Source organism: Numenius arquata, chromosome 6 (assembly GCF_964106895.1).
Source record: "Numenius arquata chromosome 6, bNumArq3.hap1.1, whole genome shotgun sequence".
NCBI lineage: Eukaryota > Metazoa > Chordata > Aves > Charadriiformes > Scolopacidae > Numenius > Numenius arquata.
The window spans coordinates 241,415-372,258 of NC_133581.1; the positions used below are offsets into that span (position 1 = coordinate 241,415).

The 130,844-nt window shown below is 56.3% G+C and overlaps 13 protein-coding genes across 15 annotated transcripts; 4 read left to right on the top strand and 9 right to left on the bottom strand.

The window, feature by feature from the left end:
* Positions 1-1,306: 1,306 nt before the first annotated feature.
* Positions 1,307-17,731, bottom strand: LOC141465284 (inner centromere protein-like). The gene is made up of 15 exons (XM_074148632.1): positions 17,589-17,731; positions 17,145-17,258; positions 13,798-14,489; positions 12,628-12,679; positions 9,072-9,207; positions 8,850-8,984; positions 7,596-7,705; positions 7,157-7,268; positions 5,850-5,960; positions 5,403-5,533; positions 5,109-5,187; positions 4,118-4,219; positions 3,773-3,883; positions 2,161-2,317; positions 1,307-1,651 (listed from the first exon to the last, which is right to left on the bottom strand). Exons 1-15 carry the CDS (start codon positions 17,729-17,731, stop codon positions 1,446-1,448), a joined length of 2,391 nt encoding a protein of 796 aa, XP_074004733.1. The 3' UTR covers positions 1,307-1,445.
* Positions 17,732-18,375: 644 nt separating this feature from the next.
* Positions 18,376-34,435, top strand: INCENP (inner centromere protein). 2 transcript variants are annotated; one of them, XM_074148619.1, is made up of 17 exons: positions 18,376-18,512; positions 18,593-18,706; positions 19,324-20,096; positions 22,032-22,083; positions 22,254-22,287; positions 24,467-24,530; positions 25,041-25,092; positions 25,414-25,531; positions 25,619-25,753; positions 26,814-26,923; positions 27,292-27,412; positions 28,140-28,262; positions 28,750-28,922; positions 29,214-29,304; positions 30,809-30,946; positions 32,064-32,223; positions 32,934-34,435. In XM_074148619.1, the coding sequence occupies exons 1-17, from the start codon at positions 18,376-18,378 to the stop codon at positions 33,146-33,148; spliced, it is 2,610 nt and encodes an 869-aa protein (XP_074004720.1). In that variant the 3' UTR covers positions 33,149-34,435. The 2 variants fall into 2 exon arrangements, with proteins under 2 accessions (XP_074004720.1, XP_074004721.1); XM_074148620.1 differs by lacking the exon at positions 30,809-30,946.
* Positions 34,436-44,481: 10,046 nt separating this feature from the next.
* Positions 44,482-47,379, bottom strand: CIMAP1A (ciliary microtubule associated protein 1A). Its single transcript, XM_074149655.1, has 6 exons — positions 47,274-47,379; positions 46,441-46,641; positions 46,141-46,239; positions 45,754-45,875; positions 45,394-45,534; positions 44,482-44,826 (listed from the first exon to the last, which is right to left on the bottom strand). The coding sequence occupies exons 1-6, from the start codon at positions 47,377-47,379 to the stop codon at positions 44,737-44,739; spliced, it is 759 nt and encodes a 252-aa protein (XP_074005756.1). The 3' UTR covers positions 44,482-44,736.
* A 2,320-nt stretch (positions 47,380-49,699) lies between these two features.
* On the bottom strand, positions 49,700-56,773 carry VPS51 (VPS51 subunit of GARP complex). The gene is made up of 10 exons (XM_074149640.1): positions 56,573-56,773; positions 55,721-55,850; positions 55,479-55,625; positions 54,760-54,982; positions 53,291-54,029; positions 52,734-52,952; positions 51,784-52,005; positions 51,210-51,331; positions 50,600-50,687; positions 49,700-50,472 (listed from the first exon to the last, which is right to left on the bottom strand). Exons 1-10 carry the CDS (start codon positions 56,771-56,773, stop codon positions 50,212-50,214), a joined length of 2,352 nt encoding a protein of 783 aa, XP_074005741.1. The 3' UTR covers positions 49,700-50,211.
* Positions 56,774-58,981: 2,208 nt separating this feature from the next.
* Positions 58,982-64,144, bottom strand: BET1L (Bet1 golgi vesicular membrane trafficking protein like). Its single transcript, XM_074149317.1, has 4 exons — positions 64,097-64,144; positions 63,465-63,556; positions 62,713-62,769; positions 58,982-61,114 (listed from the first exon to the last, which is right to left on the bottom strand). The coding sequence occupies exons 1-4, from the start codon at positions 64,113-64,115 to the stop codon at positions 60,947-60,949; spliced, it is 336 nt and encodes a 111-aa protein (XP_074005418.1). The 5' UTR covers positions 64,116-64,144; the 3' UTR covers positions 58,982-60,946.
* Positions 64,145-65,678: 1,534 nt separating this feature from the next.
* RIC8A (RIC8 guanine nucleotide exchange factor A) lies at positions 65,679-76,906 on the top strand. 2 transcript variants are annotated; one of them, XM_074148617.1, is made up of 10 exons: positions 65,679-65,873; positions 68,230-68,277; positions 70,396-71,010; positions 71,640-71,734; positions 72,560-72,710; positions 73,375-73,470; positions 73,709-73,853; positions 74,301-74,445; positions 74,723-74,842; positions 75,660-76,906. In XM_074148617.1, exons 1-10 carry the CDS (start codon positions 65,790-65,792, stop codon positions 75,778-75,780), a joined length of 1,620 nt encoding a protein of 539 aa, XP_074004718.1. In that variant the 5' UTR covers positions 65,679-65,789; the 3' UTR covers positions 75,781-76,906. The 2 variants fall into 2 exon arrangements, with proteins under 2 accessions (XP_074004718.1, XP_074004717.1); XM_074148616.1 differs by having other exon boundaries at positions 65,790-65,873; positions 68,218-68,277.
* A 1,203-nt stretch (positions 76,907-78,109) lies between these two features.
* SIRT3 (sirtuin 3) lies at positions 78,110-84,265 on the bottom strand. The gene is made up of 8 exons (XM_074149162.1): positions 84,193-84,265; positions 83,670-83,793; positions 82,461-82,649; positions 81,624-81,856; positions 81,362-81,462; positions 81,012-81,173; positions 80,419-80,628; positions 78,110-78,977 (listed from the first exon to the last, which is right to left on the bottom strand). The coding sequence occupies exons 1-8, from the start codon at positions 84,233-84,235 to the stop codon at positions 78,957-78,959; spliced, it is 1,083 nt and encodes a 360-aa protein (XP_074005263.1). The 5' UTR covers positions 84,236-84,265; the 3' UTR covers positions 78,110-78,956.
* Positions 84,266-84,523: 258 nt separating this feature from the next.
* Positions 84,524-94,538, top strand: PSMD13 (proteasome 26S subunit, non-ATPase 13). Its single transcript, XM_074148907.1, has 13 exons — positions 84,524-84,715; positions 85,150-85,228; positions 86,091-86,125; positions 86,203-86,258; positions 86,630-86,673; positions 86,917-87,003; positions 87,838-88,009; positions 88,469-88,548; positions 88,633-88,758; positions 89,413-89,475; positions 90,433-90,513; positions 92,922-93,038; positions 93,757-94,538. The coding sequence occupies exons 1-13, from the start codon at positions 84,621-84,623 to the stop codon at positions 93,850-93,852; spliced, it is 1,131 nt and encodes a 376-aa protein (XP_074005008.1). The 5' UTR covers positions 84,524-84,620; the 3' UTR covers positions 93,853-94,538.
* An 8,388-nt stretch (positions 94,539-102,926) lies between these two features.
* PGGHG (protein-glucosylgalactosylhydroxylysine glucosidase) lies at positions 102,927-112,624 on the top strand. Its single transcript, XM_074149476.1, has 13 exons — positions 102,927-103,179; positions 103,712-103,922; positions 104,475-104,910; positions 105,932-106,051; positions 106,255-106,386; positions 106,714-106,825; positions 107,705-107,777; positions 108,263-108,399; positions 109,169-109,302; positions 109,562-109,657; positions 110,128-110,225; positions 112,137-112,351; positions 112,437-112,624. Exons 1-13 carry the CDS (start codon positions 102,927-102,929, stop codon positions 112,529-112,531), a joined length of 2,112 nt encoding a protein of 703 aa, XP_074005577.1. The 3' UTR covers positions 112,532-112,624.
* Positions 112,625-114,793: 2,169 nt separating this feature from the next.
* Positions 114,794-115,826, bottom strand: LOC141465837 (interferon-induced transmembrane protein 5-like). The gene is made up of 2 exons (XM_074149498.1): positions 115,650-115,826; positions 114,794-115,012 (listed from the first exon to the last, which is right to left on the bottom strand). Exons 1-2 carry the CDS (start codon positions 115,824-115,826, stop codon positions 114,794-114,796), a joined length of 396 nt encoding a protein of 131 aa, XP_074005599.1.
* A 914-nt stretch (positions 115,827-116,740) lies between these two features.
* On the bottom strand, positions 116,741-118,234 carry LOC141465564 (dispanin subfamily A member 2b-like). The gene is made up of 2 exons (XM_074149050.1): positions 117,943-118,234; positions 116,741-117,230 (listed from the first exon to the last, which is right to left on the bottom strand). Exons 1-2 carry the CDS (start codon positions 118,126-118,128, stop codon positions 117,072-117,074), a joined length of 345 nt encoding a protein of 114 aa, XP_074005151.1. The 5' UTR covers positions 118,129-118,234; the 3' UTR covers positions 116,741-117,071.
* Positions 118,235-119,171: 937 nt separating this feature from the next.
* LOC141465285 (interferon-induced transmembrane protein 1-like) lies at positions 119,172-120,388 on the bottom strand. The gene is made up of 2 exons (XM_074148633.1): positions 120,173-120,388; positions 119,172-119,339 (listed from the first exon to the last, which is right to left on the bottom strand). The coding sequence occupies exons 1-2, from the start codon at positions 120,386-120,388 to the stop codon at positions 119,172-119,174; spliced, it is 384 nt and encodes a 127-aa protein (XP_074004734.1).
* Positions 120,389-124,266: 3,878 nt separating this feature from the next.
* On the bottom strand, positions 124,267-125,845 carry LOC141465563 (dispanin subfamily A member 2b-like). The gene is made up of 2 exons (XM_074149049.1): positions 125,650-125,845; positions 124,267-124,818 (listed from the first exon to the last, which is right to left on the bottom strand). The coding sequence occupies exons 1-2, from the start codon at positions 125,842-125,844 to the stop codon at positions 124,618-124,620; spliced, it is 396 nt and encodes a 131-aa protein (XP_074005150.1). The 5' UTR covers position 125,845; the 3' UTR covers positions 124,267-124,617.
* Between the last annotated feature and the right edge of the window lie 4,999 nt (positions 125,846-130,844).

Genomic DNA, 130,844 nt, shown 5'->3' on the forward strand with positions numbered 1-130,844 from the left:
AACGCTGTGGGGGACGGTGTCAAAGGCCTTACCAAAGTCTGGGTAGACAACATCCACAGCCTTCCCCGCATCGAGCAGGCGGGTCACATGGTCATAGAAAGAGATCAAGTTGGTTAAGCAGGACCTCCCTCTCATAAACCCATGCTGGCTGGCCCTGATCCCTCAGCTGCCCTGCACTTGCCATGAGAGCTCACTCAAGATGATCCTCTCCGTGATCTTTCCCAGTACCGAGGTCGGGCTGACAGGCCTATAGTTTCCTGGATCCTCCTTCCAGCCCTTCTTGTAGATGGGCGTCACATTGGCCATGTGACATTGACATGTCACATTGACCTTACCACCAGAAGGTAAATAGCTCTGTACTTGCAGGAGAGACCCCAGCCCCACACATCGTGTCACTGAGGTGGGACGGAGCTCCGCCATGGTGCTCACGTTTGTGCCGGATGGCGCAGCCCGAGGGGGAACTGGAGAAAGAGGAAGGAAAAGGTTATTACGGCTCCCCTTGGGGACTTTCCCTTTTCATCGAGCACCTTCCTCACTGCTACTGTCACAGGGCTTGGTTGCCCAAACGGCTCCTGGAGTGCTGCTGGCTGCTGAGGCTACCCCTCCGGGGGCTGGAAGGGACACAAGGGGGGTGCCAGCTGTCCCCAGGCAGCCCTGCAGGGCCCCAGGACCCCCCACGGCCACCCCAACGCGTGGTGACCGCCCCCAGGGAGCTGCTGCAGGAGCCAGGAGATGCCCAGGGAGCGCAGGGCAGGGAGCACTTGGGGGTGATGCCAAAACAGCCCGAAGGAAGTCACTTACCCACCACCCTCTCCAAGCCATGGCTCCCAAACATCCGCCTCCTGCCCCAGCAGGAGCGTGCGCTGACATCCCCTGGAAAAGCAGAACCATTTCTCCATTAGGAGAGAGCGGTGACAAGACATTGAGACATCGCTTGAACTGTCCACGCAGATTTTTCTTATCGCAGGAAAAAGATCCTGGATCAGAGCAACAACCAGTCACAAGAATTCTCGAAGGAAAGCTGCTTGTGGTTAGAAGCATTGGTAAATGCACAAATAAAGCTGAGGGTGGGTTTTGAAAACATTCTCCCCTCAGGCTGATTAAGAAATTTGCTCTTTCCTAGAGGGGTTTCACAGCTTCCTTGTGTAGGACCCTGCGCACAGTTCGAGGGAATACACGATGGTGCAGCATCATGCCTTCAAACATCTGCATTTTCACTCGCAGAAACCACATCCTGGTCTCGAATCCACCACCAAGAAGCACCATCCCACCACAGTGGGGGAAAGGAGGGAGACAAACACTCATGGAGTGTTTACTGCAACAGGGTTTTATTCAGTATTTTTGAAAAAAAAAAAAAAAAAGATTAAAATTGTAAATGCACTGTGTGCTAAGAAAACACCAACTGACACACCATCTTGTCATAAACCACATTTCTTTGCCATTTCTCAGTTTTTGAAGTTGCAGGATGGGCCGCAGGTGGATTTGGTCCCGGGCGGGGAATGCCACACAGCTGAGCTCGTGCGCTTGAAGTACCGAGGCTTGGTCTTGCCAAAAATATCCTCCAGCTTGGGGCTGGGAATCAGCCCAAAGATCTGATCAACGTTGAGGGGGTGATAGTACTGGTGTACAACGGCCTGGTTCAGCTGAGACCCTGCAGGAACAGCCACAGCAGAGAAGCGGACTCGTTACCAGGCAGCTTTGGGTGCTCTTTCCCGCAGCACCTGTGGGACAGTCACGCTGCTTCTGCACTGGAAAAGCAGTTACCTCCACAGTGGGATTAAGTTTTCCCACTCACAGCAAAGCTTTGAGCCCCTCGCCCATCACCAAGCTGGCAGCAACGCTTGCTTTTAGTTACTCAGCACCCCAGACGTACCCCAAACCTTCACACCCCGTTCTCTCAGGAGGATGGGCTGTTGTGGTGCTACCTCCAGCCTCTTCCCGCCCTCGGATCCGGACACAGGGAGGACTCCGGTTTTAACTCCAGCAGCCCAGCACCCACAGGGCAGCAGCCCCAATCCCCTCCCCACTGGGGGCCAGCGCTGCCGAGGTTTTGCTCCTGGGCCATGTGTGGGGGACACTGAGATTGCACCGAGTGAACCTGGAAATTTCCAGCTCCCCAGGGGAGAGATTAAAAGAAGGCGAAACAAACTTGGCACCTACCATCAGCCCAGGCAGGGACAGGCTTCCGAGGGTCATTCTCATCGTCTGTGGAGTCATCGCTGTTCAGGTCCATCCCGTAGTTATTTTCATTTACCTTCGGGGATCTGGACTCCTTCGTGCCCTTCGGGGGCACTAAACAGGGTGTGGAGACGGGTTTCTGGGAGCAGAGAGAGCATGGACCAGAGCAGGAAGTGGGATCAGGCACCGGCCAGACAAGTGGATCCTGCCCAGGTCCCAGCCCCAATCCTACAGCGAGAGGCTGTTATGGCAGCCCCCTCGCACCGAGGGCGCCCAGGAGGTGAGCTCCTGGTGGCACACACTGGGCACAGAACTGCACTGACAAGGGAAGGTGGCCAGAAACGAGAGCTGACACCTGACTTTCTACAGCAGACACATCACTCACACTCATTTTCACCCCTCGTCCAATAAAAACCGGGAGAGTCCAAAGGGTCACCTGTGTACAGGAAACCCTTGGCCTACCCCTTAACTGGGACATCTGTAACATTCCTACTTGACAGGTAACTTGAGATTTTTGGTAAAACCCAGAAGTGGGTCAAATCCTTTTGGCTTTTTTTTTTTTATTTTAACTGAACTTTGCCATGAAACCACGGTGTCCAACAGCGAGCTGTAGCTGGGGGCTGTGCCCTGCGGCAGGACAGCAAACACAGAGCTGACACAGCCACTGCCCGCCCTGCACCCTCCACGCTGCCAGGAGGAGCCGGCCAGGAACGAGCCAGGGCTCCCTTTCACACCGAAGCCACAGATGAGGGCTCGGAGCCACCTCCTGGCTCTGCGGTGAGGAGCAGGGAGGAGAAGACCTGACAGTTGTAGCCAGAGGTGCTGACCAGAGAACACACCAGGAAGGAGCCCTCACTCTGCAGGGCTCTTCGCATCAAGGGAAGGCAGAAGCGTACACACATCTGTACAAATACATCCCTCACTGTGCTCAGTGACTTTAAAACTACTTTTAACCCTTTCCCCCTCCTGTTTTTTGTAGAAAAGCCCTAGAAGGACACACCTCTAATGTCTAAGCGCTTGGCTTTTGCACACATGGCTCTGGCACTTGAACCCTTTCACACGTCTCATGGCAGAGCTGGTTTCTGTTCTCTGGAGCTCTGACACCAGTCTCGGCACGGAGGAGTCCAGCAGGAAGAGGAGCCGCTCAGCCCCAGGAGCGGAGCATTTACGGGCAGTTAGTGCTCAGGTCTGTCTGAGCAGCTTTTCCCCTGCTCCTCCGGTTACCAGGTCTAAGCAGCTACAGTTCCAAGCACCTCTGGAGCCCCCCCGGCGGGATCGGGGTGCTGCAGGCTCAGCTGCCGCCTCACAACGTGCTGCCATCCCGTGGCCATCCCCAGCCTCTCTTCTGAGAGAAAACACTGTCTTTTCTGTCCAGTTCCCACCGTGCTGAGTTCTCGGCCGAGCACCCAAGACGACAGACATCCCCATCCTCTGCAGAGATGCCTGTTCAACCCCAGCAGCCTACACACTAGGATGTAACTTCCTGCTCCATCACTGATGGATAATAAATCCGCAGGCTGGCTCCAAACCACAGGAGTCAATTAGACACCACAGACTGGTTTTATTTGAGGGTTCTGCTGGAAGCAGGACTCACCTTCACAGTCTTGCTCAGCCATGTGCCAGAGGCACCACTCAATGCTTCTGGTTGCTTGATTTTTTTCTCCTCTCTCAGCTGCTGCCAGGGCTTTTGCAGACCATCGTCCTCCTGTTAAGACGCAAGAATTAAATCATTCGTTCATGTTCACCCAAGCGAAACAACCAGACTATCTCTGGAACTGAGCCATATTTGTCTGGGTTCCTTGGGGAAAAAAAAAACCAAATAAAAAATCCTCAGTCCCTGTGTGTCGTCTTCTGCAGAAAGAACCCAAACGCAAGACTCGAAGCTACTCCTGTCTCTGCTCAGATCCCGATTGACAAGGTCTCTGGAGCTCACGCTCACCTTTGCTGCTTCGAGACAGGGATGAGAGGAAGCCACAGCAATGGGTTCTGGCGGCTTGGCTCTCTTCTCCTGCCCAGGCAGCTCTTTCGGGTTCTCTTCCTCCTAATAAAGAGAAAAAACCATCACTGCTTAAACTCCTTTTCAACCCAAACCACTTTATACCAGGAGTTTCTCCTCCCGCACTGCTCCGTAGGGAAGAGCAAACAGGAGGGCAGGAGCTGCAGGCACTTTCCGTTATACCCAGCTTCTCTCTTGTCTGTGGGAGCTTTGCTGGGGCTCCTCCAGCCCAGCCACTGGCAACACGCGAAGAATTCAGACCTTCATTAAAATTATATAGCACAAATAGGACGTTGAATGTCACAGACCTAGTGAGTAAGAGCAGGAACAGCAAATACAGGAGGAGGGATTTATCCTTAAGAGGAGCAGCATTTGGGGGTTTGATTTTTTGGTAATGAAGAAGGCAGAAGAAAGAGTGATGTTAGGAGTAGAAAGAGAGTGAAAAGAAAATGTTACTGTGATATTTTGAGAAAAACAGCATTGACTTCAAGCCATAACATTCTTTGTATAAATGCAAATGATGTTACATGAAGCCATATGACACCTGAAGTTTGTTACGGGGATGGCATCCTCCAAATACAGCGAGTGAATGTAGCATGAAAAAAAATAAACCTCTTGCTAATTTCCATATTCATTTAAGTATCAGCAAATGCCACTTGGAGGTGTTCTTCAAAGCACCATTGTATGGCTGTCACCCACCCTGTGATGGGGCTGGCTTATTCTTACACACACCCCAACTTCTTACAGTAACACGTTTGGCTCCTCATCAGTTTTATTGTATTTGTTTCTCTAAATAACTTAATAGCGAGCATTACAACCTTAAACAGTAACACAGCACTAGGGAAATGAGTCTGATGTTAAAATAAGTCAGTGTATCCTATGCCTCACTAGTTTACAACACAGAAGTTGTTCCAAGACAGCTCCAACTCCCCACCTTTATGTTTTTCTCAGCAAACACTGCTGACTCCAGCTGTGGCTGGGGAGCCTTCTCCTTCCTGTGCTGTTTGTGATCCCTGGGGAAAAAAAACTAGGATTTAGCTATAGAGGAAAGCGTGTCCACCTCTCCCCCGAGCACCCTCACAGCCCCTTGCCACAGCACCCCAGACCTTAGGGACAGCCCGACACTCCCACCAACCTCCCAGTTCCAGCAACATATATATACATATATTTACTGCTTCACCATGCCTGCTGCCCGCTCCCCTCCTCCAGGGCAGACCCCAGCTGATACCTCTCCTTCGCTTGTTCCACCTGCTGCTGCTCCACAAGGTTTCTCAGTTCCAAAACTTTATTTCCTTTTTCTTTCACTTCCTCCTCTCTCCTTTTCTGCAGTGGTCCTTGCTGCTCAAATTCATATTCCTCCTGGAGAAGGCAGAAGAAAACCCCTGTAACCCTCCAGCTCACGTGGGGAAAGATGGGAGGACGTGAAGCAAATGCTTTGAGACAACCTGTACGTGTTCTATCTCATTCTTACCTCCCACAGCCTGCCCAGCAGCTCCCTCCTGTCCCCACAGCTACCTTTGTGTTGAAACCCAACATCAACTGTCTGAGCAGAAATCCTGCACAGGGACCCCAAAATCCCTGCAGCAGGAAGGGCAGTAACCTGTCCCCATCCCACCGGTTCCCTGCTACCCTTTCTCCTTCTCCACATGCAGGAGAGGCCCAGGGCTGCTCTTACCCCCCTCGGTGCCTTCTGCTTCCGTGCGTCGGCTTCCCCAGGTTTTCTCGACAGCTTTCTCCTGCTCCGCTCCTCTGCCCCTTTCTCCTCCCGCACTTGGGAGAGGCGCACCTGAGAAAGCCACAGTGTCCGCTCACCGCCCCTGAGGACACCTCGCAGGCCTCCTCCAAGGGGAGGACAGGGAAGGCTTTGGAATTCTGTGATATTCCAGGATCTAATGAGACTGAGAACCCAACACCCAGCAAGCAGTACACGGGCACTGGTTTTAGCGCCAGCCTCCAGCAGCAGCAAGTCCACCACTTACAGGCCACGTGTAGAGACACCCAGCCCCTGGGTGATGGGAGAAAGGAGCACAGAGACCGTTACACAGCCCCAAAATCCACACCTCCCTCTTGTGACTCTCTGCCCAACAAGGGGATGTAGCACCTGGGTTCAGCTCTGCCTGCGGTGCTGCTGCCGCCTGAGCTGCAGCACGGACTGGGCTGTGAAAGCTGGGGGTCAGACACAGCTCCTTCACCCCAGCTCTGTCCCAGCAGGAGCACCAGCACCTCCACTGCAGCAGACCAGCCTGGGCTGGCGGTGCTTTTAGCCACTCAGGCTTTGGGAAAGGCTGGAAAGAGCACAATTCTTATGTTTCCTAAGGCTGAGCCTTTCCAAAGGCTGCTGGGGCTGTGGGTCAGGCAGGCACAGCCTCCCCCAGCCCCACAGATCCTGCAGGGAAGCAGCAACGCTGCCTGCACGCAGCCATCAGCGGCCCATCCCGGCATGCTCTTCATCTTCTACCCGTCCTCAGAAGAGGGCAGACAGGGCTTTAACACACAAACACAATACAAATGCACACAAATGCACACACAGCCCCGTCTACCAGCCAGGAGCATCCCCTGTGTGCTCCACAGCTGTTCTCTCCCACTGCGTCTTTGCAACCCCCTCTGAACGTCGTGGCTTTGCTGTAACAGTTAGTGAGAAGAGCTCACCCAGCGCACTGCGAGCTGGGTAAGGGTGTCTCATCTCAGGCCTCTTCACAGACAAGGGATGCTGCCACATTCCATGAGAGCAGAGTACCATGAACACTGCGTGTCAGAACAGGAATGTTTAGCACCACTGCAGAGGTGTGGAGAACAAAAGCCTCCTCTTGCTCGACAGAGAATTCCACTGTCTCTGATGCAGATGTACCCACCACCTGATTAGTCACCACCAGCAGCAACCCTGGGCTTGTGCCAGTGGCCTGTTTGCACCCTTTTGGTCTCACAGCTCAGGGAGATAGTGTCACTGCACTAAGCGGTCCACAGCTTGGTCAGCCTTCTTACCTTATCATCATTCTGCAAGATCTTCTGCTCCATCCGCTTTTTCTTCTCTTCTTCCATTTGCTCCACCCGCTCCCGAGCCTGCAGTGCCTTCCTCAGACGCTCTTCCCTCTTCCTGTGTGTGTGTGTGCGCAAGAGGGGGTGGTCAGCTTTGTCCACGCTCGCACAGAGGGTGATGGGGGAACGGGGACTTGCCGGGGCAATTGGGGAAAACAGTGACGCTGCTTGACTTGCTTTGGCCGAGCCTGGGCTCAGCTCACCGCTGCAGTAAATCCAGATGTTACTGGGTGCTTTGCACTAGTGCAGCCCTTGCTGCAGCGAGCCATGGCCAGCAGTGCCCGGGGTGCTGTGGGGCAGCAGTGCTGGCCACCGGGCAGGGACAGACCCCAAGGCAGCTCCGTGCTGGAGCAGGGAGGAGCAGGAGATAAAGGACCCAACTCACTGCTTCATTTCTGCCTGACGCCGTCTCTTCTCCTCCTCCACTTTCTTCCTCCTCTGTTCCTCAGCCTCTTGCTTCTTCCTGAGGCTTTCCAGCCTCTGCCGCTCCTTCTCCTGAGGGGAGATGAGTTCAAACTGTACCAATGGCCCATTTCTGCCCTCAGGCTGCTTGTGCCCAGGCAGCCAGAGGCGAGGCAGCCCGCAAAGAACACACTGGCAGAGTCACAGGCAGCCACACACCAAGATGGGAAGGGAAGAGTAGGGAAGAAACAACGCAGGTTTGGCAACAGCACTTATTCAACTAATAAGAGCAGAAGAGTTGCGGGGATAGGAGGGAAACACCTCCATCCTTCAGTAGGGAGTGTGTTTAGGCAAGGAATGGCACACTCCTGCTGTAGGTGACCACCTGCAGCAAACACTCTGTGCCTGTCATCCACACCAGCAGTGGGAAGAAGGGGGAGAAGGGGCACAGTGCAAGTTGTCTTACTTAGAGACCAAAAGCATTCCCAGCATTTCCCAGCCCCAGCAGAACACACCTGCAAAGAAATCCTGCCACCTCACCACTGGTGTGGCCAGTTTACTCATCTGGCCAGCGAGCTGCGTGGATGGCAGTGAGGGGAGAGTGAGGCTGTCAGTGCCATAGCTGTTATAACCTTCCAGCCCCCACTGCTAAGGGTGTCATTACTTACAACAAAGTCTCCCTGTAGAGAAGAGACAAAGAAAAATGACTGAGGGTTTGGAAGTAACACTAGAACACCCCTTCACAGCACATGCACCCCGTTCTCAGCTGTGGCTCCTTACCAGTGTGTGGTAGAGCCCACTGCCTGACCCCACTTGGCCCTTCAGCCCCGCAGCCGCCAGTTTTGCCAGACACAAGGTCAGATTCCCACAGCAAATGGAAAAGCAACCTACTTTCCTGTGGTTCAATAGCCCCAGAATATAAAATGTTTCTTCTGGCTACAGATAGAGCAGCTGAGGCTTCCCTGTGTATCAGGAAGGTTTGAGGACTGCTGGTAAAGACCCCTGGCCAGCAACAACATGTGTGCACAGATTGTGCAAGGCAACACCAGCCAGTCTCCCTTCCCTGGGGAGGCTGAAGTAGAATTGTGAGGCCAGTTGCTGCGAGGACTTGCACTGATCCATGGCAGCAGACAGAATCAGTAATATATTTACACTTTTCCAAGCAAACAGTCCCTCCTGCCATTCCCCAAACTCGATCCCTCCTCCAGCCCCGCGAGGGAAGGTGGGACTGACGCACCTTAAGATCAGGTCGGGTGGGAGTGTTGTGTTTGATGAAATTCTTGATGATGCCCCCACGTCCTGAGGGTCCCGGGCTCGTGAGCAGCTGGTTTCGTTGCACGGCCTGCAGGAAGTTTTTCAGTGGTCTCACAACCTAAGAGGAAAAGATGTATCAGTGGAAGTACTGGTGAATGCACTGCTGGAAGGGAGAGGGGGGCGAAGGACCATGGCACCCACTCACCCTGCTAGCTGGAGAGGAGGAAGCTGGAGTCTGGTTTGCTGAACTCTTGTGCTTGTCGTCCAAAGGGGAAAGGGTCTGACCCCCCTGCTGCTGCCCATTCCATATAGCGCCCATTGCTTGTTTATAGTTCCGTGTCCTGACGGCATTAGCAAGAGGCACATTAGGTGACCGTGATGCTCCCCAATCTTGCCAGAAGCATTTACTTGCTGTTACACACTCCCCTCTGCCCGCTCACTGCCATCAGAGGCCATGGCCCCCTGTGAGCTTGGTCAGCCCTGTGGCAGGCATACCATCCCATGAGGAATGAGGATGGGAAAGGCAGGGGATGGCCCAAGTCCCAGAGCAGTGATGTGCAACACCACGCTCACCCTAACTCCCCACCCTGAGTCCCAGAGAGCGAGAAGTCCTGGTTCTGTCTGGCGTTAACAGCAGGAGACAGACAACCCCTGTGTGTCGGCAGCTAACCAGCCCGGCTGCCTCACGGGCAGGGTTCACGGGCTTTATAAATACTTCAGATGCTCACAGGTTTACCTGCGTCAGAAATGACCTCACTGGCACCTCCTAATTCCAGGGAAAATCAGGGGGGGCAGCTTCACTGCACAATCAGAGCCTGATCCAGCAGCAGCCCTGAGGAAGACTGAGGATCCTGACCCATCACACGGTGCTCAGCATCCAGGTGAGGAGAGGGGTTACTGCTACTCCCCAGCCACTACCCACAGTAAATTCACCCCAGCAAAGCCAGAGCAGGGGACTGAGGGCAAAGCTAAAAGCAGCTGAAATCTCACATGAAACACCAGTAATACAGGCAGTGAGGAAACAAGTCAGGTATTCCAGACACTCGCACAAGATAAAAATAAATGGGTCAGTCACCTACTCGTGTTGCCTTCTGAAACCTCTCTTGCACCACCCCTTTATGAGCCCCGTCTGAGCCGCGAGTTAACCCTGCTGGCTCAGTCACCTTCCTGGTCTGGGCATGAACTCGTGCGTCTGCTTCACAGACCCAAACATGGCTCAAGGAGTCACAAGGAACTCCCAGAAGACAAGATTTGGCCAAAGATTTCAAAACTACATTGGAAGGGGGGGAATAAACACCCAAAGCTTATTAAACAAGTTACTTAAAAGGCCAGGCCCAAGTCCTTCCAGACCACTGGCTCATTCCTCCTCCTTGCAAGTGTCTCATACCAGATGCGTGAGGGATTCTGCTGGGACTCGGCACAGCAGGGCTGCTCCTGGTTCTTGTTCTGGGCTTCACTGGTTGCATTCACACAGCTTCCTGCCAAGAGACCTGTAGTTAGCACCAAGCGCACTGCAGGGCTCCGGTTCCGGTCTCCAGCTCTCATGTGCTTAGAGCCCCACGGGCCTGGATGGGTCCCTGGAATATCAGGGTTGCGTGCGCACACCAGAGCACGCACCCGGTACAGACCCTTCTGCACAGGCACAACCAGCCTCACTAGAAGGTCTCCAGCTCCAGCTGCTTCCCAGATCCTATGGCTCCCACTGGGGATACACAAAAAACTCGAATCTCTCCCTCTCCTTGCTTTGAGGCACAGTAAATAAATGTGTAAATCCTTACATAACTAAACCCAGAGGAAAGGCACATCAAGGCACTTTAACAGATCATTACTCTATGTGGAAGAATCCAGGTCTAAGAGCAATCTCCTTTCAAAGTGGCCCCACTTACTCACTCTGCAGCCTGAAGCTGAGCAGTACAGTATTTCTCTCAAGGCTTGGACGCATTTACAAGATGCCCTTGCTTATCTAATTGCATGTCTCACCTCTTCAGGAGATCAAAATTTACCTGAAAAGTTACCTTGCCTGGTCAGAGGTGGTTTCGTTTCAGCACAAGTCCCAGACTTTCCACAAACCCTCATGTTGACTCTCTGGTCTTTTTGTTTTTTCATGCCAGAAAAGCAAGACCAACTTGAAGTTACCTCCATTGTTCCCTGCCCACTGCTCAGGAGGAGACAAATGCTGTGCAAGGGGGCTGGCAGCTTGTGTACTTTTGCTTGAATCGGGGACGTCTTCAGGAGTCTGCAGGAAAAGGAAACATTCTCTTTGCACAGTTGCTCCAAGAACAAGGCTACCATGGACCTGCTGCCCTGAAAGAGCCCATCACTTCCAGCTGCCAGGCCAGGGTCTGCCTATCCCTCAACCAGAGCTGCGCTGCATGGACACTGAGCAGCTCCCTTCAGTAAGAGGGGGCTGCTCAGACACAAGCCTCTGCAGGAGGGACAGTTGCCCAGCACCTCTCAGCCAGCACAGAAGCTTTACCAAACTTTGACTCCAAAGTCAAAGTGCCTTGAGAATGACAAGCAGCTTCTGCACACCTTGGAGACACCAATTTTCAAGCTACAGGTATTCCAGTCCTGAAGGACAGATGCCTGTAGGGTGTTTCAGGTCACAGGATCCTTAGGCACCACAAGCACCACTATGACATTCCCGCAGGAGGAGAAGCAGAGGTGCAGGCACGGCCTCAGTGGCCAAGGAAAGCACTTTAGCTTGAACTGCCCTCCTGATTTCTGCAGCTCTGACCAGCCACGCACCAGAGACTCAATTACCATGCCCAGCTGACAGGCAGAAGCTGGCTGACTCCCGGGAATCCGGCCAAGCACCTCCAAACACTCCATCCTGAAGAGGCCTCATCAAGGCAGAAAAAGTCTCTGCCCACCAGGAGCCAGAGAGCAACCAGCTGCAGTGGCTGCCGAAGCATCAGAAGGGCAGCTCTGGCCAACCCAGCTGAGCTCAAAGGGAGGTGACGGAATGATCCTTGGCCACACTCCCCACTGCCAGGGGCAACGCTCAGCCAAAGGCATCAACTCAGGCAAGAAGATGTCCAGATAGACAGTTTGTAGGTTGTTCCTTAGAACTTACCTTTTCATTTAGGGGGTTCAGTTCCAGGCCAGGTCTGTAAAAGAAGAGCTATTTTAATTATTTCCACTCTCTGAAGGGCACGTCACAGGTGATAAAAGTATGGTGGAGCCAGCACGTGGGACGCCAAGGAAAGCGCAGATAAATCTAAGCGCATCCAGAGCACAGGCCTGTTTCAGCCAGGCCACGCAGAGGGGGAGCTGTAAATTCTTCTGAAGGGCTGTTCCGTTGCATCACTGACCAACACACTGAGGAGCCTCATCCGCTGCCACAGAACTCCCACACAGCAGGTAAAAAGGAGCCTTAGGCTGAGCCTTACCTGCCCAGCTCTCAGGTCAGAGCCCCACTGACCCACCTCCAGGTACTGGGAGGCTGGTGGCAGCCAGGAATCCCGGGACATAACCCGCAGGATGCCAGCCCACACCCGGCAGAGCGGCGGCTGGCAGCCTCTCCAGCCCCACGGCACAGACTGGAGCCCACCCTGCTGCAGGGATCAACCTCACCCTGCTCTGGGCTCGCTTCGGGAAGGGAAGCACAAACTTTGGGTATCAACCAGCCCCAGGTGACAACATCACCTCAACAGTATGTTACAGAACCAGACCTATATCTGTAATATAGAAGTGACCCATATAGCTGCTTTGCAGGGTTTTCTGTGCTTTCTTCCCCCTGCTTTATACGGTAACCTCACCTCAGGATGCTGGTCCCATCTTCCTCCACAAACACCTCCAGGGAGCTTTGACCTGGGGGAGAAGAACAAACACTAAGCTTGGGGATTTCATGCTGAGGCTTCCCAAGAGCAGGCCTGTGTGCGTGGTGGAGCTCAGGTCTCTGCAGGCTCCCCTGCCAGGGAACACGCCGATTGCTCATCCCAGCTTTCCACACCAGCACCGCCACCGCCCTCGAGTGTCACTGACAAACTGGTGTGGGCTGGGAAGCAGCAGCTCCTCTGCCTGCAGACGGCTCCAGCTGCACAAACACGCTCCTGCCTGTGTCAGAGACTGCCTTTCCCCGTCAAGCGGCTTCAGCTCCTGCCTCCCTACATGGTTTTAAGCAGAGATTTGGTGGATTTAGGCTGATTTCATTCCCCTCATAACACCACCTAGCTGGAAGTGTTATAACAAATGCCTAAATACAGTGTGACTCAAAGCTGACAAAACTAAATACCAAAGGCCTCAGCACTTTATTAGAAGCCAATCTGACTTCAGAAGCAATGATTTCAGAAAGTCCAAACAGCAAAACCTTCCCAGGAGCAGTGGGAGCAGAGGACGTGAGTTTAGCGCTACCAGGAATAGCCTGGATTTCTGAATCCTGTTTCCTCCGCTAACTGTGCCGTTTGGTTCTCAGTCCATCCACTCTCCTACCTTCACCCAGAAAGCATTTCGACTCCTCTGCCAATTTCAGACACATTTCAGGGGTGGAGACATTCAGTTCCTATAGATTTTTTGGAGAGTTGGCAGAAGACACACAAACTAAGGCCCTCCCCGGGGAATGCAATAGTCTCTTTGACCGGCCAAACCGCACATGTGTCTAGAACCAGCCAGACCGCATTTTCCTTTTCACTCTTGTTTTTTCTGCCCATCCACAGCCCGTGTAACCCGCCCTCCAGCCCCTGTGCCCATGCCCCTGCAGACACTTCCTTCACCTGCTGCAGCAGAACACAGCCTGAGACGTGGTCCGACAGCAGATGGGGACCCCACGATTGCACCCCAACAGGGTGGAAGCCACAAGGCCTGTTGACCAGGACACTGAGAGGAGCCAGAGCTAATAGGGATGAGCAGCTCCAGAGCCACTTACTCCCCACAAAGCCAAGAAGCTGATTTAGCCAAACGAATGCACTCAGCAACTGAAGGGAACTTACAGCTCACTCTGCTGGAGGCAGAGGATGATTCTCGCGATGCTGCTTTCTTTGAGATGGCCCTGCTGATAGACCTCCGGATCATGCTCTCTCTTTTGCCAGCCAGTGAGTATTTCTGCACCAATGAGGTCCGATGGCTCTTGTTGGGGCCACCCACTGAGCTTTGGCGTCCTGAGCAACGGCGCGTTTTGGATTTCACTTTAGTCATTTTGCTGTCAGAGTCCTGGAAAAGCACCGTTTTGAGGCCTTGAGGAGACAGATCTTCTTGGAGCACGGCAGGATCTCCGTTTCTAGCAGCCTTGGGAGTGGAGGTACTTGCTCCTCTCTTGGGGGCCTCCTCCCCATCTGCCTGGCCACTGGGGACCGCAGGGATGGAAGACACACCATGAGGCTCAGTGTTTGCATCCCCTTCAGGTAACTGCTGCCCCGTAGCAGCCTGACAGGCTGCATCCCTGCCATTGGCGCCCTGCAGGCTGTCCCCACAGTCCCTCTTTGCCACGGGAGCTTCTGCTGGCCATTTCCCAGTTGGTGCCAGGGCGTCAGTTTCAACACTGGCCTGAGATCCCACCGCAGGCTCGGGCACGGACACCTCTTCCCCTGGGCAGCCGGGGCTCCGGGGCTGCTCTTCGCTGGGGCACTTTTGGGAACTCAGCTTGGAAGACACTGGCTTGACACCGCTTCTCCTTCTGGACAACCTTAAATAAAAACAATTTCACATGAAGCAATGAAGAAGTCTCCTGCTCCCAAATGATTTTTAGAGAAAAAAAGCAGACAACAAGTTTTGACGTGAACCTGCAGAGTTCTTCCCTCCACCATTCCCCCTCGCAACCCATCTCTTATTGCTGGTGAAATGCGGGAGCTGAAGCCTGAGAGCTCGCAGATGTGCTCCAGCAGATTTAACTGGAACAATTTAGAAATTGCTGCTTACTGCTCTCTGCTGCCTGCAAGGTGTTTTTTTGCTGGACGCTACCACTCAACACCAGAGGCAGGGAAGCAGGGCACACACCCTCCCTGCAGCCACCCCAGCTGCCCGCCCGGGCACTGGGTGACTCACATTAAAGGTTGTATCGTTTGGAGATGGCAGCAGCCGAGGCACCAGGGCACTCCTCACTCTTTGTAACTCAGAGCCTCAGGTGGGTTGACACCAGGGGACAGCAAAGTCATACTGGTACAGACAACTCCGCTCTGTTTGCCTTGAGCAAATCCACACCAGGAGGGATTTTGGGTCAAAGATGTTGCAGTCTCTCATGATCAGCTCCCTGTGGAGCTACAAGATCCCAGCCAGAAGCAGGAGGCTCTGCTGCTCTGGGGCAGGCTGCTCGGTATAAAACACATCCCAGCGCTGGGGAGGCAGGGACCCGGGTGCTGAGAGAACATCCATGGCTCTGAATGCAGAGTTTGAGAACAGGCTGCCAGACACAGCAATGCAGCCAGACACGTGGTACCCAACAGCACAATCCTGAGGAAGGCAACAAAAACCACACCTGTACAGTCAGGACTTGGGAATTCTCTGAGTTACTGCTATTTAGGAGAAAAATTATCCGGTACAGTAGCTGTCTCCAGCTCTATTGCCTCAGTTAAACCTGACCAGCTACACAGAGGCTTGGGGAACCTCGGCAGTGAAACCCTCTTGGTTCCATCGGGTAACGAGAGGCTGGAGCCACATACTTGATCAACAAGTCCAGGAGACTGGGTGCACAAAGCCAAAGGACAACTCTACTGTCCAGAGAAAGGCAGCTTCCCACACCAGAGTGACCCAGAGGAGCCAGGTAAAGGGTGGAGATTGGAGACAAAGACCAAAAGGAGAGCTAATGTGGAAGCATGCAACAACTCGAGAAGGCAGCTGAGAAACCCCACTGCGGCGTAACGAGGTTTGACAGCCCCCGGTGCACGACCAGCAGTGAGCAGGGACTTGTCCCACTGCCAGTGTTCACACCGGTAACTTCTCCCCTCCTTCCAGCCTCCTCCTCCCAACTCCTCATTCTGACCTCTGGCAAGAAGTGGGACGTTTTGCTGGAATTAGCAAAAAGCGACTACTAATTGGGAAACATGTAACTAACAATACACTAAGAAATGGGTTTTTAAATACCTACTGAGAAAAACAAGAGTGGGGAAAACAACAGTGGCCTGACCCCGAAGGATGGAGCACAACGTGCTGAACCGCAGCATGAACTTCCTGTTGAGAAGTGACCCCCCGCCCGCCCAGGCATTTTGTCACATCAGCAGATCCTTCTCAAAATGAAGCTTAAACATGGAAAAATACACACAAGGCTCATCTTCTTCAGGGGAGCAACCCAGCTGCTACCTGAAAACTAACAGGATGTTTTCAGAGCTCTCCCTGTTTAGATCTGCAGCATTTTCTTCTCCTGCCCTCCTTCACCACACACACACACGAACTTCCCACGCTCCCTTGCTATTCTTGCTGCTCTCTCCATCCTCCATGTCTGCTTTCTGACAGCCTTTTAGTTCTAGCTCTTCCTGTCCAACTTCTGTGGGTTTTTCACCACAGTTATCAACATTTAAGTGCCTTAACGCATAAACAGCTTGCCACTGCACGCCCAGTGACAAGGTTTGGGTGACACTGCAGCACCATCAGCGTGCCGACCCTGGGCTCGCAGCAGATGCTTCTGGGAAGGTCAGCCGCCTGCCGCTGACCACGAGACAGGGCAGATACAGAGCCAGCCAGCATGAAGCAGTGGCATCAAGGAAGTTAATTAGCATGACAGACATCCCTGACAACACACACAATTAAATAATGCCCTACACCATCCTGCCTTGGCATCTGTTTGCAGGCAACTGTTGCCTACTTAGGACTGGTTTTAAAAACCTCAAGTAGGGCTGGATCTAAGCAAATCACTTGGAATTTCTACTTCGGTGTAACCGCTCGTGCCTCTGAGCCATTTTGCCTGCCAGCTCAGAGAATGGCTGTGGACATGCTGCTTCTGCACCTCGCTGGCAGCCAGTGCCACTGTCAGGTTCTCTCAGGCACCAGCACAAAGGTTCAAGGAAGGAACAACCAGTAGCAACCTCAGGTCAAAAATCATGCTGAAACAAAATCAAATTTGACAAACCCCAAACCTAAACAGACAAGAAAATAAAATATTTATTATTCTTTGGTTCTAACCAGAAAAGAGAAAAAGCAACAATGAAAGTAAAGGAAAGCAGCCAAGTCTATTGCAAACTTTCACAAGAATCAAAATGCTGATTGATCTTGACCTGCCCTTTTAAATGTATTACTAACTCATGAAATAAAGCAGGTATTTTATATTCTTGTGTATGTGGAAGCAGTTACTACTTTGTTTCACTCCTAAACACTGTGCGGCAGAGCCAGAGCAAACCGACTCACCTACCTCCTCCTGTTTGGCTCCTTATTTTCATCTTTCAGACAGGAGGATCGCCTCTTCTTGGGACGCCTCCTCTGTGACGGCGTTTTGGGCATTAATTCAGGTTCAGCCCCAAAGTTGCTGTTGAGTACACAAAGGCAGAAGACAGATTGCTGCCCCCACTGCCTAGAACAACACTATCCACAAATAAGGTTCATTCATTAATAAAGATGAGCTTTGGGCAAGAAACACACGGAGTGAAATGCACCATCCAGCTGGCAGCAGGGCCCAAGCCAAGCTGCGGGACACACAGCTTTGCTAAACCAGAGTCGCTCAGCTGTAAAACCCAACGCCCACCTGGCCTCGCATCAGGGCTGCCCACCAGCAGCTGGGAGCACACACAGCCCTCTGCTCCCTGGGGCTGGGAGCTCCCTGGGGGATGGAGAGGTGCCCCTTGAGGGTAGCTCCTACCTATCCAGCATCTGCATGCCCTGCTCCTCCACCTCCCGCAGCCAGGCCAAATGCTTGTGCTCGGCATTGTGGAGGAACCGGGAGAGCCTCTGCCCGCACACCTCCAGCAGCTGCGTGGGACCGCCAGCCTCCGCCACGGCCATGCCTGAAACACAGAGGGGGAGGCAGAGGCTCGCAGGCGCCCACGGGCGAGAGAGGAGGCGCCAGGCCCGCTCCTGGCCTCAGCGCGGGGTGTGAGGGCTGGGGCTCCGTGTTGCACCCCAGGGAGACACAAAACAGGAACTTAGGCCCCAAGGGACTCCGGGTCCCTCTGCCCACCTTCCCCTAGGATGGAGCCGCCCCACGGGGCCTAGACCCGCTTCACCGCCACCGGACCCGGCCGCCACTCGGACCCAGGCCTCGCCTCACACTCGCCTTCACGAGCACAGCTTCCCTCTCCCGCCCCGAGATCATCCCTCCCTTCACCAATCACAGCGCGCCCCCCCAGGGGCGGAGCCTCTTATTGGCCATTGCCCACGTCCATCACTGCCCTGCCGTTAAAGCCCCGCAGGCTATTTGCCTTCCCCGCCAGGCCCCGCCTTTCAAGCTGAGTCCTCCACGACCACAGAGACGGGGGAGCAGAGGAGAATCCGTTTTTGAGCGCTCCCGTGCCGCCTCGCAGCCAATGGGGAGAGCGGCCGGGGGCGCGGCGCGGCGGCGATAGGCTGGCGCGGCGGTGACGTTATGGGGCGGGCACTAGGTTTGAATTCGAGGCGGGCGGCGGGGGCGGGCGGTTGGCGCTGAGGCGATGATGATGGCGGCGGGCCCGGCGCGGCTGCCCGCGCTGTGCAGGAAGCGGCTGGCGGAGTTTCTGCAGCGGGTGGACGATACCGACCTGCTATGGCTGCAGGAGATCGGCGAGGAGGCGGCCAGGATGTTCGGCAGGTACCCGCACCCCTCCGCCGCCCCCCGCGGGCCGTTGCCGGCCGCCCCCCGCGCTGACCCCCCCGCCTCTCCCCTCGCAGCCAGTACAGCGACGAGCCGGAGCTGATGCCCAAGACGCCGTCGCAGAAGAACCGGCAGCGGAGGAAGCGGTTTTCCGTCCTGCAGGAGGAGAACCAGGCGCTGGGCAGGAAGAGGTGGGCCTGTGGGCAGCCGGGGCCCGGGAGGGGGCGGCCGGGTTGGAGGTGGAGCGCGGAGGCTCCCTCAGCGCCGGGGGAAGGGGGGGACCCCCGGGAGGCTGGGAAAATCGACCGCTAAGGGCCGCACGAAGATAACCTGTCCCTGCCGCCGTCCCCGGGTTAAAGGCCCGGTGGGACGCTTTGTCCCGCAGCTCTCGGCCGTGTTACGGCACCCCGGCTCCCGGGAAACGCGCTGTCGCTCGGTTCCATTTTATAGCTTTGTGTTTCTTTCATCGTCTCCCCTGCTCTGAAGGGATCGCGTATGTTGCTTTCCGCCTTAGCCGCTCTCCACAGCTCTGCCTGTGTCGAGCTCTTGGAGGGGCCCCTTCCGCACGTTTTGGCTTTGTCTCCCTGTGCGTTCCCGTTCCTGCACGGCAGAGCTCTGAGCAGCGCGCTGTCCCCAGCACAGCCTCACAGCAGGGCACTGCGCTGTCGTACCGTACAAATAAGGGTGTAAATGTGCTCTTTCCCCTTACTGCGTTTTGAGTCAGGGACCCGCACGTGGGCTGCTTTGGTGGGAGTTTTGGTCTGTTCCTGAATCCAGTTCCAGTCTAATGCGCTGTTTCTGTTGTTAGATTATCTAGAAGGAGGAATAGCAGTTTCAAACTGGTTCCCTCCCCACGATATTCTCAGCGACTACAAAATAAAGAAAACCTGGAAGTAATCAGGGCTGAGATCAAACAAGTCTCTCCACCTCAGCGTGTGACAAGATCCCAGACTGCAGCATTTCGTAAAATTTCAGAGACCTTCCCTGAGACCCTTCTTGCCCAGCAAGTGGAAGGGAAGGTTCCCTCAGCAGAAGCTGGTCTCAGCGATCACATTAGTGCTGAGCTGCACCTGCAGAAGAGCACACCTAAACCAGCAGAGAAGCTCTCCACCACCATCCTCCTGAGCTCACATGATGCCTCTCCCGAGGAAAGCAGGGTTGCCAAATCACCACCGGGACCTGCAGCCTCTGAGCTGCTTGTCCCTCATAGCCCTGAGGCAAACGATGCAGGAGAAAGTAGGGCTGCAGCCAAGCTGCAGGCAGCAAATACTACATTCATTTTAAGCGAAGAAGAGCCTAGGCTGGAAGAGGGAGGTGACTCTGCTCAGGTACAGGAGGGCTCTGAGAAGGAGCCTTCCCAGCGCATGAGGGATAACCCAGGGACTCCGAGAGGCTCCAGGCTGAGCCGTCGCTCAGTGCGCAGAAGTCTGATGGGTAAAACTTCCATGACTCGCAGAACCTCCTTGGCAGAGAAATACTCACTAGCCAGCAAGAGGGAAAGTATGATCCGGAAATCTATTGCCAGGACAGTCAAGAGGAAAGCAGCTCGGAAGTCATCTGTGTCCTCCAGTTGCATGGACGGTAAGTTTGAATGGCACCAGATGAGCTTGCTTTGCACCTTTCCTGCTCTTTTTGATTTACTGCTTTTTGCTGCTGAGGGGAAACAACGCTCTGGGGCAGGTTCTTCAGTTTGGTTCAGTAGCTGACCTTCCTAGGCTGGGCAAGCAGCGAGTTCGCACGGGCGTTCTGACTGGCTTTCTAGAGGTAGTGCTAGTTCGTGGCCTGTGAATTCACCCTTGTAAAAATCACCTGGGAGAACAGCCTTCGTTCTGTTCGTTCTGAGTGTCTGGCGGCAGCTTTCCCAGCTGAGGAAGCTGGCCAACGGGCTTTGCTGCTGCTGGTGGCTGCTCAGGAGGGTTATGGGCTCTCACAAAGGCCTGCATGTTTCTGGGAGATGAGGTACCTATCACAAATTCCCCGCTCTTTAAACAGAATCAGGTAGTTGCTAGTTGTAGGCCTTCTCTTTTGAGAAGGGAATTTGGAGGCTGAACTTTGTAAATTTATTACAAGTTTTCCAAGCTTTCACAGTTTGCAATAGAGGTAGGTTTCAGCAAAGGATAAACTGATTTAAATGTTATTCAGTGCTACTGGAATGCAGGCACTGGATTTGGTGCAGGAGACAAAGTGATGGATGTAACCTCTCTTTGTTTTCAAGCTGAGGGAATGAAGTGGCTCATAAGTGGTGGACGAGTAAATGGCTCTTGAAATGCGGGTGATGCAAGAGAACCTCTTCCACCCAATTTGATGTTGGGGAGAGACTGGCTCTTTTGCACAGCTTTTCTCAGCTGCTTTCTTTGGAGAGAGAACTAACAAAGCTGAAATAACATTACTGTAACGTGTTCATCTGCAGTGTTCTAGCTTTGTGGGACTGGTGCTGTATAAAACTGACTCTTCTTGAAGAATTATACTGGTATTGGAGATATTTGGAGAAGTGCTTTAGTGAGTTTTTGTTTTCCATACCAATTTAACTGTTCTAGCTGCATATTTTTACAGAAGCAGAGCACCACAGTCCCCAGCTCAGGGTGTCCCGTGCTTGTGACAGGGTGGTGTGGAGTGCTGTCTAGGTTTACATGCACAGTGTTGAGGGCTCCCTTGCTAAAAATGAAATCAGAGGGAAGTGTTCTTATCTGTAACATTGAAGGGGTGCTGGAGTTGTTTTATTTACGCAGTTTAAATGATCAGTCTGTATTGTCCGGATCTGGATCACCTCGGAGGTTTAAGGAAGGCTTTGTTTCTTCCCTCTGTGCTACTCGATGTAAGCGTTCTGCCTGGTCAAAATTTCCATGTGTCAGAAGAGGAACCAATGTTTTAGGCAGTTCCAGTTGCCGTGACGAATGTCCAAAAGCCCAAAGTGCGTTAATTGCCTGCAGTGTGTGTCTGCTGTAGCAGGTCTTGCACTGGGTGTGTGCACAGCACGTGTGTCCCTGCTTCGATACCGCCTGTGCTGGAAGAACAGACGGAGACGGCATGCTCTGATGTGAAAAGCCTGCCCTGGTCTACTCCGCTGAGGCTGTATCGCTGCCTTAATTATTAACTGCAGTTTCAGGCGGTGCTGGCACTTAAAGGGCAGCTGGAGCGCTCGGCAGGAACCAGCACCCGCACCGTAAATAATGCTGGTTTTAACTGTGCTGACACCCACCATTGGCCCTGAAAAATGAGTCTGAGCCCAAACCCAGTCACTCTTAATGTAACCCCATTGAATATGGCTTTGAACTCATCTATAATTGAAAGCATCTGCTTTCTTACATTAAAATTGCAGGGAGTGTTCTCTCTAGTGCTGCTCAGGTGCGTGTTGAGCTGCCCTGACGCGTAGCGGTGCCCACTGGCATTGCAGGCTGTAAAGCAGCGGGCAGAGCCAGAGCCTCTACTGGAGTCTGGAGGGAACGTTGCTCCTGCAGAGCCTCTGTCTGTACCCCTGTGTTACAGCTCTGCTGTTTTCTTTTTCTTTTCCTGCAGTCTCCAGCTCTGGAGAGGTGCCAGAGGATGAAGAAACAGTTCTCAAAGCTGGGTGAGACTCCTTTAAGATATTTCTTTATCCTTAATATCCCATTTAGAGGATTTTTTTTTTTTTACAGTGACATTCTTGGTATAAAATGCACTGCTTGCAGATAACAAGTGGCTTCCCAGTTCCCTTGATGTTATTAAACACACCTGCCTTTTTTCTTTATTTTTTTCTAGGCCTCCTCCTGGACCTTGTACCCCGTCCAAGCTGGTAAGATTTGAGCAGAGCATTTCTGTTTGGGTGGACCCGTGAGCAAACTGTGTTGAATGCACCTCCCATTTGTTACAGGGAATTGGGGAGCTCTGGAGACGCGGTCAGGCTGCTGCATTGCACTTGCATAAAGAAAGCTCCCACACCTGCAGGAGCCTCTCCGCAGCCTCCCTGGGTCCAACACACAGACTAGAGACAGTCTGAGATTGTCCAGTCTGTTTTAATCGCAATGTTCCAAAATCAGCAAAACAAAAGCCAGCAAAATTTTAGTTGGAAAATGAGCACCTGTGACCCAAGGCTTATTTTGGATGCGAGCAGAGGTACCTGTCAGCATGGTGTTACAGTCTCAGATGCTTTTAAAGCTAAGGCTAGCTTTGACTAGAAAAGAGTGTTCTTTCTGTCATTTTGCATAACTATATTTAAATGTAAATGATGGGTTGGTGCACGCCAGCGCTGAGCACTGACCTTGGTATCGCTGGCATTCAGGGTGGAGTCCTGCTTTCTGGCTCTTGCTTCTCAGCCCCTTGCGAGAGATCAGTTGTATGAAAATTCAGTCCTGAATCTGTACAGAAAAATAACCTTCTTATAGTTCAGGGAATTTTTTTTAGTTGGACAGAGTTTGTACGCTACTACCATTTTTGTATTTTTAAAGTGTCTTTTGACCTTTTCGTTAGTCTGGCAGATTATTCAAAGCTTGTCAGTTTGTCTTAAGACAAGCACAGAAATTTTTAAATATCATTCAGGTCAAAACATATCCCTCCACAAGTCTCACTGTCTCCTGAGGAAAAAAATCCCAGGATTACGTCAACGTTTTGTCCAGAACAATTGTCAATGGGCAAAGATTGAATTAATGGAGTGGAGCTCTGTGGCCTTAAGAGCTTCTGTAAGCGAGGACAGCCTAGTACAGGGATTTATGTCTGCCCTTGTCAGCAGAGGTGCAAAAGTTCACATTCAGTTTCTCTGGCGCCTCTGGATTTTTAGCTGCCCTGAGTTACGGCTGTGGAAAAGCTTAAAGGGAAAATGAGAAGAGAAAAATGAGCAGGCTGCTTTGCAGATCTAGATATCTTCTGTTTCTGTACCCTCTGGAATTTATAAATACAGTCTCGTTCATGTCGTGTATTTGATCTACCCTTGATCCTCATCTTTTGTTTCTGTACCACTGCTGGTGGGAGTGAGACCCTGTGCCCTGTCCTGTTCTTTGCCTGTGTCACCAGGTTGCCTTACCCTATCAATTGATCCATCTATTGACGGGTTTCTCGGCAAACCAAAGGTGGTTTGGTTCCTGTGAGCAGCATGAGGCCGCGGTGACTTGGCAGCCTTCTCAAAGCAGACAGTGTCTGTGTCCCTGGGAAGGTATAAGGGCAGTACCTCTGTGTGTGCCGTTACTTAAAGGTCAGGTTCTTATCAGGCCTGATCCTGAACTAATTAGATGAATGTCCTTCTGTTGGGCTACAAGGTTCTTCCTGTACCTTGCCCTGATGGTAAGACCCTCCAGCAGCGTTTGGGAGGATGAAGTTTCCATACTTTTTCCTCCTCTTCCCAACTCCTTTGTGCCTGTGGCCACTGTTGGCCCACGCAGCTTTGGGAGCGGGGCTATTTCTTGCCTTGCTGGCAGAGAGCAGGTCCCAGCACCATTGCCTGTTTGCTCTCACAGGCAAATAAAACCATTATCACCACAGAAGTGATTATGTACTGGTGTAATGCAAAGGTGGCACATAGCAATGCACAGCAGGTTCATGCCAAACAGATCAATCAGGGAAACGAGCTGTCTCCACTGTCTCCCTCTCTGTCCATTCATCGCTGCGAGTCCGAGCGCTGCCTGACTCTGCCAGAAGTCCGGCGAGCAGAAACACATCGCCAGCTTGAAATGCTTTTGTTCTTAATACTTTATGAGTTTGTTCAGTTTAAAAGCACATCCCTCATTGCAGAAACTTGTGTTCTGTTAATGTCAGTGCTTCTAGTGATGACGCAGTATCAATGAATTTACCGAAGTTGTGTCCCGAGGTATTTTTCACAGCTGGAGGTTAGTGCTTTGCTCTGGGTGCTGGTACCAGGACTTTGTGCTGTGCCTTCTCTGGTGATATTGCAGTGTCCTTGTCAGAATGACATCATGATCTGAAACAGTAATTGCCTGTTTCTCTGTGAGAATTGTGCTGAAACTCATTTGCTTTTCCTACAGAACCCCCAAACTCCGCAAATGTCACTTCGCTCTCGGACCATCGACAGAAATGAGACGAACAACGGTAGCTTCCAGACGGGTTTTGTGGCAGAATTTTAAAGTCATCATGTTGTTGGGAGACTGACTGGGAAGTTTGAAAGATTGGCCAGTTAGTTTGAGAGCCCGGTTTGAAAGACTAATCTAAACTTTGACGGGCAGGGCTTTGTTTCAAGAGCTGACTTAGGAAACTCTGTGCTGGAGGTATTTCCCAGCCTGGGAAGCGCAGGGAAATGGATGTAGTGGAGATGGAGGGGTGCCTGTTCTCCAGGTTGTGGGAGGCCGAGCTGAACCCCGGTTCTGACACCAGCGGTTGCTCTGTCTGTGCTGAACATGACAGCGCTGCGGTGGTGCACACTGCACCCCCAGATGATTGAACAGCTATGTGTGTGTGTCTAGGCTGGAGTGGGAAAGGCATGTAATTCATGGCAGGGTTTTTGCTATTTACTGAACTGCTAAACCTTGTCTGCTTTCAGAGCTGTGTTGGAAGGGATTATTTTTCTGCTAGAACTAACTGTATAACTGTGTTTTCTTCCAGAAAGCAACTTAAATAAGGATGGGGAGACCCAGGAACCACCCCAGAGTGCCAGGTATGTTCATGGAATCATTCTGGTTGGGAAGCGCCCCTGGAGATCTGCAGTCTGGTCCAAAGCATGTTCAGCACTGAAATGTTGTTAAATGGCTTTAGTGTTTTGTGACCAGGAGACTTGGGCAATAAGATTTCTCTGCCTTTGTGACAAGAGGATTTAATTTTTATCTTCTGTCACATTAGAACTTCTTTTATTGGATATCTACTTGTGCATCACAAGGAAATACCTTTAAGCTAGGATAGTCTTAGGACCTTTTTTCAACCCGACTTTGAGGCAATCAGGAGGATTTGCTGTGTGTGATGGGCTGTATTTCTCTCACAGGAGGCAGCCAAGTTACAAAAGAGCCGTGGATGAATGCTATGACAATCAGCAAGCAGAAGAAGGAGGCCTTTCTCCTCCGAAAAAGAAGATCCCATCCCCTGCCTTTCCGGCCAGCAAAGTAAGCTCCTTGTAGCCCTGATGTGCTTTACCGAAGCCTGTTCCTCGCCCGTGCTCCTGAGGTTCGTTTCTGTCATTCCTCTCATAGGTTGTACGTCCTTTCAAAACGTTTTTGCACACTGTGCAGAAGAACCAGCTCCTCATGACACCAAGCTCTGTGGGGAGAAATGGAGTAATAAAATCTTTTATCAAGTACAACACTCCTCTCCGGTCTGATCCCAAGGTAAGACGAGGCTGTTGTCAGCCAGAACGTGATGGTCTGAGTGTCCACATTAATGCACAGATGTGAGCCAACTTTCCCCCATATTAAACCAAGAAGTAACTGTAAGCTGTCTGTTTACACTGACATAAACTGTCAGTTCTCTGAATGTTAGATTTTGTTTCACTCCAGTGCAGGCAACTACCCCTCAGGGCTTTATCTGTGTTGGAGCTAAGCATCACTAAATAGCACTAGAGCAATAAGATATAATTGTTAGTTTTAAATTAGCCAGTTTGGATACTGATATCACTGATCATTTACAACATGGGGCCCAGCGTAAAGTAATCACTTGAATATTTCAGTGGGTTTGTACTGAGATAAGGCCTGTTATAATTAGGCATCTGCAGCATCAAATCTGGCATTAAATTAGTTTATCTGTTTGCTCTGGGTGCAGCGATGGCTGCATCTTGCTCTTCTAATTGACAGTGTCCTCGGGCGGGGTTAGCTGGGCTGCTTAGAACAATGAGGAAAACGCGCTGTGTTTTGTCTAGATGAGATATGGGGCTGACTGTGCTCGAAGCGAGCTGTAAGTGCTGTCTGAATGGTGGTGGCTCACCATGAGATGAAGCTTTGTGAGCAGCAAAGACACCAGCAGCAGCTCTGGGTTGAAGGAAGGTGTTTTCTCGAGCCCTGTCTGTCCCTCTCACTCGCTGCAGGAAGTCACTGTTGCTGCCAGGTGTTAGCGCTGCTCTTCTGCTGCTTTTTACCACCATAAATCGCAGTGCCGCCTGTTCGCAACCTCTGCAGGTCCTGCCTGCACTCCAGGAGTTCCCAGCAGCTTGTCTTGCACTCTAAGATTAGCACCACTCTCTTGTTTTCCATTGCATCAGCTCCCAACATCCACCACCATACCCCAGGCCCTGAGCTGACCACAGCCACGCCTGAGCTCTGGTTTGGGCTTGTTGCCACCCCTTGGGTCTGGCTGCAGCCCATCGGTGTCATCTCTGGGCCCTCACTTGACCTGAGCAATTTGAGGTAGAAAGAAACCCTGGCAGTGGGTATAACATGTTTCAATCCACCTCAGGAAAAGGAGAGACAGAAGCTAGAGACTCTGAGGAAAAAACAAGAAGCCGAGGAGCTGAGAAAGCAAAAACTGGAGGAAGAAAAGAAGCGACGATTGGAAGAGGCAAAGCTGTGAGTATACGCTTTCTCCCGCGTCTAGAGTGAGTGCGCTCTCTGCCCCGTAGGTCCCTATATTTAGGTCTTTTATCTTGCAGAGTCCATATATGCAGCAAAAATTGTTGTTGGTTTGCTCTCACGCTGCAAAGACAGTATTTCTTCTCACAGTATCTAGAATCTAGTCAGCTCTCCTAGCTGTCTGCTGCTTCAGCTTCTCGTCTTAGGTCCTCTGTCTCAAGTGGAGCTTAAAGATATTGCTGATGTTTAAATGAGGGGTGTGTTTGGTTCATTGCGTTTCTACGCTGTGTCTGTTGGCTGTGTATTGTTGCTGTGAGGAGCTCATCTCGCTGGGTACCGTGGTAAAGCTGCCCCGTGTCCTGCAGGAAGCGTGAGGAGCGGCTGCGCAAAGTGCTGCAGGCTCGGGAGCGGGCAGAGCAGATAGAGGAAGAGAGGAAAAGGCGCATTGAGCAGAAAATAGCTCTGTTTGACGAGAAGACTGAGAAGGTAAGGCCCAATATGCCTATAGAGTTCATTTGGGAGAATAAATAACCAATTGAGGTAGGTGATGGTACATGAGTGTGCCTGCCAGAGAGGAAATCAGGCTGCTGAAAAGTGGACCAGAGAATGGTCGAATAAAGATCTTCCAGAAACTACTGAGTGACTGCTTTTCTCTTGGTTACAGCAAATGGCAGATGAGAACACTTATTTTCCAGAACTGTGAGCCTAAATGGGCTGTATCAAGGCTCCGTTAGTCAGATGGGAGTGGATAAAGCTTAATGGCCCTGAGGCTTTATCCGCTTGCAGCGTTTCTCCCATCTGACCCATAGATGGAGGGGGGTGAAAATAAACATATTTCCTCCAGCCCCTTTCTTTATCTGAGACTTTCAAACGACATGCGTGTGTGACCAGAGCAGTCATTTGTCTGCTCTAATTGTCTCCATCTGCTTTGCTTGTTTCATGGTTCTGGGAATGTATTCTGATAGCTTTTGTGATATTAGATGTATAAATACCAGAATAGGATCAGCTCTGCCTGTGGAGTTGTAAAAGAAAGTAATTTTCCTAAATATTACCTTTTTAATATAAAGCACAGGTCCCATTGGCTCCTGGTAGCAAAAAAGGCAGCTTTTGCCCCGTGAGAAGGTGGGAGCTCTGCGTCTTTGAGACTATTTCACAAGCCCAGCGAGCTGCCCCACCTGGGACTTGGGGGTTCAGCTGGCTATGTGTGTTTTAGGTGCGGGAAGAAAGGCTGGCGGAAGAGAAGATCAAAAAGAAAGCAGCTGCCAAGAAAATGGAAGAGGCAGAGGCCCGGCGCAGGCAGGAGGAAGAGGCCAGAAAACAAAAAGCACTGCAGCAGGTTGGTGCTGGAGCCCATCCCACCGTTTGCATGCGACTAGAACGGCCACAATCTGATGGTCTTATGTGCGGGGGATCCAACGGGAGCACAAACACCAGTGAGGGACTGAGGCTTTGTCCTGGAAGCTCCCTGTGATGTCGTGCTCCCTCTCGCAGTGTGCTGTGAGCTCGTAGTGGGGGCTGTGTGACCCACGCTTCTGGGATTCTTACTAAGGTCTGGACAGATTCTTACTAAGACCTTAATTTGTGGATCTCTCAGTTAAAGCTGTCTCTGGGAGATCCAGTGCACAATGCGGTGTGTTGTGGGCAGGTAAAGGCCAGCCCTGGGGTAGCTGGAGAGATGATGAAAGCACTGGGACTTCAGCCCCAAGGTGTGTCCCTGCTGGGCAGTGAGAGGTGACAGAGGCTGGGGGCAAATAAGGTGCTCCTGCTCCTCTGGAGCCTGTTCCTGTATGATGTAAGGGGAGTCATTGCCTTGTCATTACCAGGAGGAGGAGGATCGTCGGCACAAAGAGCTAATGCAGAAGAGGAAGGAAGAGGAGCAGGAACGTGCCAGGAAGATCGCTGAGCAGAGACGGGCAGAACAGGAGAGAGAGAAGAAGCTGGCTGCAGAGAAAGAGCTGGAGAGGAAGAAGGAACAGGAGAGGATCCAGGCAGAAAAGTAAGACAACATCTATTTATGTACTAAATTCTGTGCTGGGACTTTGAAAAGAAGCAGGAACAGAGGGCACTAGTGAAAGGCCCAGGCCCTGAAAAGCCACTTTGTGCTGTCAGCGCAGCCCTGGACTGTCATGGACACTGTGCTGCCAAGAAGAAATTCTGGGCTAAGGGATGTGGGAAGTGCGGTGGGAGCACCCTGGAACGCTGTGGGGTGGGGGTTTGCAGCAGGCACTGGGTGGGAGGGTGCCCCTGCGTAGGTTTGAGAGTGACAGTCTGTGGCTTTGGTTCTCAGGCTTCGAGAGCGACAGGAGAAGGCTGCCCAGCTGCAGAAGGAAGCACTGGCTGCTAAAGAGCAGCTCCACAGGGAGACGGAGAAGGCAGAGGTAAGTGCTCTCTCCTGCTGGATGGGTTCAGCCCCACGGATCTGTGGCCGCTCCTGTTGGAGCAAGGAGCTGGGAACCCATCGAGAACCCCGTGAATGAGGTGTTGCTCTTCTGACCTGGAGCCAACCAGAGGCGCTTTTACCCAGAGTCCATTCTGGCCTGTGTCAGGAGGTTAGTCTGCTCTCTCTGGGTGGCAGCAGTGCGAGAGGAAAGGACGCATAACACACAGGTTGAAAGGAGGTTTTTGGCTTTTCCCCTTTCTGTCCCCAGGTCTATCTGTACCTCTCTTGACACTAAACAGCCATTAATCCCAGACTTCTCAGGATCAACGTCCCAGTTTTACATTCGTGCTGCCTCCAGCAGAACCACAAGAACAGATCGTAGACTTTGGCAGGTTGTTTTCCGCCGCGGTCACTCCAGCGTAGATAAGCTGACCGGGCGTTTCTGCTTGTGCTGCTGCAGAGAAACTTGTGATGCCTTGGCAGCCTGTGCTGTTCGAGTAAAGCAGCTGCAGCCAGGTGGGCTCAGGGCTTTGCAGTGTGCATTCTCCCTGGAGCAGAGGGAGAGCCCCCGGTGGGGTTCAGGCAGCTTTTGGAATATCCTGTCTGAAGGATCTGCCCTCAGAAAATGCTGGGAATTAGTAGCAAACCCTTGGCTATTTGGGCTGTTGCTTTTTGCTTTATCTGAGGTCTGGGAGAACTTGCACTTTTGAGATGATTTGCGAGAAAAAGCAGAAGGTTGGGATATGGGATAGTTGGTTGGGAATTGTCCGACACTTGCCTAAGGCCATTGTCACTCGGCTTAGCAGAGCTGTGGCATCAGCACACCCACAGCTGTTGTCCAGCTGCCTTCGGGAGCTGAATTCCTGGTGGGGGGTCCCTGTGAGCCCCTGGCTCTGTCAGTGTCCTGAAGTGACAGGAGCTGTGGGCTCTGTACAGCTTCTCCTGCTGTTAAGTCTGGGTGGGATTTATTTCACCTGATTGTAGGTATCTGCTGTTGTAGCGAGCAGCCTCGTGGCTTCCTTTAGATTCAGTAGGGACAGCTACACCTTCACAGGGTGAGATCCTTGTGCCCTGCTCGGGATGGTTGCTGTGCCATGGGATGACTCGGCCTCTAAAATCCTGTTTATCAGTTGAGAAAGAGGCCAAGATGAGTAGCACTGGCATTTCCACTTGCAGATGCTCAGCTGGTTTCCAATGTTTCTACCCTGAAGATAAAGGCAGTAGCTTTTCAAAGCGTGAGGTTGTTGCACTGCCAGAGGAAGGCAACGAATGCTTTGAAAGGGAAAGGTCAATTTGTTTGTGCCACTTTGAGGAAAGCTCCGACTGTTGCACTGCATTCGTTCCCTCTCTGCACGGTGTTCAAAGCGCTCCTTAGTGTCATAAGCAACAAAGACTTGCAATTAGGTGCTTAGCTATTTTTTTGCACATCAAATAACGGACCCCTGGATTAACAGTGTAGCTTAGTTCTGAGAATTAATTCATTTGTGGTGTGGGCTTGCCAGCAGGAGGAGCAGGGGCTGGCAGAGAGGAAGAGGCAGGAGCAAGAAGAAAAGGAAGGAGGAGTGAAGGAGGAGCTCCTTTTGCCAGAGGAGCAAAAGGCTAAAGACAGAGCCCGGACTCAGCAGCTAGAGAACAAAGAGGTAATTCTGCTCCCTCTGCTGAGATTTCCTTCAGGGACGACATCAGAGAGCTTTGATTCAGCACTGACGTGCTGGTATGACGGGCAGTTTTACCCTCCACTTCTTATGTTCCCTTTTAATGATGAAGGGATTCCATAAACTTTTATTTTCCCTGGTTATCTGAGGTGGGCTCCTTGAGTACTTCAGTGACTTTTGGGGAGGGGAGGGCAGCGGTGGGTATTTCCCAGGGTTTTCTTGCTGTCCGGATAAGGCAGTGGCTGTTAAAGTTGCCCTGTCTGAGCTGCTGCTCTTTCAAAACGGGCTGAGCCTCCAGGCAGCAGCAATGCTGAAATAGCGTTATTTGAGCTCAAAGTCAGGAAGAGCCACGGGATGGCAGCAGAGGCTGCAGGACAGGATTGTTTTTGGGCCTCACCACCATGGAACTTGAGAAACGCCTGCAGGTGAATGTACGTGTCTTGAACATCAAAAACAAATATATGGGTCTTTATCTCCTTGCAAAGCTATGTATTTTAATCTTTAAATGCAAAACCAGTGAAACACGAGTTAATGTTAATGGACACAGAGCCACGAAGGCAGCCTCTTGTGGAGAAGCAAAACCGCTTCCAGCTCTCTAGAGAGATGTTTTGTCGCTGGTGAAATTTGCTGGTTTAAGTTTTTCTTCTTCACTTGCCTGTCTCAGTGAGTTTATGCTGTTCCCATACAGATTACCATACGGTTTGTCCTGAGCCATTATGTGCGTATTCTCTCCGTGGTAATAATCAGCTTAATATTATTAAAGAAGCCCAGAAGTTGGGTTGCAGAGTATTTAAAGCACATGGCTCAGGTCCAGCTCTGAGGATGTAACAGCTCCATTTAGGCCTTGCTTGAACTAACGGAGCCACTGTATATGTATCAGATGCATCTATTGTTGGCTTGTCCATCTCATACAAAGCAAATTAAGCAGCCTAATTAAACAGGAGAATGCAAGGCAAAGTCATAATTGGGTCAAAACTTTAGAATAGCCAAATTTCAGGCTTTGCAGTTATGGGGTAAAGCAGGAGGTGGAGCATGGAGGTGTTCTGATCGCCCAGTAGCAGTGCCTTGCTCTTCATGGCTGTGGAATACGTGTGTCTTCTAGAACTCGCCTGCCTGCACCTCCTACCAGATGACTCCACACGCCCAGAGGGATCCAAAGCCCCCCGTGATAAATCCAAACAACTACGGCATGGACCTGAACAGCGATGACTCCACTGATGACGAAAGCCAGCCTCGCAAGCCTGTCCCTGCCTGGGCCACTGGTAGGTGCAGGGGGTGATATCTGTCTCCAGCGTGCCCTGCCGCGGCTCCGCTCCCACGGAGGGCGAGAGCTGGTGCCAGGCTCTGACGGTTCCTCCCACTTCCACACTGCAGGTAAAAGTACCCATCTCCTGCTGCGTGGCTGGAGGTGGAGCCGGGGGCTCCTCTGCCACTTGGAGATATTCCTGTGACAGTGTTGGGGAACAAATACTCTTTTAAACTGCCCTGACAGAGCTGCTGGTGTCACTTTGCCAATGAGAAAGGAATAATTATCAACTAGTGCTCTGGCCCTGAACCTGCTTTGGCTTCAAAAGGCAAAGGAATGCCAGATGTCCCAGACCAGCTTTCAGACGGGCTGTTCTGGTTCTGAAATACCGAGTGCTGTGGTTTCCTGTTCCACCCACCCCAGGGGAGCTGAGGAGCTGCAGGGAAACTAAGGGTATTGCAGGAAGAAAAGCCGAGAAGCTTTGCCTCTTGCAAACTTACCCTAGCTCCTGGACAGAGTTCAGTACACACGGTATGCGCCCCCCAAGTGATCTGTGGTGGATCTTTAGGCTTAAACAGGGTGCTTGAAAACACCAAATGCTGCAGGATTTCTCCCGTTTGTGATCTCAGTGCGATTAGGGAGGAGAGCAGGGACATGTTGTGCACGAACAGCCTGCACAGTGATTTCAATTAAAATTAATGAAAACGTAATCCTTTGTTTCCCCAGGGAATCAGCTTAGCCAAGCTGTGATCCGCCAGTACTACAACCCTCCCAACATCGACGCGCTCTTTGGGGTGATCTTGAGCCCCAAGCTGGAGGACATCTTCTACAAGAGCAAACCCCGCTACTTCAAGCGCACCAGCTCTGCCGTCTGGAACTCCCCGCCCTTCCCGGGTGCCAAATCCACGCTAGGGCTGCCCTACGGCCTCAAGAAGTACTGAGGGGCTGCGGCTGCGTCAGGGGGAGCAGCTTCTGCCTCTCGAGGTGAGAAAAGCTACTGTTCAGTATCTGTAAATCTTTACCTATTAGCGTTGAATAAATGTCAGCTTTTACCGGGCCTCTTGCATTTTCTGCTTTGGGGGCTTGTTTCCTCCCCATCAGGCAAATCAGCGAGCTTTTGGGAGATGCTGCCTCAGGAAGGTGCTTCTCCTTTGACCCTTAGCTTTAAGCTGGCAAAGGTGTAGTCCATTAGGTGATGAGTCTGTGTCACCTAAAGCTGTAGGATCTGCCCCTCTCCAGCCAGGCAGCTGCTCCGGGTGGCTGGAGCTGGGGGACTGGCACAGCCAGGGACCCCTGTGCGCGTGGAATCGCAGCATCGTTGAGGATGGAGAAGACCTTTGCAATCACTGAGTCCGACTGTAACTGTAACGCTGCCACGTTCACCCCGAGCCGTGTCCCTGAGCACCAGCTCTTACTCGACTTTTAATACCTCCAGGGATGGTCCTGATGCTTCTTTTGGTGATGAAACGCTACCTAATATCTTGGGTAAAATCCTGTCATGCACTAGGGACGTTCTCCAGAAGAAGATACTACCAGGTGTGGTCTTCATCCTCTTCATCCTCTCCTGCAGATTGCCACAGGATTTCCCTGGTTTCACTTTCCAGCAGTGCCCTCTGGCAGCAGCAGGCGCAGTTCTGTGCCGAAGCCAGACCAATACTGGTGTTGCTACAGCTCGGGCTGAAACACCCTGAGGATTTTATTTTAAGCAGTTACACTGGTTTCTGTGCGTCACGGTGGAAGTCTGAATTCTGCACATCTGGCAACCTCTGTGCCTCTCCCCTCAGATCCAGCTGTTTCTTGCTGCTGGATTTGTTTTAAGGATGGGTGAGCGTTCCTGGCTGCAATTTCAGTGTGCAAAAGACTGAGAAACACCATTTCTGTGTATTTACAGCTGAATCCTTTAAAAAACCACTGTACAGAGATTTTCCTGTGTGTGAGGAGACTGCCCTTCCTGGTGCCTTTGGTTAATGAGCTGTTTGCCAGCAAATGTCTTTCCAATGATGTGAGGTTTTATATTTAAGTACCTCAGCTGTAGATGCTGTGCTACTGGTGCGTGTTTTTATCTGCGAGATGATTGTACTTTGATAGATGCTCTTCTGTAGGTTGTTTTGTATCTCTGAACATAAACCTTTTGTAAGAAAGTTTGCTGAAATGGCAACAATTTTCAAGCTGAATGCATTTGAATGTCTGACAGTTTGATAAAAGTGAGTTAAATCATCTCCTACCGGATTCTCTTCTGGACTCATTGATTTTTATTAGAAAAATCAGCAGTATTTTGGCATCTGTCCTTTGGGCTTGCTTTTTGCTTGAGACAGGAATGTTCTGTCTGGGAAGAGCTTTGTAACTCCTGCTACAGCACAAAATACCTCTGCTTTGGTGATTTCTCCTTTAGTTTCTGGAAGTGGGAAGAGGGACACTTTGGCGGGATGATATATTCCCAGAAATCTTTGCTAAGGAAATACATCACTGGAATCCACCCTGAAGTAACCCACGTCCCTGTCGTTGGCCACTTGTGTAACTTCAGGAAATACTCAGATTTGCTGCCACCAGGCGGAGCAGGGACCTCAGTCACACTTCACAACCCCAGCACTGGTATTTAAAAACACAGACAAAAAACCCACAAGTAGAAATCCTAGGGAACTACAACATCAAGATGTCAAGAAAGATATTTTCACTCTTCATTTCAAGTACTTCTCTTAATTTTTACAAAGACAGGGACTTTTTTTACCAGGTCTCATCAGTGGTACACAATCAGGACCAGATGAAGCAGGGCCCCTCGGCACATCCTCAGGATCACTGATTTCCTCCAGGTTTGTTCTCAGGTGGGATCCCAATCCTCTTTGGGTTCAGAGGTGCTGAAAATCTAGCAAGAAAAGCTAGTTTCAAGCGAACAGAACTATTAAAAGTCACTTTTAAGCACCTGTGAGAGCTTGGCATCCCAGCCAAGGTCTTACCCAGGTTCAGTTCCCGTGGCCCCTGCACATTTGCACTGATGCCTTACTCTGGTGTTCCCTTTCCTGCATTAAACACCTGAGCGTCCTTCATCCTTTGAGCTCAAGTCCATCTAGCGTGTGTGCCTGTTCTGCCGGTGAAGCGCAGCCACTGTTTTTCATGGCTAATGCCTTTCTTGTCCTCCTTCCTGGGAGACATGACCCTGTCCAAGGGAATGGTGTGTCCAAGGGGAATAGCCTGGTCCATCATCTCTCCCCGCCCCCACATTGAAATGACAGTAGGAACAATCTCTGCCCTGGTGAAATCACCTTCCCTAATTTCTATGTGTGACTTCCCATTCCCAAGCACCAGGAGCTTTCTCCACCTGCTGCTCCCTTTGGCTGCCGGTGGCTGCCTGTGCTTAGGGCACGTGTTTGTGCTGCACAAAGCACTGACTCCTGGAACAGCAAACAAGCGAACAATCCCCCCGGGGCAGGTCAAGCCAGATTCTGCTGCTTCTTGCTTTCAGAAGACTGTGTTTATTAAGCCTTTTTTTGTGCGCCTTTAGCCCAAAGTGCCCACTGATGAGGTGGTTTGAGGTCTTTGATTATGTCCTGGAGGAAGGTTAAGCTCCTGAAAGGATGTGGAGTCACCTTCTAGGGCTACGGAGATGATGAGGGGCCTGGAGCATCTCTCTGATGAGGAAAGGCTGAGGGACTTGAGTCTGTTTAGTCTGGAGAAGAGAAGCCTGAGGGGGGATCTGATCAACGCCTATAAATACTGAAAGGGTGGGTGTCAGGAGGATGGGGCCAGTCTTTTTCCAGTGGTGCCCAGTGACAGGACAAGAGGAAATGGGCACAAACTGGAACATGGGAAGTTCCATCTCAACATGAGGAGGAACTTCTTCACTTTGAGGGTGGCAGAGCCCTGGAAGAGGCTGCCCAGAGAGGTGGTGGAGTCTCCTTCTCTGGAGACATTCAAATGCCCCCTGGACGGGACCCTGGGGGACCTGCTCTGGCAGGGGGTTGGACTAGATGATCTCTAGAGGTCCCTTCCAACCCCATAGCATTCTGTGATTCTAGATGCAGCCCCAGACCCACAGCTCCCGTGGGGCTCTGCAGGCGCAGCCCTGCCGGGGGGTGATGCAGCCTGCGGGAGACCAGAGAGCGGCAGGCAGGGCGGTGGCAAGAGAGGGGAAGGTGCCTGCGCCTGGAAACAGAATAACAAATAAAAGTAAATACCCCCAAATTAAGTTTAGTGTAGTGTTGGCTATAAAGTGAGAATCACAAGGGCAACGCTGCCAGAAATACTCCCCGGGGTGGGGAGAAGGAGGGGTACGTGCAGGAGTGCTTCCCCATCCCAGATGGGTAGATGGCTCTGGAATCACGGAACGTGTGGAAATTGCGCAGGAGCAGGGTGAGGGGGAAGACTGTACCATAAAAAATGCTAAACCCTGCCCTTTTCACACCTGCCCCCTCACGCTGCCCGGTCTGTCGCCTCTGTGCACGCAGGCAGAGCCACCTGCCCCTGAGCCGGCGCCACGGGGCGCGCTCCAAAGTACACAGGGGTCTCTTTGATACACTTTGGACCCAGAATTTACCTTCCGGTTGTTCAGGAATTAGCCTGAAAATATTATTTTTAATTAAAATGGATTCTAGTGACCCGATTGCTGACAATATTGCCCGCAGGGGAAAAACAAGAAAAACAAACACTTTTAGACAAATCCCCAAATGACATTAAGTAGCTTACACTGAAAATCCAGATTAGCAGCCTGTGCCAGGGATACATATTTCCAAATACTGTTTCCTGCCTCCGGGGTCATCGAGGGTCTTTTCAAGGATTCTAGAAGCTTATTTTCATCCAAACACATCTTTTAGGGGGAAGTTTTCTTTTCTTTTTGGGAGGGTAATAGGGAATAGGACAGCTGATTTTTTGCAGCCTCCCCTTTTGAGAGCACTGAACCTCTCAGTAAGAGGGGAACTCAGCGCTCACAGAGGGCAGAGGAATAATTTACCGAGTCACGGGCTGGTGGGGTGGGAAGGGCTGCTCAGCCAGGGCCACCTGGGACCACTTGCCTGGGACCACTGCCAGGCTGCCTTGGAGTGTCTCCGAGGGAGGAGATTCCCTCGGAGCTCTCTGTGCCCCGAGAATTGCCTCTGCTCAGATTAAGGACATACTCAAAGCACAAAACCCACGAGGGCTGAGCGCGGTGCCACCATCCCACCGCACTGATGTGTCCCTGCAACGGGAACAGGGTACTTGGGGTCATAGTTCCAGCATGGAGATAATAGGATGCGCGTGCCGTGAAAGGACATACTCCCCTCCCATCCATCACAGACCTTCTTAAGCTGCGTGTCACTAATTGAGGCAAATCTGAAATTCACACTCTTTTAGAATAGAATTATATACATTCTTTGTTTAAAACCAGAAGAACATGAAAAAAATGCCTCATTTTCAAGGGCACCCGCGTTCCAAGCCAGTGGGATCAGCTCCAGGGATGGTTCAATCAGGACGAGCCCCTGCCAGGGCAGCTGGTGGTGAAACCTCCCTCCAGCTTTGCAAATTGTGTTCCTTCAACTCGCAGCTTGGAAACTGCCCCGGCACAAAGCATGGACTCAGCCCGCGGCCCGGGAACCCCGCAATGCTCCTCTGGCTTTTTGCTTTCGGGTGGGCAGAGCCCCTCGTGACACAAGAGCAGGAGTGGGGCTGGGGGCGGGGGGGGGGGCTGCGCAGCACGGGGTCCCTGCAGCCCCTCCGGCAGTGACGCTGTGAGGGGGCCGAAGCCACAGGCACAAGGTGACTCCCGAGACTGTGTCTATTCCTTCGACAGTCAAAGGCTTCTTTCTCTTAAGGCATGAGGGATGAGGACGAGCACTGACTCCAGGCGGCTGCTGGGATCCCCGGGGCGGTTCCTGCATCTCTCCTGCAGCCCTGCCCTGCGCACCCCCGGGGGGCTGCCAGGCCCGGCTTGCTCAGCATCACAGCTTGCTCCTCGCTAAACAGCATCCGTTTTCTAAGCAAACAGGAAAATAACCCCCCTTTCCTGTTCTCTGGAATTCTCTACCAAGAAATTCTGCGTGTACAACAACTAAAAACTTCTCGAGGAGCGCGTGGCTTCCCCTGGAGCTGCAGAGGAGCTGTGGGGTGTTACCCAGCGCAGAGTACTCAGCCTGCCCCAGGCAGCACCCCGCTCACGCCTGTCTCTGGACACCCTCAAAAACTATTGCAGAAGCTTTTCTGTTCCCAGGGAATGTCTGACTGCCATATGGACACGTCCGGGCACAAAAGAGAGAAGCCCCTGGTCTCCTAATTTGAACTGGGAAAATAACCCTGAGCAGACCCCAGCGCCAAGGGGAAGAGCACAAAACACCTCTTCCAGTTAAACGTCCCAGCAAAGAGGGTGAAGGAGTCTCCAGCGCTTCACGCCTGAGCTCCAGGTCAGCAGCAGCCCATCACGTTTGTCCAAGCTGCAGGTGGGTCCCCAACTCACTGCCTCCTGCAGCTGCTGCGGCTCCCCAGCTCCCACGGCCCCGCGGCGCTTCCATCGCAGCTCCTGGGGCAGCCTCACTGCGCCCGCCCCTGGGTGGGCACTCGCTGCAGCCCAGGGGAGCCCCGTCTCCGATCCTGCTTCTCCTCCCTGGCCGGGTCCTCTCTGGGGAGCAGCCTCCACCGAGTCCCAGGAGAGGGAACACCCACCCGCAGAATGAGTGCGAGGACCTCGTTACGGCACCCGCTCTAAGCCAGTTCACAACTTGAAGTCCTTTCCTGCCAACCTGTCCCCAAAGTGGCACGAAAAACTGAGAACGTTTTCAGGAAGGAGTTTTATGTTATAATTTCATATTTCAGTACTGTAGTCACCTAGACAATCAACTTCAGATTATAAAAATATTAAAATAATATATTTTTACAGTCCTATATGAAGGTCACCAGGCATTCTCAGTTTATGTAGTTCTTCACACCCATCTAAAAATAAACTATATCCTCCAATAATCCCCTGAGGCCCTGCACACCCTCCACAAACACTTAACATTTTAAGAGGGAAGTGGGCGACCTGTTATCTTCCAGCCCCCCTCCCCCTCCCAGCTTCATCACATTTTACTTGATGGACCTTGAAACCCTCTGCTAAAAATCAGGGGTAATGACAAAAGAGCAAACTGAGATATGGATTTATTCAAGGCTCCGCAGACAAATCCAAGAGGGAGATCCCAGAAGACCTGCTCAGCCCAGGTCCCGAGGGGACGGAGTAGAACAGCGAGAGACGCTGCCATCGCTGCCTGCCTCCCGCCGGGGTAATTTCAGTAGGTGCCTCCAACGCTGCACGCTTGGCCAAGAGCGGCTGAGAAGCTCTAGAGAAGCAGCTATTAAAGATGTTCTTCCTTAACGCGTGGTTATTTTTATCCATGCGTCAGCCTAGTCTTTTATACATTTATATATACATGTATTTCTGAGCCACAGATCATGAGGCTTATAAAGAAATGTTATTCCCCTCAGAACTGGGATTACAGAAGGGAAGCAGGGAAACAATGGAGTAATAATTACGCAAGAGAAGTGGCAGCAGCTCTGCACGAAACCCCGTCAGGAGCCCGGAGTCGATGAGCGTGAAAGGCCTCGGATCACAGGGCGGGAGGCAGTTCCTTGGCCACGGATCTTGCAGCTCCGCACCTCACGGGGACGGGGCGGTCTCTGGGCTCCAGACCCCCCGGCCCGGGGGGCAATGTCAGTGCTGGCTCTGGCCACCGGAGCATCGCGCTCTGTACAGCGAGGGCAGCCCCGAGGTCACCCCCATTTGTCATCCGTCCCCTTCACGAACAAGCACGTCCCGGCCCAGTTCCCGCGCAGCTGCAGGACCTGCTGCACGTTCCTCTGCCGGGGCCGGGCACCCGCCGACCCCTCGCCTCGCGCAGCCCGCGGCCATGAGCCCCACCGCCGCTCTGCTCCTCGCCGCCACGCTCTGCAGCGCCAGCGGTAAGTTTTGCCAGTTATAAAAATGGGATTTAAATATTTTTTTTTTCATAACCTCGAACTCGTTAAACTTCTGCACAGAGTGTGCAAACTGCCCACGGCCCCATTGAACACCGGGTGGAAACTGCTCCAGGAAGCAACTGGAAGGCTCCTTGATGCCTTGTTTAAACTTTGCGGAGAAAGCACGGTGGGTCCCTGCGGGCAGGAACGGTGCCCCTTCGTTCCCACCAGAGGCTTCTGGCGGTGACAGGGAGATTTGGGTTCCTGTCCTCCCAGAAAACAGGGATCGCAGCAGCCTCTGTCAGGTCTCTGAGATATTTGTCACTCGGACACTCACAGTCGGGCTCATCTGATGCCATAGGCTCTCTGCAGATGGAACTTTGCAGACTGATGATGATTATTATTATTTTTTTAAAAAAATCAAGGCTCAGTTATTGAAGCAAGACGGTTTATAGGAGGAGAGCGTGGAAAGGAGATCTGAGTGCATGAGTAGCCCTGGAAAACCTAGCAGGGTCTTGGGAGAACAGCACGTTAAGTGTAAATTCAAAATCAGCCTTTGTAGGCAGTTGTGTCGGTAGCAACATCAGAAGGCGACAAGATTTGGACTTGAAGAGATTGAGAGTAGAAACATTTTCAGTTTGCCTTCATCCAAAATGCTGACAATTCCAGAGACAGGAGAAAAAAAATGTAATTACTGGGTATTACAGACAACCTGGGTGATGAATAGATGACTGTATTCAGAGAAGGGAGTTGAATCGCTTTTGGTAGAAAACAGGGAATAATGAAAGGAAGAAAAAGGTGCCTGGAAAAGAGAAAAAAAATCCCACAGAGCCTGAGATGAAGCTGAGGAGAGGAGAGGAGAGGAGAGGAGAGGAGAGGAGAGGAGAGGAGAGGAGAGGAGAGGAGAGGAGAGGAGAGGAGAGGAGAGGAGAGGAGAGGAGAGGAGAGGAGAGGAGAGGAGAGGAGAGGAGAGGAGAGGAGAGGAGAGGAGGCTGAGGACCTGGCAGACAGAAGCTACTCATGAATGGTGGGATTCCACCGAGGGACCTGTGCCACGGAGCAGCTCCTGCAGTGACAACCCATTTCTCTGAAAGCTTTAAGAAAATCCCTGCAAAGCTGAGGACGCGCTCAGCAGAACCAGGGTGTGGTCTGTGTGTCGTTATTGGGATGGAGCGGGGCTGAGGGTAGCAGGGGCTGGATCTGAGCGAGCGAGAGGTCTGTTGGTGACACTCCACTCTGTCTCTCACGCTGCAGGAGCCAGCTCTGCGCACGAGATTGTCCCCAGCTTTCTCCAGACGCTTCTGGAGGGCTCTGCCGAGCAGCTGTACTCAGGACCAATGGCTCGATACAACCTCGATGATTTGACCAGAGCTGCTTTGACCGCACTAAAGGAACGTATTGATGAGCTTCCTCCTGAGCACAGAAAGGCCCTTGTCAATCTGCTGGTAATTCGCTCCTTTTATTATTACCATAAAATATCTATAACTGTGCAGATTCTGGACAAAGAGCACCCGAATACTTTAACGTGGGGATGCCCTGGCCTCAGGCGGGACTGCACAGCGGCACAAGCTGCCCAGCGCTTGGGGAGGTGGTTGAACAACAGACAGTCTCTGCAACGAACACAGTAATTTTTCTGGGTGGCTGGAGCTAATGGAGATCTAACTCCCCCCGCGGGGGAAGCACCTGCTCCAGGCAGGTGTGCTTTTAGGAACAGAGCCAAGATGAAAGAGAACCTCCAGGTAACAGCGAGAGGGACTCAGGCGCTCGTGACACGCTTGCTCTTTGTCCACGTTGGCACAGGAGCTCACGAGGCGTCCTGGCCCCATGAGCACCCGCGGGTGCCACTGAGCCCCTGTCCTCAGGCGGGTTCTGCCCGAGGCCACGGGCTCAGGACAGAGTTCAAGTGTCCGTAAGTCCGGTGTCTCTCTGCGACGTGTGCCTTGGCGTGATGGGTTCACTGCTCCCGCTTTCTGTTTCAGAAACGTGTTCGGACAGAGGCTTCAGCTGACAAAATGTGTGACCCAGCTGCTGGCCACGCTGCTCCATGACCTCCAGTCACTCATAGCCAAAGCCTCTGGGAAAACAACAAACACAAAGAATGGAGAAAGTCAGGATGCTGGCAGCCGTTTGTGCAAACTCTGTGTGCTGAGCAACACACCCCGTCACCTGCCAGTCTGCTCCAGACCTTACTTCTTTAGAGGCAACATCCAAGTTCTAAATAAAATTCAGGTGATGTTTTAAAGTTATTTCTGTTGTCTGTTTTTATAAATAAAGGCCTTTTTATCCTCCTTCTTACCTTTAGGACAAGATGCTGTCTGTTTTGACAAAGTCTAAACAGCAGTGTTGTTCTATCACCGACTCACCTCCAGCACACACCGACACACACACACAGACACAGGTCAGCCTCTTAACCCTGAACAACCTGAGGAAATCACATCCTCAACCAAAGCGACTTCTTCCGAGTGTTGCCTGTTTTTCCCAATAAATGCAGAAGTTGTGGTAGCAATGGATCCACAGCTGAACGGCCAGCTCGCTTTGGACCGCAGTTGTGGTGCCCTGAGCATCCCCAGGAGGCACACATGGACTCACCTGGAGGGAAAGGGCTATTTCGGCACTGACTACAGCAAAAACCTGAAAGCAAACTGGATGCCCAGTGATTCCCAGGGGAAGACTGGGCAGACAGCACCATCGCAGATCACCCCAGAGCTCTCGGCTGCTCCTTTGCAGGTGGGACCGAGAGGGAAGTACCAGAAGGGACAGTGTCCCTCCTCAGCGCCTGAGGAAATGGCTCCTCTTCATCTTGCTCAGTGCTGCCCCACCACCCCTCTTCAGCTTCATGCTCTCCTGCCAGGTACACTGAGTCCACATGAACTCACAAACCCAGCGAGGGCTGAGGGAAGGACAATTTCCTTTTTCTGGAACAAGCTGATGTGTGATCTTGAGCACAGCCCGCGCTATGGGAAGGTGACCCAGCAAAGGTGTCTCTGTCGTCGTCTCCCCACCTCACACCTGAGCCACACGCTCTTGCCCATATGCCCATGCCATGGTGGCCACCACAGGACTCCACGCAGGGGCCAAAGAGCAGAAGTGGAACCATTTTTAATAGCCACTACATATCCTTAAAAGCAGAGCCATCGCAGGCCAGCTAATCCTCAATCCCTAACTCCACAGGAGACAATGAGCCGTGGGGTTGCCATAGACCTCTGTGCCCCAGATGGTCAGTGCCACCCTCATCATTCCCAAACCAACCTGGTTGGGTTTTTCCAGTTTAGTGAGTTTATTACCTAATTTCAACGACACCAGCCCTCACAAAGGGCACCGAAGGCTGGAAAAGGTGCCTGCGGAGGGCGCGGGGATGGCAGGTCGTGCTGACAGTGGGGGCGCAGGGGGAACGGCGGAGCTGCAGCTGAAAGCTCCTTGTTACCTACACGGGGAGACGCAAACAATAACCGTCTGATCCCATCTGACGAGAAGCTGGCCAAAAACCACTCGGTTGCTAATGGTGAGTGACGAGCTCATGTGCCTTCTGTTATGAGCTAATGAGAGCATGGAGCCAACTCAATTAGCAAGACATTGAAAAACTGGAGGTGCAAAACCCCTGTGGTGGTTTGTCAGCAGCATCTGAGCTCATGGGGTGCTCCTGAACCAAGGATGGATGGTGGGGAGCCTCTTCTGAGGCCTCTTACTTAACAGGGAGAGGGAAATTGCCACAGGTCATTGGAGAAGCACTTGGTCTTCCTGCTGCACTAAAAGTGGTGGAACTAATAGGTGGGAAAAAATAAGGTACAGGCTGAGGGGAGACTTTCTCGCTCTCTGCGACTCCCTGAAAGGAGGATGTAGCCGGGGGGGGTTGGTCTCTTCTCCCAAGGAACAGGCGATGGGACAAGAGGAAATAGCCTCAAGTTGCCCCAGGGGAGATTCAGATTGGATAGTAGGAACAATTTTGACATGGAAAGGGTTATTGCACGTGGGAATGGGCTGCCCAGGGCAGTGGTTAAGGCACCATGCCTGGAGGGATCTAAGAGTTGGGTCGACATAGTGCTTAGAGACATAGAGTTATAGAGAGGGAATATAGAGAGGGAATGCCGGAGCCCGAAGGTGGAAGCGGGGGCCTCGGGCTTGATCAGCGTCACCTGGAAGGGGAAGAGAGAACAAGCCCTCAGGAGGTGAGCGTGGTGCCTGGCTCTCCGGAAGACCTGCCCTGGGTGGGACACATCCCTCCAGGGTTTCTAGGTTGATGGTTGGACTGGATGCTCTTAAAGGTCCCTTCCAACCCAGACAATTCTGTGATTCTAAAGGGCTGTGTGTGAGGGGAGAGCAGGAGGGAATGGGGAGCGCAGGAGGGAATGGGGAGCACAGGGCTCCTTTACACCCATGCCTTATGTAGAGACTAAATTTTATTTTTCTTAACTAACAATCAACACTTGAGTAAACAGAACAGAGAACACAGCTGAAACACCAAATATCTAACATGTGCCGGCAGCAAAGATGAAGGACAGGGTCAGAAGGGGAAGACTTGGTCCAAGGAGAGAGCTGCTGAGGGCATGGGAACAGCAGGTCTTGGGGAAGCAGAACCAAATCCGTAGGGTTTTCCCCCGCGGGAGCAGCGGGAGGCGGTGAGTGGGGTCTGGGCTGGTCAGACGGGAGGCAGGATCAGAGGAGCCGTGTAGAGGGAATGCCGGAGCCCGAAGGTGGAAGCGGGGGCCTCGGGCTTGATCAGCGTCACCTGGAAGGGGAAGAGAGAACAAGCCCTCAGGAGGTGAGCGTGGTGCCTGGCTCTCCGGAAGACCTGCCCTGGGTGGGACACATCCCTCCAGGGTTTCTAGGCGGCCGCGCAAAGGCAAGCTCTTGTGTTTGCCACCAAAGGGGGCGAGATGCCCAGGCCGGCGGGCAGGGCCAGGCCAGGGCTGTGTCTGGCTGCAGGTCCGCAGCCCCTCTGGCTCCCGCCGGGCTTTGCTGGAAGCCCCCTGCCCTCCCAGCTGGTCGCCAGGGCATGAGCAAGGGCCGCTCTGGGGTCTGCTCGTCCCCTCTGCGGTGGGGTGTCCTCCTGAAGAGCGTGTGGTGTGTGAGCGCCCGTCAGCAGGGAACAGCGGAGCCGGGGAAGGGCACAGACGTGTTCCTTGGGCTCCCTGTGCCCGGCCGTGGGCAAGGACGGGGATGGGGCCGCTGTCCTGCGGCCCGTCCCTGCGGAGAGCGGCCGGGGGGTCTGGGGAGCCCCGTGGGGAGGGGGAGAGGCGATGGGGCTGGTGGTGGTGGAGCTCTAGAGGGGGGGTCGGGCGGGGGGCTGCCTTACCCTCCCCACACGGTAGTCCGCTGGCCCCGGCTTCACCGTGCGGTCGCCTCCCACTCCCGCTTTGCTGGCCATGGTGTAGGTGGGGGACTTTGTCTTGTAGACATCCACTTCCACCTTGGGGAAGGCGGCCGGCCCGGGCGTCTGTAAGAGAGGGGGGCGGGTTGTGGGACCAAAGGGCAAGTGTTGACCCGTGCCGGGTGCCCGGGCGGGCCGGCTGGGCAGAGAAGCGGTGGGAGAGGCAGGGAGCGATGGCAGCAAGGGCAGCTGCTTGGGTCACCAGCAGAGAGCCGGGGGAGCCGTGGCCTGTGGGGCTCTGCTGCTTCAGCGGGGGCCGGGAGAGAGGGGAGGAGAGCAGCTCACCCTGGCGAGGTCCTCGGCGAAGCCGCCGCGCTTCCCCTTGCCCACCATGGAGTAGCAGGGGCTGGCGGTGGTGTAGGTGGTGTTGGGCCCCACCAGCCTGGGCAGGGTGTAGGTGCCCGGACCTGGAGGGGAAGGGTCAGAGGTGTGAGCGCCGCGGGGAGCGGGGCAGGAGGGGTGTCCCTTGCCGGCGTCGGCAGCTCCCAGCCTGAGCTTGGTCCTGGGGTGGGGGCTGTGAGAAGCGGGTGCTCGGGGCCGGAAAGCAGCTTGTGGGGAGAGGGTGGTGTCCCGCTGTGCCGGCTGTCCCCAGGGTCTGGGCGAAGCTGCCCGGCAGATGTTTTGGCGGGGAGAGGCGGCTGGGAGTGCGGGCACGTCCCCCCAGCTCCTCACCTGGCGTCTGGCTTTGGGCCTCCTTGTGCCGGAAAGCCATGGGCTGCTCCGGCGGGCGCTTGAAGACCTGCCTGTTGGCCTTCTCGGTGGCGTAGTCGCCTGGGGCAGGGGAGAAGCGGAGAAGAGCGGTGAAGCCGGGGCTTCCCCTCCAGCCCAAGAGGCCGGCTCAGGAGGAGGCGCTCAGCCCTGTTGGCCCTCTCTCTGGAGCCCAGGCAGGGCGCCGGCCGAGGGCTCCGCAGCCCGGTGGCAGGGGCAGAAGCACGGGGTGGTGCCGGGCAGAGGTGCTGGAGAAATACTCACTGGGCCCAGGGGTGATCTCCGTCTTTATCCTGGGGAGCCCGCGGATGTGCTGGGCGGGAGAAACGTACTTCCCGTTCCTGGTGATCTCGGGAGGCACGAAGTAGCGGGGACCCGGAGAGCAGCTGGTGGCCGGGGGCAGTTTGGCCAGGGGGATGCTGTAGGCGGGGGCCTTGGTTTTCGTGGGGTTGTGGGCCAGGTGCCCTGGGGAGAGAAGGCTGTGAGAGGACCCCTGCCCGCAGGGGCCTTTGAGAGCCAGTTCCCAGCTGGAGCAGTGGGAGCTGCCGACCCCAGAAATTCCCTGCCCCTGTGACTTTTTCCTCCAGGAATGAGAGCAGGGGCCAGTCCCACGGGGCGATTGCTTCCAGCAACAGCAATGATGCGGGCGCCATTAACCCCAATATCAGCCAAACGCTGCTGTTAAGGAGGATTAACCCCCTAAACGGTTGCTGAATTGCTAAATTGGTGCAAAAGCAAAGATTGGTTCTGGAATTTGCTTTGCTGGAGGAGAGGAAGTAGGAGAGGAGGAGGAGAAGTGGGAGAGGAGTAGAAGAAGAAATAGATGAAGAAGAGGAGGAGAAGGAGAAGTATGGGAGGAGTAGAAGAAGATGGAATAGGAAAGAGGAGGAGGATAAGCAGGAGAGGGAGGAGCAGAAGAGGGGAAAGAGGAGGCTGCGGTGGAAGCAACAAGTTCCTGGCAAAGGTGTTGGGCAGGGAGGCTCAGAGCCCAGGGGAAGGGAGCTGTGGCCGGTGTCCCCTGGAGGTGGTGGCCATGCTGTGGCCGGTGTCCCCTGGAGGTGGTGGCCGTGCCGTCCCCCTCGCGCCGGTGCTGTTACCTGTTGTCCCGAGGACAGCATACTTGGGTCCTGGGCTGGTGAATTGGGCCAGGACGGGACCACGTGGGCGGTGGGGTCTCCAGGTGCCCACCCAGGGTCCATCCATGTCATTGGTGCCTCCAAAGCCTAGGGCAAGAGTGGAAGAGCTGCCGAGGGGCTTCCCCACTGGCGGCGCGGAGCCCCCCGGGAGGAGCAGCGAGGCTTCACCTTGCTCAGCCGTGGCCATGGGGCTGGTGCGAGGATCAGTGGGTGCTGCAGGTCGTAGTCGCAGAGCGGCGAGGGCAGCAGGGAGAAGGTAGCGGAGGATCTGGTGCCGGCTGTCTGGTGACCCTGGGTAGAGCCTTGACTCACCACGGAGACGCACTATGACGTCACACAGCTGCTGGTGACGTCACACGAGCTGTTGGTCACACGGCTGGTGGGGCCGGGCACGTCCAGCTTCATCAGCTCTGCACGGCAGAAACGTGCAAGGAGGGGAAAAGTGAGGGGAGTTTTGTGTTCTCTCTGGGCACCGCGTGTCCCGGTGCTGTTGGGGGTCACACAACAATGGGAACGGACGTTTGAACACCTGGAACTTGTATTTGGTGTCTCCTTTTCCAGCTCTCCCTTCAGCTCTGTGTGCTTTTCCCTGGGGAGGGCCAGTGGGGCTGGTGTTTGTGAGCAGCGTTTGCCGTTGGGGAGGTTTAGGAACACCACTGTGGTGCCAATTTTGGGAGCTTGTCTGTGCAAATAAGAGCCAGAGGCCTTTCCCTAGGGTGCAGAAGAAACGGGCAGAGGGTCCTGCCTGTACTTTCCAGGAGATGCAGGAGAAGCTGGATGCCAGCCGCAGACCGGGAGCGTTCTCAGATTTCTCCCAGTAAGTCAAATGCCCTGTTTTTCATGGGTGTCTCGCAGGGGTGAGGGTCGGGAGCGGGCACAGGGGGTTCCTGCCCTGAGCCTGGCTGAGGCACGGGCCGTTCGTGCCATCACAGCCGGCGTGGTGCCATCTTTAGCGCCGTGGTGCCATCTTTAGCACTTTAGTGCCCTTTGGGGTAGGGGGTCTTTCCATGGCAGCTGTTGCCTGAGGACACCTGGGCATCGCTCTGCTGGTGAGAGGGGGTCAGCAGCTGCTGTCACATTTCTTGTTTTCCTACTTTTTTTTCCCCCTGCACTTATTAAACTGTCTTTATCTCGACCCTCATGTCCTCCTTGCTTTTGCCCTTCTTGTTCCCCCCCCATCCTGCTGCGAGGGAAAGGAGGGAGCAAGTGGCTGGTGGGGCTTTAGCTGTCGGCCAGGCTCAACCCTCCCGTTTCCCACTTTGTTTAACAAACAACCCCAAACTGGCCTTTCTGCGGAGTGAATCGACGTGTGAAGCAGCTGTAGCTGCAGTCGCCGGCAATGGGAGATCCCCGACCTGAGCTGGAGGCGATAACGCCGAGTTCTCGGCTTGTGCTTTGCGTCTTGTGAGGCTCTCCTGAGGTCTGTGTCACGGTCGCAATGCTGGGGGGAGACGGGAGAGCAGAGCTCTCACTTCCCTCGCTCCGGCTTCTCCGTTCGAGGGACCCTGCGTCTGCAAGACCCCTCAGTGCTCCTGATCTGGCCCAGAAGGAGCATCCGTCTGTCCATCTCCCATGTTGTTTTGGGGAGTTCCTGGTGGCCAGGCGCTTCAACTTGGATGCCCCAGAGGCAGGTGAAGTGACTTTTCCAGAGTCGTTCTGGGACAGTGATGAGATGTTTGTTCTTCTGGTTGTGTCCGTTTTGTGCAAGCACTGACCCCAGAGTGTAAGTGTCCCCAGGACTCCGTGCCTCGAGTTAATGACCCCAGGCATCACCCCGCACTTTGTTCAGCGCCCACTAAGGGTTTGGTCCCCGACTTTTATGATTTGGGACCTTGTGTGTTCTCTCTCATTGCTGTCCGTGCGTTTCCGTCCCATCCCGACTCTCGCCCCTGCATGGGACCACTTGGGGACTTCATTCAGGGCACAACCCCCTATGGTGCCGCCCCTGACCCCTGGGGACCCTCTATCCCAGCCTGGAGCTGGGGAATCCCTTCTTCTGGGGGGCAGTGCTCAGGGGCTGCATCTGCAGCACAGCCCTTTCCCATGGCACAGCTGGGGCACGGCCCCCACCCCTGTCCCCCCTCAGCCCTGGGACCCCCTGTGCTGCCCAGCCACAATGCCCAGGCCCCACAGCCAGGGGAGGGTGGTGCGGGGAGCAGCCCCCCTGCTTGTGTAAGACCCTGCACACAGCGTGCTTGTGCAAGGGTTTGGCGGGGGGGAGAGGAAGGGTGCTTGTGCCCCCCTCCCCACTGCCCCATGGGGACACAGGTGGCCAAGGGACCCAGGCGTCCAGGTGACCCTCCTTCATCCCTGCACACCCCACTGCCCGCCCCGGGACCCACTGTCCCTGTTCTGTCCCGTCCCCACCCCAGGCACAGGACACAGGGCACAGCTCACATATTTTATTTATGGTCCCTGACTGTGACAAAGGGGCAGTGCCCAGGGTGTTCCCAGGCGTGAGAGGATGCCACCGAGGGGGGGAAGAATGACGTGGTGTGTCACTGGGGCCATGGGGACAACATGGGGTGTCAGCACATGCTCAGGGGGTCACTGGGGTCGGGGACAATGTGGGGTGTTACCAGAGCTGAGGGGGGGTGTGACAACATGGTGTGACCCTGAGTGGGTGTGGGGACAGGGGGTGTCCCTGCATGTTGCCGTGTGTGGGGACACGGGACGTCCTTGTGTGTTGCCATGTGGGGAAGGACACATGGAGAGTCCCCAGGTCTGTGTGGGGGCTCAGAGGGTACGGCTCTGTCCCCAGATATCGAACAGGACATGTCCCCCTCTTGGAGATGTCCCCACTGGGCTGTGCCCCACGGTGACACAGATGTCCCATGTCCCTCTGCTACGTGCTGCCACGTCCCGCACATCAGCCCGTGTCCCCCCTTGTCCCCAGGTCCTACCCGCGCTCGCAGATGAGCTCGACGACACTGTGCTCCATGGGGACGGGGTCGAGGCAGCGGTGGGCGGCGCTGGCGGCCACCTCGTCCAGCAGCCCCTGCACCACGCGCTCGTCGGCGGCGAAGCGCCAGAGGTAGAGCTGCAGGTAGTGCCCATCCACCTGCACCTGCTGCAGCCCGAAGCGCCCCAGCGTCCGCAGCCGCACGCACTCCAGCAGCGTCTTCAGGCTGATCTTGATGATCCCCGTCAGCACCGACACCTGGGTCATGGGGACAGCGGGGACACGTGACAGCCAGGAAGGTGGGCAGTTCAGGGACCGTGGGGACACAAGGACCAGGGGGATCTTGCAGACATTTGGGGACACGGTGATGTCCCCGTGGCCTCACCTTATTGAACTCAACAGGGCTGAAGATATCAATGCGCTCAGAGAAGAGCTTCTGGATGTTGCTGAGCAGGTGGGTGTCCATGGGGGCACTGGGGATGGTGACACCAGGACAGTCAGGGACACAGAGACAGCCAGGTATTTGAGAGAGCCAGGGGATGGGAAGATAGGGACACAGGGACTGTCAGGAGACACGGGGACACAGAGGGTCAGAGGATGCAGGGACGGCCAGGGAACGTTGGGACCGTTTGGGGACACAAAGACAGGGGAACATGAGCATGGGGATGGGCACAGGTCACAGAGAGACAAGACAATTGTGGGACACAGAGCACATGGGGATTGTTGGGGGATGCTGGAACAGTCACGGGGAACAAGGGGACAGCTGGGACATACGGGGATCATCAGGGAATGTTGGGACAGTTTAGGGACATGGGGACAGCCAAGGGATGTGGAGATGGTGGGGGGATATTGGGACAGATTGGGGACAGGAGGAGGGTCACAGGGAAGATGTAATGGTGACCGCAGGGGTGACACAGGGAGCACGGGAGTGACAGGGCAGCCCCTGGGGGTGGCCAGGGAAGGCCCAGGGGTGGCTGGGAGGGTTACGGTCTGACCTGGGGGTGTAGCTGGGGGCATAGCGCCCCGGGGCACGGGAGCTGCTGTAGACAGAGAAGGCACGCCGGCTGGAGTCGCTGCTCTGTGCCCGCCGCACTCCCTCCTCAAAGAGCTGCCCCACCTGTGGCACCGCACCCTCAGCGCTGTTATCCCAGAATCCACCCAAAATACCCCCTGGGACCCCCCCAAAACCACCCAGGATCCCTCAAATCCTCTGGGACCCTCCCAAACCCGACTGGGACCCCCAAGATCCTCGAGGACCATGTGGGGACCTCGGGCATCCCGTTGACCCTTCAGGGACTTCAGACCTCCCCCCGCCCGGACCCTCTGGGACTCCCAACTCTCCCAGGAACCCTCTGGGACATCTGGGACCCTGCAGGAGACTTTAGAGACCCCCATAGGGACCCTCTGGGGACCTCTTAAGCCCTCAAGGACCTCATGGGGACCTCAGGGATTCCTTCTGGACCCTTCAAGGACCTCAGGCGCTTTCCAGGGACCCTCTGGGACATCTGGGATCCTCTGGAGGACTTCAGCCCCTCCCCAGCCCCTCTGGGCCCCTGCTGTTGCCCCGACCTGGACGTCGATGGCGGTGATGTCCTCAACCACGCGCTTCATGACGGCTCGAACGTTGCGGGGCTCGACGGTGCCCAGCCAGTCCCGCGTCTCCACGCTCTTCCGAAGCATCTGGGCCACGGCAGCGCCCTGCACCTGCACGTAGTGGTCCAGCAGCCGCTGCGCCGCCCCCCGCGCCTCTGCGCACAGTGCTGGCCCCGGTGTCACCGCCGGGCCTGTGTCCTGGGGGCACAAGGGACACAGAAAGATGTGGAGACAGGTAGGAACAACCCCCCACACCATACACAGTGCTGTCCCCACCATCACCGCTGGCCCTGTGGCCTGGGGACACAAGGGACATGGCGACATGAGGGGATGCCTGCATCATTTGATGTCCTGGGGGTACAGGGACATCAGGGGACATGTGGGATGCTCTTCGGGCCACCCCAGCTGCAGCAGCAGCATCCTTGCGGTATCTGGGGGGACTTAGGGACGTGCAGAAGCCCCTTGGGGACATGCGGAGATACCCTTGGGGACACTTGGGAGACACTGGCACAGGTAGGGACCCTTCTGACATCCACAGGATCATATCCTGGGGCCACAGCAGGGCACAGGGAGGGACCTGGGGACATTTTGGGGTCCCTCAGGGGCATCTGGGGGCACACAGGCAGGAGGAAGATCCCCACACCTCCACACATACCGTTGTCCCCACCACAACATCCTGGGTGGACATGGGTCCACAGGGAAATGTGGGGCCATTTGAGGTCCCCTTGGGGACAAACAGAGCATTTTGGGTCCACTGGGGGATGTTTTGGGGACACAGACAGAAGGAAGATGCCCATGTCTCTATGGCACCCACCACTGTGTCCTGAACTGATGCTGGGACACAGAGGGATGCAGAGCCATTTGGGGACATCCAGGGTCCTCTTAGGGCCATTTTGCGGCCAAGTGGGGCAGCTTTGGGGGCTCACCTGGGGGGGAAACTGCTCGTCGGTGAGGGTGAGGATGTAGCTGATGGTGGTGGCCTCATAGTCAAGGCAGAGGCGGGCGAGGAGCAGCAGCAGGGCTGGGGGCGCCGCAGGGGCCCCCCGCTCTGCTGGGCCGTCAGCGAAGCCCCGGGCGGTGCGACAGAGCCAGCGCACAAAGGCCACCACCAGCCCTTCACGCACCGCCTCCACGCAGAACTCTCCCTGCCACCAAAATCGGGGGGTTACCACCTGAGGGCACCGGAAACCCAGAAACTATCCCATGCAATCTCCAGACTGCCCCAGGGACCCCCCAAACTGCCTTCTGCTACCTCCAAATTGCTCATAACCCCCCAAAGTCTGCCTTGTGCAGCCCCCCAAACTTCCCTGTGCCAACCCCAGATTGCCCCAGGGACTCCCAAACTGCCTTCTGCAACCTCCACATTGCCCATGACCCTCCAAGTCTGTCTTGTGCAGCCCCCAAACTTCCCTGTGCCTGCTCCAGATTGCCCCAGTGACCCCTGCCACTGCCCCACGCCCCTCCACGCCGCCCCACAGCCCACCTTGAAGTATGGCAGGCTGGCGAAGGCGACATCCTTGGCGGTGAAGAGCTGCACGTAGGCCAGGACGGCCTTGAGCTGGCCCAGGACGGAGGAGGCAAGGGTGGCTAGCAGGTCAGGCAGGCCGGGCCCCTCCTTGCCGGGGGGCCGGGGGGCGGCCAGGGCCTGGCGCACGTCACCCAGGCACCCCAGGAAGAAGGTCTGCAACGCCCGCAGGTAGCGGTCCACCCGCTCGCGCGCCGCCCGGGCCACCAGCGCGGCGCCTGCCTCGGCCCCAGCGGCTGGCAGCAGCTCCAGGAGGGCACGCAGGCGGCGGTGGAAGCGGTCGAGTGCCCGCACCAGCAGTGAGGTGTCCCCCAGGCCCCGCTCCAGCCCCAGCCGCCGCTCCAGCAGCTGGAAGTAGCGGGCGGTGAGGGCGGCGGCAAAGGCTTCCAGGCGGCCATCCCCAGCCCCCGGGCGCCCCTCGAAGAGGCTGCGGTAGGAGGCGGCGAGGAGGCACAGGTTGCCCACGAAGGCCGAGCTGCCACGGTCGACGAAGTCAAGGATGTCAGAGGCAGGGGGCGGTGTGGTGGCGGTGGAGGGGTCGGCCACAGGCAGCTCGGCCTCCAGTGCTGCCAGCTCGGCCTCCAGGCGGGCGCCGGCGTGGCTGAGGAACTCCTGGCACAGCTCCTCGGGCGGCTCTTCCAGCTGCAGCAGCATTTCCACGCACTCGGTGAGCTCCTTTGGGTCCAAGGTCTCATCCCTAGGAGGGGGGGAAATGAGGGGGTTACTCGGGGACGGCGGGAGGTTCCAGGGTTAACAGTGGCACAGGAAGAAAACAAGGGATAAGCAATAAAAGTCATCAGTAGGCTTCAGAGTAAACAGGAGTTATTCAAAAAACAAAGGAGGGAGAAAATACTTAATAGCATCAGCATGCTCCAAAGTTCACAATGGTTATAGTAATTAAAAACTGGCTAAAGACTATCAGCAAGTTCCAGAGTCACAATAATGATGAAATATCACTAAAACTCCTCAGTAGGTTCCAGAATTATCCCTTTACCATAAAAACATGAGAAACCCTATATACCGTAGCCTTTTAAAAGCTCTCAGCAGTGCTCAGAACTGTCCCCTTTCCTCTGGGGATGTCCTGCACAAGGGATGATGGTTCCTGGGATTGCTACCAACGTGCTCCAGAGTAAGCGCCGCGCTCCCCAGGATGCTTCTTGGGGGCTGTTATCATTAGGCTCCAGATTTAACACCCCTGACACGCTGTCTCCTGTAGCTGTTATCAGCAGGTTTCAGAGTTAACGTACCACAACTACCATCATCTCCCCAAGAAGGCTGTTTATGGGAACAGCTATCATTAGTCTCCTGAGTGAACCCACCCCAGCGCCGGCTGTTTCCCAGAGCTGTCATCAGTAGGCTCCAGAGTGAATGTCCCCCAAGTCCCCATTTCCCAGAGCTGCCGTCAGCAGGCTCCAGAGTGAACGCACCGGAGGCGTGCGCGGAGGCGCTGGGCCAGGTCGGCCATGATGGCGTGGCTCTCATCCTCGATGGCACGGAAGGAGGGCAGGTGGCGGTAGTGACGGAGCACGGCGCGGGCACGGGCATGGCAGCGCAGGGCCCGCGCAGGCTCCCCCCCGGGTGCTGCCCAGCGCCGCAGCCGCCCTGGCACCTCCACCAGGGACTGCAGCTTCCGCAGCAGCGCCTGCACCCCTGGGGGGATGGGGCAGTTAGGGACGGGGCAGGAGCTCAATCTGCCCGCTCCGGGGTCCGCCCCCTCCCAGATCTGCCCCTCAGCCCCCCCATCCCTCTGTTATCTGACCCCAACCTCCTGGATCTGCCCCCTCTGGGATCTGCCCACCCCCCAGATCTGCCCCTCAGTCCTCCCCCTTGTTGTATGCCCCCATCACCTTAGATCTGCCCCCCAGGATCTCCTAGTACCCTGCTATCTGCCCCCTAACCACCAGATCTACCCCCTTGGGGTCTCGCCACCCCCCTAGATCTGCCCCTTGCCCCTCCTCCCCACCATCTCCCTTCCAACCCCCCTTCAATCTACCTCTGCCAACAAGATCTGCCCCACAGGGTGCCCACAGCCCCAAAATCTGCCCCCCAACCCCCCAGATCTGCCCCCCAAGCCCCAAGATCTAACCCCCAGGAACGCCTCCACTCTCAAGGGGATGTGCCCTCTGGAGTCGCCCCCTCCCCGTACCGGCAAGCTGGGCGCCGCGGCGGTGGCGGTCCTGCAGCGCAGCACTGACGCGGGCACTGGAGGTGCTGATGGCGGCCATGTTGGCAGCCAAATCGTCCATCTCTGCCTCCATGCGCCGGAAGTCGACCTTCATCTTTCGGATGGTGTCTGGGGAGAAGGAACCGGACGCCTGGGTCCCGTGGATGCCCGGGACCCCCCCAGTCCCCCTCAGACGCCGGGGTGCCCCCCCGCTGGGTGCTCACCGGTGGCGGAAATGAACTTGTTGTAGTTCTCGTAGAGCAGCGTCTGCATGTCGCTGTCGAGGGCACGGATCTCCCGCCCCAGCGCAGCCTCACGGGCCAACAACTGCCCCAGGGGGCACTCGCTGCGCACCTGCAGGGGGGCAACACTGGCACAACTGTCCCCAACCCCACCACCCCCCCATGGGGCACACCACGCCCTCCAGTCCCCCAATTCACCCTCTGGAGCCTCCAATGCCCCCCCCAGCGTCCTCAACTGCCCCCCTGGGGCCCTACCTGCCCTGCACAGCCCTCCTGGGATCCTTATTTGCCCCCTGAACCCTAACTGCCCCCCAGGATCGCCAACTGTCCCTCTCAGAGCCCTAAATACCACCTGGGGAGCCCTAACTGCCCCTCAAGCCACCAAATGCCCCCCTGGGTCCCTCCTGGGATCTGCAAATGTCCCCCAAGGCCCTCTTTCTGCCCCTCGGGGCCTCCTGGGATCCTGGACTGCCCCCCAGGAGCCCTAACTGCCCCCCCAAGGAGTGCTAATTGCCCCCAGGGCCTCCCCAACTGCTCCAGAGGGCCCAATACTGTCCTCATAGGGACACACACAGTACCCTACAGTGTCCCTATGGAAGATCTCTAGGGTCCCCACAGAGCCCCTCTCTGGGCCCCCTCAGGCCACTGGGGGTCCTCGGGGGCCCCATGGAGTGCCCTGGCCGGGTCCCAGGGTGCCCACAGGATCCCTTTGGGGGGTCCCACAGGGGTCCCCGGTGCTCCTTGCCCGGGCGGGGGTATCTGCCGGCGAGGTCTCCACCACGACCTGGGGGAGGGGGAGGGCAAGGCAGAGGTCACTGCGGGGTCAAAGGTCACCTTAGTGAGGAAAACTTCCGGGTCGAAGTGGGGCCCGTTGATGTCGGCGGGGTCCGGGGTCGCCTCCGCCGCCTCTGCCGCGGACGGGCCGTAGTACCGCTGGAGCGGCCCGTGGGGACGCCGCCACCCGCCGGTGCCGGTGCCGGTGCCAGCCTCGGGGCTGCCGCCAGCCCCGTTCCCCGCCGCCTCCACCTCCGCCATCGCGCCGGCACTTCCGCCCCCGTCCGGTACTTCCGGCCCTTCCCCCGAGCGTCACTTCCGCCGGAGCGTCCTCGTCGCCGCGGCAACCGCCCGCCCGCCCCGTCACGGCGGTCACTCCCGACGGAGCCTCCGGGCCGCCGTGCCCGGGGACAAGGGCCCCGTGGGGACGGGGCGGCGGGACGAGGCACCGGTCCCCGAGGGTGAGCGGCCGGAGGCGGCCCCGGCGCCACATCCCCGCCGTCCTCCCCCCCAGCCCCGGCGTCCCGGCCAGCCCCCGCGTCCCAGGCCTCATTTCCACCTGGCACCGAGCGGGTCCGCATCCCCTCCCGGAGGGTCCCCGCCGGGTTTCGGGGGGCTGGGGACACGGCAGGGGACACATCCCGGCCCCTTGGCAGTGGGCCCCTGGCTGGAGTCGGGGAGACTGGGGGGAGCGGTGTCGGGGACACCGGGGACGGGGATGTCAGCTCCAGCCATGGCCGTGCCCTGCAGGTGGCTTGGGCACCTCACAGCCTTTGTGTCAAACCAAGAGCTGGCCTTTGGCTGCCTGAAAGCTCCTGCGGGGTGTGTTTCACCCAGGACAAGGAGCCACCGTCACTTTTTCTGGGTTTTTCTTCCCCTTCCAGGTGACGCTGACCGAGCCCCAGGCACCAGCAGCTTCCCCGAGACCTGCCATCCCCCCCGTCATCAGACGATTAACTGCGTTTGCTAATTCCAGTAAACAACTGTGAGCTTATGGATGCAGAAAGTGATCACTTTTGGAAATTTCTCTTGTCCCATCGTTCCCAAAGAATTTGTGGTTGGTGTTGGCTGCAGGGACCCCAGGTGCACACTTCAGCTGGGCACTGCAGCGTTCAGGAAAAGTACAAATTACTCTGTAATGAGTCACCGAAACGATCTGGGGAGGTGCCTTTAGATGGCGCTGAAAAACGTAAAACAGCAGTTCCCAGACCAGTTCTAATTCTTGGTTTGTTACTTCAGTAAAAACACCCCGGAGTATTTTGTGTATTCACCCTGAGCTGGGGGGGGTGTGTGAGGCAGATCAGCTCTATATCCTTTTTACCCCTCAGCAAAACCATTGCACTGTTAGGACTGCGGGAGAGCACTGGAACCAAAAAAACCAAATCACCCAAATCAAATAGGTGTTCAGAGAAGGCTGAGGGGCTGGGGTGTCTTCAAGAGCCGGTCCCGGTGCTCCCGCTGCTGTGGACGTGTCCCTGCACCCTGTCGCTGTGGTGCTGCTGGTGTGATTTTGCCCCATATTCGGAATTCTGCCTTCTCTGATTTTGCACTTCCTCAGCACATTGGCTGCGGCACAAGGTTCCGTTGCGACGCAGCTATGGGTCACACATCCTGACTGTTTGCCCCAAAACCCTCCTCGCGTGGCAGCTCCGAGGGCTCAGCACGGTCACACGCTGGTGAAGCTGGCTCCTGCACGCAGATAAATCCCCCCCCAATGGAATTCTCTGCCTGGCAACGCTGACGCAGCTTCCTTTGCCTGTTAGTGCTTTTGGCCAGCCACGTGCTGATGCCGAATGGTGGCAAACGCCGCGCCAAAGGGAGCAGGGCAGCCGCTGGGAGCATCAGCCGGAGCAGGAGGAGGAGGAGGGTGCGCAGCGTCCAGAGGGTCCCACAAAAGCTGCCGGTGGGAATCTGAGGGGGCCACAACTCACCCGAGGTTCAAGAAACCTTTAACTTCAATTTGTCAGCTTAAAATCCCTATGGTTAATTAAATATATATATATTTTTAAATCTTTTTTTTTTTTTTTTTTGAGTTCCAGAGGAATTCAAAGATCAGAGACAAAGCATTAAAACAGGAGGTTTTCTTTGCAAAGAAAGGCCGAGGGCGGGTGAAACCTGCACTAACAGCTGGGCTTTAGCACCTAAACCGGCACAGAAGGATACCGAAGACATTTCCCCCTGCATCCAGCTTCTGGAGCGTCGCTTGCTCAGGGGACTGGAGATACCAGTCTCTTCTCGAAGCCACGGGCAGATGCGCAGAGCGACGCTGACTCGCTCCCTGCGTGCCGGCGAGGCCCCACTCAGATCCCCACCTCTCCGTCCCTGGAAGATGCGCTGGTTCTCAGGATAACGCTGAAACTGGGCTCTGAGGGAGCAGGTTCTCTGCAGTTCAAGCAGAACAACTGAGCGATTCGATGCTGGTATTTAGCCCAGCTAACGTGTGAGCACAAGGGAGAAACACGGGCAAAAACTTCTAAAACCAGAGCTTTATTTACAGCAGTCAAAGCAAACCAAACCCACCACCGTTCTGCAGACCAGGCCATTCCCGGACCTTTCCTCCGAAGTCATCTGCCTCAGAAAATCAAACCAAAGTCCATCAATTCACCCAGGATTCTTCCAAACGGAAAGAGTTCAGAGCTGCCACATCTTAGTGGAGAAGCAGGGAGAAGTGCAGAGAAAGCCATTGCTGCCTCCTTTCTACTTGCCTTCCCTGCACGTTTTTTCCCAAATGTGGAAAAGAGGACACCTCATCCAGCTGGGGCAGTATTTTGCTAGGAGTTTGGTACAGCCGGAACAAAGGACAACAGCCCATTTACAGATCTAGACCTGGGATTGTGCGAGGCCAAAGAGTACAAGGGCCAAAGGAACCATCCAGCCATTGAGGAACACTGGCTGGAGGAGAACACTGTAAAATCTGAGGGGGAAGCTTTAGTCCTGCGGGGGTGGGTGTCACAGGAAGGCAAGAGAAGCAAATAAGCAAAGAATTCCAGGAAGGAAAACCAGAACACAACAGTGGTTGGGGCAGAAAACAGATGAAGCAGCAGCTCTGCTCCGCTGCTTTGGACAGCAAAGGGTTTAAACAAAAGGCAGTGGAGGTTTGGCTGAAGAGAGAAAGAGCACTTTATTTTAAATTCTTTTTTTCTTTCTCCCAGCAGGCAGAGTATTTTTACAGTTACAGATCTCTTCAATCACAGGCAGAGTTAAATAACTGGGCTTTGGGGGAACACAGCACTGGGGATGCGCCCAGCGAGGGGCGAGGAGGGCGGAAATCCAGGAACGGCTGCTTTGGGAACAGAAGCAGGAGGGACGTGCCTTGCCCCACATCTCACAGCAGCACTGCAGGCATGGACCTCTGGGCATGCTGCTCTGGGCAATCCTGCTTCAGCAGGGGAGTTGGACTAGATGATCTTTATGGTCCCTTCCAACTCTAAAAATTCAGTGAAATTCAGTGACCCCCAAAGCACTACGATAGGCAGAGCAAGGCTTTCTACATGAATAAATAAATAAACAGATCAACCCTCTGATCAAATCCCTCCTTGACCTCTCACCTCCACCCAAACAGCACCTTCTGGGAGTGTCACTGGACCCCAGCCTCTGTGTCTGTTTGCACATCTTCCCAAACTGCTCTAATACCAGGTACCATAATCACTGAAATTAACCGGACCTTTTGCCATCAGATTTTCTTTACACTGATCTAGCAGTCTCAGGGAGTGCATCTGCAAGTTCGTGGGAAGGTTCTGGAAAATACATGTGTAAATCAAGGTGGCTTATGGCCTCTGGCCCTCCTTTCTCACAGGTTCATCCCCAGCCTTATCCAGAAGGATGATAAATAAGACCAAGCCGGCACATACATAAAGTTTTGCTCCTCTGCAACTCTTCACTGTGACAATTACAGTATCAGGGTCCAGATTTACTGCTAATTTCCCTCCAAAGCCGAGAGCAGGATTCAGCCGAGTGGCCACCCTGGAATGTAAATCACACCTTCACACTGCCATAAACCAGCATCCTGAACTCTATGGCTTCCACAGCTCGGCCAATTTATTAAACTTTTGAGTATCAGAGTCTCTGGATCTGTCAGCCACATCTCCTCAAGGGCCTAGTACCGAGTATCAGTCAGGGGGGCAACGCAAAAGTGGCCCTTAAAAATAGGCTGCAAGACACAGACAACCAGGCAAGAGAGAAAGGTGTAAGCATTTAACAGCATCAAAATAGTGTTATACGTGGAAATCTGTTTAGAATCGAAGACACTCATCTTTTTATAAAGAGATGTCTGAGACCAGCCAGAACAAAGACAGAAAGTTGGTGGAAAGGAAAGTTCTTGGAAGGTCTGTCTGGAATGTCTCAGACTCCACCACAGGGCAGACGGAGAGAGGCCGTGAACGAGTCTGTCAATCGTCATGGGTTTTGTTCTGTAAAACTCATGGAACAAGCAGCTCAAGTCCCTGCTTTGGACACCAGATAGTAGAGGATGAAGAAAACGACAATCAGTCCCACAGAAACAGAGCAGAGCAACTTGCGGTTATCCCTCCCGGAGCGTGTCATGGTGGAGAAACGCTTCACGCTGCCCGTCAGCAGGCCCGTCACGCTCATGAAATCAGAGTCCTGAGTGGGAAAGAAAACGCAGATGGAGGCGTTATGAACAGGTGAAGGTATTCCCAAGAATCTCCCGCTTCCCAGCTAAAACGCATTTGCAGAGCGAGCCGCACAGCAGCTGCCCATCCCTCGCGGAAGGTCCTTCCCCTCCAGCAGCAGCACTGTCACCTCTGCACTGCAGACCGAGAAACAAAACAGCGAGGGGAAGGTCTGTTCCCAACTAAACCAAACCACCCTCCTTTTCCAAGTGGGGGCACGGGACCCGCTGCTGGGCTGGCAGTTGTACCCACGGCCCTTGTTCTGCTCGCAACGGGCTGTTAACAGCAACTCCGCAAGTGAGCGCTCCAACCAAAGGAAAGGTCCCCACATGAAGCTGGAACCAATGGTGTGCACTGGGGCAGCCCCACAAGCACAGAAAAAGGTGTCATTTCTTGCCATTAATTCCATTTTTTTTCAGCATAGGACCACAGGCACGTGCAGCTCCACCAAAGGGTGGGAAACTTCTCAAATTAATGCAGATCAGGTAATTTAATTTTGACTCCTGGCCTGTTTTCCTTATCCACAAACTATGTGGAGCTTCTGCTCATGTTACTCTTGAAATGCTTCAAAACCTTTTCTGTAACAGAAGCACAATTTCATGCTGATTGAGGGCATCTCCTTTAAGGTCTTTTGCCTTTACACCTTTTATTCTGATTGTCCGTTCTCCTTTTGGGCTGAGCAAACACCCATTTCAGACACTCCAACACCCACAGCACACGCCGCTGAGCGTCCAAGCTGAGCCCACGCCTCTGACTCCACTGGTTTAACACTGTAATTCCGTTTTCTCTTGCCTCCACGCACCAGCTCTCCCAACACCCAGCATGTGCAGGAAAGGCTCCCCAAGCACCCACATTACGGTGCTCATCTCCTCCTCAAACCTGGACCCCCTTCCTCTCCCAGTTCAGTTAACGAATTGTCTCTCTCCTAACGAGCCCCAGCAGGTACCCCCTCTACTGCATGAATGCGCTGCCTTTCCCTAGTGCAGTGATTTTCCAGCAGCAACCAACGCTCAAGAGGCAGATTACTCTGGAAAGCGATTCTGGTTTTATGGGGTGCTGTGTGTCAGAAAGATGAGGGAACAGGGCACCGAACACCCCGAGTGCGCCCAGAGCATCAGCTCTGCTCCTTCCAAAGACAACAGTGAACTACAAACTCCTGGCAGGCAGCCTGTGTTTCAGGTGTTACACTCAGTATCCCTGACAGATTTATACAGCGATACCAGAAATCCCAGGAGTAGTTGAGGAACAGGCCCATCTCCCGGCATCAGCCACAGGAGGCAGCTCTTCAGTCCCAGCAGGGAGGAAACCAATCTCCACCTGTATTTCTGACATGTGCCATCCTGCATCCATCCTTCCTGATGCTCGATACCCACCGAGCCGCCCACCTGGGAAAGGTGGCACTTGCAGCTGCCAGGTACCTGATGTTTTCCATGTTCCAGGAGACCATGGAAACGGGTTTGGTTCCATGACCTGGTTTGCCAAACCGACCACTGGGATCTGACTTTGCTGCTAACTGCTGTTAAACTGCCACAGTTCAGGTACCTGCTGAGAGCCAGCCACGTTCCTTACCATGCCGTCCAGGTATCGGTTCTGCTCCTCAGCATCTTTGTCAATATCCAGAGCCAGCTACACAGGGAAAGGGAGACAACGGGTGTTAACGAACTTTCAGTGCAGAGAGAGCCTCTAACGCATCTGGCACTGGTAAAATTTGAAACACGCCTTAGAAAAGTGAGTCGACGCTTCCCCATCTCCTGCACGGACAGAGGCTTGCTCAGTAGAGGAATGAGATTCTCAAGCCGGTTTCAGGTTGTTGAACTTTTTCAGCTCTGCAGCGCTGAAAATGAAGCTCGACTGTCTGAAACTGTCACAGATGGGACAGGAGCTTTTAAACGCTGGGACACAACAGCAGGAATGCAGAGCCTGTCCTTCTACAGCGTGAGTCACTGACTTCTATTAAGCTCTAAATCAAAGTATGTGATGTTAGTCGGGGCAAACTAGCTTTAAGAACACCAATTACATAGAGACACGTGTATTTTTCAAAACTAATTCACCTTTTTATTGTGACTTTTTCCCCCAAGAAGGTGCGCTTAGCAATACCTTTCTCTGCAGCTTTTATGTTTCTCTCTGTGCCTAAAACTTCTTCCCTGAGCGCCACGAAAACCACATCGTTCCCATTACATGACATCGCTAGACCTCAAAAGGAAAGTGGAGGTTCATGAAACCGTCCCAGGCGCTTCACAAGTGACAGGTAACCATTATATCACCAACAACGTCGCTGTCCTTCCTTCACCGCGGCGCCCAAGGCCAACGTGGCCACTCACCGACTTCAGCCTGGTGACCTTGCTGGCCAGGCTGTCCGCTATCCGCTTGTTCTCCACGTCCAGCACATCCTCCACGGCTCCCGGACTCTGACCTGGGGAGGGAAAAAGCGGAGGATGAGTTGTATCCGTCCCGACAGCCGTCCCCTGTGTTTGCTCACCCAACGTGGCGGGCCAGGCAGGGCCGGCTTGTTGCCCAACCGGTCTCCGGCTTGCCACCCAGGCCGTTACAGCTGCCTCCTCACGGGGCCTGCGCCACGAAACGCTCCCAAACTCTTTTTGACAAAAACACACCCGACTTGCCCCAAAGGAACCCCGAGCCGCTCCCAAGGCCCAGCAGCCGCTGGAAGCAGCACAGGCTCCCGGTGCGCCAGCGATACCCCCGGCACTGCCCCAGTAGGGGATTGGGGTGAAACCCGGCAAATCCGGGCACTTCGCCCCCCCAAGGCTCCGGGGCTCTCCCGGCTCTGCCGCCCCGGGCGGGCGGGCCGCGGGCCTGAGGCGGCCCCCAAATGGCGGCGGCGGCAGCGCCCCGTCCCCCCCCCGGTCCCTCAAGCGCCCTCGGGGACACTCGCTCACCCGCCCCCCAAACGGCCACAGCGGGAACGGGGGGCACCCTCCGCCCGGCCCCTCACCTCGGCCCCACTCCGCCATGGCGGCCCCGGCCCCGCCTCGCCGGGCGGAGCCGCGCCGGCCCCCGCCTCCGTTAAATGTCCGCCGCTTCCTGCCCGCTCCCCCCCGGCGGGGCCCAGCGGTTCCTGCGGGGCGTGGAGGGCACCGGGACCCCTCAGGCCCGTCCCGGCCCCGGGCGGAAGGCGGCGGCCCCGCGGAGCGCTGCCGGGGGAGGGCCGGGGCCGCGGCCAGGAAATGAGGCAGGGATCCGGGGCGGCGGGAGGAAGGTACCGGCGCTGCCCTCCCCGCCCCGGCCCGGCCCGCCGGCTGCCCCGCTCCCCGGCCGGGGGAGGGCCCGGCCCCCGCCCGCTTCGGCCGCCTCCGAGCGACTGAGGAGCCGCAGGTACCGCCCGGCTTCCCTTTGGGGCCAAAACACGGGCTTGAGGGGCTTTGAAAGGTGCAGAAGATGGCAGGGGAAGGAGGTGGCGGCGTGAGGAGGGAGCGGGGGGGAGGTAGGACCACCGCTGCGATCCGCGCTTTTCCCCCCAAGGAATGGGGAGGATTCGGTCCGGTGCCGCCGGCCCCGGCCCAGCATCCCGCCGGCCCCACAGGTTTCTGGCTTCCAGACGTGCCCTTCGTCCCCCAAAACCCGGCTTTGGCCGCGTTGGGGTGTGGGGGCTTCCCTGGTGCTCCCCTGGGCACAGGGCCCCGGGGCCAGCGTGGCCCCTCATCATTAGGTACCACCGAATTGGTGCTTGGCCGTGCTGCGGGACAGGGAACCATCCAGACAGGGTCTGAGCACAGGGATGAGCCCCCGTTCCCACTCCAACCCGCTGGGTTTCCCCCATGAGGAGTCCCATCCCGATGCTGCGGGCCTGCGTGGCTTCACCAGCCACTGGACTCCTGCCTGTGGCTAAAATAATCTCCTCATCCGCGTCCTTACGTGCATCTGCTCGTTTGCAGTGTCACCGAGAGGCGCGTTATCCTCCGCTGGTGTCAGGAGGGAGCCACGGGGCCCCCAACGCCGCGATTCGGCCATAATCTGCTGCGCAGCCCGGCTGGGCACCACCCACCCAGCAGTGGCTACCGATAAACCCCTGTCATCTCCTCCGATAAACCCTCGTCATCTCCTCTGCTTCACCACCCTCAAAGGTATCTCCGCCCCGGACACACCAGGAGGATGCTGTCCCATCCCTCTGCCTTTTCTCACCGTCCCTTTCCACTCCACAGGAATGTTTCTGGCTGGTTCCCCCCCCCCTCCTGCGCAGTAAGAGAAATGAGGGCAGCCAGGGGAGGAGGAGGAGGAGGAGGCAGGAGCTATTTCGGGGAGCTGCTGTTATCTGCTCGGTGTTAATCCCTGGCTGGGTGGGGGGAAGGCTTTCCCCGAGTGCTTTGCTGGGAGGGCATATATTAAACGTTGAAAAGCAAAGGGAAGAAGAGGATTAGAGGGAGAGGGAGGAAGCCGGCTGCTGGTGTTACTCGGGTTATCCATCTGCTCTGCTTTTATGGATGCTACAGCGTGAGCAATCTCTCTTGGGGATTTCTTTCTGTATTTTGGTTTTTTCCCCTCTGTCCTTTCCCCACCCCTGTCTCTCTCCCTCTCAGATATCTGTGTGTCGAGGTCCTTTGGCGTCACCGTTATCTGGGAGCCCTGGAAGCCCCTGCGCCCCCCTTCCTCCCGGTTTCACCCCCGGCCGCAGCTGAGCTGTTGAGAGGATGGAGCTCAGCGCTGTCGTAGCCACGGTGGAGAGCGGGGAGCAGGACACAGTCCTCAAGGTGCTTCAGATCTACAACGCGGAGGTGAGTGAGCGGCAAAGCCCTGCCCGGGAGCCAGCTGGCCACTCTGTGGGGGTTCTGTGCCACCCGGCTGTCCCCCGCCTGGCTCCCTTAGTGCGTCTCTCTGCGCGTTACTGCCAGGAAAACCTCACAGGCTGCTGCGTCGCTTACTTGCAGATGGTTTGTGGCTTGGTGTTTGGCTGGGAAGCAGCTGAGCAGCCTCTTGTTGTCTTGGTTCCTTTGCATACTGCAAGTACAGCATGTAGAAGGGAATTTTTATTATTTTTTTGTTACTATTATTACCCAGATGCGAACTAAAAGCTGGCAGGGAAAAAAAATATCAGTGTGAAGAGTGAGTAGGAGGAGTTTTTATGTTAAGGCGAGGTTTGGAGGCAATAAAGCTGAGGCCTGGGGAGGAGCTGCAGGTGAAATGGTCATGGTGATTTGCAAGTAAAAGATCATTAGGGGTGCACAGGGATGGGCTGCTGGAATCTGGTACAGGTGCCTGACCTGAAAGCTGACAATGAGAAGTGAATATCAAATACAGAATATATATAAAAAAAATAGTGGTTGGGAAGTGGTGAGGGAAGTGTTTCCAGCCTTAAAGTGGCAAAAGATTATGTGTGGGGTAAATCCCTTTTGAAATAGACCCTGGTTGTCAGGGAAACTTCCTGGATCCCTTGTCGGTGTATCGAGCGTAGGAAAGTTGTGAGAATGCCGGTGGTTTTGCTGGCCTGTTTAGAAGAAATGGAGCAATCAGAGGGTTATGAAACTGTAGATAAACTAAGCAACTCCCTTGCATCATTTTTTGCTGTAAAAACTGGTGGTGCTCTATCCTTTTTCTGGGGATTTTTAATTCACTGGTGCCTACACTGTCAATTTTTGATTGCCAGGAGTAAACTACAGCTAAAGCAAAACCACAGGTTTGGCAAAACCATGCAGGGATGAGATTACAGGAGCCTGCCAGGAGGCTGTGGTGGGCAGAGAGAAGTGGTGGTTGTCTGCGGAGCCCGTTGGTCCCAGGATGGAGCTCTCAGCCTCGGGTGACAGCCTGAGTGGGGACCGGGTGGGCACTGCCTTGACCATCATGGCATGTCCTGGGAGAGACCAGAGCCCTCCCTGGGATCCTGGTGATGGTGACACAGTTCATCTGCAAACTGTGCCTGCTGCCTGGAAGCAGACAGGGACTGGCAGCGTAAAAAGGCAGTGAGCAGCCATGGGGGCTGCATTTGCAGAGTGTGTGAGTTGGGGAACACCCGCCCTCTCCAGAAGCTCCGTGTGGTCAGTCCTGGGGAGAAATCGGGCAAAGCGACAACCGGACACTCGCGAGGTGGTCAGTGCGGTGGGAGCTGAGCTCAGCAGACCTGTGGATGAGATAGCCATGAACTGCGGTCACTCGAGGGAAGAATAAGGCCAGAGTATCTGAGTGATTGGTTAATTAGTGGTAAGGCTAATTACAGTTACTGAGCAGTTCCGCAAGCCTAAGCGGTGTAGCTCAGTAAAAGTGACAGTGAGTGCTGAGAAAATGATGGGAGAATTATGATAGAATTATATCTGCCTATCTCTGTCTAGCTCTAGCTGTATCTGTACATATCTAATCAGTGTTTTATACATCTTAAACATTTTCATTCTCAAAACCTGGACCAAATGCTCTCTTGGTGTAAATGAGGGTTGCATGTGATCTCCTGTGCCGGCCAGGTGACTGGAAGCAGGGGTAGCCAGAGAGGAGCCTGTCCGTCTGGGAACAGCCAGGATGGTCACACACACAGAGGTGCTTCCCCTGAACAAAGAGCAGGAGGGTTTATTGAGGGTTTGTTGGGGAAAGGGACCTGATGGGGGAGTAAACATCAGGTCTGTGGTGTTCAAGGAACATGACCTGAACAACCACAAGGATCTGCTCACAGGTAACCAGGAGACAGTACTTCCTTTTGGTGAGGAAAAGGAGCAATAGACATCAAGGGGGGAAATGTGTAGGCCCAGCCTGGTGGTGTCGCTGAGCAGAGGAATTACCAGGTGTTACGGGGTAGTTGGATTGGGATGGATACCCGCTTTACTGCTGCGGTATTAAAACACAAGTCCATCCATCAGATGGGCACTGCTTTGGCCCATGGCATTCAGCGAAGCTGGCGGGAGAGGGCAGTGGGTGGTGTTCATCCTGGATGTTTTTCAAGGATGAAAGAGAAGCAGGGGCCTGCAGAGAGCGGGGACCTCGGTCATGGGAAGCACTTCAGACCTGGTGGTGTGGTCCATCTCTGTGCTTTTGTGGTGTGTTTTTAGTTCTGCTGCTTTCCGGCAGAATGGCCCTCCCCTGGATGGGGGAAACAGTTCTGTGGATTTTTAACCTGTTACTTATTTTGATTGTTTTTGTTTTGCCTCCCAGAAATCTCAGTGCTTCACCTTTGACGATGAGGAGCAGGAGGAGAGGAAGGTAGGCATGCTCTTTGACTCCTCCAGTTGGATACCTCAATCTGCTGCTGCTCTGGACCCATGTCCAGCAGGGCTTGGTGGTGGCAGCTCCTATGAGGAGAGAAATGAGTGTTTCTTCATTAACTTGCTCAGGGAATGGTGTGCTCAGAGCATCTGGCTCCATTTTTTCCATCAGTAGCTGGTGTTTAGGACACAGTTTAGCATTAGCAAGCCCCTCGGGTTCCGTGGTGTACGTAGGCTCAGCCACGGGTGTGTAAAAAGTGTGATCCTTTGTGTGTGTGGCATGAGCCTGCTCAGCAGAGATCACAGCAGCGCAGGGCTCTGGAGGGAGCCGTTTCTGCCGTGGGGCAGCAGCAGGATAAAGCCATACATTAACAGATACTTTAAGCTGGTTTAATCTGGTGCTGGATGGAGAGCAGCGCTCCTGCTCTTGCCGTCCTTTCACGCCAGGGCAGGCCTTTGCGTGGCTGCACACAGATGGGGGCTGATCTGCCTCACCAATAACTTTTTTTTTTTCTCCCCTGGATTATTTTCCATCTGGATCAGTTTCGTGGTCTGGTTCATTGGCGGATTGCGCTAATGCCTGTGTCAGCACAGCGAGCGTGGAGCAGGCAGCTGGGCTGAGGAGTGGGACCTCTGTTTGTCTGTGCCGTTGCCAGCAGGAGGTTTTTCCAGGTCCAGCCCGACGTGTGGGACCGGATCTCACAAGGTCCGGGCTCTTTGCCTCGCGCTGACTTGCTCTGGAGCTGGGACAGTCTCACCGGCTGTGAGCACGGGCACAGCCCTGGGGTGTTCCACTTTTGGGGTGTATGTCATGGAACATGAACTGAGTGTCACCACCTGGTTTCTGGAACTTGGTTCTTCTGAAGGCTTAGCCCTGGGCACAGCCCTGAGGTCTCTCTAACCCGAGTCAGTCAGAGGCTTTGGCTACTTGCAACGGTACCTTTGGCTCCCGTGTCTGTCTCCTCATGTGGCAGGCGAAGAGGAACGACTACTGTCTCACTTCTCCAGGGTGCAGTTGTGGGACATACTTCCTGAGTTACAGCTTGTTCAGTTCTGCCAGCCTCACATTAAGGACTGAAATTTACTTTTTTTCTTCATTTGTTCCCTCAGTCCTTTTATTATTCTGAAGCTCAGGCCGTGTGGGGCAAGTTACACTGAGCGATAGCAAACCTTGTGGTCTGGGATTCCTTCACTCCTGTCACACGCGTGGAGAGACACGTGCCCTGGTTCCGTGTTGTTAGAGAGATCTGGGGAGATGTGACCTCGCCAGGCTGGGGGTGCCTGTGCTGTGGATTGTTGGTGTAAGGGAAGTGTTGCCACACACGCTTCAAACCGAGCTCCCTTGGCTGTTGGGGCATTGCCTTTGCTCCTGTGCTGCTCCCTTGCTGCTGTCACGTACAGCGCTGTCACCCGCAGGGGCTGGATTTCCAGCTCCTGTGAATTGGTGTTAGTGGAGCTCTGCCGCCCGGTGCCGACTGAGGATCTGGGCTAGTAGGTCTCCAGACAGCACTGAGGCTTAGGGAGGTGCTACTTATCCGAGTCTCCCGAGGTCTTTTCGCCTCCTTTCCTAGGGAGGTGCTCTTCTTGCCTCGTTTAGGTCCTTTTACCCTCCTTTGGTGATTTTTCTCAGGCATCTCTGAGCCTTTCCAGTCTGTTTCTGGAGCACCCAAAGCCGATGCCTCCCTCACCTTCAGGCTCTGGGCGGGAGTAGAGACCCGCTGTCAGGTTGGTGGCTCCTCAGTGAAGCCATGAGGGACGTTTCTGCCCTGCCCTCTCCTTGCTTCGTGTGACTGTCGAGTAAACCCTGTTACCCTCAACCCTTGTAACCAGGGGTGAAGCTACAATATGCAATAGCAGCATTTGCCTGTTCGTGCTCCCCCCTTACATCTGAGACTTTCTCTCAGCCGTTCCTTCTTCTGTGCTGGGTGTCCTTGCTCGAACTGGGTCGGGATCAGAATCTGGAGCCAAACACTTTCCCGAGTGTGCACCTGGACCAGAGCTGTTGTGGGCCCATCTTGAGGTGATGCTCGTACCTTCCAGAGCAGAGCATTACAGGGTGGTGGGGAGCATGGAGAAGTGTTGGTGTACAAGGTATTACTTGTTTCCATCTGCACAGAAAATGGCCCAGCTGCTGATCAAGTTCCTGGAACGAGAGCTGCAGCCGTCCTGCCAGGTGACCTGCTTGGAAAGCATCCGCATCCTGTCCCGTGACAAGCACTGCCTGGACCCCTTCACCACCAAGGACAGCCTGAAGACCCTCTCCAGGCATGCTGGCATTGATTACTCGGAGGAGCTCATCCGGGAGGTCCCGGACTTGGATGTCATCCTGGAATCCCTCAAATGTCTCTGCAACATCGTCTTCAGCAGCCCCAGGGCGCAGGAGCTGATGGCCGAAGCCCGGCTGGTGGTGGGCCTGGCCAAGCGCATCAAACTGTACAATGAGAGGAGTCTTCCTCACGAGGTGAAGTTCTTTGACCTGCGCCTGCTGTTCCTGCTGACAGCGCTGAGGGTGGACATCCGCCAGCAGCTGGCCCAGGAGCTCCGGGGCATCAGCCTGATGACGGACACCCTGGAGCTGACCCTCGGTGTGAAGTGGATGGACCCCTATGAAGTTGCCACCGAGGAGGGACTTCTCCCACCTTTGCCTCGGCAGGAGACGGAGCGAGCCATGGAGATCCTGAAAGTGCTCTTCAACATCACCTTTGATTCCAGCAAGAGGGAGGTGGACGAGGTAAGCTCAGGTGTCCCACCTCACTGCACTTGCGTGTCTCTGGGCTGTGGTTTGGCTACTGGATTTCTCCTCCGCTTGCCCTTCCTCGTGTTATGTATCGGCCCTTGTGCCCCTCTGGGTACATATAAGGGTGGCAGGAGACTTGTGTGTCTGGACCTCCCTCCCCAGAGCACTGCCTCCATCCAATGTGTTATTAACCCCTAAGACTTTCAGAGCATTACCATTTAAGAGTTGGGTATTTTTTCTTCTTAATGGGATGATTTGTTGCACAAGTGGGAGAGCGGAGCCCCCAGGTAACTCGCTTCTGAGAGTGGCCTGTTCTGTCCTTCTGGAGAAGGTCGAAGGAGGGTGTGATGGAAAACATCTCTGGCTAATGCAGGGGCCTGTCCTGGGGCCTCTTCCAGCCCTTGGCTCAGTGCTGTAGAGTGACGGGGAAGGTCCTGGGCAGCAGGAGGACTGTGCTGGCCTTCAAAGGAGAGCTGAGGGCTACTTCCACTTCAAGACCCCTCTGCCAGCTGTGAGGCTGCTGGAGGGAGGGATGGGGCTGGGGGCTGTGGAGGCAGTGGGTGCTGGGCTGTGGAGGATCCCCTGCTCCTGACCAAGGTTCTCACCTTCTGTTTTGGGGCCAGGAAGATGCTGCTCAGTACCGGCACCTGGGTGCCCTCCTGCGCCACTGCCTCATGATCTCTGCGGACGGAGAAGACCGGACAGAGGAGTTCCACAGGTCTGTGTCAGATAACGAGGCCGTGGTCCTCACCAGAAACAGGTCTCCCCAGGGCAGATCCTGCTTGACCTTGGCCAATGTCCTTTGCTTGTTGTGGCCATTGCTAAGGTCACTGCAGGCGTCTCTGCTTTGCCCTGCAGGTCCCTCCTGCTGCTGGGGCTCGGAGGTAGCCCTGCCCTGCCCACAGCTGCCCCCTGGCCCACAGGAGGAGGGTTTTCTCCCCACCTGCCTGGCCCTGAGGGCCATATCTAATGTCCCGCGTCAGGCCTGCTCGGCAGTGCCACCCGCTCCAGTGGGCAGCTTGCCAGGGTTTGGTGCTTTTTAATTAAAGAGTCCATGGGCTGGCCTTAATTAACTGTCTGTCTCTTGGGCCACACTGAGAAATTGCCTGTGTCACGTTGCGGAGTGTTATTGACCCCGGGGTGACAGCTTTGAGCAGGTGACACCATCCTGTTCCTAAGAAGGCTGTAGTCAGAGGAATCCAGAGCAATGCTTTGCATCGACCACCACGGTGAGGGGTGAGGCAGTAGGAGACCCTGCAGAAAGACCTTTGACCACCCACATTGGTCCTACTTGGCCTCTGCTGAGATCCACGGTTTCTCAGTTGTCACTGAAGTCTCTTTGGACTCCTAGCAAATAGTTCAGCTACCCAAAAAGCAGTTCAATTTATTCCCTTTTAGTGGTTGAGGAGCTTGGGGTGCAGTCCAAAGGCAACTTGGATCTTGGGGTCCTCACACTCCTGGAAGTTAGTAATGAACCTTGGTTTAGCTGAGGAACTTCAGTGAACAAAGACCCCTGACTACGTGTTCTCTTTTCTGTGTTTAGCCACACGGTTAACCTTCTGGGCAACCTGCCCCTGAAATGTCTGGATGTCCTCCTCACCCCGAAAGTCCGGCCGGGCTCGCTGGAGTACATGGGTGTCAACATGGATGCGGTCAGCATCCTGCTGGACTTCCTGGAGCGGCGCCTGGACAGGGTGAGTCGGGAGGCTGCCAGAGTCCATCACCCCTCGTTTCACATGTCCCCTGCAGGGCACCTTCCCGTCAGCCTTGGAGAGCCCGGGACCACCACTGCAGAAGCCAGCCAGGCGGGGCTGGTTTGGAGATACCCCTTCATAGACGGGGCGGTTTTTAGCAGAGGCTGTTTGGTCATGGTTGTCATGGTTGGTAGGACTAAGCCATCGTCTGTGGACTGGGAAGGTGACTGCACCGTTGCTTTATGGACTGCAGGTGGTGGGACTGGCGGAACAGTAGATGGTTTGCTGGGCGATGGAAATACCTGTGCTCTGTTTCAGTCAGTGGTGACCTGGTGGGCAGCTTCTGGGAGCCTGAATTTGGATTATTTTCAAGTTGGCCATGGTTTTCAGTCTCTGGAGTTATGCCAAAGGGTCTCCAAATCTTACTGCTGCGCTTCTCCTCTCTGGATGCCCTACACAAGTGTTTATGCCGTGCCACAGAACAGGGCTTGGAAAACTGTGGCATTTGAGGAGTGATGGAGCATTGGAATTCCTGCAGCCGAGGCTGGAAGGCTTCAGTGCCTGTCTGTTTCCCTGTCGGTCTGTGCCCATTTCCCTACCACGAGGCAGATGAGCTCAGCTCCCTGTGACTAACGTGGTGTTCGTGTTGTGGCCGCTCCCACAGGGCCACAAGCTGAAGGAGAGTCTGACGCCGGTGCTGAACCTGCTGACCGAGAGCGCCCGAGTCCACCGCCAGACCAGGAAGTTCCTGAAGGCCAAGGTAGGCTGCAGCTCGGCCAGACGTTGAGTGATGCTGACAGAGACCTCCTCTCCCTCTCTACTGGGTTCTGATATATGGGTGGTTGAGGCCTTTGGTGCCCACGGTATTTTTTTCCACATCCCCTGATCTGTGGATTTATTAGTTGTAGCTGATCTGTAAAACCCATGTACGTGTTCCCCTGCCTGCGCTGCTGCTGCTGCTCCAGCCCCACTGACCACCCCTCGCCGTGGCCCCGCAGGTGCTGCCTCCGCTGCGGGACGTGAGGAACCGCCCGGAGGTGGGGAACTCGCTGCGGAACAAGCTGGTGCGTTTGATGACCCACATCGACACCGATGTGAAGCACTGTGCGGCCGAGTTCCTCTTCGTGCTCTGCAAGGAGAGCGGTGAGCGGCAGGGGCTCGTGGTGGGCTTTGGTGCCGGGAAGTCCCGGAGCGTGTCCCCTGGGCAACCCCAGAGCGTGGGATGGTGACCTCTGCAGCAGCAGGACCTTCTGTCCTCCCCTCCCTTGGGCCGGACACACCGAGTAGGGAAAGGTGGAGAATGTCCAAGTGGGAAGGAGCTGCTGTCTCTCGTGGCAGCGGTGAGGGAACAGCTGTGCTGGAGGACATGGTGACACCCTGCAGACACCTGGCCTGCATCTGGGGTGTTGTCCCCACCGTTCCTGGTGCAGAGGGAGGGAGCCTCCTTCTCTGTCAGGGTTCAAAGCAGCGTTGGTGTTTCTGGAGTTCCATGGCCTCGCTCGGATCGTGTTGTGGGGCACATGGGAGCGGACGGAGACGGAGAGGCGGGAGGGGAAGCACAGGGTGGTCTCTGTCCCCTCCTCCCGGCAGTGTCACGGTTTGTGAAGTACACGGGCTATGGGAATGCCGCTGGGCTCCTGGCAGCACGAGGCCTCATGGCTGGCGGTCGGGAAGAGGGAGAGTACTCAGAAGACGAAGACACAGACACTGAGGAGTACAAAGAGGCGAAGCCCAAGTAAGGAAGCCTGCTCCCCCTCCATAACTCCCCTCTTCCCACTCCTGCTCCGTCCCTTTCCTCACCTGCTCCCCTGCCATCTCCTGTGTCCTGCTCTGTCACGCACATTTCCTGAGCAGTTTCACCCTCACCTTTCACGTCCTGTTCCACCCTCTCTGCCCGTCCCTTGGGTGAGATGCCCCCGTGGCCGAGCCGCTCGTGGTGCGGGTGGTCACCGGTGTCTGTATTGGGTCCGTGCACCTCCCTCCTTGCCCCGGCCTCACTGCTCCTCTTGCAGCATTAACCCTGTGACGGGGCGTGTCGAGGAGAAACTGCCCAACCCCATGGAAGGGATGACTGAAGAGCAGAAGGAGTACGAAGCCATGAAGTTAGTCAACATGTTTGACAAGTTGTCCAGGTACTAGAAAAGTGCGTGTGTTTGTGCCTGCGTGAGCACCCGCGTGTCTGTGATGTCCACGTATCGCTGACCTTTCTCTGGATGTATTCCCAAGGCCACCTCTAACTGAAGGGGTGTGAGAGGGAGCGGGGGGACACACACAGGGAAATACTGCCTTAAGCCGGGCCCTGTTACCTGCCAGGGAAGGCACCGCAAGCCCCCACCCCTCTTTGGCACGATGGCATACTGTGAAATTCCTCTCCGTGCCTGTGCTGTGGTTCCAGGCACCTCCTGCCTCAGCAGGTTTGGTCGGGGGCTCAGGGACAACAGCAGCCACTGTCCTGGCCAGGCTGCTCCGTGGGAAGCAGCGTTTTGGGGACAGACAGCAGCCGGTGGCACCGATCCCTTTTCCTGCTTTCTCCAGTCCTCGTTCATCCACCGTTAGTAGGTGGAACAGAGGAGCCCAGTGGCTGCCAGCTGGGTTGGGACCATCCCGACGGCAGGGGGGAAAGGGCAGCACATTTAATGCCTGTATTTCCATCGTGTGTTGGAGGGACATTGCTGCCAGTGCCGGTGTTCCTCGGGCCACCCTGTTCCACATGGAATGGGACCCTAAAACAGCCTGTTCCATGGAACCCGGGAGTGGCAACGCCTGTGGGTTGTGCTTCCCACCGTCGCCTCACCATGCTGGGGGTTTCATGGCTAGAACTGTCCCCCGCGTCTGAAAGGGGGGATTCTTAGTGGTGGCTGGGGGTTGTTCTGGGCCACCTCTGGGCAGTAGACACAAGCCCCATGTTCCTGCTGCGGCTGTTGAGGTCTGTGTGCCCTTCCCCTGCAGGGAGCAGGTCATCCAGCCCATGGGCATCACGCCGAGCGGCAGCCTGGCCCCCATGGAGAGCGCCATCCGCGAGGCGGCCGACGAGAGGTCGTCCTCCGACTCAGACCTGGGGCTGGACTGATGGAGGCCTGGCCCCAGCCTCAGAGAGCTGGGGAGGCCCCTCCATGCCACCCCTCCCACCCCCCCCCCCCCCTGGAACCAGTGCTGCGCCCAGAGGCCGGTGCTGGGCCAGGGCTCTCCCTGTGGGACCTGGATCCAGCCCGGACCCCTCACAGTAAATTCACAACAAGGAACCGTCCCCACCTCCTTCCCAGCTCCACAACCACCGCTCCTCCCCAAGAGTCTTCATGGCCCGGCTCTACCGTGGTCGCTCCTGTCAGCAGCCTTGAGGATTTCATGCTCCAAATCTCTTCCAGGACTTTCCAGTAGGATTTTTGGTTTTTAAAAAATACACGATGTTTCGGCAGAAGGGTGGGGGGAGGATCTGTCTGTCACCATCGGGGCTCAGCAACCTGTGGAGCATCTTGCGTTTGTGCCGATGGTTGTGTGGCTGCTTGGTGTGTGTGTGGCCGTGTGTGGCTACACGTGGCCGTCCCTGCGTGGGGGGAGCCGCTCCCCGGGAGCACAGGGGGAGGAGGGGCAGCGGGAGAGGCTGCGAGCGGCTCTTCTGGCAGTTTTTGGGGAGCAGAGTCTGTGGGGCGCCTCGGTGCAGCTGTTCCCTCAGCAGGGAGCTGAGCGTGTGTTTGCTGCGTGTGACCGGCTGTGCACACCTGGGGGTGTCGGGGAGTGCGGAGCGGTGTGTGCACTGCGGGGAGGCGAGGAAAGCCCCGGTGTGAGGCTGCCAGCCTCCCCGTTGGCTGCAGTGACTGCCAGGAACGCGCCGGGACTCGGGCTCTGGCACCGCGCGATGCTCCTGGCACCACGGGGTTGAGTTTTTGGCATCGGCCTTTCCCCATCTCGCAATTTCCAAACGAAAGGCCAAAATCTGGGCTCTTCCTTCTGCCTCCACAGCTGCCTCGGCTTTCCCGGGGGCCCACTGCTGGTCGCCCCCGGGGGCTGGTCCTGTCCTTCCCTGCTGCTTACATTTGTCGTCTTTTTTTTTTTCCTGTTTTGTTCTTTTTCTTTTTAAAGAGAATTGTTTTAAAGAAAATATTCCAGTTTGTCTCATGTACCAGAACTCTGAAACTTACTATCACAAGTAGGAATGCAGAAGTGATGCTAGAATAAAGAAAACCTGACAAATGGGCTCCTGGCAGTGATTCGTGGAACGCGAGAGCTCTGGGCGAGCGAGGAAAGGTCTTTGGGTGTTTCTGAGGAGCACACGGTTCTCCTCCGACCGCCCTGGACTTCACAGGTTTATTTGGGAGGTAAAACTGTAGCATTAAACTGGGGCAAAGCCGGAGCCTTTCCCTGCACCTCGGCCACCGGGTGTATCTGAGGGAGCATCCCGCAGGTAAAGCGGGTGTTGGGAACCCGCCTGAGCCCGGCCCTCGGGGTCACAGCAGCCGGCACAGCACACTCCTCCTCACCTTCACAAATGCTCTGGAATGGATGAAAACAGTGCCCGGCAGCTGATTTCTGCCCACGAGGAGGGGATTCACTGCTCGGCCCCGGTGGGGGTCTGGCTGCGGGGAGCGGGACGGGCTCTGCCTCCCGGCGGGACAAGGCTGGAGGGAGGAGTCGGTGCCCATTTTCTGAAGACAGGGTCTGTGAGGTGAGAAGCTGAAGGGACGCTTCGTTCAGTTTAGTTCTTCAGTGATTAAGAACTGGTTTTAGTCGTCGTGATTAAAGCTGCAGGCTCCCCCAGGGGTACCCGGTGTCTGTGTGAGACTGACCCGCTGAGGCTGACGGCGTCTGCCAGGGGAGCACCTCCCGCAGTCACTGGAGGCTGGAGACTTTAGGCCAAATGCATCTCTCTCTTTTTTCATTTAGCAAAAACCCCACCGTGAACCTGTGTGAAAACGCAGACCTCTGCTCTCCTCCCAGCTGTTAAAGCTCTCCGAAGCTTTCCATGCGAAAGGGAAGGTGGTGGGTGTATTTTTAGTGCACAGCCTCTGATATTGGTGTATTCTGGTTTTCTATCGTGCTTAACCCCCGACCTGCAACCAGCCGGCCCTGCTCGGAGACGCCCCGGCACAGGAGGTGCTCCTGGAGTAAAGGCTTTATTAACAGGGGGCAGCTTAAAACCACCACGTCCCACCATTTTTGGGATTTTGGGTGTCTGCAAAGTGGGAGAATGACCCTCCCGGGGCTGCCTGAAGCCCCCGCGGAGCTGGTCCCCGCTGCCAGGAGGGACGCGCGGCTGCCGCTGAGGTGGGCGGTTGGATGAATGGCTAGAAAGGGGGGAAAAAATGTAATAAAAAAAAAAAGCAGGTGAAAGGAGTAGTGGTGGCAGGGACAGGATGTGCTCAAACACGAGGGAAGGTAAGTTCATAGAAAAACCCTCAGGTGACATCGGCAAAATAATTAGAACTCTTTATTATTAAATAATTAACACATTGATTCGAAACTGCCAGCAGCTTTGGCTGGCGTTCCTGAACAGAACGGGGGGCAGACACCCCCCAACAGCATTTGTCCCCTGATGAGCAGAGATTTTGTCTGAAGAACGAAGACGATGGTCTGCGGCAGCGGGAGGACGTGGCCGAGAGAGGAGCATCTGAGGAGGAGCTGGGGCAGGAGCTGGTGGGCGCTCGCTCCCGAGGGAGGAGCTGGGAGACTCACTCCATTGTCCCGTCTCGGGCCCAGCCTTCACGGCGTCTTCAGCCCCTGCTGCCCAGCACCAGCCCCCCGAGGGTCTCCGGGGTGGGACGGCTCAGGAGGCCCAAAGGGCAACCTGCGGATGTACAGCTCCTCTGGCACGAGCCCCCGGGCGCTTGCTGGTGAAGCTCCCGTGGCCGGAGGTGGCCAGATGGCGTGACGGGTGACGGCCAGTGCCGGGACAAGGGAGGTCTCTGCTGGTGGGTGCCGAAATGAGGTGAGAGTGGGAGGGAACAGCGCTGGGTGCTGCGTCAACCGCTCTGAAGCCTCAGGTCACAAAGCCTTCACGTGCAGAACCGGTTGCAGCTCGGTGTTTGGGCTTCAGCTTCCCTTCCTTGGCGGGCGAGGGTCTCTCTGCTCCCGGAGCATCCCCTGCTCCCGGAGCATCCCCTGCTCCCCGGCTGCCGGAGGTGCCACTGTGGGGCTGGAGGCCTCTCCCAGGGCTCCCTGCCGCCATCTCCCCTCCTGCCCGCGCTGGGCACGATGGCGTCTCCTTTCCCGGGCGAACACGGCTCTCGGCAGCGGTGAGCCAGCCTCCTCCTACTGGTCTTTCGCATCCAGCTGAAAACAGAAGGACCAGGCAGGGTTTGCTGGGTGTTTTGAACCCCCCAGCCCTCCCGGCTCGGCTGGAGCTTCTTCCGAGCACCACGATCCCCGAGCCGGGGGGGGGGGGGGGAGTTTGTTGTTCCTTCTGTGCCACATTTGCATCAGTTCACCCGGCAGGGACCTGGAGCAGCACCAGCCTCAAACCAAGGGCTGCTTCGTCTCGCCCAAGTGCTAAAGGGCTGGTCGTGAAAAGTCACAAACCTGGCCCAAAGACTCGCAATTCCTACTCCTCCCACCCCCTCGCCTGATGAAAGTCAGAACAACGTGAATGTCACAACTGGAGTCTTGAAGCCAGGTCCTCTCTCGGGTGGAAGTCATGAGCAGTGTGTCTGTTCAAATACAAGGGGCTTCTGCCTGGGGGACCCCCTCTGCAGAGCGTGGCACTGTGCCCACCGCTGCCCGCCCACACCCTACAGCTGCTGCTTCAATTAAAATAAATAATTTAAAAAGTGTTTGATGCCAAACGTGGAAAAATCTTCCCAACCCGTCTAAAGTAATGTAACAATTAACATATGCGCTAAACTTAAAGTAATTAACAACTTCTCTCCTGCAGTTTCTCCCTCGGGAAGGTCTCGGAGGACTGCAGGTGTAAGGAGGGCACAGGAGATAAACGATCGGGGGAAAGGTCAAGCCTGTATTTAACGATTCCAGGCTATCGGGGGAGCAGGCGCCCTCCCTCCTGCCCGTCCCCTCGCTGGGCGCTGCAGCACCTTGCTCGGTCCCAGACCAACAATTAGCGCGATTAGAGCCTCCCTCTTGTTACTACTTTGTTTCTCACCACGACCAGGAAAACCCACTAGAAACGAAACCAAAGCAATTCAGCGGAGGTACAGACGGAGAGAAGCTCCGCTGAGGTGATGTTGGTGGCATCAGAGGGTTCATCCGATGCAGCCGGCAGGGATTTTCTGGGTGGCCACTTCCAGCCCCAGGAAACTGCACCTTCCCCCCCATGGGCCTTTTTCAGCATGTTTGGGAACAAATCCAAAAAAACCAGATGAAGTCACCAGAAAGCTTTTCAGCAATTGAGTGGGTCGCTGCCTGAAGAAGCCCTAAATTGCTCTCACTCAACCCAAAGCCTGGCCTTTTCCCTATTCTTCCTATTCTACCTGAGGATGGCAGATCCACATGTCCCCCCCCCAAGACCCGTGAAACAGGAGCAGCAGCAGCTCTGCTCTGCGGCGCCTGCGCTGGGAAACGCTGCTGAGGTTTGGCGTTTTGGGGTTTGTTCTTTTAACCTTCTTTCACTTTCCCGTGGACCTTTTCCCTGAAGGCAGGCTGCCGGCGTGGCAGTGCTGGTGGGGCAGGTCGAACCTCAGCCAGCACAGACCCCGGGTAACTCCAGAACGAGGGACAAAGAGGCCGAGGGAGGGGGCCGGGGCCCTCAGCCCCTTCCCACCTTCTCTTTTTCCTTCCGCATTAGCGTTTGCATCTCCTCCTCCCAGTCCAGCAGCTCCACCAGCTTCTCCACTCCACTGACCACGTCCCCCAGCTGGGCTACATCGTTGTGGCGCCGCTGCCAGGCGAAGGGTCCCACCAGGTCTCGGTTGATGAGGACGCGGGGGACGGAGCTGCGGACGGCTCCTGCCAGGCTGGCGAAGGGCTCCACCTAAGGGGAGGCACCCCGAGGAGCAGAGAGAGGGTCACCCCGTGGCCGGGCACCGCAGGGGTGAACTCACTGCACACTAAGCTTAGTTCTCCCCCCGTGTGCTAAGCTGCCCCAGGTTTGACCAGGTTATGGATGTCACCAGTCCTCTGGTGGCCTTTCCTCAGGCAGCTCTTGCTCTCCAGGTGCCCACCTTTCCCAGGGGCACACAAGGCTTTCAGAGGGTCTCAGTGCATGCACCCTACTTCTTACCCTGTCACCCCAGATTTTACCTCAATAACCCCATGTCTCGCCTTCTCCTCTAACCCCTCTCTCCCCTCCAGAGCCCCCCTGTTTTCTGTGTGCCTTTTCCTCCTTGTGAGTGGGGGTTTCCCTCAGTCCCAGACCTCCAGGGACGTTCCGATGACGAACAGCAGGTCTGCCATGGGGAAGTCCGCCATGTACAGGAAGAAGCGCTGCGGGAGCTCCTCACCGAAGAACACGATGTCAGGCTTGATGACTCCGGTGCAGACAGGACAGTGAGGGACCTTGTCTGCCATGACGTCCCCCTGGAGTGAGAGCACCCAACGCTGCTCATTACGGGGCGGTGCACACCTGGGTCAGAACCACAACACGTCCTGCCCCACGGCTGGTCCCCTCCAGTAAAACCTCTGGCCCTGAGGGCTAAATAACAGCCTGGAACAGGTCCTCCTCCTTGTGTTAATTTGTGTGTCGGTGCCCAGCTGTGACCACTCACCCTGAAGTCCTCTCCTGGGAACTTCCTTCGACAGACCGTACACGTGGCAGTGGCAAAGGTTCCATGGGCTTCCACCAGTCTATCGGGAGGGATCCCAGCAACTGAAACACAGCGGGCGGGAGAGGACCAGCTCAGCCTGAGGTGACTCAACCAGAAACCCCACGTCTGCTGGGCATTGCCGCAGTCCTGCCTCCTGTTCTGCTTCTCACCCTCAGCCCTCCCCAGCGCTCTGCTGCTGAGAGAGGGGGGAGAGAAAACTCACCTCTCTCCAGCCCGTCGATATTCTGGGTGTAGAGGCGCAGGAGGAGCCCTTTGTCGTGCAGGAGCCTCAGGAAATAGTGGGCGTAGTTGGGTCTGTAGTTGCCAGGGTAGAGCTCCTTGGCCAAAGTGAAAAAGGGCTTAGGGTTGGCAAAGAAATACATGAGTTCAAAGATGGCTTCTGGGTAGGGGATGTCGTACTGCTCAAGGTTACTGTAGAGGCCGCTCCCTGGGGACCTGCATGGAGGAGAGCGGGGCTGGTAGTCACAGTGCAGGAGGAGATGCCACCCACCACAGAGCTGGACCAAGACACCACAGAGCAGACAGCTGGGTCCTTGAGCTCTCCCTGGCTGCTTCGTGCTGTCCATTCTCTGTCGAGAGCAGCTGAAGCTGCCTCTGGACAGGAGAACCTGCCTGGCATCCATGCCCTGCTGCCACCCGACCTTCCCCCAGCTGCAGTGAGGTGCCCAAGTCAGAGGAAGGAAGGGCCACCCTGGTACGCTGTGAGGACCACACTCTCTTCCAGCAGGGGCGTCTCGAACTCGTGCCATGGCCACGTTGGCTCTTCTCTGGTGGCCAAGGTGGTGCAGTGAGTGCAGCCACAGAATCAAGCAAGAGGCCTGACCTAACCACCCTGAAGACCTGGGCCAGGGTGGTCTAACCCGTGACACCAGCCTGCCTTTGGCTGGAGGAGGAGGGTCCGCATGCAGGGAAACCCCTGTGCCCAGTCCAGCCTGGCACAGATAAACGAAAGGCAGGGGTGGGAGGAGGAGCAGGCACCAGCGAAGATCTTGGCCCTCCCAGCACTGAAAAAGGGCAGAGGGAAGGAGGGAGGCATTACCTGAAGTCCGGGATGCCGCTGGGGGTGCTAATGCCAGCGCCAGCCATCACCACCACCCGGCGACACTCCTTCTTCCGGATCTGCTCTGCCACGTCCCGCAGGGTGAGCTGCTGCATCCCACCATCACCGCCCCTTCCCAAAATGGCTCTGGCAGCAGTGGACAAAGAGAAGGGCCTGGTCCCTTGGATCCTGCTCGGAACAGAGAGAAAGCACAGCTGGTAGCATACTGACAGGGACTGCAGCTGAGAACTGCTCCCGGGGGGGGGAAAACCACCCCAAGAACTCTGCAATCAGCAGGATTGCGTGCTAGCACTTAACGAGGAGAAAGCTGAACTGTCAGCCTGATCCATACCCCAGGAGCAGATACTTTCCTCTATGCTTTCTTACACAGATCTGCAAACACCAAGTCATTGGTGCCCCTGTGAGAGGGGGTTTTTTGGACAGGGGGCGGACAAAGCAGTGGGACACAGGGCTGTGGGAACAGTGGCGCTGGGGCTCACAAGCCTCATGGTTGATTTACACTGATCTTGGGATACAAAGACTGTTTTTCTGTGTCCCGAGTTTCACAGAGTTTCTAAGAGCGAGAGGCGGTCACCCCGGGACAGTGCTGCCCAGGTCAGCACTGACATCTTCATTTCTCTGTTTTCCCCCAAGGGCTCTGCCTTGAGAGAGCCCCACAAGTAAAGGGCAACCACAGATCCACACTACATACAGATGGGGCTGAGAACAGTCATTATCAGCTCAAGGAACAGTTTCTCCCCAGACAATTAGTGCTTCTGGTGCAGGACATTATGAGCAGTCCAGAGGAGGCGTGGGAGTGCGAGGAGCCAAGCGAGAGCTGCTGGATGGGCTTTGGCAAAACACAAATAGCAATTACTGAGCTGTGTCAAATGTGGGCTCAGCGTGCTCGACACTGTCTTTGCAAGGACATGGCTCTGCCTTGTCAGACCAGGTTCCCCGGAGCTAAATTCACAATCGGCAAACGCTAATATTTCTCTGGTAAATCTCTCTACTCTTCAAGCTCCCAGGCCAGCTCTGGCTTACAGAGATGGTGACCCATCTGCCTATTTAGACAGGAGAGGTGATGTTCTCCATCCCATCATATCAGTACCAGTTCCTTCCCTTTGGCATGCTGGTGCAGAGCCTGGTGGGCATCAGGCATCAGCACTGGCTGTGAGGTGAGGGGCATGCCAACCCAGACTGCCCTACCTCCGTGCTCCAGAGCCAGCCACTCCTTTGCCGTCCCCAGAGCAAAGGGAGAGCTGGGCCAGGCCTGCCAGGCCACTGCTGCTGCTGCCATCCCTGGGGCCGCGCTCCCACAGGCTCCTCCACACTGCAAGAGAGCAGAGAGCCGGGGAAAGGGTGTTGAATGAGAATTGGAGGGCAGCCACGTGCAGGTGTCTCCCCTCAGGGCCCGCTCCTGCCCCTCAGGCCTCTCTCAGGGCCCACTCCTGCATCTCAGCCCCCCTCAGGACTCCCTCCTGCTCTTCAGTCCCCCTCAGGGCCCGCTCCTGCCTCTCAGCCCCCCTCAGGGCCTGCTCCTGTCCCTCAGTCCCCCTCAGGACTCCCTCCTGCTCTTCAGTCCCCCTCAGGGCCCGCTCCTGCCCCTCAGGGCCTGTTCTTGCCCCTCAGCGCCGGCCTCAAGCCCCACTCCGGCCCCTCAGCCCCCGTCCCTCAAGGCCCCGTTGCCCAGCCCCGACCCCCCCGCTGGGCCCCCCCCGCCTGGCCTCACCCGCCGCCAGCAGCCCGCCGCCGCGCCGCGCCCCCCGCTCCATGGCCGGGGCAGCGGCCTCGCTCCCCGCCGGGCACCCGCCGCGGCGCTACCGCAGTGCCCCGAGTAGGCGCGCCCGCCCTGGCGGCCGCCTCTCTTGGCAGCGACCCGGCCTCGCCCCCGTCCCCACCGCCTCCGTCTTGGGTCGTTTCGGTGATTTTTGGGGAGTTTGTTTGGGGAGGGAGGGTGAAGGCCGCCGGTGAGGCGTTGCCATGGCTACCGCGGGGCGGCGGGGGGGGGGGAGGCGGTCGCCGCAGGGCCCTACGGTACCCAGCGTGCCCCGCGCGGCGCCGGAAGTGAGTGTGCATTTCCGGCGGCCGCGAGCGCGGGGGCGGCCGGGTGTCGGCGTCGCGGCCTCCTCGCTCCCTCCGTCCCGCTCGGCCGCCACCATGAAGGACGTGCCGGGCTTCCTGCAGCAGAGCCAGAGCTCGGGGCCGGGGCAGGCCGCCGTCTGGCACCGCCTGGAGGAGCTCTACAACAAGAAGTGAGTTGGGGGGGGGCCCGCTGCGGCGGTAGCACTCGCCCCGGGGGGTGAGGGGGCGCTGGCCTCTGGGGGGCCGGCCCGGCTCTCCCGGTGTCCCGGGGCGCTGCTGTGGGGCTGCGCCCCTTCAGACACCCCCCGCAGGGCCTCTCCCGGGCCGGGAGCGGGCTGCTCCTGGGTCCCTGTCGCTTGGTGATCGCTCAGCCAGCACGTACCCGCTGTGGAGAATTAGGGAGCTGATTTCCGCGTTATTTTCCTGGGATTCCTTTACGTTAGTGCCCTGGGTGGGGGGATGGGAGGTCTCTGCTACCGGGTTTTGTGTTGGTTTGTCATTGGTCACGGCAGCCGCAGAGACAGGCTCGGAGGCTGGGGTACGGCGGGAGGGGAGGAGCTGGGGTGAAGTGTGAACTCACTGAGTGACAACCTTTTTTCTTAAGGCTCTGGCACCAGCTGACCCTGCAAGTTCTGGACTTTGTTCAGGACCCTTGCTTCGCCCAAGGAGATGGACTCATCAAGGTGAAGTGCTTGGTTGTTCCCAGGGGTTTTGTCTTTCCGTAGCAAAGATGAGCGATGGTGTTTCTGTACTAGTGATAAATAAGCAGCCTGTGACTTTTCTCTGGAGAATCATTAATCGAGGTGATTTCAGCTTTCTGGGGTTTATGTACTAGATGTGAGCGTGCAGTATGAAAATTCTGCTAAAATTAAATGTGTCAATTTTAGAAGGTTCAAAGTGATTCTTTAATTTCATTCACTTAAGGTTTTTTGGGGGCAGGGGGAGCCTTTTTCTTTCCCCTTTGTAACAAAGGGTTTACAAGTGCGAGTGTAGGATGGGCTGTCGGGTGTTTGGTAGGTTATTTCAACCCCTGTCTGGCAGCTTCTTCCACTTGTGTACTTCCACAGCGTACTCACTCCAGAGTGGCATATTGTCTGTGTGCTACAAGTAACCATGCACTTTTGCTCTCCTTTGTGGTTTTAGGCTAAAACTCAGTTTCCCAGGAGATAGTTATTCCATGATAAAGAGCTGTGGGTTTCTAGAGACAGTCTCTTTTCCAAATGCGTGCAAAGAGAAATTGGAAAGCTCTAGGCCTGTGCTCATTGTACAGCGCTAACTGAAGGCACACACCAGGCCAGCCTGCAGCAGGGGGGTGTTGTGTTGTGGTACCTGCTGCCTTGTGAGGTTCTTGAACCACTCCTTGCAGCTGGGAGGAGTCTGCAGAGATAAAATGAGCTAAAATGATGGATTTTTGGCTCCTGGCTTCTATACAGTATAGACATTTCTGTATGGGATGCTCATTGTTGGAGAAATGAATTGGGATTGAGTGAAAAGCTGAAATGAAATATGCCTTTGCCCTGACTGTGGCTGTCTTTGTGCCTACAGCTGTACGAGAACTTCATCAGTGAATTTGAGCACAGGTGAGTGTGGCTGCCGGGAAGCTTTGAGGTAGCCCACTGTTGGCTGTGGCTGTTCTGACACAGGCTTTTTGTTCTAGGGTGAACCCCTTGTCCCTGGTAGAGATCATTCTCCATGTAGTCAGGCAGATGACGGGTAAGTGTCCTTTGCTGGTGCTTACACTATTTTTAAGCAACTGATGTCTGTGAAATTTGGCCAGTTACTATTAACAGCTCAATCTTCAATGCTAAGCTATTGTCTTTCTGGAGCACTGAACAGGGAAAGCACTAGCTCAAAAAGTTATAATTGCTGCTAATAGAGTAGTGAGTTTCCTGCTTTGCTAGAGAAATGGCTGAGGAGCAGAAGGCCCGGCCTACGATAGTAGCACCTCTTGAAGGCTGAGTAGTACACTATAGAAAAAATATACTCCAGTCTTCATGAATCCAGTAAAAGCGTATATTTCTAGGATGAGATTTAGTTCCACAGCATTTCCTGATACTGCTGCCTATTTTTTTCCTCTACTTCAGATCCCAATGTGGCCCTTACTTTTCTGGAAAAGACTCGAGAAAAGGTATTTTTGAAATTGCTCTCTCTGATAGTTCATCTACAGGAGTCGTTTTGCGCATGAGCATATTATGATATAGGGGAAGAGGCTGACAGGTATATGTTGAACCATCTGCTGGAGAACACCTTCTCTGTTTCTCAGAGGAAACTCCGTATTTAGAGCAGGAATGTGGTAACAAATGAAATGCAGCCAGCACGGCCAGCCTGCAGGCGTAGCGTTCTCTGAAGGTGTATCTTTGTGTAACTGCAGGTGAAAAGCAGCGACGAAGCTGTCATTTTGTGTAAAACGGCCATCGGGGCGCTCAAGCTGAACATCGGGGACCTGCAGGTCACCAAGGTGAGGTGATGACTCCAGCACTCCGAGCGTTCGGATATTCTGGGGCGCTGCCACGTGCTTCAGCAGTTACTACAGCACGGACCTGCCTGGGTCTGTGCTTCGATTTTGAATGAGAAGGTGATAAATGTGCAGCTCCTGGTGTTTCCAGGAAGACCTGCAGTTCTGCTTCACGCCTTGTAGGCCATAAAAACCCGTGTGTAGTGCTTACTCTCTGAGGTTTCAGTGAGATTTTGATGCACGTGGCCTTTGAGGTACTGTTGCTCGTGGGCCTGATCGCTGCAGCTGTGGGTGTGCAGCTCAGGAGAGGGAAAAATACCTTGACATATTCCAGGGCACAGCTTGGAGGGTTTCGTGAATTCAGCAGTGTATTTGCTGCTCGTTGGAGAGCTGCTAACGGTGACTGAGTTAGTGTATCACTTCCTGTGCTAAGCGTGGTGGTTATTTAATCTCTTGAGCTCTCTCTTAAACCTAAGATGAGTGCTTTTCTCGTGCAGCGCAGCTTTATGTCCCTTAGAGCAAGGACAAAGTTTGATGGGTTTGGTGGGTGTAAGTATGTACAAGCTGTGCGTATGTATCTGTATTTAAGTATAGCTCCGGGGTTTTTGGAGGATTGTTGTTTTTTTTTTTAACCTAATTACTATGTAAAGGGAGAAAACCACTGCTTTATTTTTAATGCCGCGGCAGTGGCTTTGCCTGTGGTCTCTGCTTTACTATGAGTGGGTGTTCCTTCTGGCCCACACAGGAATGTTGTAGCCCTTAGAGTGGTGTGCTGGGAGCATGGGGGTGGTTGGGGTGTACCTTCACCTGTAACACGCAGGTTTTACCCTCCTCCAGGAGACCATTGAGGAGGTCGAGGAGATGCTGAACAATCTCCCGGGGGTGACTTCAGTTCACAGCCGCTTCTACGATCTCTCCAGCAAGTACTACCAGACCATTGGGAACCACGCCTCCTACTACAAGGACGCTCTGCGGTTTCTGGGCTGCATTGATGTTAAAGATCTGCCGGGTAACTCCTCCTCCGCCAGGCACAGAAAGTCCCAGTTCTCTTTCTCTGCTTCGTTGCTTCAACCTAAATCAATGCGCTGGCAGGGAGCAGGGTTTCTCAGCGTTTTGACTGTCATAGCTGGGCCAGTGTGCAGGGAGAGGGAGGGGGAGCCCCCGGGAAGAATGTCTGAGTAGGATTCTGCTCCTGAGCTGCATTGAGGTGATGGGAGGGGGGAGCTGCCCCCACCAGAAAGGGTTAGTTTGTTGTAGTTCCCCAAAATCTTCAATACGGATTTAAGAAGTGGCTCTTGCAGTGGTCATTGCAGGCTTCTGAATTGCAGGCTTGGGGAGGATGGAAGGAGAGCTGGGAACGATTTAATACAGGCACAGGGAGAAGTTGATGGGGCTTAGACTGCTGCTTCATCCAAACTGTTTTTCTTGTTTGGGGTTTTCTTGGTTGTGATTTTGGTGGTTTTTTCAGTATCGGAGCAGCAGGAGAGAGCCTTTACCCTGGGACTGGCTGGGCTCCTGGGAGAAGGTGTCTATAACTTCGGGGAGCTGGTAAGTTGATGTGGCGTTGCTGTGCTTGTTGAGTATCAGGAATTGATTTTGCCCGATTAACGCTGTCCTGCCTGGTTCCTGCAGCTCATGCACCCTGTGCTGGAGTCCCTACGAAACACCGACCGGCAGTGGCTCATTGACACCCTTTATGCCTTCAACAGCGGTAACGTAGAGACCTTTCAGGCTCTGAAGTCGGCCTGGGGCCAGCAGGTGAGCAAGGGAGTTGCTTTATTGCTTAAGGCCTGGGCTCAGTATTTAGAGGACACTTAGATTGTGTTAAGAATTCCTGACTCTGGTGCATCAGTATGATTTTAACCACAGTAGAGTAATGTTTGTTTCATCTTCATATGTATCATCCGTTTTCTTCGGCCTCCCTCTGTGTCTCGGTGATTGGAAGAACTAAAGAGAAATCTCTTGTGATCCAAGGGGAAAGCAAACAAAACCCTCATGCAGTCCTGCACAGGAAGATAAACTCTGATTTAATTTCCATAATGCCATTCGCTCCCAGTATTAAACTGCTTCCAGTATAAAATAGTGGCTTTCCCTTGAGTTCTAAGGAGTCTGGGGAAAACAGTGGTGTTGGCTATTAACTGCCTTGGCTGTAGCAGAAATTATTGCTGTAGCAGTAATTTATAGGTCAACTTGTATCTCCCCTTGTGTGAGGCTGTGGCCTTTGATAAAAGGTCACCTGCTTGTGAGGGGCTGTGTTTGACTGTGCAGCCCTTAGGAGCTGGTTTATGGAACCCTTAATAGTGGGTGGGCTGTAACGGCCTCCTCCCTCATAAATGAGGGCAGTGGGTCCTTACTCCTGAGTGGGGGGGGGAAGTAATAATGAACTTACTGTTCCATTTTTTCCCCTTACAGCCAGATCTGGCTGCAAATGAAGCGCTTCTGCTGCAAAAGATCCAGCTGTTATGTCTTATGGAGGTGAGCTGAGCGCTGGGGGGTGGGATGTGGGAATGGGAGGGGGCTCCCCAGCTACCTTTGGCGGGGATCACTGTTAAATGTTCTGTTCTCTGGGTGTGATGATTGACTCCCCTTACAGAAACTCGCCGGTATAAATAGTTGACTGCAGATTTTGCCTCTAGGTGGTGCCAAAAGGCGAGTTCTACTCGGGGAAAAAATCCATGTGCTGCATTGCTGGATTGCAGTTTCAAGGGTGTGCTCTCAGGCAGGGTATGGAGATGGGGAGGAAAAGAGCAAGCTTTGTCCCTTGAGGATGGTATCCGAAATAAAAACTCTTTAAGTATCTTCCAGTATAACAAAAGATTTCTAAAACACAGTTAAAATCGTAATTTCGTAAGGACTGAGAGTCCTCTCCCTGACAGGTAACCCTAAACGTTTAACCAGTTTCTCTCCTGTCACTTGAAGGCTTTGGCTCTGTTGACACCAAATAATACTGGTGCCTAAACCTCCTTGCCCCGGAGCTTTCTCAAAAACTCAAAATATTGAGTCATCTGGAGCGCAATGTATGTTTATACACGCCCACACACCAACTGTGTGTATGTTAATGTGTGTATATTCCACTTCTGCTGTTTTACAGTGAACAAGTTTTACCACCTTCAGGTCCTGTGTTACCTGGGGGATCTGATATGTGCTGAGATGTTTCATCACAGATTGATCTGCTTTATTTGGAGATTATGCTGTTGCCTGGGAAATCCGCTGCTCGGAGCAGCGAGGTGTGTGTGCAGGAGGGAGGGGTACCGCTCCCTTCTGCTGATGTAGATGCATTTTTCTTCCAAGTATTTTGATGAAATATGAGAAATGCAGTTGCTGCTGCAGCCTGAGCGCTCAGTGGGACAGGAGAGGAGGGAATCAGTGCGCACTCTTGGAAAAAACTAAAAGCATGTGGGATTTATTTTTGTTTTGTTTACTTGAATTCAGATGACTTTCACCCGCCCGGCCAATCACAGACAGCTCACTTTTGAGGAGATTGCCAAGAGTGCCAAAGTCACTGTGAACGAGGTGAGTTTGGCTTTGGACAAACTTTAAATGCTGAGTTCTGAAGATCTAAAAGTGTGTGGATAGACTGACTCCCACAGGTGAACTCGGAGGAAATGTTCTCCCCGCTTCTAGTGTATTTGGAGAACTTCTTTTCTTTTTTTAAGAAGGAATTAACTTCTTGGTGCTCCTGCTTCTTGGTAAATAAAATTTTGAAGCTTCTTAGCTTCATAGTCTGAAGTTGGAGGAGAGCTCTGGAGGTCGTCTGCTCCCACCTGCTCTCAAATCAAGCCTTTGGACTGGGTTGTGCAGGGACCTGCCAAGCTGCCTTGAGTGTTTCCAGCGAGGGGAAATGTCACCGATGTTTAATTTTTCTCACGGTGAACAATTTTCCTCTGTTATCCAGATGGAATCCCTGGCAAAGCAGATCCTGCCTGTGGTCTCTTGTCCTTTCTCTGTGTGTCCTTGGGAAAATAGCACCACTTGTCTTCCACCTTACTGCCTTTTAGCTGGGGGAAGGCTGTGAAGAGGTGTCCCCAGGCTGCCTCGTATCTCAGCTGAACAAATAGTATTTCTTCTTCATGTCAAGCTCTCGGCCTCCTGATCTTTGTGGCCCTTTGCTGGAGACTCCCCAGTTTTGTAGGGCCCCCCCCAAGCTGAAAGGGGGTGATGCAAAACCGGACATGGTGTTGGGGGATGCTCCAGCAAATGCTGAGCAGAATAATGGCATCCTGTGACCTGCTGGCTGGGTTCTGCTGGGACAGGCCAGGGCATGGTTCCCCTGTGTCACTGCAGGGACACAGCCCTGGCTCTGGCGCTGTTTGCTGTCCCCCCTAGATGCTGTTCCTTCCCTCAGAGCACACTCTGCTGCGTGTCCTGCTGAGATCATAGAATCATTCAGGTTGGAAGAGACCCTTGGGATCATCGAGTCCCACCATCAACCCCACTCTACAAAGTTCTCCCCTACACCATATCCCCCAACACCACATCTTAACGACTCTTACACACATCCAGGGATGGTGACTCAACCACCTCCCTGGGCAGCCTCTTCCAGTGTCTGACCACCCTTTCTGTGAAGAACTATTTCCTAAGGTCCAGTCTAAACCTACCCTGTTGCAGCTTGAAGCCATTCCCTCTTGTTCTCTCGCTAATTACCTGTGAGAAGAGACCAGCATCAGCTCCTTCAATCTCTCTTCATAAGATTTATTCTCTAGGCCCTTCACCAGCTTCGTTGCCCTCCTCTGCACCCGCTCCAGCACCTCAATATCTCTCCTGTGTTGAGGTGCACCAAGGCTGGACACAATACTCCAGGTGCGGCCTCACCAGTGCTGAGTACAGGGGCACAATCGCCTCCCTACTTCTGCTGGTCACACTATTTCTAATACAAGCCAGGATGCCGTTGGCTTTCTTGGCCACCTGGGCACACTGCCGGCTCACGTTCAGCCGCTTGTCAGTTAGAACCCTCAGGTCTTTTTCTGCCAGGCAGCTCCAGCCACACTTCCCCAAGCCTGTAGCGATGCATGGGGTTGTTATGGCCCAAGTGCAGGATGCTGCTCCTTCCCTCAGAGCACACTCTGCTGAATGTGTGTCCCCTCCAGACCCTGCTCCCTCCTTCAGAGCACGCTCTGCTGAGTGTCCCCCCCTCCTCAGACCCTGCTCCTTCCCTCAGAGCACACTCTGCTGAGCTCGTTCCGCAGCTGCTCAGACCTCTCTCTCTGTGCTGGGATCGCTGGGTCTTGGGTGCAGGACTCCCTGCTTTCCTTCACTGAGCTCCCTGTGATTCTCGGTAGCCTGGACTATTGAGGTCTCTTGTTTCCAGCACACCTCCCTCCCCCTGCCAGCATGGTGCCGTCTGTGGGATTGTCACCCTTAAAGATAATGAGATAGTGTCAGACCCAGGATCACCCCCCGAGGAGCGCTGTGCGTGACTGGCTGCTGCTTCAACCCCAAGCCACTAACCACTACCGTTTGAGCTTGGGAGTTTAGCAGACTTTCCACTCATCTTGTGGTCTTTCCGTGCCTTCTGTAGCTTGTCAACAAGGATGTGGTAGAAGGCCTTGCTGTGCACTTTGCTAAGAGAAAGGTGCAGCCTTTGACCCCTGAGCAAGTTACTTAATTTTAAAAGGCAATCGTGTTGGCAGAGTGCATCTTACCCAGGGTAAATCCGTGTTGACTTTCTCCAATTAGCTTGTTCTTCCTGGGATTTCAGAGGACAAAAATCTGCTCTTAGGGAAAAGAAATCTCTCCTGTGTATTTGGATGTGGGTCTCAAGGCAGTGATACAGCCTGAAAGAGGATGGGTGCAAGAGAGGCTGTGGCTGCTCTTCCTTTTGTGGTGTGTATGAACAGCCTTCTGCCATTTAAAGTTTTTATTCATCTCTGGGGAAACTGGGTGATTCTCAGTTGTTTCTTTGAATTGTTTTTCTTTCCTAGGTGGAACTGCTGGTGATGAAGGCTCTCTCTGTGGGATTGGTGAAGGGCAGTATTGACGAGGTCGATAAGAAGGTGCACATGACGTGGGTACAGCCACGAGTGCTGGATTTACAACAGGTAATGACCGACTTGAACACTCGGGGAGTATTAACATGTTTTCTTGTGTGAGGTGACCTGGAAATCAATGTAAGAACTGTGGGGGGGTCACTGAGAATTAGTCTCCTTCGTAATTCTTGAAGACGCTCAGGGAATGAGGAAATGTGTCAGCTTTTCCTCATTCCTTTTACGCTGCTGCCTTTAGCTCTCACCTGATGTGGGGCACTTTGTGGTTTGCAGCAAGTTGTGAGAGACCTGTCAGGAGACAGAGTAGGACTTCCCTTCCGAAAGCCACACCAACCACCAGAAAACACAAGCGCTGTGACGGTGTTTCCCAGGAGGATGCAGACAGCGGTGTGGCTGCTTCGAGCCTAAACGTGTGAAACGAAACAAAGCCCTGGAGTTTCTGGGTTGTAGGTGGCACACTCCTCGGGGGGAGGGAGAAGTTCAGGGGGATAAAGATGCTGAGCTTCTCAGGTTCATCCATGTTACATCTTAGGAGACTGCAGAGTGTGCCTTTACCTTTTAAAAAAATAGAAAATCAGTACACGGAATACAAGCTGCAAACAATTCCTTTTGTGCGTTTCAATTTAACTTTAAATATCGCCGGTTTGATGGTAAAAAGATGTTAAGGAGCATCTTCTCTGTATGGGATTTTGAGAAGCTGTTTGGGATCTCCAGGTGGGTGCTGGTGTTCCCTGTAGCCGGGCGCTGAGCTTGCTGTGACGTTGCCTTGCAGATCAAGGGGATGAAGGACCGCCTGGAGTTCTGGTGCACGGACGTGCGGAGCATGGAGATGTTGGTGGAGCACCAGGCCCACGACATCCTGACATAGAGGACCTCGGGCTGCCCCCGGGAGAGCGGTTCCTCAGACCACGGACTCTGTGCGCAATCTGTTGGGGGGTGGGCAGAGGGGGGAGCAGCTTTGTGACCTTGTTGGGAGGAGTAAGTGGCCTTTTGCTGTGCGACCCTTTGGTGCTTGGAGTCAAGATTTCCCTACGCGCTCGCGGTAGTGGCACCCACCCGGGAGCTCCCGTCCCGCTCCTTAAGGAGGACAGAGGCTTGGCGGCGGCTCACCTGTCTCCTTCTCCGGCCTTTGTGGGGGGATGCGACGCTGGCTGCGCATTACAGCAGCGGGGGCTGATTGCCGGGCAAAGGGGGAGCAGAAACTCCTTCACAGGAACACGCTGGAGAGGTACCTGACCAAGGTGTGGAGTTAATTAGTGGTAATTGGCCTTAGGAGGGCATGACCTTCCCCGGGCACCTCTCAGCCTGCCCCGCAGCAGCCCAAGGCAGCGTTACTCAAATCATTTCTCCTCTCGCCCTCTTCCTCCACATCCCGTCCTCCTCATCCGCAGTAGAGGGAGTGTTTACTCCATCAAAGGGTTTTTTCTGTGATTGCCGTTTAATGGATGTGGTTTTTATATACTTTTGGGGGCGGTTGTCTTTTACGAACACTTTGTGCTCAAGCGAGGCGCAGCAGCGTTGCTGGAATAAACTTCTCTGCCTTCCCTTTTCTGTAGTTCTGTGCGTGTCCGTCTGTTTAAAAAGGTGCTTCCTTGTAAGTTTCACGTTACAAAAGGCCCCCCTCCAAGAACAATAGGGATTTGACCAGTGTTAATCACCGGCAGGGTTACTGTGTGGTTTACCCACCCTGTTCTACTTTATTGTCAAGTTCCTTGCTTACGTGGGAAGCTGCGGGGCTGGTGCCTGCTCTCCTGTTGAGTAAGCGTTTCTGAGGGAAAAGGCCTAAAAAGGCCCGAGACAACAATTTCTGTTCTGCTTTTGCCTAATACTCCTGATTACGAGGCAGTAGCAGCAAACTGCGCTGGGGTTTGTAGCAGCAGCTTGAGACTGGACGGAGCCATATTTGCATATTGGTGTACCCGCTGGGCTCCTCGGGATGCTGGTGGGTTTTGAACGCTGCTGCCAGCGTACCTGAGGCCAGTCCTGGCCTAGCAGCGCCCCTCTGAGCGCTGTCGGGGTTCCAGAGTTCCTGTGACCCCTTGGATTCGCTGCCATTGCTCTAACGAGTGGCACCACTCGAGTCTCTGTGCTTGGTGTGCTTGTTCTAGTTGGCCGTCTCCACCCTCTACCTGGTCACCCCCACCCTTCTGCCTCTCTCATCGATTCTGGCCTGAATTTCTTCCAGGTTTGGAGCTGTTTGGATCTGAACATCTGCTTTTCCCTGTCCGGCCCAGCACTTCTCTCGCCTGGCTCTGCTCGTGGCCGTTCTGCCCTCGCAGCGTGCCTTGGGCCATGCCGTTTTCCCCTCCTGTGTTGTGCAATTTGATTTTTCCCTGGTTCTTGCCTCACCTCATCTTCCAAAGCTTGTTCCTGGTGTGGCTTCCGCTGCCTCCAGAGGAGCGTTCTGATCAGGGAAAATGTTTCCTTTATTTCAGAGTTCACAGGAAAAGCGCTTCCAAAAGCGCAGTCTCCTGAGTGCTGTTGTGTCACTGTGTGTCGGGAGTGAAGGAAATGCCAGGCGTGCGGTGAAGCTCACGCGTGGCAGGGCTGGTACCGCTTTAGATGGGTATCAAAACCCCTGAAGCGTTACTCTTGAAACGGCACTAAAGCCTTCTCCTGCGGGTGTTTTTGAGCCCCCCAGTACCGCGGGGGGTGCTGGCTGGTATGTGCGCTTCCGAGCAGCTCACCAGGGTGAGGGTCTGCAGCCGAGGTGAATCATGGCACTCGTTTCGGAGGCTTTTCTGAGATACCTGGAAGTATTGGCTGCCCAAACCTTCCTGTGTGCGAGTGAGCGCTGGCGCTCTGCTTCCCTCACACGGATAATTCAGGAACCTGGTGTGTGTTTGGGGGGTGGAGGGGCCCTTTGTGCGGGAAGAGGGGTCGGACGTGCAGCACCCGCACTGCAGACCATTTCAATGTCACTTACAGCCTTTTGAGTATTTTCTTGCTGGGAGTTTAGCTTGGTTTGTGTCGAGGTAAAAGCTCGGGTGTGAAACAGAAAATAGAAGGATTAACCATGACAGGGACGTATATCTCAACCTTGGAGGGGAGGAAAGAAAACAAAGAATTGCCCAATTAGCGGACGTAGGCCTCAGCCTTGAAAGAACTCTTCGCAGGCTAACAGGAGAGATAACAAGAAGCTTTACGACCCCTGTCAAACCACTCAGAAGACAAACGGGAACATCCTGATAGATTACAGGAAGATAGCAAGAGGCTTTACGGCCTCTATCAGCAAAACAATCGGTGGGAACCGGCTCAGTGACTGTGGAATTTACTCCTTAAAAAGCCGCCCCCAAAGAAAAACACCAGGAGAAGATAGGCACATGCCTGGAGGAGGAGACTTATTATAACAAGGCCCCGGAAATAATTAACATAGTAACACCTATTCTTAGAACTAATTGTATTAGTCTATCCCATAGTTTGCATATGTATGATTTACATTATAAATAACTACGGGTTCAGCATAAGTGTGTGCAAGTTAGGAGGAGAAATTCCCCTTGCACCCGGCGCCGCAATAAACATACCTGCTTTATAACTCTATTGGAGTTGTAGGGTTTGTTTCGCACGTCAGGTGGGAGAGGCACCTCCCTGCTGGGGTCTGTGTTTGTATTTACCAAGGATAAAGGGATACTGCCTTTGGGATGACAGCGGGATCGCGGGTCCATCCCCCTGCCAACCAGCACATGGTGGAAGCAAAGGCAACAAGCCATTTCGCTGGACGCTAATGTGAATTTTAATGAACGAACTCGGAGGGTTCCTTCCCGGCAGCGCTCTGTGGTCAGGTCTTCGCTCTCAGCGGGGAGCGGGCTGCTCTCGCTGCTTCTCACTCCCCTTTGCTCTTGTAGTGCTCCACGTGTGCCAGGACCCAGGCCGTCGGCGCCAGGAAGCAGATGCACATCACAGAGAAGGCGATGGCTTGTTCCTGCCGGCGGGGGAGGAAAGGGAAGGATGAGCAGGACGTTCCCGCGGGGCCCCCGGGACGGTCGCAGGCGGGTGCCGTGTCCAGTGCCCTGGGTCAAGCACGCTTGTGCTCACTCCTTGCTCTCTCCAGCCCCACGGCTGTCAGAGAGACCTCCATGTGGGGCCGTGGGAGGGGGATTTGGGGGAGCACAGGCGGTTTCCATCAGTGGTGGACCACGCTGGCTGCTCCCTAGGTTTGTCCCGGTCCCTCCATATTCCTCTGTCATGGCCCTCACAGGGAAATTGGAGAGACTTGTGACCTTCAGCTGGGGCTCAGGGAGTTTCCCAAAGCAGCTGGGCCTGACTTTCAAATGACTTTGCAGCGTGAATGGCAACCAGCCCCAGCCTCTTCTATTTCTGGTGCTCCAGGGCAGCACTTAACCCCTCGCACTGTCACCTTTACTTCTTTTATTATTATTTGGCTAGAAACAGAGTCTCTGGGCTCACAGAGCACCTTGCTGCAGACCTTGGAAAGGCAGCAGGGGGTGAACCCCACAAGGAGGGGCTGGAGGTGGAACCCTGGCAGGATTTCTGGTGAAAAGCTCCTTTTTCTGGGCCCGTTCACGCAGCCCAGGAGGGTCCCCGCGACCGGGGCAGCTCCTGTGGAGGTGGGGATCATCCCCGGGGGAGGAACGATGGAGGGACCTGTGTGTCCTGGCTGTGACTGCAGACCCCATCCTTGCCCACAGGGACACCGGCTTTGGGGTGAGTGCCCCATGGAAGGGGTGGGACGGGGCCCAGGTCTGTCTCTGTGCCGGAGGGGCTGCCCCCTCCTCCCTGAGGTCCTCGGGCTGCCCCGTGGCTTAGCCTGGGCTGCAACGGACGGACCCTCGGCAGGTACCGTGACCCCAAAAGGTTAAAAAAAGGGCTGAAAGGATAAAATGAAATGGAAGCAGGAGCCCGAAGGTGGGGAGCGGGGTCTGCACCCCGGCCGTGTGCTGCCCTGGGGGCACCTTTCCTCCTTTTCCTCCCTCCTCCCATTTTCCTTTCGTTCCCAACAGAAATAACCCGGCTGTAATGTGGAGGGGGGGTTGTGCCCCTCCGTCCCCTGGGAGCAAGTGGCTCACCCCCACTATTTTTATTTCCAGCCCCCCCCAAGCTACTCACGGCAGCGGAGAGGGGGTGCTCGGGCGGTTTGGAGGCGATGGGTGCCCGGGGGGCACGGGGGGTCCGCAGCACGGCGGCCAGCAGCCGGGAGCCCCGCTGGAAGCCCCACATGGTGCTGGCAGGACCAGGGCACTGCTCTCCTCACTGCTGCAGCTGCCCAGCCTGTCACTGTCACCTCTGCCACCCCCCCGCTGCCAACCCCCAGCACCGGGCCTGCCCCTCTCCCAGCGGAAAACCCTTAAAAGGCACGGTTTTCCCAAATCTTTCACTACCTAATTATTTTTTTTCTTCCTTTAAGTGTTTTGAGGTGTTTTTTCCCCAGCAGCCCCCGACTCCCCATGCCTCCGAGGTCAAAACCTGCATCCCCAGCCAGCGAGGTGGGACCTCTCTGCGACGTTCTGCTGGAGAGCAGACCTCCTCTTCTCTCAGGCTTTTATAAACGTATGATGCTCAAAACACAACATACTTTCTTTTTTAAGCCCTTGCAGAGGTGATGCCTGGTGTTCTCCGGCTGATGGCTGGGAGCAGGACCTCATGTGTCCCGTCCATGGCGATGGCTTCTCCCTCTTCCCTCGTGGCTCTGTGTTTGCGCGGGCTCCTCCCGAGGTGGTGGTGAACCTCCAGTGAGCTCTCAGAGCCTCGAGGGGACCAGCAGATCTTCCACTGGCGTGTGATCGGGTTGGGCTGGAGTTTCCAAAAGCAGCTTCCGACATGCCCTGACCTGAGAGAAGCAGCTGAGAGCCTTGAGGCTGGGTCTGGTTCCTCGGACACGTGGAGGCTCATCAGCGGGAGGAACAGTGTCCTTCCAGCTTCGTCATTGGTAACCCAATGTCGTCCAGCTCGCCCTTAAAAAGGGCCCTGCAGAAAGTTTGCCGGGATTTGTACGGACCTGCTCCAAGTTCTTCCCAGCGCTGGAAACACCATCTTCTTCCCCCCAGCTCTCCTGGGAGCTCCCAGGGCTCCCTGTTTGCAGCAGGCTCTTCCGCAGGATGAAATTGGGCCTTGTCTTTGGAAGGAGCTCACACCTCTTTTCCCAGAACAACTGTCTCAGGAAAGTGCAGGAAAGTGCATGTCCCAGCAGTCGCGGAATCCTCTCACCCCCCGTCTGCTGCCGGCAGTCGGCTTCCCCGGGGATTTCCCTCCGCGTCCCCCCTCGCCGGAGCCTGGCCCACAGTGGGCGATCCCTGAGGGACACACGGAGCTGGGGGTGGCAGAGCCTCCCAGGGTGAAGACTTTTCTCCTAAGTGGGTTCACAAAACATCTGGAGAATGAGTGACCCCCAGGACACCCCCTCGATGGCATCTCGCACTGACCTGCTTCCCCCTCAGCCCATTTTCTACACCAAACCCATGTTCCGCTCTGCCTCTTCACGCTGCTTTTAGTGACGACCTGCGTGTCGTTGGGAGCGGCTCCTCTTCCTCCTCCTTGTCAGGATGAAGCATCCGGGCAGCAGCCGTCTCCCTCCCCATCTTCCCTGGCTGCCCGGGGGCTGTTCTAGCTCTCTTTATGTGAGTCTGGACCAAATGACTCAGTCTCTTCCTGAAACCCCACCTCGAAACCCCCTTTTGCTCCAGTAGATCGAGGTTTTCATCTGTGGCAAAAGCTTGAGGAGCATCACTGGGGCTACCAGGGGTGACAGCAAGAGCGGCCACGTTGGTCCAGGGCAGCTGTGAAAGGCCTGGTTGTGTTTTCTGTGAATAGCAGGAGAATAATCTCCTTGTGGAGGACTGAAGCCTTGTAAATTTGTTTTTTAAAAGGAGCAATTGAAATCCTTGAGAAGCTGGAGGTACTGTTGGTGGTAGAGGACAGATGTGGTTAATGGATTTCTCCTGAAATTCTTAGAGAAGCTTGCCTGTGCCCTGACTTACCCAGGAGCAAATCACCCTGTGCAGATGAATAATAGCTGTTTTGATAAAGAAGATACACGACAGCTGTTTTTCTTAACCCGGACACCCTTCCTGTCCCTCCTCCTCCTCTTCCTCAGCTTCCTCCCCGGGGATTTTCTGGCGGGAAGGCCACTCTGGATCATGTCACCATGTGAGCCCACAGAAAACCCTCCCTTTGGTCCAGTTCAGCGTGGCTGGACCCGGCGGCAGGACAAACGCCGTTGCCTCTGTCTGTGCCCCCCAGACTCTTCCCCACAGGCTCAGGCCAATGTCTCCCGGGCGGTCTCTGTCCTCGTGTCCCTCCTGTCTCGGCCGAGGGCTGGGTCTGCTCTTTGGGGCTGGCAGTGGTGGCCGTGACGTGGAATCTGGAGGGATTTATCCCACCTGGCTCAGGAGGAGGGGATGAGGAGGTGCCACCTTCCCAAGCACAGCCAGCAGAGAGACGTGGTGTCTTCCCTGCCGCCGGACCCAGGAAACACGTATTTGCTTCCTTCAGGCTGATGGCAGCTTTGCTGGGGTCAGACATTGGCTTTTCTGTGGATTTACAGAGAGGGGAACAGATGTGTAATGTCTATCCTGTAAATGGTGGATTGTTCAATAAGATAATCCTCCTCCGAGCACCAGGGCAGGGGCAGGAGGTCTCACATCTGGCTGCAGCGCTCTCTGCATCCCCCCGACCCATGGGGGCAGGACCATGAAGGGCCCTGGAGATGCTGGGAGGGCTGGAGCCCCTCTGCTGTGAGGACAGGCTGAGAGAGTTGGGGGGGTTCAGCCTGGAGAAGAGAAGGCTCCGGGGAGACCGTAGAGCCCCTTCCAGTCCCTCAAGGGGCTCCAGGAAAGCTGGGGAGGGACTCTGGATCAGGGAGGGGAGCCCTAGGAGGAGGGGGAAGGGTTTGACACTGGAAGAGGGGAGATGGAGATGAGATGTGGGGAAGAAATTCTTTGCTGTGAGGGTGGTGAGAGCCTGGCCCAGGTTGCCCAGAGAAGCTGTGGCTGCCCCATCCCTGGAGGGGTTCAAGGCCGGGCTGGAGGGGGCTTGGAGCAACCTGGTCTGGTGGGAGGTGTCCCTGCCTTGAGGACTCACACCGGGCAAACTTGGACACAAATCCCTTTGGGGACCCACATGGCAGCAAGGGGGGAGTGGGGGCACAGTGGCAACAGGGCAAAGGACCTGCTGGGGACAGGGGCTGTGTTCCAGACGGTGTGGTGGAGGTTGGGTGTTTCTGTGGGGTGACCTGGCCATCTGCGGGGGCAGCCTGGTGAAACACTGCTTTAGAGATGCCAGGGGCTGGAAGGAAGCTGTGGAGCTGGGTGCCAGCCCTGGGGCTGGAATCTGTGGGGCTGGGTGCCAGCTGTGGGGTTGGGAGCACTGGGACTGGAAGCTGTGGGGCTGGGTGCCAGTTGTGGGGCTCACTGGCACCCGGGAAAGCTGCGCTGGGGGCAGAGGGTTGACGGGATGGAAGCCAAGAAAAGTCTTTTCCCAAGGCTGGTGTCCAGGTCCCTTCCCTCCCAAGGCGGGCGAGGAACGCGGTGGGAGCGTGGCTGGGGACAAAGGGCGGTGGGTTGCCACATGGGGCTGCAGCTGCAGGTCTCCGCCGGGGCCATCGCTGCAGCGCTCGGACAGATTTTTCCCTGATAAACCAGCCGGGACTGATTTTTCTTTCCCGGTTCCTTCTTCCCGGCAGCGTGGGGCAGCCCCGGGACCTCTGTGCTCCCCACAACGGGCAACGACCTTATCTGGGCAAACATCCGCTCATCAACTTTTATTATTTTATTATTTTATTATTTTTTTAAGGAGGGGAGGGAAAAAAAAAAAGTTATTTCCTTCCTTCTTTGCCGGCTGGGTAACTTCCGTCCTGCCCCGCACGGGATCCCCACGGCAGCCCCCGCTCAGCCCCAGACCCAAGGCAAGAGCCACCCTCACCCTCCTCCCTCCCCACCTCCCCTTTGTTCGGGTGTTTTTTAACTTTCCTGAAGGTGGGAGGAGGATTTTTCCCAAGGTTCAGCCTCGGTCACCGCCTGGGGCGAGGAAACCCAGCTGTCCTGAGAGCTGCCAGCGGCCGGCTGCTGGCGGGGAGGGATTTTGGGGACCGCCAGCCCGGCCAGGGGGGACTCACTGTTCTCCTGCCACCCCCACTCCGCCTGGGGGTCCCTGGGGGTCCCTCAGTGCCTTGTTTGATGGTTTCTGTGTTCCCCTGGCAGGCAGCAGGGCCAGGCACCAGCTACGGCTCCCTGAGGTGCTGTTTATGTGTGTCTGTATCTCTATTATATGCTTATATGTAATATGTAAACATATAAGTCTCTTTTTACAAGTTTATAAATATCCATGAAATGAAAAGCTCGTACCCCATCAAGCTGGGGCCTGAGGCTGGGCCAGAGGTGTGGGAGTTGGGGGGAGCACAGGGGTGCAGTGGGATGGGAGATGGGGAGCCGCTGAGGCCACGGGAGAGTTGGGGAATAGCGGTGGGGGGAAGAGGAGGAGAGAAGAGGAAGGTGGGTGCGTTGTACTGGGGGAAGAGGAGGAGAGAAGAGGAAGGTGGGTGCGTTGTACTGGGGGAAGCTGGCGAGATGCTGTCACGGAGAGGGTGGCAGAAGAGGAAGAGGGGGCAGACTGGAGAAGCGACAAAGCCATGAGTGCGTGAGGTTTGGCTGGAGGAGCCTTGGTGGGAGGCGGGGGGGCGACAAGGGAAGCTGCAGAGGAGGAAACGAGCCCGGGTGGAGGAGATGCGCCACAGGCACTGGGAGGAAAGCTGGGATGGAGGAAAACCACTGGTGGTCATCAGAGGGGAGAGTAAAAGAGCTGGAGACCCTGGGAGCGTAAGGAGGCTGGAGGCAGCAAGCCCAGCTTTGCCGGTCACCGGGGTGTTCCGGGGAGGTTACAGAGAGAAGCCCCCACTTTTGGTGGTCTCCAAAACGACCCCTGCCCCGGCTTCCTCCCTTCCACCCTTGTGACTCTGCTGTCGTTGCTCTGCAGCCTGGGCTGGGGACGATGGATGGTGGCAAAGAGGACCCTGCCATGTTCACCTCCGCTTCCCTGCCCTCGGACCCACGGCTGCTGGCCACCGTCACCAACGCCTACCTGGGCACCCGTGTCTACCGGGACGTCCTCCACGTCAACGGCGTGTACAACGGGGCGGTGGGGGACACACACCGCGCCGACGTCCCCAGCCCCATCAACGTCAGGATGATGGTGCTGGGTGAGGACAGCCCAGCCGAGACCTTCACCTTGAACACCCGGACGGGTAAATGGCAGAGCACGGGCTGGGGTCTCCCTCTCCTGCTGCTCCTGTCAGATCCTCACCTCGGGCACCCTCGCTCTGTCCCTCTTACTGCTGGTGACCCTTGTCTGGAAGTTAAAGGTTTCTTTACCCGTGTTGCCTTTCCCACAAGGTCGCATCTTTCTTCTCCCTGTTCTCTGTCCACCTGCAGGGCGTTGTTCTTCTGCAGTCGTGTGGGAGCAAGTGGAAAATTCCCCTTTCTTGTGAGAATAAGAGCGATTTTCAGTTTGTCTCAACCCCCGCTGAGCCGGGCTCGGCAAACGCTGTTTAATCGTGAAGGCTGTTAACATGTTTTATAGCGCAAATAATTCCTCAGGGCTTGGCCAGATTCAGTGTGTTAACAGTGTTGTCCAGTCAAAAGCTGTGTTTGGATCTGGACCTGGAAAGGCGGTTCTTTTGCCAGTAGGAACCAGCTGGAAGGGCAGAAATGGGAGCCTGGGGCAGAGCATCAGGAGCTGATGGGTCAAAAGGCTGATGGCTCTCGCTGTGCTTACAGGAACCTTCAGCCACGAGCTTCGGTCAACTGACTACACGGCCACCCAACACATCTATGCCCACCACTCCCTTGTCCACCTGATGGCCTTCAGCATCACCATCCGGCGATCAGCTCCCACCACCCAACCCATCTCGGTCCAGCTCCAGACGCCCTTCATGCCAAAGAGCCAGGATTTGGACCTGAGGCAAGGGCCGGACTTCCAGGGAGCACAGTGAGTTTGGGTCACGGGGGAACTTGCTCTGGACACATCCTTCATGGGCTGTAGCACGCTGCCTTACTCGCCGACGGGAAATTGCAAAAGTAGGGTTAGATCTAGACTGACATGGTGAGTGGCGTGGGGGCTTGTGCAAATCTGCTTCTTCCTGGCAGGTATGTAAAAACCCCAAAATTATGTATAGAAATGTTTTTATTAGTTGTAACTCCAGGATTATTCCTTACACTGACACGTAGAAGAGCAACGAAGGCCACAGGGACTAGATGTGATTACAGAGAAGTGAGTCTGGGGAAGACAGTGAGTTTGGAGGAGATGACCTCTAGAAATGGCTTGCTGGGACGGCGGACCAGTCGTGACGAGTTCCGCTCTCCTGCACTTTGGGGGCGGGATGGCTGCTGCGCTGATGTGTGGGGACAGGGACCTTCCACCCTGGGTGGGGATGAGAGCTGACACTCAGCTGCTGGGGAGGTCCCCTCCGTGTGGGTGGACGTGGACGGGGTCCCACCAGCTCCGCTCCCCCCTTCCCCTCTCGCCCCCTGTCCCCCACAGCTATGTCTATGGGCAGACGCTGGTTCCCGAAGTGGAGGGGGGACCCCGTCCCACCATCCACATGCTCTGGACCCCGGTGCCATGGGCCTTGACATTGGGTGGGGAGGAGCAGGAGCGATCCTGGGAATTCCTGGTGGCCGTGGCCGAGAGCGAAGAGGAGGCCAAGAGGAGCTACAGCCATGGGCTGGCCCTCGTGGCCACGGGCTCCCTGCTCCCCTCCCACACCCGTGCCTGGGACACGATCCGGCGAGGGTGCTCCATGGACCTGGATGGACCCCTGCCGCTGCGGCAGGCCCTCCACGGGTGCCTCTACTACCTGCTGAGCGCCATCCCACCCCGGGGCAGCCCAGGCTTCCTCTTTCACGGCATCAGCCCCGGTGGCTTGTCCAACGGCACTCGAGGCGAGGACTACTGGGGACACGTCTTCTGGGACCAGGTGGGTGGAGGCCCTGCTAGCTTAGGGGGCTTTGCACAGTGTGGAGAAGGCTGCTGGGAGGCCCCCTCCTTTCCCCCCGGGTAGGGGGTACCTTGGCACCAGCTGCTCCATGGAGAGCATCCTCCTGCTCCTGTCCTACTCCCCCGACCAGCTGGACCCCTGGAGTTGCCCACCCGGGTTGTGCTCTAGCCCAAAAGCAAACCGCTGGAGCCAAAGCCAGATCCCTGGGGCTGCCACGTTGCCAGTGAGGGTGAGGAGCAGGGTAGTTCAGGTGCTCACCCAAGGGAGCCCCAGGGACCGGCTCAGAGCACGGCCACCAACTTCTCTACATGTTTAAAATGGAGCAAGTTGCGACCTGCCCTTCTCCTCCCAGCTCCGGTGGTGTCAGCGAGCCCTGCTGTGCCTGAGCCACTGCAAAAAACAGAGGTGTTTTCTGTGATGGGCACATGCAGCTCTTAGACCTCGGTGTGGAGTGTGCTCAGTAAAGCCGTGGGGCTGGGTGGCTCTGCCCTGGCCAGGGGCTTAGATCTGCTCTTGGAGCAGCCGCGCCGAGTGGCCGCACAGCTCTGTGACCATTGCGTGGCGTGAGCAGGAGATGCTGCTGGATGGTGTTGGGGCTCCTGTGCCAAACCCAGACTGGCCTCTCAGTGGGCAGGGGCTTTTCGGTCCTGAGGGACCTTGTGTGCTTTCCTCCTGGTGACGTGTGTGGTTTTGACCCCCTCCAGAGCCTCTGGCTTTGGAGAACTCCTGCCTCCCTTCTCTTGCGTGATGGGAGGTCCTACTGGGATCACCCTGGGGAGATACCGGGTGGGTGACGAGCAGAGAGCAGCGGGCACGGGCAGAAGCAGTCCCTCGTGGACTCACCCCTTTTAATGAGCCCACAGGACAGCACCTTTACGTAGGAACAAAATCACGGTCAGAGCGTTTGGGAGGGGGGTGGACTCAAAGGGTGAAACTGGTGGGAGCATTGGGGTGCCCCACCAGCCAGTCCCACCACCTTGCCCCGCTTGGATGTTTCCAGGACACCTGGATGTTCCCGAACATTCTGCTGTTTTACCCCGAGGCTGCCCGAGCCATCCTGGAGTACCGGATTCGCAGGCTGGAAGGAGCCCTACGCAACGCGCAGGAGCAAGGCTACAAGGTGGGGACAGCGATGACGGGCTGAGGAGGATGCAGCCCGGCCACTGTCACCCGGGAGGAGAGCCAGGCTCTGCTCTTCCTCGCTGGCTCTGGTCTCAGCCCAGGGCTGGGAGCAGGGCAGTGCCCGCCGGTGGTGGGCTGGGGACAAAGAGCATCTCGAGGTGGTGTGCTCAGCTCATCCTCGTGGATGTCTTCTCCCGGCAGGGTGCTAAGTTTCCGTGGGAGAGCGCAGCCACCGGCCGGGAAGTCTGCCCTGAGGAGATCTATGGAGCCCAGGAAATCCATGTCACTGGGGACGTTCTGATGGCCTTTGAGCAGTATTACTGCACCACGCAGGTAAAGGGAGCGTGTGCCCCCTGGATGGACCAGTGGTGGGGCCTGCGGGGCATCTGCTGACTGTCACTCTCCCTTCCCAGAGAAACTCTGCTGTTGTCTGCTCCTGCCAGAATCGCTGGTAGCGCCTCAGGGTCCCTTCTTCAGCTCTGCCTCCTCTGTCCTTGCTGCTCAGGGCAGCTCAGCATCCTGTTGGCTCAATCCAGGCCAGTTTTCTGTCCTTTTCTCCTGCTACATCCATCTCCTTAGAGCTCCTGTCCTCCTGCGGAGTTTGGGTTTGGTTGAGTCTCCCTCATGTCCCTGTTTCTCTCTGGCTTGGGCTCCCTCCAGGACCAGAAGCTGTTCAGGGAGGATGGAGGCTGGGAGCTGGTGGATGCTGTGGCTCGGTACTGGTGCAGCAGGATGGTGTGGAGCGAGGAGGAGCAGTGCTACCACATCAGAGGTACTTCTGCAACTGCCAGACCTGTTTGTAGGGAAGGGGCTTCCGAGCAGAGGCTCAGAGCCCCTCCGGCTAGACCTGGACAGGAGTGCATGGGATCTTCAGGCTCCTGCCCTCTGGAGTGTCTCACAGGTAATGTTCATGTCCATGTGAACATGGGACAAGATGCTCAGCTCTCTTCCAGTGCCACAGTACCGGTTGGTTTTTCTCACAGTCCCTCGCTACTCATAGGACAGCTCTAAATGTCTCCTTCCACAGTGTTATGAGCCGATGGCACACGCATGGGTGGCTTCAGGTCTGCTGTTGTGGCTGGTGGCACTTAGAGAAAACAGAGCGCAAGGGCTTTGGAGAGGAAGGACTTTTTCAGAGACCTGAGTTTAAAGCCCCCAGGAGCCTGCGGGAGTTTAATCCCTTGAAGGAACATCTGGTGCTGTTGGTGCCATGTTTCTCTGGGGAAGTGGCCATCTCTCCTCCTGGGGACAATCCGCAGCGAAGGAAGGGGCTGAGCTTGTGGCTGGGGAAAGATTTAGTGACTTGACTGACTTGGTTGAATGACTTGAAAGAATTAATGACTCGAAGGCCACCTTGCCTGTGAAGTGAGGGAGATGCCCTCAGGCTGATGCTGCCCATCAGCCCAAGCTGTAGCCGGGTTGTTTCTCCTTCCCAACCAGCACCACTTGCGTTCTCCTCCACTGAGCGTGGCACCGGGATTGCTGTGGGATCCCCCCAGAAGCAGGGAGGCAGCTCTCACCGTATGGGCAGGCGTCGTTGCGGCGGGAGGGGTCCCCTTTCTCCTGCCCCTTCCCCGAGGAGGGGCACAGAGCCGTGTCAAACCTCGGGTGGGCTGCGGTGCGAAGCGTCCCCCTCCTCCTCCTCCTGCAGGTGTCATGCCCCCCGATGAGCATCACTGCCAGGTTGATAACTCCGTTTACACCAACGCCGTGGCCCAGCGGAGGTAAGACCCATGCCTTGGTGAAGCCCTTGCCTGTCTCCGGCAGGGGCAGGAGGAGCGGGGCTCCCGCGGGATACACCTTCCCTCTCCTCACACCCCTCTCTCCGAGCCCGTCTCCTTCGCCCACCTTTACAGCCAGCAGAAAGAAGTAGGTGGTCCTGTGGTGGCTCATCTGACCTGCTTGAGGCATCCACATGAGGCTGGGAGGGATTTCACTTCACAGGGGGGTTTCTCGCCCTGCTTTTTGTGAGGCGTCTGTACAATTAGCCAGCTGGAGACATCTAAGGCTGGAGGAACTGACTCCCAGCTCCAGCAAGGAAAGCTGTTACCCCAGGCTGACACTTTGACCCGTGTTCTTTCAGAATAGCTGCTGCTTTTCAGTTATGGCTCAATTAGCTCTTTCTGTTCCCTTTCTTCTCTTCTGCTCCCTGAGGGGGTCACAGGCACCTTATGCCTGACATGAAGAATTGTTCCTCGCCTCTTTTCAGCTTAAACTTTGCTGCTGACATGGCTCGGGACTTCTCGATCCCCGTGCCAGAGGAGTGGGTGGATTGTGCCAAGAAAATCAAAGTGCCCTTTGACAGGGAGAAGAAATACCACCCCGAGTACGACGGGTACAGCCCAGGTGAGCGGCGGGGCCGCGGCAGACCCCAGGGCTGGCCACTGCTCGCTCCTTGTGGGCCTGCGGGAAGCGGGGGCTCTGGGGGGCTCAAAGCCGGGCAGAGGGGCTGGGTGGTTGGCTGAAGTCACAGCCCCTCGTGCCGCGCTCCCCGTGCAGCAGTCGGGGTGCCCGTGTGGAGAGCCTGGCTTGTAGATAGATGCTTTTTCTGCCTCTTGGTGGATCTTTTCTCAGTAGTGGGCTGACAAAAGGAGGAAATTTGGCAACACAGAGAGTAGGAAGAGACTTTAAGTGCTGGGCTGCAGGTGAGGTGTTTGCTGTGGACCCACTGCCAACAGTTAGGTCTGTCTTTCCAAGTCAAGTGCCATGTGTGGCCCTTCCAGCAGCCCCTGGCCCTCTGGAAGTGAAGGTGCTGGTTCCAGTGGAGATGCACGCCCCATTTAGAGTCCCCTTTCTCACAGTTAGGGGTGGTGGGAGCTATTCCTTCGCACCTGAAGTTCAGGTGACACCCGTCCTGGTGCCCTTGTGTCAGGGCCGTGCCACTGTCCTGCCTCGACAAGCCATAAACTGCAGTTCTGGTCTGCCTTGGGCAAGGCAGCAACGAGGTGTCCTCCCTGCAGCTCCACCACCTTCCCCTGCCCATGTGGTGTTTGTTCTTCTGAGTTTATGATTCCCCCGAGTCAGGTTTGCTCCCCGAATGAGCAAACAGAGAGCAAACTGGGTCTGCCAGTTGCTCCCAGCTGGCGTGCATGGTGGGACCGGCCCCCTTCCCCAGGTGAGCCCGTGAAACAGGCTGATGTCATCCTGCTGGGATTCCCCCTGATGCACCCCATGAGCCCCGAGGTCCGGAGGAACGACCTGGAGATGTATGAACCCGCCACCGAACCGGATGGGCCAGCCATGACCTGGGTGAGGAGAGGGGCAAAGTCTGGGGTGGGATTCACCCACGAGGGGGTGGTTTCCACCGAGTTAGTCACTGCCACCCCCTCAACGGGCACGGTTTGTCAGACCTGCCTTGAGGGAAGGTGGACAGCAGAGCTAGAGGAGTGCACTGAAGATGTCTGCTCTGGGTCAGAGGATGCCCGTTCTGGTGTCACCGGAGGTTTTGCCGTATTGTCACCCCCGGGGGGGCCGGCAGCTGGTGAAAGGCGGGTTTCCTCTCCCGCAGAGCATGTTTGCAGTGGGCTGGCTGGAGCTAAAGGAGGTGCAGAGAGCCCAGAGCCAACTCAACAAGTGTTTCAGCAACATCACAGAGCCCTTCAAGGTGAGCTGCGTGGCCTCGCTGCTTCCCGGTGACAAACGCCTCTTGTTTCCACCCCGCCTGTTCCCAGGTGGGTCCCATCCCACTGGGAGATGTCACTTGGACTGTAGCCCATGCTGGCTGTACCTGCGGCCACCAGGTTGTCGGGTTATTGTTATATTGAGCTGCTGCACGCTCTGTCTCCTCCGAAGGGCAATAAGGAGGCGTCTGTTTCCTACCAAGCAATGTAAAGCCACGGGTCGGTGTGGTGCTCACCCCAGGCTTCCTCCTGCCTGCCGGGCATGGGAGAGCGAACGGGGATGGTGGTACTCAGGGACCCCTCAGAGCCCATCCACCGCCCTGTGCCAGGGTGCATGGTCATTGCAACACCCCAGATGAGGGACGGTGACAATGATAAACGTATTCAAACCCACGTAACCGTATGAGGAGTCCCAATGCAACCGTTGAGTCTTTTCTCTCTCTTGCTGGAGCAGATCTGGGTGGAGAACTCAGATGGGTCAGGAGCTGTGAACTTCTTGACGGGGATGGGTGGATTCTTGCAGGCTGTCCTCTTTGGCTACACGGGGTTCAGGTGAGACCTATGCTATGTCTTGTTTAATCTCTAAGTGACCACATGTCACTTGAAAACCTACTGTTTAGCTGGAGCAATGGGGTTTTACTCATGAAAAAGAAAGGAACTTGCAGCATCCAGAACATCCTTCAAAGCTCCCAGCAGGTAACAAACAAGCAGGAACACTAAGGATCCCAGTTGAACTGTGGATACTTTTAGTCGCTGGTGGAAAATGGTGGGGTTTTCAGAAGTGGCAAGCTTTGGCTCGTTTTCCCTCCAGCTAAGTCAGTGTTGAAAGCCCTTGGCTTCAAAAGGTGCCAAAGCCAGGCCAACGCTGAGCTCTTCAACACCAGTGACACCCTCAGTGAAGAGGGACATCTCTGTACGAGCTCAGGATGGTGGGTCTCATTTTGAGGTCTGTGAATCAGACACATCCAGACCTGCCCATGCCACAGGCTCTTCACTAGGTGTGGATGGAGCTTAACGGCTGTGATCCACCAATTACATCGGCCTTTTGGTTAATTAATTGAAGAGAGAGTCCATACAATCCCCTTGCAAGCAAACACAAGAGTAGCTCTTATTATATATTATACACGGTGGCCTTTCTAAGGGGGTCTTTGTGACTGGAGACCCCAGTCCTCTGCCACCAGACTGAGCTGCCATGGGCCTATTCCCACTTCAAAGACTGGAAACAGACTCGGAACAGGTAAGAGACTCTCTCCAGGTCACTTTGTGAGGCAGTCGTGTGTTTGGGAAGCTCCATGCCATTCCCTAAGTTTGTCCCCTGGCTTAGCTACAACATCCTGTCCCCTTTGGATGTGTCAGGGACAGGCGTTCTGCAGCCCCTCTGGAGCCATCTGCCCACAGGTGGCTCTGGGGGGACAGTCCCCAGCTGGCATCGCCACAGCCGCCAAATACCTTAGAAAAAACATTAGGCTGCTCATATAATTTCAAAGCCGTGTCTCGTATCCAAAGCAGCCCGGTGGTTTCAGCCCTGAAGCAGCAGACTCTGCAGTGTATTCTTAGTTTAATTGGGGATGGATCAAACTGAGGAGCCTTTTGATTTTCAGCGACCTCTTCTAGCCCTAACTATGTGTTTTTACTCCCTGTGTGTGGCCAGAAACTGCTGAGGAACTCACCAGATTCTTGGTGGAGCTGGGTGTGAGCTACCGTGTTCCCAGCTGAAAACCGTAATCTCAGGTTGTGGGAAGCTGGAAGGTCTCGGGATGCTCTGTGTGTGTCAGGTTGGGCCCCTCTCGGCACAGCCTCAAGCCACAGCCTCCGGGGCTCCAGCCAAACTTCCTCCCATGCTGAGATGATGATTACGTAGCCCTCGAGGCCACGCTCCTGCCTTGCCCGTTGTGAGCCACGGGCCCCGGCTGGTGCCTTGGGCTGCCCCTGAGGTGCTCCAGTCTCTTGAGCCTCCTTGAGCCCTCTCAACAGGCTGGAGGTGATGGTCAAGAGTTCTCACGTGTCAAGATTTGAGTAGGAGATAATGGAGAGCCTTATCTTTTTTCATCCAAAGCCAAAACACACAAATGGGCTCTGTTTGACTCTGGGTAAGGGTTTGGAGAGAGGATTCAAGCTCTTTGCTCCATTTTTACCTTTCGGTGAAGGAGCACATGGAGCAGTGCTGAGTTTAAAGTCCTTCAAACCGGGGGGCGTGGGAGCTGACGTGTGTTCTGGAGGTCACCTCGCTGACCCGCTTCAGCCACAGCCCGGAGGGAAAGTGAAAAACGAGCTGTTATAACACATCTTGGTGGAGATGGCAGATTACGGAGGACTCTTTCTGCCCACGGATGGACGGAGTGAGGGGAGAGGCCCCTGGGATGTATGAGGCTGCGCTGCCTGGGGAGGGGACCGACCCCACGAGGCGGCTTTGCTTTGGGGTCACCCTTTGCTCCCACCGCTGACCCGCTCCTGCCTCCCCAGGATCACAAAGACCAACCTCCGCTTCGACCCTGCCTTTCCCGAGGACATCGACAGGATGAAAGTCACCGGCGTCTCCTATTTGGGCTCCAAACTGAAGTTCACCATCACCAAAAGGGAGATGAGGATCAAAGTGACCGAGTCTCCCCAGGACCCGGCGGGGTTTCCCCTGGAAGCTGTGCTGGAGGCCTCGGGGCAGCGGTTCCCCCTGCATGGAGGTATGGTGTCACCACCTGGGCCGAAATAAGCACAATTTGGGGAGAAACCATTCCCATATCTCACACAGGTTGGTTCTTGTCATAGGCCAGAGCGTCTCCTTCCCCACGGCAGCCGGCTGGATTCAGAGGGCATCCACCGAGACGCTCGAGACCTTGGCTGGTCTGGGCTTCACTCACTGAAGCGGCAGAAACAAGTTGAAGAGCGGATGTCGGTGGAGGGGGAAGGTAAAGGTGGGGGTCCCAGGCTGTGCCATAAACCCTTTCCCCCCAGACTGTGTGCGCAGTCTTTCTTTGCGGCCCCGGGATGGGTGGTGGGCTCCGAGCTCTCCCCATGACTGCAGCTCCCCGAGTGACCCTGAGCATCCCTGTGTGTGCTGGGGGGCAGCGAGCCCCCTCGCTCCCCTTCACATGCCTTCAACCTCTCTGGTTTAGCAGAGGAGACCAAATCTAGCCCGAAAGCGACTCTTTTAAATGTGTTTTCTAAACACTTGGGGTTTGCTTATGCTCTAAACATCTGCGTCTCTAAGGAAGCCCCAGATGATAGATCTGTACGTGGTCCAGCCCGTGCATGCGCCCACTCCCAGCTCCTCCAGCACGTCCTGGCTTGGTCCTCGCCTTCTCCCGGGGCCAGGAAGGACCTTTGCCTCGGCTATTCCCCACGTCGCTCCCACCTGGAGCATCCCTTGGCCGCCAGGGCTGCTGGGGTTTCCATACGCCGTGCAGCCGGGACCCCCGAGTCCCGCTGACCCCCGCAATGGGAGACTGCCGAGGCAGCGGGGACGGGAGTCGGGCTGGAGCTGAGCGTTGTCTTGGCAGTAGTATGAGTCACGAAGTACACGGCCAAAAGCATTTTAGCCCCGTCTGCGCAGCCCACGGCTCCTTTTCTTCCGAGTTGTTTGGCGTATAGCGTCCCTATCTCGTTTTTAACCCCTTATCTGCATCATCATCTCTCTTCTCAAGCAGATTTGGAGTTAAAGCCTTGTAACCTGACGTTTGATGAAGCCCGGGCATCAGTTATCTCTGTTGTTCTGTCGGATGACACGCACAGTGTATTTCTGGGGCCCCGGCAGAGCCCTCCTCCAGCTGAGCAGCCTCAGGGCGAGCACGGACCTGCCCTGTCTTCGCTCAAGGTGTTTCCAGTGTCCCTGGAAGTCCCGAGGGAGGGAAGGGCTGTGAGAACGGGGGGCAGGATACCCCCCAACACCCAGCCCCGCACCTCGCAGCGCCCTCCCCTCCAGCACCCCCTTCCCAGGGCTGGTTTTGGTGCCCTGTTTCCCGTTGCTGGGTGAGAGCGAGGGGGTGGCGGCGGCGTTCCCGGCCCCCCTCTCAAACAAACCCCAGGAATCTCGGCCGAATCCCACCGAGTTTATAAAAAGCCCTGTGGCCGCTGCCCACAGCATGTGGGAACGCTTTGGGCAGGAGGCAGCGCGGCTCCCCCGCCTTGTAATTACGCTGGCTGTCCCTCAGGCCTCCTCAAAAGTCACCCAACCCCTAATTAGCAGCAGTTCTCGGCAGCAGGGCAGGACAAACGGACCCCTCCGTCCCTTCGCCCCCCATAACAGCCCCGCGGGCTGCACCCAGGTTGGGGCTTGGGGGGGCCGGGGGTAAAGCCCAGCTCTGAGCCAGTTGTCTCTGGAAGGAACGTCGGTGTGTGTCATCATCCGTTCCCACCCACCCAAAAACGGGATCTCTTTTGTCCAGTTGCCAGAACGAGCCGGGTCTGCCCTGGGGAGGGCAATGGGGGGGTGGCAGGGAGCAGTGGGGTTGCATCCTGTGCTTGTCCCCTCTCTCCTCACCCGGGGACCTACTGGGGGACTTTGTCTTTCCTGCAATGAGTTTGCAGGTCCCAGCTCCCCTTTGGAGGGGGTGACATCTCCTCTGCTCGAGTGTGTCCCCATGAGGCCAGGAAACTTCTCTGCGTCTTTCCCCTCCTCAGCCGCTGGGCCGTGGCGGCGTCGGGCTGGGTGGCTCTGAGGGCCACGGAGATTGTTCCTTCTCCTGGCCCCAAAGGGCACAGTCAGAGTGAAAAAGGCATATTTATATTGTCCCTTTAGCACCCCCCAGCCCTACACACAGGCACGCGGAAGACTCGCAATGTGTGAAGTGGTTTAATGATTTAAATAGTGCTCGCTGAGGCTGGAGGGAGGCTGTGCTCCGCACAGGATAAAAGGCAGGTAAAAAAACCAAACGGGGTAAACAAAAATACCCGAGCTGCCCCAAGAAGCGTGGCTGGGAGCCGGGGTCGGGCACCGCGGGGCTGGGGAGGGTGAGTGGAGAAGCCTGTGGGGCTGCCCCCCCGCCCCCAGCCCCACAGGCATGAAAGCCTGCGGACGTGGCCCTGGGTGGCAGAGATGGGTGGTGGCTGGGTGATGCTGGACCAGTGGTCTTTTCGGGTGGGCCACCAGCGTGCGAAGGAGTTTCTACACGCCCTTCGCCCACTGGTCACTTGTCCTCGTCGTCGCTGGGGCTGAACTGGTAGGTGAAGAAGCCGACGGACTCCTGGGCCAGCTTGGAGAGGTGGATGACACCGGTGATGACCAGGGCGGCCAGCAGCAGCGGCAGCACCACGCTCCCTGCCGTGGCCAGCACGTTGTAGCACTTGGCCTTGGAGCTGAAGCGCCGAGCGGCTTCCACGTCCCCGCACACCTTCCGGTCCCGCGCCTGCAACAGCCGAGGGACGGGGCAGCAGCGCCCGGGCTGCCCGTAGCCCCCACACCGCAGCCCCCTCCCCGTGTCCCCTCCCTGCCCGGCTACCTGGCTTCGGCACCCTCTCAGCCCCAAGTTTAGTCCCCTGAGGGGCTGCCCATCCACCCCAGGCTGCCCCACGGCTCCATGCGCTACTGCTCCCCTCTGACCCCCCCTTTCTTTGCTGCAGGGATTTTCTCTCCTGCATCTTTTGGAGCCTCGGGGGCTCCAGCCCTCACTTTCCCCCAACCGTCCAGCTGGAGCTGCTCCTGCCAGAGGGCAGGTGGAGGGGCCAGGGGCATCATGGCCCCCCAGCACCTTCTAGGAAGAAGGGGTTGGTCCTCCTGTGGTGGCAGGAGGCTGTGGCTATCTGGGGGGGTGTCTCTCAGCCTTATTAATAGGTGGCAGGAAAAGTGTGGGGGCTTTACCTGGGGATGGTGTCACCTGCAACCAGCCTCTTGAGGGTGTTGGTCTCTCATCCCCCACCCCAGCCCCCCCCAGGTGGTTATTTCAGATGCTCTGTGCCTCCTCGGGAAGTCCATCGCTTGGCATCAGCATGGGGAGGGTCCCAGGTGACCCCAAATGTTCAGTCTCTCCCCCCCCCACTCCATACCTTGACGGAGAAGGCAAGCGCCACGAAGCCAAGACAGCAGAAGTTCATGTAGATGGTGTTGAAGATGGACCAGACGAGGTGGTCGCGGGGCGCCGGGGGGACAAGGGCGGCAGGAGACGGGTCCCGCTTGTGGGACGGCGCGGGCAGGTAGTCCTCCCGCGGGTAGGAGGTGTCCATGGCCACGGAGAGGGGCACCCCACGTCTCTCCTGCTCCACCAGCCTGGCTGGGGCAGTGGGGCAGGGCAGCCCCTTTATATAGTCCTTGTCTGTGGCACGGCCTCGTCTCCTCTATATATAAACCCAAGAAATTACAGCCCTCCCCAGCTGTGGTTATCAGGAAGGCTTGGCTGGGAGCTGGGAGACGCACATTTGGCTTTGCCAGCTTACGGGCTTTTTATATCCAGCCTTCCTCCCGCGATGAGGAGCATGGACGGCTCCGGGGAGGCCGAGCGCTCGGCGGGAGGGAGCCATGGGGTGACTGAAACCAAGTGACCCCGAGGGGCCGATACGAGACAGAACCTCGGTGCCAGGATCTCTTGCTGTGCTGGCTCGCACCGATGCGTCCAGCACAGTCCCTCCAGGTGGTCTTGGCTGGGAAGACCCCTCCTTTGCAGCACGTTTGGGTCACCCGATGCCTTAAATGGGAACTTAATACCAAAATGTGAAAGAGCTACTTCTGTGGGGTTTCCTGGAAGTGGGAGGAGATGGAGCTGTGTGACAGGACGGCGTGTGTAGGGCCAGAAAAACACAGATTGATTGACTGATTTCTTTCTTTCTCTCTCTCTTTCTTTCTCTTCTTCCTTCCTTCCTCCCTCCTTTTTTCCTTTCTTTCTTTCTTTTTCTTTCCTTCTGTCTTTCTTTCCTTTTTCTGCCGTGCTTAAGCTTTTAGGAAGAAACTTATCTGGGCTCTGGGCTGGAAGTGCTTTACCCTGTGGTGGGGCAGAGAGCCATCGGGCCGGCAGTGGGAGGAGGAGGAGGAGGAGGAGGAGGAGGAGGAGGAGAAGAAGGAGAAGGACGACACTGCCCCGAAGACGCACAAGGACCCTCTTCTCCTTCCCCACTGGGAATAAGGTGAGAAGCGAGAGGGGTTTGGCAGGACGAGCTTTATTTGCGGTGACAGTGACCTATACGTGTGTCACAGCACCCAGGAAGCCCAGCAGCTCCCTGCCCGGGCACACAAGCAGAGAAAAGGGGGGGGGGGCTGTCCCTCACGTCCCAACCTGGCCCACCCGTCCCCTTGCAGGCAGAGGCTGTGCTGGGACACCCAGGGGTGCGGGCAGCCAGGGGACAAGGCATCACTCCCTCTCCCCCTGTACCACGTGCCCAAAGCAGGGACGTTTTGGGAAGAGGAGGAGGGGGCGGGGGGGAGATGAAGGCCCCCTCCCCAGGGTGGCAGCAAGCAGGTCGGTGGCCGTGTGGTGGTCACATTCTGCTGTACGCCAAAAACGTGATGACGAAGACGGTGATGAGGGCCACCACGACGAGGACGAGCAGGATGGAGCAGATGATGTTCAGGACCTTGGCACGGTCCCCGTACCGCCGGGCACCCTCCAGATCCCCCAGCACCTTGCAGTCACGGGCCTGGGGGGGCGAGTGGGAGACTCAGTGCGGGGAAGGGGGGACGACGACCCGGCCTGGGGGTGACCGCAAGGTGGTGCTGGGACCTCAGGGACACGTGGACCCCGGCGCAGGGGGTGAAGCCACCGGGCACCGCCCGCACCCCCCGCCCGCAGTCCCGGCTCTCGGGGGGGGCAGGCTCAGGGGGGCGACCGGATCGAGGGGGGACCGGTTCGGGGGGTCCCAGGGCAGGGGAGTCTGGGATGGAAGGCTGGATCTGGGAGTCCCGGAACCGGAGAGGGGTCTGGGGAGGGACGGGGGGGAAGAGACATCTGGAGGATCCAGGGCCGTGTCGGAGAGGGCTGGGGGGGGGTAGCGGGCGGATCGGGGGGTCCCGAGGCGAGGGAAAGGGCTGGGTCGGGGGGTCCCGGGCGGCGCGGGGGGGGTCCCTGGCCGGGGTCGGCCTGGGTTTGGGGGTGCGGATCGGGGGGGTTCTCAGCGCGGGGGTGGTGTCGGAGGGCGCTGGGCCGGGGGTCCCGGGTCGGGGGTCCCGGTCCGGGTTGTCTCTGGGGTCCGGACTGGGCTGGCTCGGGGGGGTCCCGGGAGGAGCTGGCTGGGGGCGGACGGGCCAGCTCGGGGGTCCCGGGCCGGCTCGGCCTGTTCGAGGGGACCGAGCCGGGCTGGGGCGGGGGGTGTCGGGTGGGGGGGGGGGTCCGTGGTCCGCCGCCCCTCTCACCTTGATGGAGAAGATGAGCGCGGGGAAGCAGAAGCAGCCCAGGTAGGCGAGCGCGTAGCCCAGCAGGACGTTGAGGAGGGACCAGACCACGTAGTCCCGGGGCTGCCCGTCGGGGTAGTCGGCGGGGATCGGCCCCCGCCCGGGGGGCTGCAGCGGGATGGACACCTCCGTCTGCCGGGGCTTCATGGCCGGGCCGAGCGGGGAGCCGAGGGGAGGGAGGAAGCAACGGGGAAATGAAACCGAGCCCGCCCGGGGAGGGGGACCGGCCCCGCACCGCCCCCAGCGCCGGCCCGAGGCCCCCAGCGCGGGCGGAGGGGCCGGACAGACACACACACACACACCCCCCCCGCCCCGGGGACCACCTCTGCCCCCTCCGCGGTGGGTGGCACTGCCCCCAGGGCACGGTCACCCGTGTCCCTGTGTCCCCACCCAGCTTAAGCTGGCGGGTGTGGGGGCGCTTTGGGGACTCCGAGGGGGCTCAAGAGGACTTGGGGGACACAAAAGCCAAATTTCCCCTTTGGGGACCGAGAGGTGGGGAGACGGCACCGAGGTGCGGCGGGGACGGCTGTGGGCTTGGCAGACGGTTTTATGGAGCTGAAATGAGGGGCGGGGGGCTGGGCGTTGGTGCAAGGCAAGGTGGGACCCCCCCCCAGCCCCGCCACTGAGCCCGGGTTCCTCGGCAGGGGCTGGGAGCCTGGCGGCCCCCTCCCCGCGGTGGCCATCTCTGCTGGGGATGGTGGATAAAGCGGGCAGGAGGAAGCACAGAAATCGGCACAGGAGGGGTGAGGGTGGGGGGGTCTCTAAACGCCCCAGAAGCCCGGGGAGGGCAAGTTTGTTTATATTTAACTACCAGCACCAACATAGCACCCCCTTTCCTGCTGCTCTTCCTCGCTCCGCTCTGCCTCCCCACTTGTCTGAGTTACGGAGTAGCCCTGCCCCCCCCGAGGTGGGGATGCTCAGGGGGAGTAACATCTCCCAAAACCCCAAAGTAGGACGTTTCTAAGGAGAAGGGTGGGCAAGGAGCTTTATTTGCTGTGGAAATAAGTGTTCATGCAGAAGCGGTTTCATCTCAGTTAGGGTGCACCAGGAGGGTTCTGAGGTCACCCCCATGTCCGGTGGGAGAGGGGTCCCAGGGGAGACACGTGTCTTCCTGGGTGGGTTTTGGCCGAGCAGGGTGGAGAGGAAGCAAAAATGAGGCCCCGGTGCTGCTGCTCCTCGATGAGACGGGGTCAGAGGTGGTTGCCCACCTGAAGGCTGTTGAAGTAGGTGACCAGCACCACGATAGAGATGATGGTCACCACGATGCCCAGGCAGAGCGCGGCGATGTTCAGGTACTTGGCCGTCCTCCCGTAGCTGCCGGCGGCTGCTGGGTCATGGGCCATTTTCATGTCTCTGGACTGCGGGAGGAGGAGATGGGCAGTGAAAGGGCACGAGCCAGCGGTGGTGGTGGCCATGGGCCGAGGGGATGTCCTGAAGTCCCTCCCCAGTGAAGCCCTGCACCGGGATCCACCGGGCTCTGCTGGAATCCCACAAAACCCACCCTGACGCGGCCGAAATGGAACTCGTGGCAGCCTGAAAGTGCTTTCTTAATGGCTTATTAAAAGCCATTTCGCTTGGCAACATGCTGCCCGATCCCCGTGGGGGCCGGGGCAGCAGCGCAGGACGGGGAGAGCCGACCAGAAACAGGGGGGGTAGTTGGTTGGGAGCAGCCACACGGCACTTCCAATGGTGCCAGAAAACACTGACATCTGTCTCTACGGTTATCAGCACACCCGTCAAAAATTATTCGCTTTGAAGGTAATAAAGGGAGGGTGGGCAGGGAGCAGCTATTTCTTATCTCGGGCAGGGGCCAGGCCCCACCGTGGTTTGGGGAGCACCGCGGGAGGGGGCCGGGAGCCGGCTGCCCACCTTGTCCCCCCGGCGGGAGGCGGCTGGGGCTCGCTCGAGGCTTTCCCAAAGCACCACAGGAGGACGGGCTACCTGGAATGGTGGCTTTGCCGGGGACATTGGGTGCAGAGCGGCGTGGTGGGGCTGGACACGGCAGAAGGGAGTGTGGGGGGGTTGCCTCATGGAGGTAAGGATGGGGAACAAGGTGGGGATGGGGTCGTTTGGGGCAGGGTGGGACAGGATGGGACAGGAAGAGACGGGATTAGGTAGCCCTGGCATGAGGGCAGGCAGAACCCCCGAGCCGGGCAGGGGAGTGGTGGGCTGGGGGTGCCTTTCCCCTCACCTTAATGGAGAAGACGAGCGCGATGAAGCCCAGGCAGAAGGGGTTGCAGTATATGGCGTTGAAGAAGGACCAGAGCACAAAGTCCTGGGGGTTGGGGACAGGCTGCGGCTGAACAAAAGAGGTGACAGTGGGGCCGAAGGCGGTGGACGGGGAACCTGCCCGGTTCCAGCTGTAGGGCTCCATGTTGACGCTGACGGACTGGGGGTGGCTCTCCATGGCAGCCCGGTGCCGGTGAGGAGTGGGGACACGAGCGCCCGGGCTAGTTATAGGCGAGAGGAAGGGCTTTCCGGGGTGGGGCCACCCTGCCTGCCACCACCCAGGTCCTGGGGCAGGGTCTCAGGGACGGGCTGCGGGGACGGGTGGGCTCCGCAGGCGGGCTGGGGGCTTGGGGGCAGGTGGGGGAAGAGCCCCAGCCCCAGGCACGGTGTGGGGGGCAGGTGGAGGGGGGTGCCCAGGTGTCGGGCGATGGCACAGGGCGGGTGCCTCTTCTGTTCCTCGTTGCTTTTTGCCCTCTTGGGCTGATAAGTGATTTCTGCCCAGGGCAGGTCAGGACAGAGACTGGAGTTACTGAGTCACAGCGGTGACACGGGAGGACAGCAAGGACATGCCACTGGTCGGGGGGGCAACCAGCAGCCCCCCGAAACCCCCTCCTCAGCTGCAAACCACCACTGAGGGCTTGACCCCCATCTGCAGAGGCTAAAGCCAGCAGCAGCGGCGGGGGTCACCCAACCGCTGGGTTGACATGTTGGATTTGAAGGGTTTTCTCCTTCCTTTGGTTTCAGGGCCCAAGATGAGGTCCTGCCGCCATGACAAGGTCTTGTGGCTGCCAAAAAAAAAAAGGTTGAGGGTTGAAAAAGAAAGAAGAACGCTTCAAGAAAGCAGCAGGGAGGTAAAAACCACATGAATCAAAAAGCCACCAAGACACAGAGCTACAAACAAGGTTGAGGTTGGTTTTGGAAACATCCACATCCTTCCTGCGCAGTGATCGGCTCCTGGAAGCAGGGTGAGGGGCTGATGAAGGCAAACAGCTCTGATATTTTTTCTGAGAAATAGGATTTCCTCTGCTCAGAAAGGGCAGAGGGTTTGTGCCAGGAGGAGGACAAAGGCGTTCATCACCTTTTCTGTCCATCCCGGTACTTTGGGTGAGGAGCTGAAAGTCCCAGCCCCGGATGTCACTTGTCCTGAACCCACAGGAAATTAAAGGTTTATGTATTTTTTTTATTTTTTTGTTTCTTTTCCTCAGCTACTTCGCTGGTGGGGCTGCCCCCTGAGGTTAACAAGGTTCATTAGATTCAGGTGATAATTAAGGAATGGCTGTGGGAAATGGGGAGGCTGGTGGGAATGGGGATGGAGGGAGGAGGGTGAGGGCTCAGTGGAGGTTTCAGGGGGGTGTTTGTACTCCAACCCCAACCCCTGACCTACGGAGCTGCTGAAAAAGCTGATTGCAGGAGCCTGGCTGGGGGTTCCCCATTTTGGGGTGCTGGGGTCCCTCCATGCGACACAAACAGCTTCTCCAGCTCGTGTGGAGGTGAAAGGACCCGAGGCGTTGGGATGCCGGCCGGAGGCAACCGGCAGCCACAAGGACCAAGCGCAGCCGGTGCTTTTGTTGTCCGTCATTTCTGAGCATCCGTTTTGGGATCCCATTTCCTGCAAACCCCGGCACAAGGGGGGGTTACAGCTGGTGTCTCCCCCACCCGAGCTCGGCACCCACCGAAATTCCCACCTCCCCACCTGCCTTTGCAGCGTTTTCGTTTATTTGCCCTTGCACCTGAGCAAACGAGGCGCTAGAAAGCAGAGAGACAAAGTTCACCCTCCGCCCGGCCCCGCTCCCACCCGCACCCCCCGCCCTGGGGAGGGGGCTCCGACCCCGGCGATGCTCCGGAGCGGGGCCGGGCGGACCCACCGTGTCCTTAGCGGGGGGTGACGGCTTTTGGGGCCAGCGCCAGAGGGAGGGTGCGGGGAAGCAGAACGCGGGGGTGGCGGGTGGCTTTTGCACCCCCGGAGGGAAGGGTCCGCGAGGGGGATGAGGGACATTTGGGTTTGGGGGGCTGGGGGGAGGGACGGACGGCTCGTTCGGGTGGGTTGAGAGCGGCTCGCTGGGCTCCGGGGGGGGGCGGCACGGCTCCTGCGGCTCGCTCGGCGCTGGGGCAGCGAGTTCAAGGGTTGCCAACCGCCCGGGGCAGTCGCCGCAAGAGCACGAAGGGGCTGTTCGCACCCCCGGGGCGGCGCTGCCCTCCCCCACCCCTCCCCGCTGCGGGGCCGCAGCCCCCGGACCGGGTGGATTCAGCGCAGAAGAAGGGCTTTGCTCTCCCCGCTTCCCCCCCGCTCCGTGCCCGCTGTCTCTCCCGGCCCCCCACGACCCGGCGCCGAGGGGCCGTCCCCACGGCGAAACCCCCGGCTGCCCTTTGGGGAGAGACGGGAGGATTTTGGGGTGCTGCGGGGGGCGAGGGGCTGCTTCTCCCCCTCCGACCCCGCTCCGCTCCCGACAGGGATACGGGCCCGGGACCGCCCGGGCGGGTTTTCGGCTGCAGAGCATCCCCCGGGATTTTTTGCATGTGTTGGCTGATTGAGGAGGGGGGAAGAGCTCCCGGGGGGTGCACGGTGAGCCCACCCACCCGCGCCAGCCCGGATGGGCACCAAAACTCCCCGGGGCAGCGATACGCCGTGCGGGATTGGGGCAGAACAGGGCTGGATCCCGCTGCTGCCGGGGTCGGGGAGAAAGCGGGAGGAGGCGGGAGCGGATGCGATCCAGCCCCCCCGCCGGCGCCCCGCCAGCCCCTTGTATAATGGATGTGGCTGTTGCCAGCGCCGGAACGAAGCAGCCAAGAGCCTGAAAGGTCAGGGCGATGTTTTCGAGCCGCGATTTGCTGCCCTTCAAAAAAGACTTCTCGGCGCCCGCAGCTGGACGGGGAGGTTTGATCCCGTATCCCGCGGCCGGGCACGTCGGTGGCCTGCGACCGGGCAGGCAGCGAGCAGCCCCCTTTGCAGCCGGGGGCAGCACGTGCTTGTTTGCTCTTACGGGAAGAAGTGGAGGAATAAATGATTCACCAGGAGGTCGGTGCCAAGGATCCTGCAACAAATAACCGTTGTGTTTTGCGGGCGGGATTTCTGACATCTTACTCATGAGCGCAGCTTCTTGGCAGGAGCCTAATGTTCTTGGGGAGAGGAGGAAAAAGAAAAAGGCTTTTTTTTTTTTTTTTTTCTTTCCCATCCTCGCAGGGCCCCAGCCCCGAGGACCTGAGCTTGCCGCGGTCGAGGAGCGCAAAGGCTTCCAGCGAGCTGGGGAAAAGGGAAGTTGGGCCAACCACATACTTGAAGCTCTGCCAGATGGGCTCCAGCCTGGATTCTTCACGGGGTCTTGCCCGGGTCACTTAGGACAGTGCTGAAGCCGGGCCACCGAGTGCCATGTGCCGGCAACCCCGGAGGCACGAGGATCCCTGCCCGCATCCCCGCCGGCCCCTGCATCGCGGCAACAGGGATGGCCGGCGTGAAGGCTCGATGCTGAAAAAGCTTTGGAGGGGAGGAGAGCGGGGGGGGTCGCCGTCTCGCTTCACCCCAAAAGCAGCCCTGCCTGGCCAGTGTCCCCACCGCCCTGTGTCCCGGCGCTGCCCCGACTCTCAGGGCTGGATTGTCCGTCTCCCTCCCACATCCTGGTGAGTTGGGATGGAGCCACAGCACCCACAGCTTCCCCAAACTGCTGGAAGCTGCTCTGGCCCCGCTGCACCAAGTCCTGTTTGAGCTCATCTTGCTCAAGCCCTTTGTGTCCCCCCCTAAACCCAAGCTTGCTCTCATCAGCGCCTGCTCCAATCCCTGCCCCGAGGGTCGGTGAGGATGGGGGTGCTCCTGGTGACTCCCTGGCAAAGATGAGTTGCTGCCCACCTCCTTGACATCCCGTACGGATGCCGGATGCCTCTTCCCCAGGGTACCCAGAGTCACCCATCCTGGTGCACCCTTGAGCACCAGCCCTGGGATGCTCCGTGCCAAGGGACAATTTCCTTCTCCAGACATGTCCTGATGGCAGACACTGTTTCTCAGCTGGGCACCCCAAACCACCCCCCTGTCCCCGCCACCCAAAATGAAGCCAAACCAGGGGCAAAAGTGAAAGAAACCTTTATTTGAACCAGGCTTTCTCCGAACGAGGTGCTTCTCCTTAGGGGTACTCTTAGAGGCACTTGGGGCTACAAGATGAGCGCGAAGCGGCAGCAGAAAAGCTCTTTCCCTTGGCTACAGCCAGTTTTGGGGTGCTCAGCTCCTGCCAGAGGAGAGGTGTCTCCAGGCACTTCCAGGGAGGCTCCGTAGGACCTTGAGCAGTGAGGAAAGCAGGACAGGACCCCCGCAAGCTCCGGGGGAGCTGCATGGAGAACATCCTCCCCCAGCTCTGAGGGGTGATGGGGGCTCCCAGCAGACATGGTGGGGGATGCTCTGCCCACGGAGCGAGGGACGGGCTAAGTGGGGCGGTGGAAGGGGTACTGCTCCTGCTGCTGGTGGAGGATGTTCATCAGGGTGATGGTGCCGGTAGCGAGCAAGGCGATGATGAGGGTGATGAGGAAGATGTTGAGCAGCAGGGCGGTGAGGTTCAGGTACTTGGCTGTGGAGCCGTAGCTGAGGGCTGCGCTGTAGTCCCCGAGGACTTTGCGGTCCCTGGACTGGGGGAGGTGGAGAGGAGAGTCAGTGGGGTGCCAGTGGAGGGGGACGCCCTGGGGGGCTCCGGGCTGCAGCTGGGTGGGAGAGGAGCTGGAGGGGCCACGAAGCCTGACCTGCCATGCTGGGCTGAGCTCCCCCTGTAACACCGGGGTACCCCCGGGTGCCAACTGCCCCAAACCCCCGCCTTCTCCAGAGCTCCCAGCCACGGCTCTGTAGGGTCCATGGCACTACCTGGGGTTGGGGGCTCTGTGGACTCCATGGGGGCTCTGTGGGATCCATGGGTCTCCCTGACTTTGGGGACTCCGTGGTGTGCTTTGGGCACCTCAGGGTTGGGGCTCTGTGGGGTCCATGGGTCTTCTGGGATTGGGGGCTTTCTGGAGTCCACAGGTCTGCCTTGGGATTAGGGGCTCTGTGGGCTCCATGGGAGCTCTGTGGGGTCCATGGGGCACGCTGGGGTGGGGGCTTTGTGGGGTCCATGGATCTCCCTGACCTTGGGGGCTCTGTTGTCTCCATGGGAGCTCTGTGGCATCCACAGGGCACCCCAGGGTTGGGGCTCTGTGGGGTCCATGGGTCTTCTGGGATTGGGGGCTTTCTGGAGTCCACAGGTCTGCCTGGAATTAGGGGCTCTGTGGGGGCTCTGTGGGGTCCATGGGGGCACCCTGGGGTGGGGGGTCTGTGGGGTCCACGGGACTCCCTGACTTTGGGGGTTCCACGTGTCTCCCTGGGGCCGGGGGCTCAGTGGGGTCCCCGGGGCCGCCCCCCGCTCCACTCGGCAGCCCCCTCCCGCCCCTCCCGCCGGGACCCCCCCCTTCCCCCGTGGGGACCCCCCGCACCTTGACGGAGAAGACGAGCGCCAAGAAGCCCAGGCAGCAGACGTTGGCGTAGAGCGTGGTGCAGAGGGACCAGGCCAGGTGGTCGCGGGGCGGGGGGGGCGGCGGCGGCTCCACCGCCACCACGGTGCTCCGCGGCAGCCCCTCCATGTCCATCCCCTCCGCCAGCGGCTCGTAAGGCGGCAGCGACCGCTCCATGGCGGGCGCGGGGCTGCGGCGGGGCCGGGGGCGGGCCGCGGTCGGGGGGGAGGCGGGACGCACCCGGTTTCGTTTCCCCGAGCGCGGGGACGGGGCGGGACGGGGCCGCCCCGACGGGAACCCCCGGCCCGGGGCGGAGGAGCCCCCCCGGCCCCGCGGGGAAGGGGACAGCCCCACCTGCCCCCTTTTGCTTTGCCCACTTCTCTTTTTTTGCCCCTTCTTCGCCCCCTTCTTGCCTTGTCAGCTTCTTTGCCCCCTTCTTTGCCCCCTTCTTTGTCCCCTTCTTTGTCCCCTTTTGCCTTGTCTCTTTGTCCCCTTCTTTGAGCCTTTTTCAGCCCTTCTTTCTTCACTCCCTTTCCCCCTTCTTTCTTTTCTCCCTTGGTTGCCCTTTCTTGCCTTGTCCAATATTTTGCCCCCTTCTTTTCTCCCTTATTCTTTGTTTCCTTCTTCACCCCCTTTTTCCCCCCTTCTTTCTTCACCCCTTTTCCCCCCTTCTTTCCTTGTCCCCTTCTTCACCCCCTTCTTTTTCCCCTTCTTGCCTTGTCTCTTTGTCCCCTTCTTGAGCCTTTTTCACCCCTTCTTTCTTCACCCCCTTTCCCCCCCTTCTTTCTTTGCCCCCTTGGTTTCCCCTGCTTTCCTTGACCCCTTCTTTGCCCCCTTTTTCTTTGTCCACCCTTCTTTCCTTGCTCCTTTCCCTGTCCCCCTCTTTGTCCCCTCCCGGGATGGCCGACTGGGATCAACTGCAGGTGTTTTGGGGTGCTTGGTGAAGAAACCCTAAATAAGGTCCCCTCCACATGTCCCTGCCCCCCCTTCCCTCCCCGCTCTCAGCCCCAAACCCCAGCCCCCCGCTGCTGGCAGCTCTCTTTTTCGGTGGATGGAAGAGGCCGAGGGGACGCAGCTTTGTGGCCCCTCAAGTCTCCAGCCTGGTCGAGGAGAAAGGCTTTTGGCAGAGGGAGCCCTGGCCGGGATTACCGTCCCTTTGGCATGGCGCGGATCGCCGCTCCCTTCATTTTTTGGAGGGGATTTGTTCCTGGAAACCTCGTCAAGGCAGGGCCGAGCACGTCACTGGCACAGGGAAGTGGGATGTGCTGCGAAGGGCTTGGGCTTGAGAAATCCCCGAAATCCTGCTGCTGAGGGGGAGAGCGGCTTTGGCGGCACCGGGACGGGCTGTGGCTGCCTCCCAGCTCGTCCCCTCCGGCTCCGTCACCTCCGAGGCAGCCAAGGCACAACCCCCACTCTCGTGGAGGGTCCCAAGCCCGGCCCCGACTCCATCCCCCACAAATACGGGGTGAGGCTGGAAGGTGCCACTTGTTGGGGACGTGGTTGGGACCCGTGAAAAGCCCGGTGCTGGCTCCCTGCGTCCCCCCAGGGCACCATCCCCTTTGTCGGGGATGAGGGGGATGCACTTCCCTCAAAAGGGAGAAGCAGGAATGTGTTTTAGTGTGGTGAAATGTTAATTGGGCAGTTCAATACATTCGCTGGAATTTAAGGAAGTTTAGCAGTGGTTTACCGAGGCTCAGGAAGTTGGGTGGCAAGGTTCACCTTATTAATTACTGTGTGGGAGGAACATGGAGAGGAAAGTGGAGTGAGAATTGAGCTAGATTGGTTCACACCGAGGGGGAGACCAGAGGGTGAGGGAGACTCTCGCTGAGTCCCGAGGTCGGAGCGGACCCCCCTTTGCTTTCGACACTCCCGACGGAGCCGAGCTCTGGCCAGGTCCCGTCTTGGAGTCAGACTGGGACAACGGTTTATGTCGAATGGAATTATCTATACAATGTTTATAATTAGTATTGAGTAGCTGCACAGATTAGCAATGTTTGACAGCACTAATTCAGGCACCGAGGAGCTGTCGCGGGTCGGGGAGCTCCCGGCCGTGGGCAAGGAAGGATCTCTCAGTCCCAGGTGAGGGATCCCAAACCTCGTGAGGTGTCCCCGCTCGAGGGGCGTCCCTGCCGTGCCGTCCTGCTGTGGCTGGGGGGAGCCCACGCCAGGCCCTTCCTGATGGCAATGATTGTGGGGTGAAGTAGTCAACAGCACACGCAGGAGAGAAGCCGTTGCTTTAGCTCTGGTATCTTGTTCTCTGCTTTGGTTACCTTGCATTTTTGGGCTTTGAAACCACCTTCTGAAATATTTTCCTGAGGCGCCTTCACTCCGAGGCGGGAGGGCTCCGGCTCGAGCACGGCGTGGGGTCAAGCGTGTCCATCACAACCGCAGGAAAATTCCCCTCCCTGACTGTCATACCAGCCCGTCACGGTGTGACAGGGACTTTGTTAATACATCTTGACTCACGTTATTCTCTGCGATACAAGGAGGTAATACAATTTTAGTGGCAACTCTGGGATTTTTTGTGCTTGAACAAAACAAAGGGCAGCCCGGCCCTGAAAATACAGACTTTGCTTCTCAGAAGCTTCAAGGTTTCTGTGAAGATGAAGGATACCTGGGGGCAACCAAGTAACGCCAGCACCCTAAACCCCTCTGACACATCCTTGAGATCCTCCCAACACCGTCTGGTGTCACAGACTGGTGTCTCCAGCAGGACTGACCCCGGGGAGACCTGCATCAAGAGATGAGCAGCGAGGAAGCTGCAAAACTGGGGCTGCTCCCCGAAGTGTGAGTCTCCTCAGTAATTGGCAGTGTGGGTGCTAATTATTAGCACCCCTCTGATATTATAATCAGAGGGACAGAGCACTTCCCCTGTGAAGACAGGCTGAGAGAGCTGGGGTTGTTCAGCCTGGAGAGGAGAAGGCTCCGGGGAGACCTCAGAGCAGCCTTCCAATATCTGAAGGGAGCCTCCAGGAGAGCCGGAGAGGGACTCTTTGTCAGAAGATGTAGTGACAGGACAAGGGGTAATGGTTTTAAATTGGAAGAGGGGAGATTCAGACTAGATATTAGGAGGAAATTCTTTACCGTGAGGGTGGTGAGGCACTGGAACAGGTTGCCCAGGGAAGCTGTGGATGCCCCATCCCTGGAAGTGTTCAAGACCAGGCTGGACGGGGCTTTGAGCAACCTGCTCTAGTGGAGGTGTCCCTGCCCATGGCAGGGGGGTTGGAACTCGATAATCTTTAAGGTCCCTTCCAACTCTAACCATTCTATGATTCTATGATTCTATGATTCTATGATTCTATGATTAGAGACACCGTCTCCTACCTGAAGGACCAAAGGGGATGAGAACCCCGTGTAAGGGCACATTGGGGTGCCCCGACTGGGCTGGGACACGGTGTGCGCAGGAATATTTGCTCTTGTAATCCTGGACCTTGTGCCCCAGCCCCTCTCCTCGGTTGGCACGGGCCAGTCACGAATTTTTGGGGACATCCTGCTGGCGTTCCCAAACCTCCTGGCTCCCACGGGGCTGCTGGCGGGTGGGAAGAGGCCGAACTCCAGTCCCTTAGCCCTGACCCACTGCCTCCTGCTCCCTTTGCTGGAGCAGGGCAAAAAATGGGGGAACTAATGTTTTAATTTCCCCAGACACGCATCTTCCCCATCTGTCAGGAAAGCTGTGTGTAGAGATCCCCTTCGTCCCGGCGTCCTCCTCCTCCCCCTGGCCAGGGCAGCCCTGCGGCCCCCGGCCGCCCCAGCCACTGTGGGGCTCAGTGCAGCTTCGCTTCCTAACGAGGACTGAGCTCCACCGCTTTCCCCGCCTGTTTCTCTAAAATGGGCTTAATTACAAGCTAATTAACCTTCCACATCGGTAAGGGAGCTGAGTGCAGGGAAATGAAATCAGAGCACTGGTGCCCTCTAGTTTTCCCAGCTGTGAATGTATTTATTTTTTTTCGCTAATAACTGATTTCTCACGTGTTTTCGTCCCAGCCCTGGGCTGCAGCGAGGAGGAGCTGCTGCCTCAACTTGTGGAGCGGGAAAGGAGAAAACAAAATCATCTGATGTCTTTGTCACCATGCTGTGGAGGGAAAAACCAGCTGGTGCAGCGGTGAAGTGAGTTGTGGCCGGTCTCAGCCTGGCTGAGCACAGGTGGCCCGGGGGCACACAGCTGTGGCCACAAGGAGCAGCGCTGGCCAGTGGCTCCATCAAGGCGGCCCGGCCCGTAACCCTCCATCAGTGAGGCCTTCGTCACCACTGGCATAATTAAGCCTTATTGTTAATTACTGTTAGGCTTTGCACAGGGTGAGCTACAGCCCTTGCGCTTCCAGACAGCCCTGCCAGCAGCCCTGGGGATCCCTGCTCCCAGTGAGGGAGATCCCAGGGACCACAGTGCCCATGGGATCCCTGCACCCAGCAAGGGGGATCCTGGGGATCCCTATTCCCAGTGAGGGGGATCCTGGGGATTCCAGCCCCCATGGGGATCCCTGCTCCCAGTGAGAGGGATCCTGTGGGTTCCAGCCCCCATGGGGATCCCTGCTCCCAGCGAGGGGGATCCTGTGGGTTCCAGCCCCCATGGGATCCCTGCACCCAGTGAGGGGGATCCTGGGGATCCCTGCTCCCAGCGAGGGGGATCCTGGGGGTTCCAGCCCCCATGGGATCCCCGCACCCAGCAAGCGGGGATCCAGGGAATCCCCACATCCTTCCCCATGGGATCCCTGCACCCTATGTAGAGGATCCTGGGGATCCCATCCCCCAGGGGATCCCCGCACCCACCGAGGGGGGTCCCGGGATCCCTGTACCCGTCCCCAATGCGTCCCTGCACCCAGCGAGGGGGGATCTGGGGGTCCCCGCACCCGCCGGGGGGTGGGTCCCACCCCCCCGCGCACCGGGCCCGCAGCCCCCCGCCGCGGCCGCGCGGGAACGTACCATCCCCGCCGCGGGGGGGACGGGTCGGGGGGCGGCCCTGCCGCGGCTCGCGCCACCCGTCCCGCCGGCCCCGCCGATCCCTTCCCGCGGCCAGAAGAGCCCTTTCCCTCCCGCTGGGCCTCCGCCCTGTCCCCCCGCCCGCAGGGACGGGGACACGCTCCCCCCCCCCCCCCCCCCCCCCCCTCGCGCCCCGCATGGCCTCGCCCGCGCCGCCTCGCGGGGATGCCGGCCCGTTGGCGTGGAGACGCGCGGCGCCT

What these genes read in the sequence shown, in the direction of transcription:
- RIC8A (XM_074148616.1), top strand. Translation starts at nt 65,790, where the DNA reads ATGGAGCTCAGCGCTGTCGTAGCCACGGTGGAGAGCGGGGAGCAGGAC. An exon ending in GGAAGTTCCTGAAGGCCAAG is followed by an intron (nt 73,471 to 73,708) that starts GTAGGCTGCAGC and finishes GTGGCCCCGCAG; the next exon opens with GTGCTGCCTCCGCTGCGGGA. An exon ending in ATGTTTGACAAGTTGTCCAG is followed by an intron (nt 74,843 to 75,659) that starts GTACTAGAAAAG and finishes CTTCCCCTGCAG; the next exon opens with GGAGCAGGTCATCCAGCCCA.
- LOC141465284 (XM_074148632.1), bottom strand. Translation starts at nt 17,731, where the DNA reads ATGGCCGTGGCGGAGGCTGGCGGTCCCACGCAGCTGCTGGAGGTGTGC. An exon ending in GATGGGACCAGCATCCTGAG is followed by an intron (nt 9,208 to 12,627) that starts GTGAGGTTACCG and finishes TAATGCCGTCAG; the next exon opens with GACACGGAACTATAAACAAG. An exon ending in CCTGTCTCGAAGCAGCAAAG is followed by an intron (nt 3,884 to 4,117) that starts GTGAGCGTGAGC and finishes GCGTCTTAACAG; the next exon opens with GAGGACGATGGTCTGCAAAA.
- CIMAP1A (XM_074149655.1), bottom strand. Translation starts at nt 47,379, where the DNA reads ATGGATGGACCCTGGGTGGGCACCTGGAGACCCCACCGCCCACGTGGT. An exon ending in GGAGATCACCCCTGGGCCCA is followed by an intron (nt 46,240 to 46,440) that starts GTGAGTATTTCT and finishes CCCCTGCCCCAG; the next exon opens with GCGACTACGCCACCGAGAAG. An exon ending in CGGACTACCGTGTGGGGAGG is followed by an intron (nt 44,827 to 45,393) that starts GTAAGGCAGCCC and finishes TTCCCCTTCCAG; the next exon opens with GTGACGCTGATCAAGCCCGA.
- PSMD13 (XM_074148907.1), top strand. Translation starts at nt 84,621, where the DNA reads ATGAAGGACGTGCCGGGCTTCCTGCAGCAGAGCCAGAGCTCGGGGCCG. An exon ending in GAGGAGCTCTACAACAAGAA is followed by an intron (nt 84,716 to 85,149) that starts GTGAGTTGGGGG and finishes TTTTTTCTTAAG; the next exon opens with GCTCTGGCACCAGCTGACCC. An exon ending in AGTCGGCCTGGGGCCAGCAG is followed by an intron (nt 88,759 to 89,412) that starts GTGAGCAAGGGA and finishes TTCCCCTTACAG; the next exon opens with CCAGATCTGGCTGCAAATGA.
- LOC141465837 (XM_074149498.1), bottom strand. Translation starts at nt 115,826, where the DNA reads ATGGACACCTCCTACCCGCGGGAGGACTACCTGCCCGCGCCGTCCCAC. An exon ending in CGCTTGCCTTCTCCGTCAAG is followed by an intron (nt 115,013 to 115,649) that starts GTATGGAGTGGG and finishes CGGCTGTTGCAG; the next exon opens with GCGCGGGACCGGAAGGTGTG.
- PGGHG (XM_074149476.1), top strand. Translation starts at nt 102,927, where the DNA reads ATGGATGGTGGCAAAGAGGACCCTGCCATGTTCACCTCCGCTTCCCTG. An exon ending in CGCAGGAGCAAGGCTACAAG is followed by an intron (nt 106,052 to 106,254) that starts GTGGGGACAGCG and finishes TTCTCCCGGCAG; the next exon opens with GGTGCTAAGTTTCCGTGGGA. An exon ending in GCGGTTCCCCCTGCATGGAG is followed by an intron (nt 112,352 to 112,436) that starts GTATGGTGTCAC and finishes TTCTTGTCATAG; the next exon opens with GCCAGAGCGTCTCCTTCCCC.
- SIRT3 (XM_074149162.1), bottom strand. Translation starts at nt 84,235, where the DNA reads ATGGAGCGGGGGGCGCGGCGCGGCGGCGGGCTGCTGGCGGCGG. An exon ending in TATCGACGGGCTGGAGAGAG is followed by an intron (nt 81,463 to 81,623) that starts GTGAGTTTTCTC and finishes GCTGTGTTTCAG; the next exon opens with TTGCTGGGATCCCTCCCGAT. An exon ending in TGCGGAAGGAAAAAGAGAAG is followed by an intron (nt 78,978 to 80,418) that starts GTGGGAAGGGGC and finishes TTCTGTTTTCAG; the next exon opens with CTGGATGCGAAAGACCAGTA.
- LOC141465563 (XM_074149049.1), bottom strand. Translation starts at nt 125,844, where the DNA reads ATGGAGCGGTCGCTGCCGCCTTACGAGCCGCTGGCGGAGGGGATGGAC. An exon ending in CGCTCGTCTTCTCCGTCAAG is followed by an intron (nt 124,819 to 125,649) that starts GTGCGGGGGGTC and finishes CACCTCCCCCAG; the next exon opens with TCCAGGGACCGCAAAGTCCT.
- LOC141465285 (XM_074148633.1), bottom strand. Translation starts at nt 120,388, where the DNA reads ATGGAGAGCCACCCCCAGTCCGTCAGCGTCAACATGGAGCCCTACAGC. An exon ending in CGCTCGTCTTCTCCATTAAG is followed by an intron (nt 119,340 to 120,172) that starts GTGAGGGGAAAG and finishes CTCCTCCCGCAG; the next exon opens with TCCAGAGACATGAAAATGGC.
- INCENP (XM_074148619.1), top strand. Translation starts at nt 18,376, where the DNA reads ATGATGATGGCGGCGGGCCCGGCGCGGCTGCCCGCGCTGTGCAGGAAG. An exon ending in GTCCTCCAGTTGCATGGACG is followed by an intron (nt 20,097 to 22,031) that starts GTAAGTTTGAAT and finishes CTTTTCCTGCAG; the next exon opens with TCTCCAGCTCTGGAGAGGTG. An exon ending in TTGACGAGAAGACTGAGAAG is followed by an intron (nt 27,413 to 28,139) that starts GTAAGGCCCAAT and finishes TGTGTGTTTTAG; the next exon opens with GTGCGGGAAGAAAGGCTGGC.
- BET1L (XM_074149317.1), bottom strand. An exon ending in AGGTCACCAGGCTGAAGTCG is followed by an intron (nt 62,770 to 63,464) that starts GTGAGTGGCCAC and finishes TTCCCTGTGTAG; the next exon opens with CTGGCTCTGGATATTGACAA. An exon ending in ACCGATACCTGGACGGCATG is followed by an intron (nt 61,115 to 62,712) that starts GTAAGGAACGTG and finishes TTTCCCACTCAG; the next exon opens with GACTCTGATTTCATGAGCGT.
- LOC141465564 (XM_074149050.1), bottom strand. Translation starts at nt 118,128, where the DNA reads ATGAAGCCCCGGCAGACGGAGGTGTCCATCCCGCTGCAGCCCCCCGGG. An exon ending in CGCTCATCTTCTCCATCAAG is followed by an intron (nt 117,231 to 117,942) that starts GTGAGAGGGGCG and finishes TCGCCCCCCCAG; the next exon opens with GCCCGTGACTGCAAGGTGCT.
- VPS51 (XM_074149640.1), bottom strand. Translation starts at nt 56,773, where the DNA reads ATGGCGGAGGTGGAGGCGGCGGGGAACGGGGCTGGCGGCAGCCCCGAG. An exon ending in CGCCTCCGCGCACGCCTCCG is followed by an intron (nt 54,030 to 54,759) that starts GTGCGTTCACTC and finishes CCCCCCTCCTAG; the next exon opens with GGATGAGACCTTGGACCCAA. An exon ending in CCAGCCTGCCATACTTCAAG is followed by an intron (nt 52,953 to 53,290) that starts GTGGGCTGTGGG and finishes TTTTGGTGGCAG; the next exon opens with GGAGAGTTCTGCGTGGAGGC.